Source organism: Heptranchias perlo, chromosome 10 (assembly GCF_035084215.1).
Source record: "Heptranchias perlo isolate sHepPer1 chromosome 10, sHepPer1.hap1, whole genome shotgun sequence".
NCBI lineage: Eukaryota > Metazoa > Chordata > Chondrichthyes > Hexanchiformes > Hexanchidae > Heptranchias > Heptranchias perlo.
In genome coordinates, this window is record NC_090334.1 from 70745328 (window position 1) to 70870519 (window position 125192).

At 41.9% G+C, this 125192-nt stretch overlaps 1 protein-coding gene across 2 annotated transcripts; it reads right to left on the minus strand.

The window, feature by feature from the left end:
* Nucleotides 1-17601: 17601 nt before the first annotated feature.
* On the minus strand, nt 17602-121575 carry ylpm1 (YLP motif containing 1). 2 transcript variants are annotated; one of them, XM_067991994.1, is made up of 23 exons: nt 120965-121575; nt 101597-101677; nt 94819-95082; nt 94312-94338; nt 83078-83263; nt 75494-76590; nt 70401-74348; nt 68220-68334; nt 67267-67492; nt 63107-63196; nt 57458-57632; nt 56823-56971; nt 55923-56068; nt 51543-51605; nt 47473-47592; nt 44861-45037; nt 44128-44211; nt 41261-41344; nt 40264-40374; nt 35460-35511; nt 24787-24920; nt 20259-20438; nt 17602-17974 (listed from the first exon to the last, which is right to left on the minus strand). In XM_067991994.1, the coding sequence occupies exons 1-22, from the start codon at nt 121400-121402 to the stop codon at nt 20292-20294; spliced, it is 7914 nt and encodes a 2637-aa protein (XP_067848095.1). In that variant the 5' UTR covers nt 121403-121575; the 3' UTR covers nt 17602-17974; nt 20259-20291. The 2 variants fall into 2 exon arrangements, with proteins under 2 accessions (XP_067848095.1, XP_067848096.1); XM_067991995.1 differs by lacking the exon at nt 94312-94338.
* Nucleotides 121576-125192: the final 3617 nt, after the last annotated feature.

A 125192-nucleotide genomic window follows, 5' to 3' on the forward strand; every position in this document is an offset into this window, starting at 1 on the left:
ATTATTCAGGGAGAATGAAGCTTTCAGTGGTATCAAATCCATACTGCAACTGTCCTAGGAGTGCTCGAGACTACCACTGGAGCGGAAAGTGGAAGAAATGTTCTCCATTCCCTAGCAGATATTAATCACAATAAGCACATATAGATTTTTATAATTTATACATTTATAATGCGGATACTCGTCTCTTTAATGCATCATATTTTAGATTATGCAGACAACATACATTAATTTTGTATCTTAACTTTTGAAAGATATGTAACTGGCATAAGTCACAGTATAGCTACACAATGTAGGGGTAACATTTCAATCAGATACTGCGCAATGGAATAAACGCATCCAAACTGACAACTGGCTCAAAGCAAGCAATGATAATACTTGCATTTACGTAATACCTTATATCAAAATGCTTCACACAAAGAATTATGTGTGCAAATGCAGGAGTTATTCCACACCTGCCATGCTCCACAAATAATGAAATGAATGACCAGTTATTGTGAGTAACATCTTTCTTTTGGTGGTGGTGGTGGATGAGGGAGAAATTTTGGCGAGAAATCAATTCTCTGCCTTTCTTTGAACATTGCCACGGGATTGTCAGAATCCATTTGAATCACCGTACCAGGCACATGCGACCTCAGGTTAACTTCCTACCTTAAAGGAAGGCACCTCCAACAATGCAGCATCCCCTCAGTACTGCACTACTGTGTCAGGCTTAATTTTGCATTCAATTTCTAGTATGGGACTCGACCCCACAACCTGCTGACCCAGAGGCTTAGAGCCTGTAATTAAAATCATATATATCAATAGCAGTTGATATCGCTACAAACCATACAGAACTTCTCCACTTTGATACCTTGAATCCAACAATGGATATGGGAGTCTAAATGGATTCCTAGAATTCAACAGTGTTATTTAAAGCAAAATGCTATCAATTGTTAATAATATTAGCATTGGTTATGTGATAAAGTTGTGTTAAATCTTCACATCATAGCATGATACAAATCATTTTAATCAACCAAATAGGGTGTTATTAATTTTATTCAAACATGTAGCCAAAATGTTTTACTAATACATTACTGAGAAGGGGAGAAATTATTGGACAATCTTTTTGTCATAACCTCAAGGAGTACTGAACAAGTGAGAGGTTGCGTGATAGTGCTGTAACACATCAACAACAACTTGCATTTATACAGCGCCTTTAACATAATAAAATGTCCCAAGGCCCTTCACAGAAGCGTTATCAAACAGAATTTGACACCGAGCCACCTAAGGAGATATCAGGGCAGCTGTCCAAGAGCTTGGTCAAAGAGGTAGGTTTTAAGGATCATCTTAACGGAGGAGAGAGGTAGAGATGCAGAGATTTATGGAGGGAATTCCAGAGCTTAGAGCCGAGGCAGCTGAAGGCATGGCCCCCAGTGGTGAAGCGATTAAGATCAGGCTTGCGCAAGAGGTTAGAATTGGAGGAGCGCAGAGATCTCGGAGGGTTATAGGGCTGGAGGAGGTTACAGAAATAGGGAGGGGTGAGGGATTTGAAAACAAGAATGAGAATTTTAAAATCGAGGCATTGCTGGACCGGGACAGCGTGCTATGAAATACTGATGTTGTGTTGTCAGAAGGCAGACTGGGGCATTTTCTACAGGCTCTATTGGGGTGGGGGGAAGATGACAGGAGGTGGAAGCCAAATCATTCCAGGTCATTCCCCACATACCCGGCCACTGGCTCAAAAACTGAATTGGTAAAGATCTGACCGCAAATCACCTGCGTGCCCTCTTTGCACCAAAAAATATTGATCTAAACGAGAGGGGAGAAATTTTATTTTAAAAGGAAAAGAGGCTAGGATGGGTTTGAAAAATCAAGTACGGTTGCTACTCCTGATCAGTATTCAGTGACTCTTGCTGGAAAATACATGCATAGATGTCAGGTGAGGAAAGGATCCCACAGTGAAATAGTTTGCTGATACTCTCTGTCTAGCCTCAAACATGAAAAATGGGTACCTGGGTGAGTTACTTCAGGACTGCCAACACCCGTGAAACCAAACTCCAGCACAAGTCGCTGTCTACAGCGGTGAAAATTGAGGAAAGAAGTCATAACTGCATTCAGAGACATCCACCACTGTTAATGATTTATTTACTGAATGGGAGTCATAGTACATATCATGTAGGATTTCCAAATGATCACACTGCACTGGAAGAAGTGGCAAAAGATTTTCATGTCATAATTTTTTCTTTAATCATAGAATCTTGCAGCACAGAAAGAGGCCATTCGGCCCTTCATGCCTGTGCTGGCACTAATTGAAAGAGCTGTTCAATTAGTCCCACTCCTCTGCTCGTTCCCCATTGCCCTGCAAATTTTTCCTTTTTAAGTATATATCCAATTCCCTTTTGAATGTTACTATTTAATCTGCTTCCACCACCCTTTCAGGCAGTACATTCCAAAATTGATATGTAAAAAAAATTCTCCTCATCTCCCCTTCTTTTGCCAATTATCTTAAATCTGTGTCCTCTGATTATCCACCCTCCTGCCAGTGGAAAAAGTTTCTCCCTACATTACATTAAAACCTAAAAAGCATTAGACTATGGCCAGCCATTAATGACTGGTCTCCACAAAAGTGCCCATAGCCTGGGGTTATCTATCTTCTCTATCAAAGCCCTTCATAATTTTGAACATTTCTATTAAATCTCCCCGTAACCTTCTCTAGTCCCTCCACATAACTGAAGACCCTCATCTCTGGTACCATTCTACTAAATCTCCTCTGCACCCTCTCTAAGGCCTTGACATCCTTCCTAAAGTGTGACGGCCAGAATTGAACACAATACTCCAGCTAAGGCTTAACCAGTGATTTATAATATTAGAACAACTTGAAGATTTCATAAAGGAGATTAAATATTTACTTTCAAAAGCAATAGGAGAACCAAGCTTTCCCCTTTAAAGAGATACACAGCATGGTTACGTACCAGGCAGCCAAACTGTACCTAGCAGTCATGCTGGACATTGTGGTATAGCCATCATGCTCAGAACTTGAATATTTTGTCAGTTCAATTGCATTACATAAATAATAATTTAAAGGACTGCCCACATGTTAGCCTAAAGAGAAAGAAGGCAGATATTTAATAACTTTTTTGTATGAATCCCATGAAGCATACAACTGAACACACAAAATAATAAAATAATTTTAAAATAAAAACACAGTAACTTAAAATACACCAAAGCTTGGTTGGTGTAACAATTGCGTTTATTTTTTTTCTAAAGCAATATCCACAACATTCTCTTAATATATAGTACCCCAGCAAACAAAATACATATTGCACCTGAACGAGTCTTCAAATTCATTGTAGAAATACAATAATAATCAAGATTTTAGAAAGGTTGCTATCTGAAGGTACAAGCCTCGTTGTAAACATGTAACCTGTGTCCATCACTAGGTTTAACTCTTTTGAGCTGTTTTCCTCTCAGATGCTTCCACTCCACAGGTAGGTATCCAACACCAGCTGCAAATTCTTCCTTTGCTAGAACAGTTAATCTAGGGGTTGGTTAGAACTGTTGACTCAAATCAATTGGTATATTGTCCATTACTCCACTCCGGCATTCAACGTTTGTTCTGTATATCCTAGCAGTAACAACTTGCATTCATATAACGTCTTTAACACAGAAAAACATATTATGGCTCTTCAGAAAAGCATGAGGAGAAAACAGATGTTCAGCCAAAAGGGTGGTTGGTCTAAGGAACAGCTTCGAGGAGAGGGAGGTGGAAAAGGTTAAGCAGGGAATGCCATAGAATGGAGCCTAGGCACCTGAGGGTACAGCTGGCCCTTAGGGTGAAGGAGAGGATATACAAGCAGCTGGAGTCAGAGGGAGAGTTTGGGGTGGAGGGGTTGGTGCAATGGAGGAGGATACAGATATAGGGAGTGGTGAGGCCGTGGAGGGAGTTAAACATAGGGATGAGAATTTTAGATTTGAGGCATTGAGGAACCAAGAGCCAATGTTAGTCAGGGTGCGATAGGATATGGGCAGCAAAGTTTTGGGTGAGCAGACGTTCATGGAGGGTGGAGGATAGAAGGATGGCCATGAGAGCACTGGAGTAATCGATTCTGTAGGTGACAACGGCACATATGAGGCTTTAGCACACTGTTGGAGGTGCCGCCTTTTGGATGAGACGTTAAACCGAGGCTCCATCTGCCCTCTCAGGTGGATGAAAAAGATCCCATAGCGCTATTTCAAAGAAGAGCAGGGGTATTCCTCTGGTGTCCTGGCCAATATTTATCCCTAAACAAACTCCTAAAAAACGATTATCTGCTGATTATCACATTGCTGTTTGTGGGACCTTGCTGTGTGCAAATTTGCTGTTGCATTTCCTACATTACAACAGTGACTACACTCCAAAAGAGTTCTTCATTAGCTGTAAAGCCCTTTGGGACATCCTGAGGTTGTGAAAGGCACTATATAAATGTCTGTATTTCTTTCCGTGGCAGATGAGGTGAGGTAGTGGCAAGCAATGTTACAAAGTTGAAGAAGGCAGACTTTGCAATAGAGACGATGTGGGTTTGAAAGCTCAGCTTGTGGTTTAACAAAACCCTAAGGCTGCAAACAGTCTGGTTTAGCCTGACCAGGGAAGTTTGCGGCAGGGGCCGAAGATGACAATTTTGGTCTTCACAATGTCTACCAGGAGGAAGTGACGACAATCCAAGACTGGATGTTAGACAAGCAGTCTGACAGTGGAGGCAGTGGAGTGGAGCTGGGTATCATTAGCATGCACGCAAAGCTGACCGCACATCTGTGGAATATGTTACCTAGCAACATATAGATGAGGAAGAGGAGGGGCCAAGGATGGATAGTAGTGACTATGTGGGGTGGAAAGAGAAGCCATTGCTGGATGCTCTGGCTATGATCTGATAAGTTAATAGAACCATAAAAGGGCAGTCCCAAGTAACTGAACTATAGAGGAGTGGGGTTGAAGGAGGATGGCTTGATCAACTGTGTTCAAGGCTGCAGAGGGGTTAAGGAAGGATAATGCGCTAACGCAGTCACAGAGAATATTGTTTGTGTCTTTGGTTAGGCCGTTGCAATGCGGGGGAAGGGTGACTGAAGGGATTCTAACAGGGATCTGTGGGAGAGGTGACATGGATCTCGGAAGTTACAATATCTTCAAGGACCACGGAGAAGAAAGGGAGATGGGCGATAGTTAGCAAGGTCAGAGGCGTCAAGGGTGGATTTTTTGAGGACTGGTACCAGTCCGTAACTAATACAGGAGTCGGCGAACTGCAGCATAGTTCATTTGCTTTCTCTTGTTCTGGCTCATCCATTCAAAGATATAACTTCTGGGATTTTAGACGGGATATCGATTTCCTCTTTTATCAGGCAGCGCTATTGTAGTACAGATATGCTTCAAAAGAGCATAATCATGTTATTTTCAAAACCTGAGCCATTTATCACAATTACATAACTGGAAAAAAAAAGTCACTCTACATATCATTAATTTGATTATGTATTTTCATCCCACTGAACTGGAATAAATTCCTGATAAGAGCAAGCTCATAGCAGGTTTTATTTTCCACTTCAGTTCCAATATAGACAGTGCTGAGAAGAAAGTTAGGATTACTCAGGACAAATGTCTTAATTGGTAATTATGTAACAGATTTTATCTGTAGCTTTCACAGCTACTATACTGGACCTTGTATGGTTTTTTCAGGTAAAAGTATATGGCAAAAAACAATTTACAGGCTACAAAGAATCTTACAGCACAGGAGGAGGCTATTCGACCCGTCGTGCCTGTGCCGGTTCTTTGAAAGAGTTGTCCAATTTAGTCCCACACCCCAGCCTTTTCCCCATAATCCTGCAAATTAGTCCTCTTCAAGTACACATCCAATTGCCTTTTGAAAGTTCCTGTGGAATCTACTTCCACCACCCTTCCAGATAGTGCGTTCCAGATCTTAACAACCCTCTGTGAAAAGTTTCTCATTTCCCCTCTAGTTCTTTTGCCAATTATTTTAAATTTGTGACCTCTGGTTACTGACCCACTTGCCAGAGGAAACAGTTTCTCCCTATTTGCTCAATCAAAACCCCTCATAATTTTGAATACCAGTATTAGGTTTCCCCTTAACCTCCTCTGCTCTGAGAACAATCCCAGCTTCTCCAATCCCTCATCCCTGGTATCATCCTGGTAAAGCTTCTCTGTACCCTCTCCAAGGCCTTGACATCCTTCCTAAAGTATGGTGCCCAGAATTGTACACAATACTCCAGCTGAGACCTAACCAGTGATTTGTAAAGGTTTAGCGTGACTTTTTTTCTTTTGTACACAATGCCCCTATTTACAAAGCCAAATATCCTATATGCTTTCTTATCCATCTTATCAACTTAACCTGCCACCTTCAAAGATTTGTGAATATGCACCCCCAGATCCCTCTGCTCTTGCACCCCCTCAAAATAGTACCATTTAGATTATACTGCCTCTCCATGTTGCTTCTCCCAAAGTGCATCACTTCACACTTATCCCCATTAAATTGCATTTGTCATGCATCTGCCTATTTCACCAATCTGTCTATGTCCTCCTGAAGTCTGCTACTATCTTCACTATTTACTCCATTGCCAAGTTTTGTATCATCCGCAAACTTTGAAATTGTACTCCCTATACCAGTCCAGGTCATTTATATATAACAAGAAAAGCAATGATCCTAATACCGACCCCTTGGGGACCCCACTGCATATTTCGCTCGAGTCAGAAAAACTTCCATTCACCACTACTCTCTGCCTCCTATCCCTTAGTCAATTATGTACCCAAGTTGCCACCGTCCTTTTAATACCATGTGCTTCTATTTTCTGAGTAAGTCTGTTATGTGGTACTTTATCAAATGCCTTTTGAAAGTCCATATATACATCTATTGCCCTACCTTCATCAAACCTCTCTGTTACTTTATCAAAGAACTCAATCAGGTTAGTCGGACGTGATTTGCCTTCAACAAATCTGTGCTAGCCATCCCTTATTAACCCATGCTTCTCCAAGTGAGAATTAATTTGGTCTTTGACAATGGTTTCCAGTTTTCCCACCAGTGACAGCAGACTGATTGGCCTGTAGTTACCAGGTTTATCCCTCTCCCCTTTTTTGAACCGGGTGCATCATTTGCAATTCTCCAGTCCTCTGGCACCACTCTCGTATCCAAGGCGGATTGAAAGATTGTAGTCAGAGCTTCTGCCATCTCCAACCTAGCTTCCCTCAGCAACCTAGGATGCAGCCCATCTGGACCAGGTGACTTGTTAACTTTGAGTGACGCCAGCCTATTTAGCACCTCCTTTCTACCTATTTTTATCCTATCCAATATCTATACTCCACCCTCCTCTACTGCGACATTAACTTCATCCTCTTCTTTTGTGAAGACAGATGCAAAGTGCTCATTCAGTACCTCAGTCATGCCCTCTCTGCCCACAAGATTTCCTTTTTTATCCTTAATCGGCCCCACCATTCCTTTAACTATCCATTTTCTTTTAATATGTTTATTAAAAAAAATTTTGGTTCCCTTTTATGTTACCTGTTAACCTTTTCTCATACTCTCTTTGCCCTTATATCGTTTTTAATTTTCCTGCTGCACTCTCTGCATGCTGCCTGATTTTCAACTGTATTCTGTCATAAACCTCCTTTTTCTATTTTATTTTAGCCTCTATTTCCTTTGTCATCCAGGGTGCTCTAGCTTTCAATGCCCCATCTTTCCTCCTTACGCAAATATGCTTGGTTTGTACCCTAATTATCTCTGCCTTGAAGGTCTGCCATTGCATATTTACTGTTTTCCTGGCCAATCTTTGTTTCCAGTCCAACTGTGCTAGATCCCTTATCAAATCACTGAAATTGGCTCTATTCCAGTTGGGTATTTTCACTGTTGATTTTTCTTTGTTCCTTTCCATAATTTCTTTAAACCTAATTATATTATGATCATTATTACCCAGATGTTCTCCCACTGAAACATACTCCACTTGCCCTACTTCATTCCCCACAACTAGATCCAGCACTGCTTCCTTCCTCGTTGGGCTAGAAACATATTTAAGAAAATTCTCCTGTACACATTTTTAGAAATTCTTCAGCCTCCTTTACTCTGTTTTCCCCCCAATTAGGGTAATTGAAGTCTTCTACTATTACTGCTCTATTATTTTTACATTTCTCTGAAATTTTCCTACAGATTTGCTCCTCTATCTCCTTCTCACTATTTAGGGGTCTATAGTAAGCACCCAGCAATGTAACAGCTCCTTTTCTGTTCATTAACTCTAGTCTTTGAACCCTCAAGTATATCGTCCCTCTGTATTGCTGTAATATTATCCTTGATCAATACTGCCACCCTCCCCCCTCCTTTCTTTCTTCCTTCCCTATCCCTCCTGAATACATTGTAGCCAGGAATGTTTAGTTCCCATTCCTGCCCATGTTTAAGCCAAGTCTGCCACATGGCTATAGTGATATAGCCACATGGCAACGTGCGCCTGTAGCTCGTTGACCTTAATTGTAACACTCCTCGCCTTAACACACATGCATTCCTACACCATGCTAGGTCGGCTTTGCTTTTCTCCTCCATCTAATTCCTGCTCTTTCTACACTATTCTTTGTTCTGTTGCTATTTGTCTCTCCTAGTTTTCTATGCACCTTGTCCCTCCTCTCTGCTGCTATGTCCTGGTGCCCCTCCTCATGCCAAATTAGTTTAAGCCCTCCCCAAAGCACTAATTAATCTCCCTGCAAGGACATTGGTCCCAGCCCTGTTCAGGTGCAACCCATCCGGCTTGTACCGGTCCCTCCTGCCCTAGAACTGGTCCCAATGTCACAGGAATCTGAAACCCTCCCTCCTGCACCACAGTATCTTCCTGTTTCTGTACTCACCAGCGTGTGATACTGGGAGTAATCCAGACATTCTCACCTTTGAGGTCCTGTTCTTTAATTTTTTTTCATAGCTTCTGGAACTCTATCTGTAGGACTTCAACCCTTTTCCTACCGATGTCATTGGTTCCAACTTGGACCACAACTTCTGGCTGTTACCCTTCCCCTCGTAGAATGTCCTGCATCCGTTCAATATCCTTAGCACCAGGGAGACAACACACCATTCGGAAATCGTGTCTGCGGTTGCAGAAATGCCAGTCTATCCCCAACTATCAAATCCCTTATAACTGCATTTCTACACTTTCTTGTGTCCCCCTGTGCAGCCAAGTCTCTCATGGTACCGTGGATTTGCTTCTGACTGCACTTCCCTGAGGTGTCATCACCCTCACTGGTATTCAACACTAAATATCAGTTTGTGTGTGCCACACTCCCAGGGGATTCCTACACTGCCTGCCTGTTCCTCCTGGTCTGCCCTGTGGTCACCCACTCCCTCTCCTCCTGAACTCTCTGTAGTTGCGAGGCGACTGCCTCCTGAAACGTGTTATCCACGAAACTCTCAGCTTCCCATATGCACTGTAGTGATGCCAGCCACTCCTTAAGTTCAGAAACTCTGAACTTGAGCAGTTGGCAGCCTCCCTGCGTATGTGGTCTTCCAGGACACATAGTGTTCTGGCACAGGATGTGTATGTGACGGGCCCCAGGTGTCCTGCCAAACAAATAAAAACAAAAAGGTTCTTTTACAGACCATATATACATATGGGAAATTGGAAAATAACATTAAAACGGTGAAAGCCTGATGCAGTAAGTTAGGCCATTTTTTTCGTGGAAAACATGACTTGCTCGTCTGACATCACTTATGGTTATATGTATAGAGGTTAAATTTCATCAACTAACCTCAAATGCAAACATTCCCACATTTACCTCAATTTTAAAGGCTGAATTTTTGAAACTATAGGCAGTAGGTAATAAAAGGCTGTTTCATGTTCTGGATATGTTTAGACTATTGTCATTGCCTTTCCTAACATGAGTACCAAACCTGCTCCTTATCAAATCAGGAGTCTGTCTCGTTCCTTTACAAATGCTTCAACTAAGTTTGGCTGTAGACTAGAATTTCAGTGCTTTGGCCAAATTTTTGGGATAGCCAGTTCACACATTTGATAAACAAAATTGTTCTTAGTAAAATCTATTGATCCTCTGTGTGACGCAGTGTCACTGCCACTGGTGCAACACTGCACTAAGCCATAAAATAATAGGATAAAAGTCAAATGTTCATTATTTCCCAAGTGGCTATGGAAGAGGAAAGCAACAGTGCCTGTGCTAGTACAACATAGATCCTGAATGGCCTCTTCAGTACAGTAGGATTTTAAGTGGAGGAGGGGCACAAATCCACATGGGGGAAAGGACTTAAAATAAGCAGGAGAATCTTGCTGGGCCACTGTTGTGGACCACAGTGGTTGAATACAGAGCAAGAGAACCCTGGGAATTGCACCAGGTGCACCCTCTCTGGAAGGAAAATTCTCAGTTAATGTCAATTCTTAAAGTCAACAACACAGCATGAGAATATTTGGTGTCAGCAAATACAAAATATAGCAGACAAATTGTTGACAAACCACACAGTATCAAGGCCTGAATCAAGAAGCCAAAAAAAAGTGATGCAAACACTGTTTGACTTCCCAACTCTGAAGGTTCAAGTTAGTCGTGATATAGGAAGCTTTGAACTAAAAACGGCATCCAGCAAGATTTTCCAATTACTTGCATCAGGCCAATGCATGAGAATTCATGTCACACAGACAAAACACACATCTATAAAGAGAACAAGTTTAGGCTTCTCTAACTGCCTCTGAAGCAGGTAGTTGTCATGAGATTTGAACAAGTCCATAACACTGTCCAAATCTGAACAAATTCCTCCCATTGTAGAAATGGCCTTGAATGTGCTTTTTTTAAAAAGAAAACTTATTTTCGGGATGTGGGCATCACTGGAAATGCTGGCATTTATTGCCCATCCCTACTTGCCCTGAGAAGGTGGTGGTGGGTTGCCTTCTTCAACAACTGCAGTCCGGGCAGCTGCAGCAGTTTTGATAAAACTGAGTGGCTTGCTAGGCCACTTCAGAGGGCAGTTAAGAGTCTACCACATTAATGTGCGCAGGAATCACATAGGGACCAGACCGGGGAAGGCCTGTTGGTTTCCTTCCCTGAAGAACATTAGTAAAAACCCAACTGGTTCACAACAATCCAACAGTTTCATGGTCACTTTTTACTGATGCCTGACTTTTATTGCCAGATTTTAAAAAAAAACAGAATTCAAATTCTCAAACTGCCATGATGGGATTATTAGTCCAGCCCTCTGGATTACTAGTCCAGCCATGTGTCACAAACCCATTGATTTAACCAGAAGTTCTGATGCCATGGGGCAAGCTCCAATCACTACAGTGCATGCTTCTAACTCAGAACACAAATGACTGAGTGCGATTTCTACCTTATTGTTTGTCGGCATCAACCTATTTGAAAGTGAGGCACGGGCAGCATCTGAAAGAGGAATATATCCCTACACCAATACAGAAAGTTAATTCTAGATTTCACAGGCAAGTATTAACCGCGACACTATCAGATGGAGCAGTTCTTTCAAAAAAGTTTACTAATTTTTCCCCAACTCGATAATAAAGAATACATAAGAATCAGTGAACAAAAAATGACTACAAGTATGTGTTAAGAGTCACAATTTGGCCAGGTGGGGATCAATATTCATTTGCCAAATAGAGTATTTATGAACTCAAAAATATACAATTCACCACTTTTAAAAAAAATAATTTTCACTATCATTCCATATGAATTTTTGTCTACAATGGGCAGACTTGCTCGGCCATTGGGTTAGGTCCAGCAGAGCCTTCCAGACATGAGTCGAGCAGTCATCAAAGGAATATTATGGCTGTAAGAGGCCTGTGAAGTTAGCAACAACCTGCTTTCCAAGCCAGAGTACCTATATATTTTTTTATATAAACATTACTTAGATCTTTAAACTCTATACTATTTTGATAACTGCCTTACAATTTATTTCAAAAGCAAACATACGCTCTTCCAATGGCTTGGGAAGTTTATCCAGTGACTAGCTGAGCCATACAAATCAAGGAGGGTCCTGGATTTGATCCCAAGTCTGTGTAGAATTAGCTGACCTCAGTCAGCGACTACAATTCCGATTGGTACTCCAAGAATTTTGAGAGGTCGAAATCAGTCATGGTTTCTGCTCCTGATTGCTGATGAGCATGAAATTCAAGCAGGGAAACTCTGGAGTAATTCAAGAGGTAGTTAGATGCCATGATGAAAGGTGAACTAGATGGGTTGAACTGCCACTCTCATCTGTACTTACCTATATGAGATAACTTAAGATAGTCCATCCCAAGGAAAAATACTTTTCTTTCAATGCTGCAAGATTTTTTTTCCTACTTGTTCTTGGAATGAGGGTGATACAGGCAATGCCACATTTATTGGCCAACCCTAGCTGCCCGAAGATGTGGTGGTGGACCTTCTTGAAGCAACTGTGTTACAAGTGTGAGCCTTTCTAGATGGCACTAAGAGTTAACCATACTGTGTAGGACTGGAGTCATGTAGGCCAGATCAGGTAGGGGTGGCAGATTCCCTTCCTTAAAGGACCATAATTGAATCAGTTGGGTTTTTATGATAATGCGGCAGCTTTCATGGTCATTTTTCTGGTGTTACCTCACAAATCATCGGATTCCCATCACACCAAGCATCCAGCTGAAACAAATGTAAATATGAAGTATTCAGAAGAGATGTGATGATGCACTTCAATTAGCCTCAGGTTTGATGGAGAACAATCGAACCTTTCCTCAGATTAAATTGAGTAGGCAGAGAGCTTGATAGGCAAGGCCTTTATAAGGAAAGAACATTGCTTTCTAACTTCCTCTCGTGTGCAACTATAGCTCAGTGCCAAATAATTTAATTACACAATACCCTAACCTACCTCACCATCCCATTTATAAATTATGCATTCACATTTGCAAGCACTCAGTCCATTTCTATTACACAATCAAGTCTCACCTAAGAATTAAGACTGGCTGGTCATCTGCAGAAGTTACTTGCATAAACCAGTTTATAATCATAAATGCAATTACTTTTTTAACGAATATTTGTACCCATCATGGTAAAGGACGTCAGTGCTTGAAAATGAAACACTCATCGAGCACTACAAGATCAGGTATAGCACAAATCTGATAGAGTGGAACTTTCTCTTCTATGCTAATATTGTACCTTCAGCCTAACCTCATCCGCGCAGCATCTATTGCATCAGTATTACATCTTCAATTCCCGCACCAGCACAGCTGTGTCTGTAATCTGAATCACTGTCAATCTACAATCAAATTTGTAAACTGTTCCTGCTTTGGACCCATTACTATTACAAAATGGTGGAAAATGTCTAAATTTATTTTATATGGGACTCTGCAGAAACAGAATGAACCTTCATCCCAACAGTCGGGACTGGATTCATGAGTCTCTCCTCCACCCTTCCCAAAGCTAAATGTGCTCACAGATTCTGTTCCATTAAAATATCAAGACAATGACTTGTTCTCTGTATATTCTCCAATTTTATTTTTTGTAAATATTTCTACAAAGCTAATGTTTTCCTTGAGGGTTTTGAGTTTAAAAACATGAAGAGGAAGAAAGTCTAAGGGTTTTCTTTTCAAATCAATCTCCTTTACTGAATATAGCTTGAGAAATTAAGTATTAAAAAATTCACAAGGTTGTGCAGTAGCACTAAGCCAGAAAACAGTGCACAACAGCAGCACAAACAAATGTGATTACAGTCTTCACCATTGCTTTCTTCTTTTTACTCTTGCATCAGTGAAGTACACTTGGAGTATAGCTTGAACAGCTGGTCTGTGTCACAGCAACTTACAATACAGACAGCAGTGTCTGCATTAATGTCATTGGGCTGAGTAAGATTCTTGGAGAGTTCTTCCCAGCAGTTTAAAAAGGACTAAGACCTTTAACCTTTTCACAAAGTGATCGATTGCTTTGATTTAACAGATGGAAATAACCGCTAAAGGGGATATTTTTCTCAAATTTAATAAACCATATTTCTTCCCTCATTTCTTGAAGGCATCAAGACCTCTACAAATGATACCATGTGGCCATTCTTCAAGTATGAATCTAGACAGCCAGATCTGGCAGGCTATATAACCATAAAGGGTGTCGCATCAGAGCTCGATTCGGCCCTCACTCGACGTTCAGACTTGCACACCTTCCTGAAAGAGGCGATGAAAAGGAGTGGGAACTCTGCCAGAATATTTCCCTCCAACTTCAAGAGATATTGAGGTCACCCCACATCTCAGGCCACAAACTAAACCTAATACCTTCCTGGTCCTATGGTTCAGTATCACAGGAAGCAATGCATTTAACTACAAAGTCGTCAGGGGGGCAGAAAATCTTCTTTGCTTGCGCAAGCAGCAGGCACACACATGATCATTAAGCAGTGAAATACCAAAAGAATACAGTAATATATTTTTACTCCATTGAGAAGCACTTGATCCCAGAGATTATTAAACATTCTGAAGATGCCAGATGTGTTTCTTTGTATTCTGCACACATTTAGCAATTAGACATATTCTGAAGATGGTAGTCGCAAAAATGACACATGCATTTGTTTAGATTGCTTCATCAGTTTTCTTTAGGAACTAATACAGCATCACGAAGTGTTCATCTTCTCCTCCGTATATTTTTTTTTGCTACTTATCTACCTTGTATCAAGCACATTTGTTGGAAAGGTGCTGACTCAATCATTTAAAGTTTGATATATAATCAGACAAAAATGTACAAAGTGGAACTGCTTGCATTCAAATTCTACAACTGCTGGTGCAAATCTAATTTTAAAGAATAACGACCAATTATTGTAGTGGCTAGGATTTTTTTTTAAAAAAAACAAACTTTCATACTCTTGTCAAGTGAACACTCTAACCCTTTTAGAACTCCACAAGAGTTAAAGTGAAAATGGAAAGAATAACACAAAAGTTAGAAATAGGCAAGACTGCAGCAGATTTGACACTTTCATCCAGTTCTTTCTTCTCCAGTAAATCCATTTCCTTTGAACTGTCCCCTTTCGGCTCCAGTGAAATACAAATGTATGAAAATCCAGCAAGTTTAAAATAAAATATATCATAGTTTTTAAAATCTTTTGTTTTCTCAGTTATTTAGCAATTGTATAAATGCAAATAGGATCCACAAATAACATGAAAAGCTTACAAGTAACATAATCCAGGTCCAAAGACAGTTTACGTGCAAGTAAAAATGGTATCCCTTGTAATCAGCTGTGATCACTACAAAGCACCAACATAATTCTGTTGTGTACTTCAGAAGGAGGGTCAGTTAGTTGCTACTTTTGTGGTTTCGTTCAAAAACATGTTAAAATATAATTTGTACTTAAACTAATTCATGTTTTACCTCTGCTTACATGTACAAAGCACTTATTTAAATTCATGACAAGCTGCAACAAAGTAGAAGTATTTTAAAATATAAAGAGATCATGTGCTGCACAAATCTTTTACATTTTACTCTTATCTTGGGCACAAACTAAAACAGCTGCTGTAGTTCGCAATTTATTTAATATGGTTAAATCCATTCCAATTATTTTTTTCTTTCGCATCTTTTCCAGTTATACCTCACAAAATTGGATTGATACAATAGATTTTGTACTTCTTTATAGGAAGGTGACATGCCTTCCAGTGAATACAGGGCAATGCCATGAAATAAGATACAAGCAAAACAAAACACTATTGCGCAGTTTAGTTTATAGTTTAATGATAAAAACGAATCGCAACTCAGAGATAGCGCTGTTATAGCTGTTTAATAAAGACTTGATAATGGTGCCTGTATATAGCAATGAAACAAGCTGGTACATCTCCAGCAAATTCTATTTTGTTGTACATTCCTACAGGCGATGTGGAATTAGTCCATGTTCTGTGTAACCCTAATGATCTACCTGCAGTTTTAAACCTTATTAATAAAATACCTATGAAGGTACCCAAAACATCACTAACTTTTAACTATCCTAGTTCGGTTTTCAATATTCTCAATCTGTGCACCTAGGAAATCACAGGAAGAGGCTATTGAAGTCCAACTGGCTGGTGTACAAAGCATGAAGACATTGGCTATGTATAACAAACCTAAGTTGCCAGTACAGAATGCTTACCAATGTGCGGTCCGATGCACGGATGGTTTCTCAGATGCTTATTTATGAAGGAAGCTCAGAGGTACTCTTTATTTTTCAGCAGTAAAGTCACCAAGTAGAGGCAAGGAGTGTCATTTTAGGCAACTTGAATGTATTTCCGAGTGGTTGAAATAGAACATTAACAGAATCTTTGACAGAGATCTACCCGCCTTCTAGGTCAGGCATGGTGTATGGCTGAAGAAACCACAGAAAAGAAAGGAAGGTCAAAAAAGAAAAAAAAGTCCATCAAGGCAATGAATCATTCCATTGGGAGGTGTAAATGGACACACAGTTGGGTTTCTGTGTGTTAATTTTCAAAAGAAACCCTCCTAAATTCCAAAAGGGAACACTAAAAAAATGACATTTCATTAGTTCTTGTCTGTTGCTGCTTCTTACTGACACGTGACTGTGACATTTAAACAGTGCCGTGCATGCTCATTTTCAAAAGAAACCCCGGTTTGTTGAAGGAAGGATACTAATTGAGTTAAAAGCTGACGTATTTTCCAGTTATTGTGGGACTACAGCCTAACATAAATGCTTGTCCTTTCTACCCAGCAGTGCAAGAGTATTTAAAATTTAAATGATTACTTTGATTGCTTACAGGTTTGTACAAGTTTAGTTTGTATATTGTATAGTATGAATAATGCCAACTATGTAGATGTCCAAAATCTAATAATTTTACATTGAAATTCATGAATTAATCACTTTGATGTACTTCGTGCCCAATTAACAAAAAATTTTGCTTCTGTAACTTTGAAATCTTCACAAATATTTCATCAGTAACAGAAATACTAAAGAAAATAAACAATCACTAAGTGCACAGAATGGCATTTCTTGGAGGATTACACTTTCTCTTTCCAAAAAGCACAATTTTGTCATATACACTCCAACAATAGATTTCAAAACCAGCTTCCTTTAGAAACAAATACCCATTTATTCCCCTTCAATTCAGGGGATTTTATGATTTAGCTTTAAATTAAAATGTTGCAGAATTTTTAATATGTATTTGAATTGCAACATTTCATTCTCACTCCTGCCCCATTTCACAGCTGCATTCAGGCAGTAAACGAGGTACATCTAACAGCAGGTACAAATGGCCAAAAGGGAACAAAAAAAATACTGCAGCAGTAACATTTTTTGAGGCAATTTTCTTATTTACTGAAGATACATTTTTCTCAAATTATTTAGCACCAAGAAAGCAGTTCGTTTAACTGGTGCAACCGCAAAAATTATGATCTGGTAGGTGTTAGAAGTGTACACGACTCCAGAAACATGGAATAGTTTGGAACAGTACACTCCTCTTTCAGCACATTTAGCAGAACTGTGAAGTGCACATCCCCTTCCCCCACAGAAATGACGGGTTCCTCAAATGCAACTTCTTCCAAGTGTTAAAATAAACTGGGATGGTCCATTGGCGAGTGAAGAATTCACTGGCCAAAATCAACAGGCGGGCATGATGTTTCAAAGATAAACCAGAAATACTGAACACTTAATAAACACACATTTTTGGAACGCCCATGGCGTGCAGACACATGAACTGTTCCACGGTTTCAAGTTAACTTTATTGCTCCTTAAAATTACAGTTGGCATGGACAGAGCAAGGAACAATACAGCAATACAGTATAAAAAAAAATACGAGCTGATGAAGCAAAGCCATGATAGCAGGCTCAGGACACACTGGATTACAATTAGTGTGGTTTCAACTTAGTTTTTAATAACACTATCGATTAACTTTTTATAAAATATTCTCACAGGCTGCTAATAAGAGAAGTCAACCACGAATAGTCTAGTGCTCGTACATTCAGTGTAACAATAAAATAAAACAAAAAACTCAAAAAGACTTGTGAAATTTCTTGTCTGCCCAACCTCTACGAAAGATCTCAACCCAGCATTCTCCACCGTTATCGCGGAGCCTACAGAGGAAATGGAAAAATTATTACATTTAATCCAATTAACACTTAAACAGCTAAGTAAGCTGAAGAAAAGTTTCATTTTATTGGTTATACGATTAAATATCTGACTTTACCAGTGTCTGCAGCCCATAGTTCCTGTAATTAACATAGCATCTGCAACTTAACAAAATCAAACAAAACAATAGTTCTTGGTCAGTTGTTCTAATGCAGAAAGTGCCCAGAGACCATTATATTGCTCTTTGGAAAATCTAGGAAAAACTGCTTTGAGGGGATCTTATGCAAAGGACACATCATTAGAGGAACCATGCAACTCCCTCTCCTCATTAAATTGAGGCTGTATTTAACTGAGAAAGTTGTACAAGTGAGTCAGTAACTCAACAAAGGACTTCCCAAGCATGGTCCTGCTGGTATTGTGGTGCTGGGACCACAGGAGCACATCCCAAATGTCATTTCCTCTAGACAGCATGTACAGGCTAGGGTGTGATACACCACTCCAGTGATCCTGGGCTTGGCTGTGAAAATTCAGGGGAGCAATACCAGCAGCTTTGATCACTTAGACCAGTGACTTTATGCCTTGTGTGCAAGTAAGAATTGTCCTTAATCCTCACTCACACGGACTAATTGAAAACAGGAGCTCTCTGTGAGAAGTCAACCTACCCAAGCAAAGTCTTCAGGGAGGGGAGAAAATTGGCCAAAAAAGGTACATCCCAGGAACCATTCCATGAAATTACTTGGCAGGAAAGGGTTGTTATACATTAAATGGTTTCAAGGCGCTTTGCCAACTTCACTTGCCCCATGTATAAAAGGTAATTGCATGTGCAAAGTAACTGGAAAATTGCTTGCCTTCCGGGAACTGGCTTTCAACCTAAGCACGGATCTGGACTAAGTTCTAAAATGATTTTATTTTGCAGAATTGATTTTTTTAAAAATGTCCCAATAGTTTTAGTCTGGGGCTTTGATTTTTTTTGCCCATTAGTAGGGAGGGAAATATTACATAAAAGTTGGGTATAGGCATAAAAGGAATATGCCTATACCCAACAATTAGGAGATGGGGAACAGAGACCTAGGGGTAATGAAACATATTTAAAAGCAGGATTTCAGGTGAAAAAAAAAACATAAAAAGGGCAAATGAGATTCCAAATATCACAAGGGAGTGATGATGATTCTGTAGAAGATATTGATTAGGCCACTGTTGGCCTGTACTGTATGCAGTGCTGGGCATTCCATTATAAAAAAGAATCAGAGCCATGAAAAGGATGATATATGAATTCAGTAGGGTGCTACCAGGGATGAGGGGATACAGTTGCAATGAAAGACATGAACAAGTAGAGCTGTATTCACAGTATAAGGATTAAAGTGAGGGATCTAAAGGAAATGTTAAAATTCATGAACTGTGTTTCAAAAAGTAAATTTCCATAGGTTGTTGAATTGGTAACAAGGGGGTGTAAACTCAATTAGTATGAGAAGCATAAAGGGGGAAATTCTCACCTCACAAAGGACCATTATGAAATGCTTACCAAAACTAGCTATTGACGTTGAGCAAATAACAACGTAAGTGGGAATTAAACACGAAGAAAAATATTAAAGGCTACGGGGAAAGAGCAGGGAAGTAGGATTAGATCCTTTGTGGAGCTAGCACCAGCATCGTCTTGATGGGTCAAAGCTTCCTTTCTCCCGTGTTGAAATTTCTATGCTTTTACACCTAATCGCTACTTCTGGCATCTTTGTTTCTGGAAAGTAATCCCTTCAGCAATATACTATTCTAGCTCTTTCTGCCATATTCTTCCCCCTTACCCAGGCTGGTTTACTCATTCAATAACTTAAGTCTGTTTTTTTGCTCCACTGACAATATATTTCATGTCAGAAAGTTGTGCTACCTCATACTCCACAGCATTCTTCCAGTGCAAAGTATATTTTTGTTTTAAATTGACTTTTCAAAATTTGGCAACTTCAATCCATTAAAAAAAAACACCTTCAGCACCTCTCCACATGAAGTTATCGAATCCAGAATATCAAAACTGATTTTTTATTGCCTATTCCAACAGCAAATACAATCTTAATCAATGATTAAGGCAAGTGTTTTTGGAGGTGGCTGGCTGGTCATTTCAACCAGATGCTCATTAGAAATAAAATTGCTAAGTTGCTCTGGATGCTTACAACTGGTTTCCTGTACATATGAAACACGCAGTAAGACCTACTTGATACTATACAGGCAAAAAAGAAATACATTTCACAAAACTTTCAGACATAATTTTAAAAACCATTTGATTTGACTATTGCTTACCTCATTGTAAAAAACAATTCAAACTTTTTTCTCTTAGAAATATTTAGTGCGGTTCAATGCTCTCTGGGCTAATTCGCCCTTTTCATCTGTTATTTTTTCCCAGTCTGTTTGTCCAACCACAAATCCTATGGCTCGTTTGCGCTCGGCGTCTTTCTCCTCCTCCAAGTCTGCCCATCTCACCTAAAGCATATTGGGGGCAGTTCAGATACATATATTATTTTCCTCCTGCCCACCTGAAGCATACTGTTTTCTCAAAGCAATTTCAAATTGTGCGCAGAAGCATTAATATATAGCAGAATCTTATTCTACAAGTTTATTTTTCATTGGTAGATTTATGATAAGAGCAGCATTTTGTCATGGCTTGAGGGAAAGGGCTACACAAAAGAAAGAGTGGAGAAATAACTCTCTGGTGAAAAATAAAATTAAAAATTATATATCCCATCGCTTAAGAGTTGACATATTACAAATGAATAGGACACAACAGTGGCATTTCAGCCACAGCTGCTAACTTTGACCCTAAACAGTAAGGAACGTTGATGTAGAGAACTCTGGAATTGCTGATAAGGCAATAAACTAATCAGACACCACACAGAGTATAGCAGTGATCTTACAAGAATGGTTCATGGTCTTAAATTCGGTTCACCATTCACTCCCTAAACACTGTAATTTCAATTGCATGTGAATTAGTACTTCAATTGTTGGCGAGCTGCGTGTAGCATTCTTGGGTGATTTCTCCTCCCTGTTTGCAAATTATTTCATTAAGTATATATGGGTAACTCTAGTTCTTGTGCAGATTGCAAATACAATGCCCATTTTGGCAGCAAATAATTGTTCCTTTCTTTGAAGGTGCAAATTTCACCTATTCATAAAAATGAGTCTCATTTTATTTTGTTATAAAGGCTGGTAGGAGCCTCCTTTTGACTCCATTCGCTTGTCTTTACATGTACATGAACTGTTCCCGACAGTTCCACGTGATTCCACTGCACTTTGAGACAATCTCCAGTCAATGTAAAAGTTATACTTTAAACTCTAAAAGCAGTATTAACCCGTACAAATATCATTTTTGTACTCGGTGTGGCAACACAATGCAGTTATAATAAGAATAAAACCGGACGGACCACCCGGCATTGTACCACTAGGCACCGGAAACGACAACGGCAAACCAAGCCCAGTCGACACTGCAAAGCCTCCTCACTAACATCTGGGGACTTGTGTCAAAATTGGGACAGCTGTCCCACAGACGAGTCAAGCAACAGCCTGACATAGCCACACTCACAGAATCATACCTTTCAGCCAACGTCCCAGACTCTTCCATCACCATCCTTGGCTATGTCCTGTCCCACCAGCAGGACAGACCCACCAGAGGTGGCGGGACAGTGATATACAGTCTGGAGGGAGGCCCTGGGAGTCCTCAACATTGACTCTGGACCCCATGAAATCTCATGGCATCAGGTCAAACACGGGGAAGGAAACCTCCCACTGATTACCACCTACCACCCTCCCTCAGCTGATGAATCAGTTCTCCTCCATGTTGACCACCATTTGGAGGAAGCACTGAGGGTAGCAAGGGCACAGAATGTACTCTGGGTGGGGGACTTCAATGTCCATCACCAAGAGTGGCTCGGTAGCACCACTATTGACCAAGCTGGCCGAGTCCTGAAGGACATAGCTGCCAGACTGGGCCTGCGGCAGGTGGTGAGCGAACCAACACGAGGGAAAAACTTACTTGATCTCGTCCTCTCCAATCTACCTGTTGCAAATGCATCTGTCCATGACAGTATTAGTAGGAGTGACCACCGCACAGTCCTCGTGGAGACGAAGTCCCGTCTTTGCACTGAGGATACCATCCAACGTATTGTGTGGCACTACCACCGTGCTAAATGGGATAGATTCAGAACAGATCTGGCAGCTCAAAACTGGGCATCCATCAGGTGCTGTGGGCCATCAGCAGGAGCAGAATTGTATTCCAGCACAATCTGTAACCTCATGGTCCAGCATATTCCTCACTCTACCATTACCAACAAGCCAGGGGATCAACCCTGGTTCAATGAGGATTGTAGAAGAGCATGCCAAGAGCAGCACCAGGCGTACCTAAAAATGAGGTGCCAACCTGGTGGCTCAGGACTACATGCATGTTAAACAGCAGAAGCAACATGCTATAGACAGAGCTAAGCAATTCCACAACCGCCGGATCAGATCAAAGCTCTGCAATCCTGTCGTGAATGGTGGTGGACAAGTAAACAACTAACGTGAGGAGGAGGCTCTGTCAACATCCCCATCCTCAATGATGGCGGGGTCCAGCACGTGAGTGCAAAAGACAAGGCTCAAGCGTTTGCAACCATCTTCAGCCAGAAGTGCCGAGTGCATGATCCATCTTGGCCTCCTCCCGATATCCCCACCATCACAGAAGCCAGTCTTCAGACAATTCGATTCACTCCACATGATATCAAGAAACGGCTAAGTGCGCTGGATACAGCAAAGGCTATGGGCCTCGACAACATCCCGGCTGTAGCGCTGAAGACTTGTGCTCCAGAACTAGCTGCGCCTCTAGCCAAACTGTTCCAGTACAGCTACAACACTGGCATCTACCCAACAATGTGGAAAATTGCCCAGTTATGTCCTGTCCACAAAAAGCAGGACAAATCCAATCCGGCCAATTACCGCCCCATCAGTCTACTCTCAATCATCAGCAAAGCGATGGAAGGTGTCGTCGACAGTGCTATCAAGCGGCACTTACTCGCCAATAACCTGCACATCGAGGCTCAGTTTGGGTTCCGCCAGGACCACTCGGCTCCAGACCTCATTACAGCCTTGGTCCAAACGTGGACAAAAGCTGAATTCCAGAGGTGAGGTGAGAGTGACTGCCCTTGACATCAAGGCTGCATTGAGCGAGTGTGGCACCAAGGAGCCCTAGTAAAATTGAAGTCAATGGGAATCAGGGGGAAAACTCTCCAGTGGCTGGAGTCATACCTAGTACAAAGGAAGATGGTAGTGGATGTTGGAGGCCAATCATCTCAGCCCCAGGGCATTGCTGCAGGAGTTCCTCAGGGCAGTGTCCTTGGCCCAACCGTCTTCAGCTGCTTCATCAATGACCTTCCCTCCACCATTAGGTCAGAAATGGGGATGTTCGCTGATGATTGCACAGTGTTCAGTTCCATTCCCAACCCCCCAAATAATGAAGCAGTCCCAGCCCGCATGCAGCAAGACCTGGACAACATCCAGGCTTGGGCTCATAAGTGGCAAGTAACATTCACGCCAGACAAGTGCCAGGCAATGACCATCTCCAACAAGAGAGGGTCTAACCACCTCCCCTTCACATTCAACAGCATTACCATTGCCGAATCCCCCACCATCAACATCATGGGGGTCACCATTGACCAGAAACCTAACTGGACCAGCCACATAAATACTGTGGCTACAAGAGCAGGTCAGAGGCTGGGTATTCTGTGGCGAGTGACTCACCTCCTGACTCCCCAAAGCCTTTCCACCATGCAAGTGGAGAGTATTGAATACTCTCCACTTGCCTGGATGAGTGCAGCTCCAACAACACTCCAGAAGCTTGACACCATCCAGGACAAAGCAGCTCGCTTGATTGGCACCCCATCCACCACCCTGAACATTCACTCCCTTCACCACCGGCGCACTGTGGCTGCAGTGTGTACCATCCACAGGATGCACTGCAGCAACTCGCAAACCCGTGACCTCTACCACCTAGAAGGACAAGAGCAGCAGGTACATGGGAACACCACCACCCGCAAGTTCCCCTCCAAGTCACACACCATCCCGACTTGGAAATATATCGCCATTCCTTCATCGTCGTTGGATCAAAATCCTGGAACTCCCTTCCTAACAGCACTGTAGGAGAACCTTCACCATATGGACTGCAGCGGTTCACGGCGGCGGTTCACCACCACCTTCTCGAGGGCAATAAATGCTGGCCTCGCCAGCGACGCCCACATCCCATGAATGAATAAAAAAAAAGTTAGACACCAATGCATAATGCAATCAGTGGAGAGATACTGGTTTGAACTCTCACTCTGGTGAGTTCCCATCTCAGTTTTGCTGCAAACAGGGCCAAATACCTTACCCTGTTGGCGAGGTGGAGGGAAGAGAAGAGCACAAGATGATTGTTGCTGGCTTGCTTTTGCAAACATTTCAGGTTGCTGCCAAGAAGCATCCTGCCTACTGTTCGGCAGTGTGTGACCAAATGAGATCTGGACAGAGAGAAGAGGGAAGGGGAGAGGGAAAACAGGTATTTCATACCCCAAAAAACATTCATCTGTTTTGAGATATGTTTTGTACTGGAACACGCTTGATACTCAAGATAAACAGTTTCAAAATTTTGTGAAATCTGTTCCATATGACAAATCACTCAATCTCTCTTGCTAAACCTAATTTTGATTTTTAATTTTTGAAGTGGAAAATGCTCAAAGGAAACATCAGTGCTATGTATTTCACATGTCAAGTCAACCAAGCATAGCAAGTACACACAAAGTGAGCATTTAAGAATTTAAATTATTTTCTTTACCCTTTTCTTTCCAGGTTCTGAAGAACGGGTGTTATAGTCGTCAGGAAGCTGAAGGTAATCCTCCAATCGGTGCTCAATGCTGTCATGCCAGCCTCGCTTCCGTTTGTTGCTGCTCCTCAACCCATCCAGCTTGTCTGAACAACAAAAACATAGGCTCTGCAGTCAGGTTCAGAGTGAATGCACGAGAGGGAAAAATATATATATATATGCATACATATATACATACATACATACATGTATATGGTGTTACAGTTGAGTTCACAGGTGAATACCCTTGATGTATCTAATGTACAACATAGGCTGATTGGCTGTGAAAGTGGTAAGGAATGGATCACTGATGTAGTCCATTAACTTAAAAGGCAGTCCCTTCCTGAAACCTATCAGTGGTTTTATTATGTGCACCAACACAATTCTCATTGGTTACAAATTCCACATGCAAAATTTTTCAACAAGTGAAGAAAACAGCTTTTTAACAGTACAATCTGTACTGAAAGAATCAACTTCAAAAAGTTAGTTTTAAAAATTGCAGCCCCCTCCCCTCTTCCTCCTCGTTTTACAAAGAGTTGCACTGAGAGGACAGGAAACCAATCCACTGTGCTTCAACTGTTAATGTTTTTATTCTTCCAGAGTTTCAAGTTGAAAGAATTAGTCTTATTTTGAGTTGACAGGCATGTGAAACACAAACATCACATGTCTCCGAAATGTGAACTAAATATGGTTTTGTGTATGCTATTAATTTTTAAAGCCATTTTTGTAGGGAGTCAGATAGACCACAATGAAAGTTACTGGAGGTTGAGAGAGTACCTTTTTAAAAAATTAAAAATCTATTGGCAGGAAATAATGTGCACTGAAATTTTGGCATTATCCTGTTTCTGTGGCAAACAGTGCATGTTCTGAAATGCTGCCACTTTTCAATGTGGCAAGCATTAGCATGTAGTTTGGGAGTACATCATAATCATCAACACTGCATAGACACTGCTTTAGATTCTTTCCAAAATAACATTAAATGACCAAGTCATGAATGAAAACCCTTGTGACAATCACCTTGTGAAAGTCTGTACCAACGGTATTACTTATGCCAAACCTAATCCTGTTGAATTAACACTAAATAATGCGCCGAAGTTAAATTCATACTGTGATTGGTATTCAAGATGGTTTATAAATCCCATGTTGTTTTACACAATGAACACCTGTATGTCAATGGCATGGTTTCTCAGGCTCAAAGTAGAAATTACTGCTTTTTGAAACAAGATGCCATGACTCATTCTTATGGGTGCACCGGATGAACGTTTTTATATTCACAGCTCAACTTGGTTACTTCCAATATTCTAAAAAAATTATCTTTACCTTACAAAGGATACACAGGCATCAGTTTTAAGGAAGTATATTTATGAACTCAGAGGACAAACCAATTATTTTAAAGCGCAAGAATACTAGAAACAAGGATGGCTGAAAGTGTGGTTGAAGGCCGTAAGTCTCAAGGGCCTGATGAATGTGTGAATTACTTGAATTTTAATCTCACGCAGTTTGCGATGTCATTATTTTTCAGTGCAATAACCAACATATACTTCTCGATATGTCATCCTATATACGTGCAACACAGATAATCATGGTCATTTCATTTTTTTTTTAAATTAAGTGTACTGAAACTACAGAGCAAATAGGAATAACAAAGAATATTCAAGGTTGCTTGTATCACATTTGGTTCACACATGATATAATCTTAAAACTGCTGAAGATATATCAGTGGAGTTCAAGGTGCGCGATTTATTGAATCTGAATATGTGCTGTGCTGAATAACTGAATATTAAATTTAAATGAAGGCTGCGTTTCTCAAAATTCTCATCCACAAGGTTGTTACAAGATAATTAGTAAGTCTTACCAATGATTAATCAAGTTTTGTGATTTTAAGATTTACTGAAACAATTCTATTTTAATTATACACAGGTGAACAGTAGAAATAATGAAACAAGTTATCTGTTGTGTAAGTTAATAATTTTTTATCTAAGCAATTCTTCCGTTTAGAACTATTATCTTGCAATTCATTTGTTTTATACACAAACTTCTTGATTAAGAAAATAACGTCATTAGTACCACATAGTGCGGTACTTCAGTTCAATTAGTTTTACTATTTTTGTTCATTTCTAAACACACTCCCAAAAAAGTGTTAAATTCATATGCTTAATCTAAAAGTGTTTTTTAAGTAGGTACAGGGAAATGGGTTTATCCCATTGTTTTTATATTTTATTTTCTCCCCCTCTAATTTCTAAATTGCTCCCAGGCTAAGGGCAGCCAGGTATTTCACTCCAGTGTTTCTGCGCACACTGTTCGAGCGTGTAATTAAGAGATGGAGGACCTTCTTTGTCTCAGTCACTGGGAAAATGCAATGGCCAGAACAGGTTTGGAACTCATCCATGAGAATTTCAGGCAAAGATCTGTATCGTTCATTGCACTTGATTAGTTGCTTTTTAAAAAAATACGAAACCTAGTTAAACAAGAGAATTTGGACATTTTTGAATCAGTCAATCTGTGGAAAAAAGATGAAAGGATTTTTAAAAATATATTTACACCTTTGAATTTATTTGCTCTAAATACGGCTGAAAATTAAATTAGATTTGATACAGATCTGGATATGATGCAAAATAATGGGGAAAAAAAATAATCTCTCACATTTTTCCTTGCACTTATTACTTCCAAAGTAAAAATTATGACAGACTTGCATGTGTTTTCCCCCTAACAAATACCTGGATTTCATTAGTGACTGAGTGTAGCACAAAATCTACAAATACCGGAATAGTAACAGAGTAGCTATTACATTTCTAACAAATCACACAAATATATAACCTCGCAGGACATTTAATTGGATGCAAGGTCATTCATTCTATTGGTTTCAATGGGAGAACAAGTACTCCTGTGAGTTGCGAGCTGCCTGAAACAGAAGGATTCCACACCTTTCCCAAAAACACAAAATTTGTGAATGCATTAAAATTCATACACCACTTACCTGCACAAAACACGCAACAGTGTTTTATAGAACAGTACTAGCAAAAATGTTGATGTCTTTTACAGACAGGAACAATCTCACTGTACTTTCGTCCTCCCACTAACTATCTACTCTCAGTCCCCAAGCTGTCAGTCAATAATCTCAAATGCAAAAAAAGAACCCAATGAGAAAAGGACAACTGGCCCATCAAATACAATTCTTCTGCAGAGCACGTCCTGCTAATCCCACCACATCGCCTGAAGATAGGTTTTACAAAGTTTCGCCATGCCTCCCAAAGGTAACGAAGCAAAACCTTCAGAATATCCATCTAACATCTCCCGTTCATTCCACATCTGATGTTTGCTGGGACTTAGCATCTAATTTTTCACACAGCATTCACTGACTATCTATAATATCCTTTTAAACCTGAATCTTATTCTTTACCAAAAGTTCATCAAATGCATATTTGAAATTCCTAGTTCAAGTTAAATAACCTGCTGGAACCAGTTATTCTAAGGATTAATAAGTAGCAAATACATTTGGATACAAATTACACTTAAAATGTTTATATCCAATGCAACAAAGCAATGAATTCTTTTTAGTGAATAATATTCCCAATGTTATGATGAGATCAAGATGAAACCATAAGATTAGGGTTTCTGTTTTTGGATTTAAATCGACAAAGTCCAATAAATCATACAAAATTTTGAATACATTTATTTTGACAATACCAATAAAAGACCCAAAAGAGAAGGGAGGAAAATAGCTAACAAAATATTCTCACCTATGCCTGAAGATTCACAATTCATTGGCAGCAAGAATTCTCCAGAAGCCCATCAGTCTGATTTAAATTTTAAACCAACTCCACCCACATAACTGAGTCAGTAAACTCCAGACCAACAGGTTCGTCCTCATATTTTCATTTTAAATCATTTAAATGTGCACTGCATCCACTCTGATGCCATAATGAGAGATTTGTTGTTGCTCTGTGAAATTCCTGTTCCTCCACAGAGAAGCCACAGAAATCCAAAATTCCAGAAAACTACACACAGGAACATCCAGATTTCATTGTTGAGTATGAAGAGATGAGAGTTTTAGTTCACAAGCGTAGTGCAACAAAACCACTTCATCAGTGGAAAGAATGCAACCTGTGTATCCGCATACTTGTAAATTGGACACACATCAGACTTAAGAAAATAGGAATCTCCAGCACCGGAAAAGATCATTGCAGTATAAGTCTTAGTACCTAGAAAATATACCTGTCATACCCCTCTATCAAATTCTTCACCACATATTTATTAAACTCCCTCATGAATTTACTGCTGCAATCAGCCTTCAGTTCCTCCCAGGCCAGTCCATTCTATACATTCATCATCCTCTGCATAGTTAAATCTAAACCATCTTTTCACTCTCCTTCATCTAAGTTTGAGGCTCTGTCCTGCTTGTAGAATCTGTGCATGTTAAACATATTGATGTTTATCTTATCTGTACATTTTAAAATATTGAATACTTCCTTATGATCGCCTTTAAGCCTTCTTTTCTCCAGTGTAAACATTCCCAGCTTCTATAGCCTCTTCATAACTCAGATGTTTAATCCCAGCTATCAATTTCATGCCTTCCAGTCTTGTGAATGAATCTTCTATGCAGCAGTTTCAAAAACTAAACATCCACCATTTCCCCGTCCACAAACTTTGTTATCTTTTGAAAGAATGCCAAGAGATCAGGCATAATCTCTCTCACATTAAGCCATGCCAGTTTCTTCTTAAAGTTATGTATTTCTCCAGGTGGTTCATCATTTGTTCCTTCCTTAAAGTGGATGTCAGATTGGCTGTACCGTGCTTTGCTGGGTTATTTCTATGCCCCTTTTTATATGTTGGTGTTATGTCCCTTTTTGTCCATTGCTCCAACAGTCACCATTTCCAAGGATTTCATAAAGATGCAAGCTAGAACATGTCCAATGTCATTAACTAAGTTGAGTATCTTGCATACCCTAAAGTACAACCTGTGACAACCCAGGGCAATGGCGTTCCTCAATGCCTTCAGTCTGTCCATTACCTCTTTATCAGTTGCATCTGTTTTTCTGAGAATCATCATCAGAACTAAAGATGGCAGTGGTCCAAGCCAAAGGCCCCTTGCTGAGAATGTCCATATTCAAATGGAAATGTGGAGGTGAAAAAGATTCTGCACATGCCATGATGCAGTCTCCAATCATTCTGAATCAGAATGATGGTGCTATTCCATTAACAGTGCTTCTCCTGTTAAGACTTTGCTGCATGATAAAAATCTGTCAGTAGCATTTTGGACTGATATCGAATCGAAATTAGATTTAATTCAAGATATCGAAGTTTCCTTGACAACTGATGAAATCCCAGAGATGTATGGAGATCCAATTACAGCATTCTTAACATTTAGACAAAAATAATGGAGGAATCAAATATACCATCATGAAAACATACATGGTGCTGAGTATGTAACACTCTGCAATTCTACTCTGATCCAATCCAGAAGGTCTGGGTAATTTTGAACAGCAGTGGAAAGATTCTTTGCGTCTTCACAGAGACCCTAAGTTATATTAGGAAACTGACTGATGATTTTTTAAAAAGGCAACCCAGAGTTAAAAGCCTTTCTGAACCACGATACCGGTCACTTACTTGATTATGTTTATAAATCATTTTAAAGTCCTCCAGCGTGATCAAAATTGTTCATTTCATTATTGAAGTGCCATGTGCAAGAATGCAAGTGAACTTAAGAAAAATACTGCAGTTTGCTGTTAAATGAATGAAAATGATCCAAACTGTGATATAGCACTGCTGGCACTCAGTTGACATCTTCATTACATAGAAATTTTACTCAGTGAATAAACAAAATAGGAAAATAATGGTAAAGAAAGAGATTTTCATTTATATAGTGCTTTATCACATTACTTAGAAACAACCCAAAGCACTTCGCGTACAATGAATTACTATGAAATGTAGTGATTATGTAGGCAACCCAAAAGCCTACACAACCAGCAATGAGAAGAATGACCAATCAATCTCGTTTTCCTTTGGTGGTGTGGTTCAAGTCAGAATATGACTCCTTTGGAAGTAATGAAAAGCCTGGAATCTGGGATGAGCTATATGCACAAGATAAGGAGTATCATTTTGGCTGATGCCATTTGAGGGTAAGCTAGGGAAAGAGATCACTGAGTTGGGACCCACTACTTAGCAGTGAAACTTTGAAGACAGCTTTAGCATTGTTTTGACTCCATGTCACAAAATCTGCCACCTTTAAAAAGCTTTTGGAAGTGGATGAAGTATCATTCTGGTATTCAACATATGTCACACACATGATCCATAAAGACAAGAATTCCCTTGAAACTTGAAATAAAGTTTTCATCCTTTTTCTGCCTCGAACATGATGTATACAGAGTTTTCTGAGTACTTTGCTAAGCCTTTCCCTGCAAACAAGGATCTTTTAAGTTCATCAGCTTTGGAAGGGGAACTATCAACTCACCTAACTGTATTTTAAGTATTCTGACCTTGCCAAAGTCAAATGTCAATGCTTAAATGTCGATCCGAATGAGAGAGCAATAGTACCGAGGGACACACTGGGATATTCAGTACAATAAATTTATGAAAAATGACTTTTAAAGATATTTTTAAAAAGATTATACAACAGTAAATAAGTTCATAAATACTACGTCTATCGATTTTTTTGAAGCCAGATGATAGATTTTGGAACATTCTACAATGAGTTGATGAGAACATAAACAGATATAGATGAACAAAAAGCAAACAATCGACTTTGAGTGATCAATGTTTGCTTTTGTCCAATTCTATTCTTGTTAAAACCTTTAAAAAATACAAAAGGAAAAAAAGCACCGGCAAAACACCGGATTTAATGCACATGAAAAATTACTACAATTAAGCACCAAACAAAAATAAGTTGAATACTGAGAGTCAGAAACCCAACAAAATATTCATATCCTGCATCTTAACTTTATATTTATAAAAGTTACTTTGATATTGCAGAACCTTCTCCTGGTCACAGATTCCTTGTAAACTGATAAACGCTTCAGCACAAAATCCTGAACAACAAGCATTCAAGTTATTGCTTTTATTTGGCCTCAGATACACCCATAAATGAGTTGGCTTTATTTTAATAAAAACCAAGTAGTAGAGGTGTATGAATGAATTAACAATATAAATGTAAAGAAACAGCACACAAGACAACCAAACAACTATGCATGCTTGTTCAAGAGTGAAAAATGCCTCAAGCCTGATACAGAAAAAAGGTAACAGGAAATGCAACAGCAGCCTTTTCAACACAATAAACAAATAACCTTCATGATCAAATGTGGATTATTTTTTTCAAAAATGAACTGGTGAGGAATGGGCAGGAGCAAATAATGTGCCATGCAGCACCTGCCACAGTAGTACTAGAACAAAGGCCACAGCAGTACCTATTCTGTTTTTTCCTGGGGAAATTTAGACAGGATATCATAAAAGGAAACTTTCTCAGAATATTTTTCTATATTGTCAGGCCTACAAGATTGTAGTTCTTTATAGATCTGGTTTTTAGTTTTCAAATCAGACTTCTAACAGATGACAATAGCCACTTACCACAACTACTTACTCACCATACCCAATTCTGGCCTCTTGCGCATCCAATTTTAATCATTCCACCATTGGCAGCCATGCCTTCAGCTGTCTAGGCCCTATGCGCTGGAATTCCTTCCCTTAACCTCTCCGCTTCTCTCTCCTCCTCTAAGACGCTCCTTAAAACCTATCTCTTTGACCAAGCTTTTGGTCACCTGTCCTAATATCTCCTTATGTGGCTTGGGATCAAATTTTAGAACCACAGAAAAGATACAGCACAGAAGGGGGCCATTCGGCCCATCATGTCCATGCCAGCTCGAAGAACAACCAGGTGCCCATTCTAATTCCACCTTCCAGCACCTGGTCCATAGCCCTGCAGCTTTTGTTTGATTACGCTCCTGTGAAGCGTCTTGGGATGTTTTACTATGTTAAAGGCGCTATATAAATGCAAGTAACCATCTGTTAGACACAATTATGACATATCTTTAGCCCCATTTACCATGAAGGTATTGATAGTAGATCAAGGGTATGTCTGTGCTAATCAAATGATTTTGGAAATTAATATTCCATTTCAGAAATGAATTAAATTATTTGCATACATCAGGTCATTCACACTATTGTTATGGCATCACTTAATATAACACTTTACTGTATGGATTTCTACAGGTTCGCACAGATTTCTGCCATTGGTGCACATTTAACAGTTTTTTTTGAATTGCATTAAGTCTATGTTAAACTGAAAAAAATATGGTTCTAAGTGAAAAGAGACCCAATAGGATGAATCACACAATTATGATTAAAACAAGTAAAATATATATTCAATGCATTTTTAACATAAGTATCAAACCATTAAACTACGAAAATATATTGGGCCAGTTAAAATCAAATATCTGCCATTGCATACAATCTTATACAGGATAAAATTTTCAAAAAAACCCAGAAAAATGGTTTTGCCCAAACAATTTGGTAATGGTTATTAATGAATATTCTACCTTTAGATAATGCACTAACATTGCAAAAACTTAGTTGCTTAGGGACGAACGGTAGATTATGCATACACATTTTACGTAGTTCTTATGGTTTTGGGATGTGGTAAGGTCGGGGATGCCCAAGCTTTTGTCTTCATGCATAGGTGTGCACTGTGGAGCCTTGAGGGCCATTAATAAAGTTTTAATCAATATTCCCATTAATATGCAAATATCACAAGTTGCTGATAACAATAGCTCCTGGTGTTTTGATTTAGGATTTATCCATCAATGAGACAAGTGCACTAGAAACTACAAACCTCTAGTTAGTAATAAATATAAATGCAAACAGGACGGAGATATGTGGCTTCAGGGACTGGATTACAGTGGCTTGGGGACCACGTGGTTCTACGACCACAGGTTGAACAGCTGGGTTTGATAGTGAGGATAAAGAGGGGCCATCAGGATGCTTTGATGAGCAAATGCTGGAGTGTACAGGTGGGGAGCATCGACACAGCAAGGGAAAAATGTGCCATGCAGAAAGTTGATGCAGCTTGTCATAATGGTTTATTCGCACTTAATTTATGCATGCAACCGAAGTGCTGAAGGTGATCAGCAGGCTATTTTCTAGATATCAAATGCTGGAACGTTAATTATATATGGAGGACATATTGTAAACTGGAGTGCCTTTGATTGCAGCGCAAAATTTGGTGCTACTGTCTTGTGATAATCGCTTTATTTTGACATGCAATTACATAAACTGAAAAGAACCATTTTACATCAGAATACAAAAATATGTTATAACCTGTCAACAACTCAACTTTTTACGTTATTGAACAAAACTCTAGCCACCTTCTACCACAATACATTGCCAATAGACGGCCTCTAATCGTTATACTAAGTAAATGTTCTCGAACAGAAAAATTTAATTAGCATAAACTATTAATCTATTTAGCAGTGACCCGATTTAGTCACACGTTATAACCCCAACAGATGTCATCTCATCAGCGTGACTGGCCAGCAAAATACTGTTCCATAGTAAGTTATTAGGATGAACTCTTATCACTATACCAAGATATAAAATGACAAGTCAATTTTATCAATCTATTTCCAAGATACTAAGGCAATACAAATATAGAAATCTGATCGCCAGTTAAACTGGACATTTCCCCATTTAAATCAAGTTAGATGAATTTGAATATCACTGGTAGTGTTTTAAGCTGTCAGGATGATGGCAGAATGAACTGAGTTTCTGCTAGAATTTCAAGCCCATTGTTCTGTTAAAAACTATCTGCACTGCGCACTCATCATCAATATGAACACTGGGCTCATTACAGGCAAGGTTCACACCGGTAAGAGGAGTCTACCGTATCGTAAAAACCATTAAAAGTAACAGAAACTGTAACATCATTATTACAGTGAAGTTTAACACTATACAAGTTAAGTAGTGCATGTGCACCCACATGGTTTTGATTATGTATTGTGCAAAAAGATCTTTTTCTAAATGCAAATTGTGCTTTGTGAAAATTCTACAAATAGAAAGTTGATATGATACTTTTTTTTATACTTAAACCAGAAAGAAGTAAAATTCTACAATGGATATTTTAGCATACAACAAATTGATCATGTACAGGTGTTTACATTCTACCTGAAGTGTGCAACACAAATGACATCTTTACATGCCTCAGTACAGACTGATGCATTTTCAGTTTGCAAATTTGACGACACAGTACATATTGTTCAGTGGTTTATAATGCTGCAGTAAAATTGTTGTAGAGTGCTCACAGCACAGAATACCGGCAAAAGGATTAAACACTATAGATCGAAGAATTAACAGACATCTAAGCCACATCCGTTGGCTTTCATCCAAGCACCAAACGTTTACTGCATGACATAAGTCAGTACCTATTGATTCAAGAGTTTTATAAAAGTACAACTAAACATGCCAGGTCTGTTGACAACTCAAAGGCAGCAACTGCTATATACTTAGTTAAATGTTCTCATCAAAATGATTATTAATTTGCTATGTCATTCGAAAGCACCGTAAGGAAGTTTAAATGGAAACCTGGCGCCTTCATCAACAGTTTTGAAGTTTGTTTTTAAAACCATGACCTTTCAGTCAATAAACAGAAAATTTGTACCTACCTAGACTCTCTTCCGATGTGTCCATTTCCCATTTGCTTTTTGTCACGAAACCCTAAATCATACACACACACAGAGAAGCTCATCTGGTTAGAGTGAAATAACGGTACGTAGTATCGAAGACAACGACTCTCGCTTCAGCAGGAAAACGAATGGAACACATGCTTAGAGAAAAACACAATCAAGACACCACGGCACAAAGGAGGTAATGGCATTTCACTTTAAAAGTCTGTTTTTTTCCCTCAAAAAAAAGCACGCATATCTACACACTGCATATACAAGAACTTATGCGGGAGCTTATTGATAAAAGCAGTTATGCCAACTTTTTTTAATAAATGACTTTTCTCATTTTAAATTTCTCAATCTATTCATACAATTCAATAGTTAGAAAATAAATGCGATATATGCTAGATCAGCAGTAAAATAAAATATAGCAAATGCCTTGGAAATTAATTTACTATGTGCTGTGTCATCCCAAACTTCTGAGATGCTTAAAAGTCATTAAACAGTGATAAAGTATCAGTAAAGACATTTTTTTTATTTGGCTAAATGATTTTGGAATTGTATCAGAGGAAAAAAAACATTTCCTCATATTCATGAATAGATGTAAATTGGAAAATGAAAGTGATTGCTTTATGTGACTAGACACTGCAGTTTACTGTGTTGTCATGTATTATAATCAATACATGTAAAAACTAAGTATTTTGAAACTGCATTGTTACACTTCTCATGCTGAATGGAAAGACTGCTCTTCGGTTAGCAGAATTTCAAGGCTTCAGATTTACTCTGGATCACCATTAATGCAAAACCTCAAGTTTATTACCTGTAATTATCTAGAATTAAAAGTAAATAGCACCCTAAAGTAAACATACAGCATCAAATGGCTACAACTGCCCTTACTACATTATTAAAGAAAAAAAAATTATGCAAACACTTCAGTATCTCAAATGTTAGAATTATGGATGCCGCATGTCTACTGTAAATCTTCCATGGTAGCATGTAACGATGGGGACTAAACTTGATTTTACTGAACCAACAGTAAAGACACATTCATATTATTTGATATCTTTCAAAGTAAGCTTCTAGTAAGGTATTCTTGTCAGTAAGAAATATAGGGAATAGGGATATGTTGCATTGGCCATTAAGCATCAACCACCATTAGAACTGTACAAGCATAATCAATTCAACAAGATTTAATAGTGACTACATTGTGCATCTACATAGAAATACACAGAAGTTACAACACGGAAACAGGCCATTTGGCCCAATGACACTGTGTTGTTATTTACCCTCCAGGCAATCAAATAGTTCTAATCATATTTATCCACCGTGTTACCATATCCTTTTTTCTTTATCCACCTATCCAATCTAATCTTGAATGTTGGCATAGTTTCTGCTTCAACCACTAACCCTGGAAGTGAATGCCACAGCCTACAATTCTCATTAAAAATGATGAAGAATTAAAGCAGTTGTCTCTGAAAAATAAAACCTTTGTTTAATGGTAGCACTCATGCCTCTGAGTCAGAAGGTTGTGAGTTTAAGTCCCACTCCATAGACTTGAGCACATAATCTAGGATGGTACTGTGGGAGTGCTGCACTGTCAGAGATGCCATCGTTACGATGAGATGTTAAACTGAGACCCCATCTTCCCTCTCATGTGGGCGTAAAAGATCCCTTGGCACTATTTGAAAAAGAGCAGGGGAGTTAGAATCATTGAAGTTTACAACATGGAAACAGGCCCTTCGGCCCAACATGTCCATGTCACCCAGTTTATACCACTAAGCTAGTCCCAATTGCCTGCATTTGGCCCATATCCCTCTATACCCATCTTACCCATGTAACTGTCCAAATGCTTTTTAAAAGACAAAATTGTACCCGCCTCTACTACTGCCTCTGGCAGCTCGTTCCAGACACTCACCACCCTTTGAGTGAAATAATTACCCCTCTGGACCCTTTTGTATCTCTCCCCTCTCACCTTAAATCTATGCCCCCTCGTTATAGACTCCCCTACCTTTGGGAAAAGATTTTGACTATCTACCTTATCTATGCCCCTCATTATTTTATAGACTTCTATAAGATCACCCCTAAACCTCCTACTCTCCAGGGAAAAAAGTCCCAGTCTATCTAACCTCTCCCTATAAGTCAAACCATCAAGTCCCGGTAGCATCCTAGTAAATCTTTTCTGCACTCTTTCTAGTTTAATAATATCCTTTCTATAATAGGGTGACCAGAACTGTACACAGTATTCCAAGTGTGGCCTTACTAATGTCTTGTACAACTACAACAAGACATCCCAACTCCTGTATTCAATGTTCTGACCATTGAAATCAAGCATGCTGAATGCCTTCTTCACCACCCTATCCACCTGTGACTCCACTTTCAAGGAGCTATGAGCCTGTACTCCTAGATCTCTTTGTTCTACAACTCTCCCCAATGCCGTACCATTAACGGAGTAGGTCCTGGCCCGATTCGATCTACCAAAATGCATCACCTCACATTTATCTAAATTAAACTCCATCTGCCATTCATCGGCCCACTGGCCCAATTTATCAAGATCCTGTTGCAATCCAAGATAACCTTCTTCACTGTCCACAATGCCACCAATCTTGGTGTCATCTGCAAACTTACTAACCATGCCTCCTAAATTCTCATCCAAATCATTAATATAAATAACAAATAACAGCGGACCCAGCACCGACCCCTGAGGCACACCGCTGGTCACAGGCCTCCAGTTTGAAAAACAACCCTCTACAACCACCCTCTGTCTACTCTCGTCAATCCAATTTTGTATCCAATTGGCTACCTCACCTTGGATCCCGTGAGATTTATCCTTATGTAACAACCTACCATGCGGTACCTTGTCAAAGGCTTTGCTAAAGTCCATGTAGACCACGTCTACTGCACAGCCCTCATCTATCTTCTTGGTTACCCCTTCAAAAAGCTCAATCAAATTTGTGAGACATGATTTTCCTCTCACAAAACCATGCTGACTGTTCCTAATCAGTCCCTGCCTCTCCAAATGCCTGTAGATCCTGTCTCTCAGAATACCCTCTAACAACTTACCCACTACAGATGTCAGGCTCACCGGTCTGTAGTTCCCAGGCTTTTCCCTGCCGCCCTTCTTAAACAAAGGCACAACATTTGCTACCCTCCAATCTTCAGGCACCTCACCCGTAGCTGTCGATGATTCAAATAGGGGACCCGCAATTTCTTCCCTAACCTCCCATAACATCCTGGGATACATTTCATCAGGTCCCGGAGATTTATCTACCTTGATGCGCGTTAAGACTTCCAGCACCTCCCTCTCTGTAATATGTACACTCCTCAAGACATCACTATTTATTTCCCCAAGTTCCCTAACATCCATGCCTTTCTCAACCGTAAATACCGATGTGAAATATTCATTCAGGATCTCACCCATCTCTTGTGGTTCCGCACATAGATGACCTTGTTGATCCTTAAGAGGCCCTACTCTCTCCCTAGTTACTCTTTTGCCCTTTATGTATTTGTAGAAGCTCTTTGGATTCTCCTTTGCCTTATCTGCCAAAGCAATCTCATGTCCCCTTTTTGCCCTCCTGATTTCTCTCTTAACTCTACTTCGGCAATCTCTATACTCTTCAAGGGATCCACTTGATCCCAGCTGCCTATGCATGTCATATGCCTCCTTCTTCTTTTTGACTAGGGCCACAATCTCCCAAGTCATCCAAGGTTCCCTACTTCTACCAGCCTTGCCCTTCACTTTATAAGGAATGTGCTTACCCTGAACCCTGGTTAACACACTTTTGAAAGCCTCCCACTTACCAGACGTCCCTTTGCCTGCCAACAGACTCTCCCAATCAACTTCTGAAAGTTCCTGTCTAATACCATCAAAATTGGCCTTTCCCCAATTTAGAATTTTATCTTTTGGGCCAGACCTATCATTCTCCATAGCTACCTTAAAACTAATGGAATTATGATCACTGGTCCCAAAGTGATCCCTCACTAACACTTCTGTCACCTGCCCTTCCTTATTTCCCAAGAGGAGGTCAAGTTTTGCCCCCTCTCTAGTCGGGCCATCCACATACTGAATGAGAAATTCCTCCTGAATACACTCAACAAATTTCTCTCCATCCAAGCCCCTAATGCTATGGCTGTCCTAGTCAATCTCCTGTGTACTGGCCAACATTTATCCCTCAACCAAAACCTAAGACAGATGATCTGATCATTTATTTCATTGCTGTTTGTGGAACCTTGCTGTGCGGAAATTAGCTGCCGCATTTCCTACATTACAACAGTAAATAAAGCAGAACTCACTTGAAGATGCACCATTTCCAAACAACATTGCGTCTGGCCCATAAACAACTATCAAATGTCACAATGCTATTATGATCCTGAGCCAATTATTTTTAATGAGAACCATTTTGCATGGATCTACTGCCTCTGCGTATATTGATAATGTATGTTTAACTATGATAGTTAACTGTGGCAAGAGGTTTATAATTTTACATAGCAGCAACAAACAACAGTTTTACTCAAGACTGATTACATAACTTAAAAATCAGTATCACGTTCATGCCTAACAATTGTGTTCTATTAATCAAACCTACTGCAGGCGCTGGTCAACAGGTCAAGGGTCTCACGGCTAAGATCCCATACCTGATTAGTAGGGAAGACCCCAACAGATTGCAATGCACCAATGGTCTCCTGTTCTGGACAGGGGAACTTATGTTGCATTTCTTACTGACAGGTACACCAGTATAAAAGTGTACTAGGAAGAAGTTTCACTTGAAGAGGGTAAAGAATTTAGTTCTGCGACGTCATCTCCTACCGTTTCATATTCCTCTTCATCAGCAGCATCCTTCTTAGATTCGTCTTGCTGTTGTTCTTCTTGTTGCTGTGGCTGTTGCTCAGTATTCGGATCAAAATCCTCCATTTCAACCTACAAAATAAAAGTTTACACCAATAAAGCTTAAAAAAATCTTTTGAGTTTATTTTACTCCCCTCCCTTTAATGATTCATTGCACAGCAGGAGTGAGGGGTGCAAACAATAGCTCCTAAGCCATTGATAATCTTAGAAAACCAATAAGAAGTGCAAAAATACATTAAGGGTGGCTTGTCAACTAATTTCTCCCCATTTCCACAAAGCACCCTGCTTTCCATACCGTAGTGCCCAGCACACCATCATGAACCTATGTTGGAAACAGATACAGACTTTTTGTCTTAAATGTATTGGCACACCAACATAATACTTAATATTTTTCAAAGGAGATTGTACAGTATTCAGTTTTATACGAAAGAGGAAAATCCATTTGTTTTGAATTCAAAGGTGTTGTAGATGACTGAAGCGCAGACTAGGTCTAAAAGCCATTCACCCTGTACTTGCTGAATCCACATTAGATTTGCAACAATTGAAGAAAAGGAAACAATTTACACTCTCCTTACAGTCCTAAAAGAGATTACTTTATAAAGGAAACATTCATGTAGCTGCAAAGAAAAGGTGCAGCTACAAGGAAAACAGTGGTGGAGAACTCTGTGGGTAGGCTGAAAGAGTATCCATGCAGTAATAACTTCAGTAGCCAGCACAAATTTAGAAAGCGAGGATCCTGCTTGACAAACCTCTGGACTTTTTTTGAAAATGTTAAGATAAAATTTCTCTCTTTTTCCCTCCTTTCTTTCTCGAGCTCTAATGATAACTGACAGACAGCTTACATACAAACCACAGCAATTCAGCTGGCAATCCAATGGTATAACTGGAAAGCTACATAATGCTACTAGTCCTGAAACAATAGATAATGGCAAGTCTGAATGTATTCTGGCCCACTTACTTCTTCAATTGCAGCATCTTGGAGCAGTGATCTGATGTCTAAACGTAACATGTGGCGTGGAGTTGAATCCCAATGTTCAGCCATCTATAAAATGTCACAAAATACATGTTAATCAACAATGTCAGCCGGTGCTTAGTTACTTAATGGCCAATAACTTCAATTAATATCCAAGTTGATAAGGACATCTGCTGATACAATCACTGGTTGCCAGTTGAGCAAAGGGCCAGGCTGCCATTAGCCTGAAATATTGGGTCTTGTTAGCAGTTCACCTCCAAGAGACTCTATGTAAGTTATGTCTGACATGAATATTTCACTTCCTTTTCTTTTTAATTCAGCAAGTTGGTGGTTCTGGTCACCCTATTATAGAAAGGATATTATTAAACTAGAAAGAGTGCAGAAAAGATTTACTAGGATGCTACCGGGACTTGATGGTTTGACTTACAGGGAGAGGTTGGATAGACTGCGACTTTTTTCCCTGGAGAGTAGGAGGTTTAGGGGTGATCTTATAGAAGTCTATAAAATAATGAGGGGCATAGATAAGGTAGATAGTCAAAATCTTTTCCCAAAGGTAGGGGAGTCTATAACGAGGGGGCATAGATTTAAGGTGAGAGGGGAGAGATACAAAAGGGTCCAGAGGGGCAATTTTTTCACTCAAAGGGTGGTGAGTGTCTGGAACGAGCTGCCAGAGGCAGTAGTAGAGGCGGGTACAATTTTGTCTTTTAAAAAGCATTTGGACAGTTACATGGGTAAGATGGGTATAGAGGGATATGGGCCAAATGTAGGCAACTGGGACTAGCTTAGTCGTATAAACTGGGCGACATGGACATGTTGGGCCGAAGGGCCTGTTTCCATGTTGTAAACTTCTATGATTCTAAAAGAGCCCTCGACTGTTCAATCTTTCCTCTCAGTTCTGTTACCAGCCTTGTAAATCTTTTCTGCACTTTTTCCAGCGCTTCCATATCCATTTTGTAGTATAGAGACCAGAACTGCATCATTACTCCGAGTGTGGTCTAACCAAGTTCCTATATAAATTTAGTATTACCTCCCTGCTTTGTATTCTATTCCTCTAGAAATTAACCCCAGTATTTTGTTTGCACTCATTATGTCCATATTAACTTTTGTTTTTTGTGACCTTTCTATGTGTATTCCCAGATCGATCTCTCTCTACTCATTTTAACTTCTTACCTTCCAAGGAATAAGTGCCCTCATTACCCCTCCTACCAAAATGAACCAACTCACATTTCGCCATATTAAACTTCATTTACCATTTGCCCACCCACTCTGCAAGCCTGTTTATGTCTTCCTGTATTTTGGTGCAGTCTTCCACATTATTAACTATATCCTCCGCCTCCGCCACCACCCCCCCCACCCACACACATTGGTATAATCTGCAAGTTTCAACAACATACTGCTAATTACTGAGTCCAAATCATTTATGTATACGGTAAACAAAAGTCATCCCAGCACAGATCCCTGCAGGACCCCAGTTCCCACTTTCTGCCACTCAGAGAAACTTCCCTAAACTCCTAGCTTCTGTTTTCTGCTTTGTAGCCCATCTTTCAATCCATTCTGCTACCTGGGCCCTGATTCCATAGACCATGACCTTGCCCGTGAGTCTCTTACATGGCACCTTATTGAAGGCCTTCTGAAAGTCAATGCATACCACATCCACTGCACTGCTCTTCTCTATTCTTTCGGTTACTTCTTCAAAGAATTCAATAAGGTTGGTTAAACATGACCTCCCTTTTAGAAATCTACGCTCAATATTTTTTATTATACTCTGTCTCTAGATATATAGATTATTTTGAGAGGACAAAAGTGTAGCTAAAAAGTAGAGTCAAAAAAATAAACAGGACAAGGGAGACATTCAAGCGCTGGAAGCAGTACAGCGAAGAAACATGAGGCTGATTACTGGAGTCAGGGGTCTAGGATATGAGGAAAGATTGGAGACACTCAGGCTTTTCAACCTGGAAAGAAGGCACCTGGGAGGTGATTTTATAGAGGTATACAAGATAGTAAATGCTATGGAATAGGTAAATCTGGAATATATAAATTAGATTGCGGGAGTCGGATAAAGGGACATAAGTTAGCTTTTGCTAGTTTGAACCTAAGGACTGATATCAAGAACTTCTTCCACAGGCAGTGAGTGATCAACTCTTGGAATAGACTTTGGAGCAGAGCGATGGAGGCATAATGTCTGGAATGGTTTAAGAAACTAGATGCAGTAATGAGGAGGGGAGACTGTAGGGTCCATCTGGTTGGGTGAACTGATACAGGTGAATGGTCTTCCTCATATGTAATTATCATATGATCTTCTGAAAACATGCAAACCTGATCAAAAATGGTATTAATTTCAGCCATTGCAGTCTATTTTAACAAAAGTGAATTCCGTGTTCCTGTCACAGCCTACAACAAAATGTAAGGTCACAAATGACTGCTTTTGATGCCACAGCATACTCACCAGAAAAATATAGAATGGTAACTGATACATCACACTCTGATTTGTACACAGAAGTTGGCCAGGATCGGATGCAAGCTTTCCCCCTCCTATGTTTCTGTCTCAAACTGTATCACAGTTAGGATAAACCAAACAGTAGATAAGAGCTTCCCCACATGGAAGAAAGAAAAAACTCAAGTGTGATCCTCAGGTTGCTCTCGTGCACCTCCTAGCAGATGGTTGCAGAGGTATGGGAGCAAACTGGATGCAAGTCCTCACATGAAGAGGGAAATTCTCAGTATGCAACTTTAATGACTGAGGGAAACCTTAGCTGAAATCAGTTAATCAGCCCCATTCTCCAGCTAAGTGTGAAACGGTGAACAAAGATCACTTTCAAGCCCTTAAAGAAATGGAAACCCAGATTATTCACCTTGTTGATTTCCTTCAATTTGCGTCCATGAATGTTCCTCTTGGCACAGGTCTGATTATCTGCACTCATTTCTGCGATATAAACCTGAAGAGGGAGAAAGAAGGTAGGAAACCTGTTAGCGCTCCCTATCACAGCAACTTAAAAACAGGAATAGTAACGAGAATAGTGAAATACTGAACTATAAAGAGAGATTCAAATGATATTCTTCCTGCCAAAGTGCTCAAGTCACTCAATTATTTGTCAATTTAATTCTTTTCCCTATCTTTTAGAAAACATTTGAACACCATAATCTAAACCATTAACTTAGCAGGTCTTCATGACTTTCCCCCCCCCCCAATCATCTTCCCCCTTCCACCAATACAGCTGAGACTATTTGGAATCTAAGCGAAATACCTTAAAATCAGGTGACTGTCAAACTTTAACAGAGATTTTTATGATCCACGAACCAAGAAAAGCAGCTTACGCATCTTGCATGAACAATTTTACTGCTTGGCAGCTGTGCATTCGGCCATCTAGGCCCCATGTCTGGAATTCCCACCCCTAAACCCGTCCACCACCCTCCCCTCCTTTAAGGCTCTCCTTAAAACCCACTTCTTTGACCAAGAGTTTTGTCACCCCTCCTAATATCTTCTTTGGCTCGGCATCTATTGTTTTCCCAATGGTGGCTCTGTGAAGCCCCTTGGGATGTTTCTCTATGTTAAAGGTGCTATGTAAATGTAAGTTGTTATCTCACCTCAAAGCCTTTAGTTTTGGCTGCACTCCACAACTGTTCAAAGTGTTTGACTCTGTTGTTGATGGCATCTACAATGATGAAGGGGAAAAAGCCATCGTCTAGCGTTTTCCGGAATGTTTTGAACATGCTGCTTCTGTACGTGTCCTCCATTTCCGGCTCATGTTCATATTCTAAGACCTGAGGGGCAAAGAAGAAGAGATTGAAAGAAAAGGAAACAGACATTTGATTATGGATAGGAGAGGCCTGATTAGCATTTCTCTTCCAAAAAAATTGGGAATTGGGTAATTCACTGCACACGATGAGCACATTCTACAAGTCTGAAACTCCAGGGGTTCTGATCCACTGGCACAAGTGCAGTGGAACAGAATCTCTGTCCACCCACGCAACGAATATTGTCTCAAATCATGAAGATTGGAGTAATTCCCGTGGATGGGATGGGACAGGACATTGGCACCTGCAAGGGCATCGCGGCAGTGTACACCCCAAGGTGCCTTTGTAAGGCAAACGGTTGACAGCCAGGCAGCCCTAAGTGCTCCCGAGACTCTTCCTGGGCCTGAAACAATACCTTTAACAATCTTCAGCTCCAAAAGGAGTCATTTGCAGGCACACCAAAGGTAATCAATTGGTCCCCTCCAGGATCAATTACTTTAGCCTGTTAAAAGGTTAGAGGTCTTTGCCGGGACCTCAGCAGAACTCATGCCAGATCTTAGCTGGTGAGAATTCAGTTGCGGCCTTCTAAAGACGTACTTAACAACATTTCCAGGGTAGCCCAAGAACTTCCCCAGACATGGGAGGGGGTAGGTAAAGAAATTGGACTCTCTCACTGGAAAATGGCCGCTTGCAAGAAACGAGGCTGAATCCCAGCAGAACCAACTTCCACCCCAAATTCTGGCCACCAGCTGACGACCTGCCCACTCCCCCGCCACCCCCCCCCACCCTTGGTCTGGTGCTGAATTTCAGGCCCTATATACTTATTACCCTGTGGGTAAAAGATTTCTTCTAACCTCTACACACTGCAGATCTTTTCTACGATGAGAAGCAATACTCCAGGGATTGTTGCTAAGAAAATTGTTGTCAATGTTTATTAGAACCTAGGATAGCAATTTAAGATTTTCTCGATCCAAGAATTCAAGAAAGCCATAATCTATGCATTGCAATATTAGCAGACCATGATTACAATACAAAACATCCCTCAACCAATTATACGTACCAAAAGTGTTCTAGTATTCTAAGTGTGGAAATAGCCATTTTAATAAACAACATTTACGTCAAATATAGAATGGCCCAGATTTTCCTGCAGTGTCGAGATCAGCGACATACACCGCAAATTTGGCCGTCTAGCACGCCGATCTCGGCATCAATAAGTTCCTCCATATTTTCCTGCATTTCTAATTAGAATACGCCGCCACGAGGATGGTGGTGAATCGGAAGCAGAGCGGCCATTCCCCCCCAGCAATTTGACGCATAAATAGGGTGACAATGTAAAGTCTTAAAACCTGCCTTTATGCAAAGCAAATGTATGCCATTCATCAAAAGCACTATTCCTCTCGGTGGAATCGATCGGCCCGCTTCTGACATTAGACCATGCTGTTAAAATGTCATGAATTTGAGTATGGAGATTCCATGGGTGTGCTGAGCCTGTTCTCTACCCTCAGACGAGCTTATGTTTAATCGTGGGAGCAATTTTTAAAAAAACGATCTATTAGCTATAAATCACACTATTGCCAGGCCACTGTGCCATTATTTTTAGGTCCAAGTGGCAGCTGCGTGAATCCAGCAAAATTGCAAATGCCACAGTTTTCAGTGACAGGTGGAGCTATGAAAATTAGTTTCCAACTATTTTCTTGCTGAGCGGTGCAAAAGACCGAGGAAAACATGGAACGGTGTAAGTTACTTATTCCATCATCTTTTTCTGTTGCGCTGTTCTAGGGTCCTAACAACCAATGACGCAACTTTATAATGGTGTAACGCCAAGAAAAATTTGCACCTACATCTTAAATGATACCAACAGGAATTGGAAAGCATCATAAAAGGTTCGGGGCAAAATGATGCAAATTGATGTTAACTAAAGCCGTGGGTTCTGGAATTCCACGAGTGATGTGTGCAATGTGAAGTTATTTGCTTTGAGTAATTATTCATGTGGTGCAGAGGTTTTCTTGTGATTCACTAATTAGGGTATGTACATATCACTGAGTAAGTACAGGAAAGTTACTAAATTGAGTATATAAATCTTAGTGTACTCAGCTTGGCAGAGTAATAGTAAGTATTACTGAATCGTACTGAGGCTGTAGTTCCTATGACTCTGAAATGGAAAATTTACAAGTCACTGTTTTTAAAGACCTTGAGTAAAAAGCCTACTTCATCTTCCTCAATCTAACCCATCCATAAATTGTCAGTTTTGTGTGATGGATCCACATCCGCTGGAAAACAGATCAAGACTGTGAAATTTGTTTCACTTGATTTTTATCCCTTTTTTTTAATATAAAGACATATGAATCTCAAGCCCCACGAAAAGAATGAGACATCTTGATGTCATTGACATCAATCCCTGTATGATCATTTCTTTCTCATCTAAATTAATGACAGATACAACCAGTTTTCTCAGCACTTACTTTCTTTTTCACTCGTTTGCCACTGTCTGGGTCCTTCACTACTTTTTCTACCTCAGTCATGAAGTAATCATCCAAGCTGAGGACCCTTGGTGCAGCTCCTCCGTACTCTACCTCTTTATCCTAAAATATAAGCACAGAGAAGTAAATACTTCAGTTCACTAAAGAAGGAAGAGTATCTGCAGAGAGGTTCCAATTTAATACCTTCGTATCATTAAGCACAAACACAATTTAATCCTTTATCTTTGGAAGACACACTTGCCAAGGCAGTGACAGCAAACTTTAATTCCTACTTAACAAAATGTCAACAAATAAATAAAATAGAAACTCTCATTTGACAGTTTGAAATTATTTTAGATAGTAATTAGCAATACTGCATTCTCTGATAACACATCAATTGGTCGATACCCAGAGCCAAGATTTAGTGCAAACTGGCGCATTAATTGCTACATTAAACCATTACTGGATAAATCCTACATAGTACAAGATATTTTTTAAAATTCAATTGTGTACACAATCAGAGGAATATAAACATGAAGTCATTCAGCAACTGTGTGGTTAAATAATAGGCATATCCAAGCATCCACTGTGACCCTCATAATTCAACAGACATGACTAGTGAATATCACTGAAAAATCAAAGCACCTCAAGACAAACATCCTGCCAATTTTTCCTCATCTCTATCCCTCAGGCACTGACTCTTTGCTGGTGTATATTTCAAAGGGTGCTGGTTGCCCTCTACTAAACCTCAACGAGGAGCCCATACTTTATGCATGCCGAGTCAACAACAAATTGCATTTATATAGCATCTTTAATATAGGAAAATGTGCCACAGTGCTTCACAGAGGCATAATGAGACAAAAATGGACAATAAACCAAAGCAGCAGCTGTTGAGAGGCGACTAAAGGCTTGGTTAAAGAAGAGGGTTTAAGGAGAATCTTAAAAGAAGAAGGAAGTGGAGATGCATGGAGGTTTAGGAAGAGAATTTCAGCGCATGGGGTATAGCCGGCTGAAGGCATGCCTGCCAGTGGTTGGGCAAAGGGAAGGAGTGATGCACAAGAGGCCAGAATCATAAAAACAGTTCTGGAAGGGTGATGGATGAACAGAACAGGATATGGGTAGCAGAACATGATAGAATTCTTCATTAAGATGGAAAGTGAAGTAGTCCAATCCGAAACTAGGGTCCTAAATCTAAACAAAGGAAACTACAAAGGTATAAGGAGTGAGTTGGCTATGATAGATTGGGAAGCTTCATTAAAAGGCATGACGGTGGATAGGCAATGGCTAACATTTAAGGAACGAATGCATGAATTGCAACAATCATACATTCCTTTCTGGCACAAAAACACAAAAGGAAAAGCGGCCCAACCATGGCTAACAAAAGAAATTAAGGATAGCATCAGATCCAAAGAGGAGTCATATAAAGTTGCCAGAAAAAGTAGCAAGCCTGAGGATTGGGAGCAATTTAGAATTCAGCAGAAAAGGACCAAGAAATTGATTAAGTGGGGAAAAATAGAGTATGAGAGTAAACTTGCAAGTAACATAAAAGTGGACTGTAAAAGCTTCTACAAGTATGTAAAAAGAAAAAGATTAGTGAAGACAAATGTAGGTCCCTTACAGTCAGTCCCTGACAGGGAGAATTTATAATGGGGAACAAGGAAATGGCAGAGCAATTAAACAAATACTTTGGTTCTGTCTTCACGGAAGAGGACACAAGTAACTTTCCAGAAATGCTAGGGAACCAAGGGACTAGTGAGAAGGAGGAATTAAAGGAAATTAGTATTAGTAAAAATAAGTGCTGGAGAAATTAGTGGGACTGAAAGCCAATAAATCCCCAGGGCCTGATAATCTGCATCCCAGAGTATTAAAAGAGGTAGCCATGGAATAGTGGATGCATTGGTTGTCATCTTCCAAAATTCTATAGATTATGGAACAGTTCCTGCAGATTGGAGGGTGGCAAATGTAACCCCATTATTTAAAAAAGGAGGGAGAGAAAACAGGGAATTACAGACTGGTTAGCCTAACATCAGTAATAGGGAAAATGTTAGTCAGTTATAAAGGATGTGATAACAGGGCACTTCGAAAATATCAACGGGATTAGACAAAGTCAACATGGATTTATGAAAGCGAAATCATGTTTGACAAACCTAGTGAAGTTTTTGAGGATGTATCTGGTAGAATAGATAAGGGAGAACCAGTGGATGTGGTTTATTTGGATTTTCAGAAGGCCTTTGATATAGTCCCACATAAGAGGTTAGTGTGTAAAATTAAAGCACATGGGATTGGGGGTAATATACTGGCATGGATTGAAAATTGGTTAACAGAGTAGGAATAAATGGGTCTTTTTTGGGGTGGCAGGCAGTGACTAGTGGGGTACAGCAGGGATCGGTGCTTGGCCCCCAGCTATTCACAATATATATCAATGATTTGGGTGAGGGAACCAAATGTAATATTTCCAAGATTGCTGACGACACAAAACTAGGTGGGATCGTGAGTTGTGAGGAGGATGCAAAGAGGCTTCAAGGCGATTTAGACAAGTTGAATGAGTGGGCAAATACATGGCAAATGCAGTATAACGTGGATAAATGTGAAGTTATCCACTTCGGAAGCAAAAACAGAAAGGCAGCATATTATTTAAATGGTGATGGATTGGGAAATGTTGATGTACAAAGGGACCTGGGTGTCCTTGTACATCAGCCGCTGAAAGCAAACATGTAGGTGCAGCAAGCAGTTAGGAAGGCAAATGGTATGTTGGCCTTCATTGCAAGAGGATTGAGTACAGCAACAAGGATGTCTTACTGCAGTTATACAGAGCCTTGGTGAGACCACACCTGGAGTATTGTGTGCAGTTTGGTCTACTTACCTAAGAAAGGATATACTTGCCATGGAGGGATTGCAGCGAAGGTTCACCAGACTGATTCCTGGGATGGCAGGACTGTCGTACGAGGAGAGATTGCGTCGACTCGGCCTGTATTCACTCGAGTTTAGAAGAATGAGGGGGAATCTCATTGAAACATATCAAATTCTGACAGGGCGAGACAGATTGGATGCTGGGAGGATGTTTCCCCTGGCTGGGGGGGTGGGGGGTCCAGAACGAGTGTCAGGATATGGGGTAGGACATTTAGGACTGAGATGAAGAGAAATTTCTTCACTCAGAGGGTGGTGAACCTGTGGAATTCCCTACCACAGGAGGCTGTGGAGGCCATGTCACTGAATATATTTAAGAAGGAGATAGATGGATTTCTAGACACAAAAGGCATCAAGGGGTATGGGGAGAGAGCAAGAATATGGTATTCAGATAGAGGATCAGCCATGATCATACTGAATGGTGGAGCAGGCTTGAAGGGCCGAATGGCCTACTCCTGCTCCTATTTTCTATGTTTCTAATTGTGGATGAGCTGAAGTTTACAGTCTGTGGAGGGTGTCAGGCCAGCCAGGAGATCACTAAAATAGTTGAGTTTGGAGGTGACAAAGGCATGGATGAGAGTTTCAGCAGCAGATGGACTGAGGTGGGGCGAAGGAATGCAATGTTACATAGGTGGAAGTAGGCGGTCTTTCTGATGAAGATATAGAATCGGCGGTTCAGCTTGGGGTTGAATGTGACACCGGGTTACCAACAGTCTGGTTCAACCTGGGGAGGGGGATGGAATCGGAGACTAGTGGTGATGGTCAAAGACAGATGGCTTCGGTCTTCCCAATGTTTAGACAATGTTCATCAGCAGGCCATTCAACCACGGTGAGCATCCCAGGTGAGCCAATGTGCAATGTGTGCACTCATACACAAACGCACACCCTCCAGCAGGAGCTGCTGGTTAGTAAACAGGAGCAGGAACCTTGCCTAACATTTCCATCCCTAAGCAGAAGGGCTAAGATAAATTGCACATTTCCACCCAACATCAGCTAACTAGGATCTTTCTGGTCTGTATGGCACAAGTTATTCACTCTCCTAAGTAGCTGAGCCATTAAGGTAGCTTTAGCCCAATGCTTTCATACTGGACAAAATTCCAACCTTTGTGCAGTTTTCCCAAGTAATTTGTAATACTTAAAATGGCCCATGATAAAATTATACTCACACGAATGAGTTTAGCAACATGTGTCTTCCCACTGCCGGGGAGTCCTCGCATAATAACTACAATCTGTAAGAAATCAAAGACAACAAAGAAAGCAATGCAGTAAGTTACTGCAAAAAAAACCCCATCAGATCCACATACTACATCTATATGTTAATCTGAAATAAGCAAATTTGTACCAAAGCTCAACTGGTTCTTCGTAAGGATAAAGTCATTACCATTGTACCCAAGTCTGACAAATTTTCTACCTAGCCTACTGCATACAAATGGATTCAACCACGAGATGCACTGTAAATAATCATGTTTTAAAACCAAAAGAATCAAAAACTAATACTATATACAGAACTAGAGATACAGTGAATATGAAGCACTAGTTAACAGTTAACGGTCTGTACAAGCAGTTATTGCTTAATGTAGGGAGCCTGCATTTAAGGCAAGCAAACGTGTGTAATGAACCAAATTCATCTCAATAGAAGTCTAATTAAAATTTATTGAACTGCAACTAAAATTAATATGTTTTGTGAAGATTCTACTAGCCTGGAACCTGAACACTTAGTCATTCAGTAGATCCCTGGATCCCAGGGTACTTTTTAGTGCTTAGAATCAGCAGTTATTAGGGCTCATGGAACATTGGAACGTAAAGCATAGGAAAAAAAGAGAATTGGCTCTTAAAGCTTGTCTTTTCAACACAGCGTATAATCTGCTACTTATTGGTTGGAGCATTTGACATGTACAGAAACTCTTCATGGTGCTTAAATTGACAAACCAAGTTACTGAAAAATCCTCAAAAAGGTAGAGTTTCTCTTTGCCCAATACAGAGTGCATGCTCTTTCCCCTTAGAGGCACACCCCACTTACCCAAGTTCAGAGAGCATTTAGGCACAGGTTGGCAAGTGTCATTGATGGGAAACCCAAGTCCCAGAGTTAAACCAGCTAATCCATGCAATTTACCAGAACTAAATACTGGTAAGCTTCCCACTGCCTCTCCACCCAGGATCATATGACCAAAGGTAATCTGGAGGAAAGTGGGAAGAATCCCAACTCTCAGTGACAGGTCTATCCCAGGTACTATTAATGAGCCAAGCTGGGTAATCAGCTCAATTGGTAGCAGAAGAACGGAGTACTCGGGGGAAGGGTTATAGGGCTGAAAGAGATCGAGAGGGGTGAGATCATGGAGAAAATTTTAAATCTGAGGCATTGGAAGAACTTGAGCCAATGTAGGTAAGTGAGGACAAGTGCAATAGACTAAGAAACCTTGTGCAGCATAGGATACAGACACCAGTGTTGGGAGGCCAGCCAGGGGAGTAATGAAGTAATTAACAACGGAGGTGATAAAAGCATGAATGAGGGTTTATGGCAGATGGGCTGAGATAGGGTGGAAGCAGACTGTTCCCGTGGTGAAAACAGGCGACCTTTGTGAGGGCTGAACAGAACACCAAGGCTGCAAATGGTTTGATTCAGCCTGAGAAAGTGGCCGGAGAGGGGGATGAAGTAGGTGGCGTTTGTGGCATGGGCTTATGATTGCTTCAATCTTCCCAATGTTTAGCCAGAGGAAATCACGGCTTATGCAAGACGATATCAGACAAGCATTCTGACAGCACAGAGGTCGAGAGAGGCAGTGGTGGAGAGGTAGAATTGGGTGTCATCAACATGTACGTGGAAGCTGACCCCATGTCTGTAGATGATATTGCTAAGGGGCAACATGTGGATGAGGAAGGGTGGGGAATGATGAATCCTTAGGGAACCCCTGAGGTGATATAGTTGGGTGGGAAGAGAAGCCATTGCATGATAGGCTCTGATGTGGAGATGCCGGTGATGGACTGGGGTTGACAATTGTAAACAATTTTACACCACCAAGTTATAGTCCAGCAATTTTATTTTAAATTCACAAGCTTTCGGAGGCTTCCTCCTTCGTCAGGTAAATTTACCTGACGAAGGAGGAAGCCTCCGAAAGCTTGTGAATTTAAAATAAAATTGCTGGACTATAACTTGGTGTTGTAAAATTGTTTACAATGATAGGCTCTGGCTGTGATTAGATATTCAAGAGTGGAACCAAGCATGGGCAATACCATAGAGCTAGACAACAGAGAGAAGTTGAGGGAGGATGGTGTCATCAGCTGTATCGAAAGCTGTCGATCGGATGAGAAGGAAGTGACATGGTTCAGTAATTGTTTGGGAAGCAGGAGAGAGAGAATGGGGATAATGGGTTTTATTTCTGATTGGTGGGATGTGACAAGTGGTATTCCTCAGGGGTCAGTACTGAGGCCTCAGCATTTCAGCATATATATCAATGACTTGGATGAAGGGAGAGTTGTATATGATAGTAAGTTAGAAGCACAATAAGTTGTGTGGATGGGAGCAGGAAGTTTCAAAGGGACATAGACAGACTAGTTGAGTGGGCAAAACTGTGGCAAATGGAGTTAAATGCGGAGAAATGTGAGGTCATCCACTTTAGATCTGAGAGAGACAAAGGAATATTTTCTTAACGGTGAGAGACTAGGAGGCTGTGGAGGAGAAATGGGATTTAGGTGTCCATGTACACAAATTAAAAGCTAGTGCACAGGTTCAAAAAGTAATCGAAAAGGCTAATGGTATGTTTGGCCTTTATCAAGAGGGTTGGGATTCAAAAGTGAGGAAGTGATGCTTCAGTTGTACAGATCCTTGGGCAGATCCCCTTTGGAGTACTGCGTTCAGTTTTGGGCACCAAACCTCAGGAAAGATATACTGGCCTTGGTAGGGGTACAGATTCACCAGAATGATATCAGGGCTTAAATAGTTAAATTATAAGGACAGGTTGCATCATTGTGGTTTGTACTCCCTTAAGTTTAGAAGATTGAGGGGTGATCTAATCGAGGTATTTAAAAAGATTAAGGGATTCGATAAAGTAGATGCGGAGAAACCATTTCCTCTGGTGGGGTATTCCAGAACAAGAGGGCATATTCTTAAAATTAGAGCTAGGCCATTTAGGAGTGAAATCAGGAAGCACTTTTTCACACAATGGGTAGTGGAAATCTGGAACTCACTCCTCCAAAAGGCTGTGGATGTTGGATCAGTTGAAATTTTCAAGATAGATCAACAGATTTTTGTTAGGTATGTGTATCAATTGATATGGAACAAAGGCCGATAACTGGAGCTGAGGTACAGGTCAGCCTAACTAAACAGTGGAACAGGCTCGAGAGGCTCAATCACCTACTCTTGTTCCTATGATGAGGAGGGATAAGTCACAGAAAATGTTGTTTGTGACTTTGGTAAGGGCCATTTCAGTGCTGTGGGAGTGGCAGAAACCTGAATGGAGGGATTCAAGTAAGGAATTGAACTTTACTCCAGAATACCTATCTAATCTTGCAGCCTACATACATCTGTTGACCTACTTTGTTGTTGTCAATTCCATGGAATAATCAAAATTCTGGATGTGTGCTATGTTTAGGCCCAAACTGAACCATGTAATTATACCAAGTATAAAGTGAGAAACTGTTATTTAGTCCATTGAGCCTGCTCCCTCCAAATAACTCTGCAGAACTGTCAGTCATCTTTTTCAACTTGATCTTATGATGGAGGTGAATACATGGAATGGCCTTCCAGGTAGAATACCGGAGGCAAAAAAAACTCTAGTCATTCAAGAGGCGATTAGATCCTGTGATTGGGGAAATGTGGGCTTCTGTGGAAGGATGAATTAGAAAGGCTAAATAGCCACCCTCATCTGTATGCATCTTTGTGAGTAATCATGGGTAAAATTTCCAAGGAAACTCAAATTGCTCCTGGACTCCTAAATTGAGTAAAACAAAAAAGAAAGTGCATTTATATAGAGCCTTTTGTGATCTTAAGACATCCAAAGTGCTTCACAGCTAATGAACTACTTTTTGAAGTATAGTCACTGCTGTAATGTAGGGAAAGACGACAGCCAATTTGCACACATCAAGGTCTTACAATCATCAATTAGATCAATGACTATATAATCTGTTTTTGTGATGTTGGTCGAGCAATAAATACTAGCCAGGACACCAGGAAACCTCCCCTGCTCTAATACTGCCACCTTACAGGGTGGGGGTGGGGGGGGGGGGGGAGCAGATTAGGCTTCAGCTTAATGTCTCTTCTGAAGGACTACAACTCCGACAGTCCATCCAGCACTGCTTCAGTATTAAATGTCAGCCTAGATTACGCGCTTAAGTCTCTGGAGCGAGGCTTGAATCCTGACCTTTTTCTCAGTGGCAAGAGTGAGCCAAGGCTAACACCTAGCTCCAGAATATCTCAAACATTACAACTCCAACTAAATGAACCCTACACAAGATACACACGATCACTTGAACTTTAAAATCTAACTCTAACAAATGGGAAAAGCCCAACATCGAGTGTAGAAGACAAGAGACAAGCAAACATAACTCACCCGGTCAGGTCGGCTTTGCCTGCCAGGCATTTTCAGAATATCATCAACATTTTTACTTTCTGGTTTCTTTTCAACACGTGGAGGAGGATGTGATGGGTGAGGGGCCGGGGCAGGTATCCTCTCATCAGAGTATCCACGTCTTTCACCTGAAATATTTGAAACGTGGAGAGATTTGACTCATACTGGTATCAGATTATTAATATTAAAAAATTACCAAGATGTGCGTGCAGTTAAGATAAACAATGCAATTTTTCAAAAAGCAAAATGATTCTTACTGCAACAGTAAGGACATGATATGAAGAAAACAACAAAGTTGAGCTACGGACAGTTAGGTACTCAAAATGAACAAAAATTACATGTACCAGTTTACAGAATGATAAGACCATATCTGGTTACTGTCTTTGCAAAAGGATATTGATATATTGGTGAGATTGGAGAGAAAACCAATAATGAGGATCCCAGAACTTGAAAGTTAAGTTGCAATGGCAGCTTAATGAAATGCTCTCGTGGAAGAAAAGTTAACAGTAAAGAATAATCCAGGTCTCTAAAATATAGAAAGCCATGGATAATGTGGATATATGCAGTTTTCTAATGTCAACTGAACATTGGACTATCAGAAAACTACAAAACTGGTAATCCTCAATCAAGACCAAAAATCAGAAATAATCCCCCAACAGATTCATACAAAAGCCGTATCTGATACGCACAGGGGCTGCCAGTAATGGACATATTATGCAACAATTAGATGTAGTTTGGATATAGCCATCTTCCCTACCACCTGTTGCTATTTAGAACAGACTAGCAGTCATTTCAATGTTGCACTGACCAAATTGGCAATGTCGTGAATATTCAATATAACTAGCGCATAAATAATTGTACGCACTATATAAAAGTAAGTACCTCCAAAACCACTAGGTGGGTGATCAAATGGTGGTCGATCAGATAAGCGGTCAAACTGTGATCTGTCAAAACCCCCTCGGCTGAAAGGGTCTTTAGTGTCCTGATAATTGTGATATCCACTTGATCGGCCAGGTGGGGCGTGAGGCATTCTGTAAGTGAAGCATCCAAAAAAAGGTTTGCCGTTTATATTTACTGGGGAAAGAATTTTGCTTACTTACAAAGGACAGAAGAGAACCCGGCTCCTCCATAGAATGGCAACCAAAAAGCATCTCCCCTCTGAATAGTTCTATCTCCGTACAGAAACGTGTAGCTGCTTCACCGTCAGGCTTCAAATCCCGAGATTGTTTTATCAGATGACAATGAGCATAACGCTTAAAATGCATCTATAATGTAGGTTTCATTATTTGCATTCGGTCACAGTGAACATATACTAACGATACATCTCACCACAGGAGCGTAGTGGCGAGATGTGTCATTACTATATGTATTACAGTTGTTAGAACAATATATGGGAAACTTGATGCTGTAATTTGGCTGCCTTTGTATACTCACTTGGTACAGAGTAGAAACGTTTTCTCGGTAAGTTAATTCTTCGTCTTGAGTAATGAAGATATTAAACCAGGCCTCGTGCTTACCGTTCCTCACGCCCAAATCGTTCACGTTCAAATCCTTCCCTCTCGTAATCTCCCATCGGCCTGTCCCTGTATAGATCACGCTCTCTATCATAGTCTCTGCGGTCCAAATATGGATCGCCCCTTCGTTCCAAAAATGGTTCTCTGTCTCCATAACGATCTCGAGGGCCTAGAGAATCTAAATGGGGGAGAAACACTTATATGTGAGGTCTGAAGGCTATATGATCAACTCATTTAGTCTCAGTGGATTTGGAGATGGTTATAATGTGCAGAAATTACAAATTAGGACGAATTTCTTTACATAGAGTGGTGAGAATGTGGAACTGGCTGCCACATGGAGTGGTTGAAGCAGATAGCATTGATACATCTAAGGGGCGGCTTGAATCATACACGAGCAAGAAGGAAATAGGGGGATACAGAGACAGGGCAGAAAGAGGTAATTAGAATGGGAGGAAGCTCGTGTGCTGTATAAACACCAGCATAGACCAGCTGGGCCAAATTAACTGTTTCTGTGCTGTGGATTCTATGCATTCTATGTAAATTCTTATTGGAACAATTCTCAAGAATGCTAGTAAGTTCAAATGATTAATATTCAATAATTTTCCTTAAATTCAATATATGATGCAGTCATGACAAATCGTATGGGTCGGCCACAGAACCACAAAACAAAACTGATAACTGGTGAAAGTCATCAGTGATAACGTGTATCTTAGGAGGTATAAGTGCTTGCTAGAATTAGTCTATAAAATCCTGCCAGGATGCTTACCTGCAACAGAGTTCAGTGAGCATATGCTGGCATTGGAATGCATTCAACAATCCATCAGACTAGTTACACACTCATCATTTCATTGTTAAATGGAGTAGGCTCAAGCTTGGCAGACTAGTATTAATTTCAAGCTTTATAATCTGAAATTTCGTCATCTTCACATTCCTTTCAAAAAACAGATGCTTATCTGCTTTAAGGAGGCAGTTTGCCTGAATCACTTAATTTTTTGCAATTTTTAATTTTCAATAATTTTTAATTTACAACATACACTATGCCATTTCCAAAATCAAATCAAACAGTTGCTGCAAAATGCACTGATCATACTTTTGAGAGAATCTCAAATGACCCTGAGCAAACGCATTATAATGCTTGTATGCTACTGAGCCAATTGACCCTTCGAGACTGAGAAGGGGACAATAAGCCAGCGTTCCCACTTTTGATCAGTATCCAAATCACCCTGGTTGGGAAGTGTATATATAAACATTGTGTGATGACGGAATCAAGCTGGGCTATGATGCCACCCACAGTCAAATAAACTTCCAATACTGACTGCCTAGCTTTGCACATGAAGAGCTACTTTGGCAATGGACCAGAGTTTTTTTAAATTTATTCGTTCATGGGATGTGGGCGTGGCTGGTGAGGCCAGCATTTATTGCCCATCCCTAATTGCCCTTGACAAGGTGGTGGTGAGCCGCCTTCTTGAACCGCTGCAGTCCGTGTGGTGACGGTTCTCCCACAGTGCTGTTAGGAAGGGAGTTCCAGGATTTTGACCCAGCGACAATGAAGGAACGGCGATATATTTCCAAGTCGGGATGGTGTGTGACTTGGAGGGGAACGTGCAGGTGGTGTTGTTCCCATGTGCCTGCTGCTCTTGTCCTTCTAGGAGGTAGAGGTCATGGGTTTGGGAGGTGCTGTCGAAGAAGCCTTGGCGAGTTGCTGCAGTGCATCCTGTGGATGGTACACACTGCAGCCACAATGCGCCGGTGATGAAGGGAGTGAATGTTTAGGGTGGTGGATGGGGTGCCAATCAAGCGGGCTGCTTTATCTTGGATTGGGTCGAGCTTCTTGAGTGTTGTTGGAGCTGCACGCATCCAAGCAAGTGGAGAGTATTCCATCACACTCCTGACTTGTGCCTTGTAGATGGTGGAAAGGCTTTGGGGAGTCAGGAAGTGAGTCACTCGCCACAGAATACCCAGCCTCTGACCTGCTCTTGTAGCCACAGTATTTATATGGCTGGTCCAGTTAAGTTTCTGGTCAATGGTGACCCCCAGGATGTTGATGTTGGGGGATTCGGCGATGGTAATGCCATTGAATGTCAAGGGGAGGTGGTTAGACTCTCTCTTGTTGGAGATGGTCATTGCCTGGCACTTGTCTGGCGCGAATGTTACTTGCCACTTATGAGCCCAAGCCTGGATGTTGTCCAGGTCTTGCTACATGTGGGCTCGGACTGCTTCATTATTTGAGGGGTTGCGAATGGAATTGAACACTGTGCAGTCATCAGCGAACATCCCCATTTCTGACCTTATGATGGAGGGAAGGTCATTGATGAAGCAGCTGAAGATGGTTGGGCCTAGGATGCTGCCCTGAGGAACTCCTGCAGCAATGTCCTGGGGCTGAGATGATTGGCCTCCAACAACCACTACCATCTTCCTTTGTGCTAGGTATGACTCCAGCCACTGGAGAGTTTTCTCCCTGATTCCCATTGACTTCAATTTTACTAGGGCTCCTTGGTGCCACACTCTGTCAAATGCTGCCTTGATGTCAAGGGCAGTCACTCTCACCTCACCTCTGGAATTCAGCTCTTTTGTCCATGTTTGGACCAAGGCTGTAATGAGGTCTGGAGCCGAGTGGTCCTGGCGGAACCCAAACTGAGCATCGGTGAGCAGGTTATTGGTGAGTAAGTGTCGCTTGATAGCACTGTCGACGACACCTTCCCTCACTTTGCTGATGATTGAGAGTAGACTGATGGGGCGGTAATTGGCCGGATTGGATTTGTCCTGCTTTTTGTGGACAGGACATACCTGGGCAATTTTCCACATTGTCGGGTAGATGCCAGTGTTGTAGCTGTACTGGAACAGCTTGGCTAGAGGCGCACAAGTCTTCAGCATTACAGCTGGGATGTTGTCAGGGCCCAGAGCCTTTGCTGTATCCAGTGCACTCAGCCGTTTCTTGATATCACGTGGAGTGAATCGAATTGGCCGAAGACTGGCTTCCGTGATGGTGGGGATATCGGGAGGAGGCCGAGATGGATCATCCACTCGGCACTTCTGGCTGAAGATGGTTGCAAACGCTTCAGCCTTGTCTTTTGCACTCACGTGCTGGACTCCGCCGTCATTGAGGATGGGGATGTTTGCAGAGCCTCCTCCTCCCGTTAGTTGTTTAATTGTCCACCACCATTCACGACAGGATGTGGCAGGACTGCAGAGCTTTGATCTGATCCGTTGGTTGTGGAATCGCTTAGCTCTGTCTATAGCATGTTGCTTCCGCTGTTTAGCATGCATGTAGTCCTGAGTTGTAGCTTCACCAGGTTGGCACCTCATTTTTAGGTACGCCTGGTGCTGCGCCTGGCATGCTCTTCTACACTCCTCACTGAACCAGGGTTGATCCCCTGGCTTGTTGGTAATGGTAGAGTGAGGAATATGCCGGGCCATGAGGTTACAGATTGTGCTGGAATACAATTCTGCTCCTGCTGATGGCCCACAGCGCCTCATGGATGCCCAGTTTTGAGCTGCCAGATCTGTTCTGAATCTATCCCATTTAGCACGGTGGTAGTGCCACACAACACGTTGGATGGTGTCCTCAGTGCGAAGATGGGACTTCATCTCCACGAGGACTGTGCGGTGGTCACTCCTACCAATACTGTCATGGACAGATGCATTTGCGACAGGTAGATTGGTGAGGACAAGGTCAAGTAAGTTTCTCCCTCGTGTTGGTTCGCTCACCACCTGCCGCAGGCCCAGTCTGGCAGCTATGTCCTTCAGGACTCGGCCAGCTCGGTCAGTAGTGGTGCTACCGAGCCACTCTTGGTGATGGACATTGATGTCCCCCACCCAGAGTACATTTTGTTCCCTTGCTCCCCCCTCAGTGCCTCCTCCAAGTGGTGCTCAACATGGAGGAGGACTGATTCATCAGCTGAGGGAGGACGGTAGATGGTAATCAGCAGGAGGTTTCCTTGCCCATGTTTGACCTGATGCCATGAGATTTCATGGGGTCCTGAGTCAATGTTGAGGACTCCCAGGGCCACTCCCTCCTGACTGTATATCACTGTACCGCCACCTCTGGTGGGTCTGTCCTGCCGGTGGGACAGGACATACCCAGGGATGGTGATGGAAGAGTCTGGGACGTTGGCTGAAAGGTATGATTCTGTGAGTATGGCTATGTCAGGCTGTTGCTTGACTAGTCTGTGGGACAGCTCTCCCAATTTTGGCACAAGTCCCCAGATGTTAGTAAGGAGGACCTTGCAGGGTCGACTGGGCTTGGTTTGCCGTTGTCGTGTCCGGTGCCGGGTGGTCTGTCCGGTTTTATTCTTATTATGACTTTTCGTAGCGAGATTTTACAACTGAGTGGCTTGCTCGGCCATTTCAGAGGGCAATTAAGAATCAACCACATTGCTGTGGGTCTGGAGTCACATATAGGTCAGATCGGGTAAGGACGGCAGGTTTCCTTCCCTAAAGGACATTAGTGAACCAGATGGATTTTTATGACAATCCGGTAGTTTCATGGTCATCATTACTGATACTAGTATTTTAATTCTGGTGCCTATGGAAACGTACCGCTTTGTGAGTCCTCATCTTCTGGACAGGAGGAAAGAAAGGGAATGCTAATTTCTTTGGGGCAGGGGGTGGGGGGGGTGGGGGGTGCAAGGGAAAATTATTTTGTGAAATTTTTCAATTGCTTTTTATTTCAGCTGGTGACTGCTGATGACATCACTGGGACAAATGGCAAGAATTAATAACTGCATGAAAGCGTTGGCCATTAGTTGCTTGCTGTTTATAGTGATTGGAAGTTATGTTCATGTTAACAAGTATCAACAAATGTTTTCACGATTCTGGCCATTTAAAGCAGAAGACACTTGTTTGGGCAACTTCTGCAGTGGCAAGTACTTTACCTGTGCGTCACCTTCATATGGTTATTAAAGTTTTTTTTTAAAAAATCTGTTTACAGGGCCCCCGAGAGGATTTTTTCTTTTAGTGGCAAACAGGTTGGAGGTGAACATGCTGCAGTGACATCAAGTGTGAAGTAAGTACTCGAAAGTTGTAAAACACACGCGTTCTGGCCTGTCATCATCAGTGAAGAAACAGGCCGCCACACTGCAAGGGGTTCTTTTAAGTTAGCACCACTTCCAGCTTGTTTGCTCTTGTCTACTACTAATCACTAAATAGTTGAGTATCAGGTAGCACAAAGCTGCTGCTTAATCTTAGTGTAATGTTTGAATAACGCTAAGACAATTAAATTCTAAAGAACCAAAGAGGGTATTAGGATATTGATGGATAAGATATATTATACAGAAAACTCCTAAGTGTAGAAAATCATTCCCATTAGAGAAAAATAAATTTGTTTTGAATTCCTTTCAACAAAAAGCAACCGTTTTCTAAAAGTTAATTTTGCTTTTGTAATAGACCTTTTGGAATGAAATTAAGTAGAAAAATGTATGTGCACCTCTAAATATACCCAAATGATGTTTGCTCAAAGGATACATATACAACCTACATAAACTGATTCACCCCGAATATTTTTTTTTAAAACGAGCTTTGAAAAATGTAGCTGCTAAAATAGAAAGGCAGCAATAATTAATCTTGTACTTCATTGGCTGCAAAAATGCTTAGGATGTCCCGAGGTTGTGAAAGGCGCTATATAAATGCAAATTTTTTTTGTACTACAAATACCTTTATCATACATCCGTTCTCGTATTGGCTCAGGACCGAGTGAAACTCGTTCTCCGTAAGGGATCTGTTCAATCCTTCCTGCTCCTACATCTGAAAATGAAAAAAAAACACCCTTTTTTTTTAAATTTAAAAGTAAATGCCTTGAAAATGAAATCTACACCACCACATTTTGTCAGAATATTTTGCAGCTTTTCATTTCATCAGATCTCCACACATCTCCGCAATCTCAACAGAGTAGCCAGTAAATGTGAACTCTTCTTAATAAAAGGCTTTGTTGGGAAACATACCAACTGCAAAAATTTAACGTTCAAAGGGAAATATTCAGCCTGAACTAATGGCTCACTCTAAATGGACTAAATTGTCTTGGGTCTTTGCAGTATATGTCTATATTAAAGCAGTCCTGGCAACAAGAGATGCATGTGCTTCTCTCCTGTCAATTGCATTCAGTGCAAATGCCCCAAAAAAAGTGGGTCTGCGAATATGCCATCAAGTTAAGTGGAGCTGGTCAACACATTTACACTCTAGGAATTTCTCTTTCTTTTTGCCTCGGTTGGATTGCTAAATCACTTAAATTAAAATCCCAGGAATCACATTGAAATTGTACAGTGCTGCGGTATGGAAACAGTACCTACAGGATCGCATTTAGTTCCGATTGTATTAGCTGTATGACTTGTATTTACGGAAAAGGACAACAATAAGACTGATCCCTTCTGATGGGGGAAAAGCTACAAGAAACAATTTGATAAGCTAAGGCCCTACAGCATTGGAGATTTCTCAGACAGGACTTCCCAGAATATATATGGTATGTAACACGAAAGAGAAAGTTGACCAGAAACAATAACTTCATATATACCAGGGCTGTAGGACAAGAGGGCAGGGGTTCCAGGGGTGAAGTGGAAATTTAAGGCAGACATCAGCAAGTATTTCTTTATGCAGAAGATGAACAATAACTTCAATAGGTCATTAGAACATTGCACACAGTGAAGAAAGAAGGAAATGCTGTGATGGGTTAGTATTGTAGAAGGATGAAATCAAAAAATGCTAAAGAGCCATCTTCATCCAAATTTGTCTTGTGAAACAACTCCCTGGCTCTTTTTATGCTACAGTGTCTGGCGCCTGTTCTGCTGTATATGGTGCATGATACCTTCATGTTTCTGACCTTCCCACCTGAGATATTGCTGAGATTTTTAAAAAATATGCCTCACTCACAAAAAGATAACAATATCACACATAAAGAAGCTACCTGATTTACACAGTATTCCAAATGTGTCGATATGGTTCGCTGCATTTTAATTCTGCATCATACATATCTTACATTCTTGTCTTCAACTTCACATGTCAAACATATTTAAAATGCTATTTATTTGCACTGCATAAATTACTGTTAACTAAATATTTTTATAGCTGAAAGCAGAAATTGAATTAATGGAATCCTCATTTCATAAATGAACTCAACAATCACGAATATTGCACCTCAACCACTGTAGGTAAACACAGAATAAGGAACATCAGGTCACAAGTTTGCTTTCCGCCTGCCAATTTTCCACCTTATTAACTTTCAGAGGGGATACAAATTGTAGTTTTAATGGATGCAGCAAGAAAACAGAACGTGAAAAGTAAATATAATGATAGGCCAGACCAAATAAATCATCTGGATCAACTCAAGACAACAGTAAAGAAGAGTTTTTACAATGCTTCTTCCTTAAGAACAAATCTATTCCTAACTGTTAGAACCTGTATTAATGTTTCAGAATGGTGTTTTCTATAATCTGTATTTTGTCTGCAATAGTTCTTTACATTGCTATTGTGAACATAGGAACAGGAGTAAGTCATTTAGCCCCTTGAGCCTGAATCGCCATTCAGTGAGATCATGGCTGATCTGTGACCTAACTCCATATACCCGCCTTAACCAAAGGTATTAAGGGATATGGGGCTAACAAAAATCTATCAATCTTGGATTTAAAATGAACAATTAAGCTAGCATCACCTGCCACTGGCAGAAAGAGTTCCAAGCTTTTACCACCCTTTGCGTGTAGACGTGTTTCTTAACTTCACTCCTCAAAGTCCTGGTTCTAATTTTTAGGCGATGTCCCGATACCCTGTAGTCCCCAACCAGTGGAAATAGTTTATCTTTATCTACCCTATCAGTTCACTTAATGTCTTGAAAACTTCAATCAAATCACCCCATAATCTTCTAAATTCCAGGGAATACAAGCCTAGTTCGTGTAACCTCTCCTTGTAATTTAACCCTTGGAGTCCAGGTATCATTCTAGTAAATCTACGCTGCACTTCCTCCAAAGCCAATATATCCTTCCTAAGGTGCAGTGCCCAGAACTGAACACAGTACTCCAGGTGTGGTCTAATCAAGGCCTTGTATAGCTGTAGATTCACTTCTACCCCTTTGTATTCTAGTCCTCTAGATATAAAGGCCTGCATTCTATTAGCCTTCTTGCTTATTTTCTGTACCTACCCATGACATTTTAATGATCTATGTACATGGACCCATAAGTCTCTTTGGACCTCCACTGTTTTGAGCTTTTCACCATTTAGAAAGTATTCTGATCTATCAGTTTTAGGTTCAAACTGGATGACCTCACACTTGCCTACAGTGAAATCTAGTTGCCACAGTTTTGCCCAATCACTTAATCTATCAATATCTCTCTGTAATTTTATGTTTCCATCTACACTGCTTACAATGCTGCCTATTTTTGTGTCATCAGCAAACTTGGATATGTGGCTCTCTATCCCGTCATCTAAGTCGTTAATAAATATAGTGAATAGTTGAAGCCCCAACACAAATCCCTGTGGGACACCACTAGTCACATCCTGCCAACTTGAGTACCTGCCCTTTATCCCTACTCTCTGTCTCATGCCGCTCAGCCAATTTCCTAAACCTGACAATAATTTGCCCTCAATTCCATGAGTTTCAACTTTAGCTAACAGTCTCTTATGAGGGACTTGATCAAAAGCTTTCTGGAAGTCCATATGAACAACATCCATAGACATTCCCCTGTCCACTACACTTGGCGGCATCTATATTGAGTTTCAGTTACAAAGTGCAGCATCAAGATTCCTTAACCAGGAGTCTGCGTTTAAATACTCTCCGAAACTAATCCCCAGGACATCCCCTTTTGTATTTCAGTCCTGTCCAAAATTAATTGCATGGATTTGTTGCTAGGATGCATAAAAGATGTGTTGGCTGCTCAGTAATTAGGCCAGATTTATAGAATTTAACAGAATAAGCTTATTCAGCAGAATTACAGTTAGTCGCCTCACTACTGAATGTGGGTAGGGCAAGTATGGTTAGCATCACTTGGTTGGTGATTGCACCACTGGGAGGAGCACACTGTGCAAAACTGCCCTGAATTAAATTGGCAAACACTGTCTGGGAACCTTTAATGCCCAAGAGTGTGTGCTGAATGAAAGTGGCTCATTTTTTCCTGAGATGACAAGTCACCAAGCTGGGGATTGAACCAGAATGAGAGGATTAGACAATAATGCCATTGGCAAGTGCTTAGTATCATATAGTCACATGTACTATAGAAAACTGCTCATTGTCCAATTTTTTGTCTATTTCCTTTCCTGGTGCCAGCACATGTCTGAAGGCTCTAATTCTCAGCACATGGACTGCTTGCTTTTGAATTTTCCAGATCTCCCCCAACATTTTAAAAATAAAAACCCTCCTTAATACAAACTGATAACAAAGGTTTTCAAAATTATTCAAAATAAGCCATCCATGCGAGACAAGAAGATACCCAAAAACAACAAAGGTAAACTCAAGATCTATTAATTTGACATTTACAGTTCCAATGTAGTGTACTCAAAGTGGTAGCATATGAGCTAACTCATGCAACTGTGACATGGCAAGGTTCCAATCTCAGTTACACTGTTGGAAGATGCAAAATAGAGACCAGATGGTTCGAAAATCAGAAGCTCAGTCCAAACAGCAGTCAATCTTCCAGCAAACATCTGTAAAAGCACCTATGTGCCACCTTGCCCAGAATGGGAGCATGCCATAATCTCGAGAAGGGGAGAAAAACTGAGCATAGCTCTCATTCCTGAGCAAACCAAGAGTAAAAACCTGATGTAGCATACAGACCAATCCGGTACCTTGTGCATCCAAGCTCTCAACAAGAAGTATTTGGTGATTTCATACTTACCGCGCCCATGTCCATAGTCAACAGTTTTCTGAATAGGTGGTGGTTTGTTCAGTGCAGGGGTAGAGACCGGTGAAGGCTCACTGTAACCATAATTGGATTCAGGATTTTTGGGTTCAGTCCCGGAATCCCATAAACCATGGAATGTATCTGTGTCCCAACGCTCTGACTGAACGGGAGCTTCCGTTGGGACAGGGCCGAGTATAGAGTTTTCATTGTTTGCCATATCCTACGGTGACGATTAGGAAAAAGTGATGAAGGTAATTAAATGTTTGGGTAGAGTACAATCATCACAATTTTCAAAACATCAAAAGCCACATAAAATAGGAAACACTTTGTTTATAGTACCTTGACTAAGAGAAACTATATAAACTTTCTCACAATAATACAAAGGTGGAAAAAATTGGAGGGCTCATCATTCAAGACTGATACTGAATTAGCAACCCAGGGGTCATGAGCTCAAATCCCATTGAAATAATGAATTGTAAATTTTGGTCATTTGTGGTCTGGCACCAGAAAAAGTTACCACAAAAGCTGCCAGATAATCATAAAAACCCAACATTCAGGGAAGGGAACCTGCCATCCCTACCAAGTCTGCTCATGCATGACTCCAATCCCACACTATGTGGTGGACTCTTCATCCTTCAGTAGCTGAATGAATTTTGGAGCAGCATGGAAGGAGGTCACCAAGTCTTTCTTCGCCACCAAAGGAGGTAAAAAGGAGAGAAGTAGAGAATACACAACGACAAGTTGTGGGATATTATTTACATTTCACAGGTGGTCTAATCTGACTGCCCGTGAGCAGTATTTTGTGTCGGTATTGATGACAACAAAATGATATGCAATCCAATTTCATGATGTGTTGCAGGAGAACTTCTTTGTGCAATTATTGCAGCCAACTCAAATCTGGTGTTATTCAGTTGTTGACCTGGAATGCTGGCTGACTATTTTCTTACCTTGTAAAAGTCTTGACCAGCTTTAGTGTTCTGATAATCTTGAATTACAGGAGGAATTCCCACTGAATCAGTTTCACTAGGCAGAAGAGGTACTCTCTCAATCACCTGCAGCTCACTAAAATACCACAAAAAGAAAAGTTGAATCACTGAGCATAATTCTGGTGAAGCAGACAATGTTATTAGCAACAGAATCAGAAAGCCACATATGTTCACAATCCAGTATGGCAGCCTCAATACTTGACCCTAGTGACCTGGGATGCTAATGCAACATTTCCAGGATGAAAATACCTGTCCTGCTTCATGCACATTAAGAACAATAGCACAGGTTTGACACATTTTTCTTGGACTTTTGAACGCATTCAGGATGAACAGTGGAAAATTATCCCAAAGCACGCGCTGGTGGCGGGGGGGAGGGGAAGAGGAGAAGAGAGAAAGATAATGTGAGAATTCCAATTCTCTTCCCAGAATCTCACAATATGTATAAAAGAAAGTTCTTATGAAACACCTTTTGCTAAATGTTATTGCTTTGTGATTTTTTGAAGCTGCAGCCCTGATTAAAAATGAGTAACTCTCTCGCTAACTTGCATAACTGATCCTAAAGTACCTTGCTTTTAATGTCCATGATACAAATCTATTTACTGTTGAAGAAACACTCTTGGAAAAGTTTCCTTCAGTTAATTGTTCAACAAGATCAGAGGCAATTAAAGTGGCATGCAGGAGAGCAAATATTTTCTCTAGTTATTTTTTCCGTTAGTATTTAAAGATACATCAAATCACTAGTATACCACACCAATGCCACAGATCGGAAAATGGAGGTTAACTTCAGTTCACCTTCCATTCAGGTTCCCAATCTTTACCAGGTAGCTACGAAGACACACCAAAAACGATAACTTGTCCAAAAATACAGATGTTTGTACTCTGCCACACACTAAGTGTTGCCTGCTCTTCACCCTCATCCTTGTGGACCTACACTGGCTGGTTGTCCAACATATTAAATCTGAAGTCTCCATCCATGGCCCCCTTGTTCTACGCTACCATTGCAGCTTCCTCCAGCCATACTTCTCTTCTTTAGACTTTGGATTCTGGCCTCCTGTGTGCTGCCTAACCCTACACCCCACCATTGGTGGCTGAGCCTTCAGCTGCCTAGGCCCCATTCTCTTCAGCTCCCTTTCTAAATCCCTCTCCCTTTCCACTTCTCCCTCTTCCTTTAAAAACTTTCTCAAAACATCTTTTCACCCAAACCTTTGGTCACCCCCCCTTCTAAATGCTAAGCATTCTGTTTCTCTTACTATTTCTCTGCAAAGTTCCTTAAGACAGTCTGTATAAAAGGTTCAATGTAAATACAAGCTGTTATATCACATGTATGTCCACCTACATGTCTGCAGGACACAATCATGACACAGGGAACAATTTTTCTAAGAACCTATACTGGTGAATGGAAGTATCACGGTTTTAGGAAATGTTTGCACAGTACCATAATTTTCCTTGTACCAGCTAGTTTTAGAACCAACCCAAACCTTCAAAGGCAAGCAAATTTTGAGGGGAGAACTAAATTAATGGATAAGGTATATGTTGATAGAATTTCCTTGAATTTCCAGACATCATTTGATATTGTTCCACGTGTAAGGCTTTTGAAGATTCATGAAATTACGGTGAAACAGCTCAAAATTGGTTTGGCAGTAGAAAGGATCAGAGTGTGATCACTGAGTTTCACACCAATGTGAAGTCCTTATCAATAACAAATACTAGCATGTATCTTGAGGACATGTGTTTATAAATCAAGTCATTCTCTCCCCCAACCATTTATATTACTTCATATCACACATCAAAACATGTTACTCTAACCTTGTAGAGATTATTGGTGGCAAAAGGATGTCAATGCATTGGGAGAGATATTGGTACAGTGATGAGGATGACTGGGAATGAAAATTTTTTTTTAAGCTTTTGGTGTCAGGGACATATTATACTGAACATTACTGCAGAATATTAAACTCGACACTAAGGTATGGAGCACAACCATGGTTTGTTAGATTATACATGGTCTGTGATGGGAAACAAGCTCAATAAGCTGAATGGCCTTTTCTCAATAGTTTCTATTATCTGACCATGTTTTCCCACATTACATAACTATATTTTCTCATCCCTTGTAACATATCCACAATACAAACAAAAGTCACTTACCGTAATAATTTCAGTTCCTGTGCTGCCTTTAAGATGATTTCATGTTCTCGTTCAGACAATGCTACGATATTTTGTCCACCAGGTGGTTGGTCTGCCATCGGTTTTTCAGAGAAAGGCAGTGGTGGCTCTTCGGGTAGAATGGGCGCATGAACAGGACCAGTCTGTGGTGGCATCTCACGCAAATTGTCAAAGGGTAACCGTCTGTCATCTGTATCGGGATACCTTCTTTCATCTATCCGTTCTCTCTGCCAGCCAGGTCTGTCCGGAGGATAATCTCGCTCATCTCTCCTCCAGTCTGGCCTTTCCGGATAGTCCCGCCCCCACAGCTCCCTTTCTCTTTCATGATGGTAGCCCCGTTCTGGTTCATCCCTCCATGGCTCTTCTCTCCATCTATCTGGTCGTGGACGTAATGGAGAAAAGTCTCTTCCACGACCATGAAGCTCCCATTCTTCTCGTTGTCTGTGGAAGTATTCTCTATCACGTTCCTGGTCTCTGCTAAAACCATGTTCATGTGACCTTCCACTCCTGTCAAATTCTCGGTCAAAAACCTCAATCGGAAGTGGAGCTCGGATCTCCCTTCTGTCTAAAATTTCATGAGGCAGAGGTGGCCGACGAATAAGCGACCGATCCTCTCTCCTAAATGGATCTCTCTCATCCCAAAAGTCTGGGCCAGTGTCCGTCCAATTTCCCCTTTCCCAGGACAGAGCTCTCTCTCTTTCATAAGCTGGACCTCCTCTAGGTCCAGAGAAATGATCATCTACAGGTCTCCCTTCCTCCTGATGCCAATGTCCTTGCATTTCCATTCTGTGATGTAGCAATGGTCTTATCTCTGGACCATCTATATTACTGTCAACGTCACTCTTGCGCATAGAGGGGTAGTCCTTGCCAACAAGTTGCCTGTGGTCTGGGCCTTTCTCTCGGTCATTATTTGGACGCAATGGTTTAGGTTCCAACCTTTTGCCTGCTTCTACAGTTTTTGGCTCAGGTTTCTCAGATATAGCCTTTGTGGTAGCTGATGAATTGGAAGGCTGCATTTTAGATAAACTTTGAACAACTGTCTGGTCCTTTTGGTTTTGAACGACAGTTACCGAAGGAGTTGCTGTCTCAGAACTGTCCATTTTCCTCTGAATTTCATGTGATTTAGATAAATCAACACTTTTTTCCAACAAATCTTTATTGGCAGATGAATCCAAACTTTTATGACATGTAGCAGCCATGGTTATGTGGGCTGTTTTCTCTTCATCTTTTTGTTCCGCTGAAGCCTGTGGTACTGAATCTGTGTTTTGTTTTACATCTTTATCTACAGATGCAGTCTCTGGCTTCTTTTCTCCAGCAGGTTTTATCTGCTCCTCAACTTGTTCTAAAGATGGCTGAGAAGATTGGGGACCTTTCAAACCTTGTCCAGTTGTAACTTGAGGACCTTTGGGTCTTGGACTAGGTACACTGGGAATAGGCCCACTGAATCTTGGTCCCTTTGGTCCATCACACCGTGAACCAGGCCCCTGAAATCTTCCACCAGGACCTTCGAATCGCTGCCCAGGGCCCTGCCTCTCGAATCGCTGCCCCAGAGCCTGACCTTCAAATCGCTGCCCTGGGCCCTGGCCCTCAAAGCGCTGGCCATAAACTTGACCCTCAAAACGGTGGGTGGGACCCGGACCCTCAAAGGACTGGCCTGGACCCTGGCCCTCAAAACACTGCCCTGACCCACGGCCGTCAAAACGATGCCCTGGGCCGCGGCCATCGAAGCGTTGCCCATGACCATCAAAATGTTGGCCCAGGCCTTGGCTCTCAAAGCGATTGCCCGTATCCTGGCCCTCAGAGCGATTACCCAGATCCTGGCCCTCAAAGCGATTTCCCCCTGGGCCGTCAAAGCGACCACCCCCTGGGCCGTCAAAGTGGCCACCCCCTGGGCCGTCAAAGCGATTTCCCCCAGGGCCGTCAAAGCGATTTCCCCCCGGGCCGTCAAAGCGATTTCCCCCCGGGCCGTCAAAGCGATTTCCCCCCGGGCCGTCAAAGTGGCCACCCCCCGGGCCGTCAAAGCGATTTCCCCCCGGGCCATCAAAGCGACCACCCCCCGGGCCATCACAGCGACCACCCCCCGGGCCATCAAAGCGACCACCCCCCGGGCCATCAAAGCGACCACCCCCCGGGCCATCAAAGCGACCACCCCCCGGGCCATCAAAGCGACCACCCCCGTGGCCATCAAAGCGACCACCTCCGGGGCCATCAAAGCGACCACCGCCCGGGCCATCAAAGCGACCACCGCCCGGGCCATCAAAGCGACCACCCCCGGGGCCATCAAAGCGACCACCCCCGGGGCCATCAAAGCGACCACCCCCGGGGCCATCAAAGCGACCACCCCCGGGGCCATCAAAGCGACCACCCCCGGGGCCATCAAAGCGACCACCCCCCGGACCCTGATTCTCAAAGCGATTACCTGGACCTTGGCCCTCAAAGCGATTACCGGGACCCGGGCCCTCAAAGCGATTACCGGGACCCGGGCCCTCAAAGCGATTACCTGGACCTTGGCCCTCAAAGCGATTACCGGGACCCGGGCCCTCAAAGCGATTACCGGGACCCGGGCCCTCAAAGCGATTACCGGGACCCGGGCCCTCAAAGCGATTACCGGGACCCGGACCCTCAAAGCGATTACCGGGACCCGGGCCCTCAAAGCGATTACCGGAAACCTGATTCTCAAAGCGATCACTGGGACCCTGCTTCTCAAAGCGATTACTGGGACCCTGCTTCTCAGAGCGATTACCGGGACCCTGGTCCTCAATGCGATTACCAGGACTTTGGTCCTCAATGCGATTCCCTGGACCCTGCGTCTCAAAGCGATTACCAGGACCCTGGACCTCAAAGCGATTACCCGGACCCTGCTTCTCAAAGCGATTACCCGGACCCTGCTTCTCAAAGCGATTACCCGGACCCTGCTCCTCAAAGCGATTACCCGGACCCTGTTCCTCAAGGTGAATATCTGGACCCTGCAACTCAAAATGCTTACCGAGGCTCTGCTTCTCAAAGCGATTACCGGCACCCTGTTCCTCAAGGCGAATACTCGTACCCTGTCCCTCAAAGCGATTACCTGGTCCCTGCTTCTCAAAGCAATTACCAGGACCCTGCCCCTCATAGCGATTACCTGGTCCCTGCTTCTCAAAGCGATTACCAGGACCCTGCCCCTCATAGCGATTACCTGGACCCTGCTTCTCAAAGCGATTACCGGGGCCCTGCTCCTCAAAGCGATTACTGGGACCCTGCCCCTCAAAGCGATTACCGGGACCCTGCTCCTCAAAGCGATTACCGGGACCCTGCTCCTCAAAGCGACTACCGGGACCCTGCCCCTCAAAGCGATTACCGGGACCCTGCCCCTCAAAGCGATTACCCGGTCCCTGCTTCTCAAAGCGATTACCGGGACCCTGCTTCGCAAACCGATTACCGGGACCCTGCTCCTCAAAGCGATTACTCGGACCCTGCTTGTCAAAGCGATTAACCTGACCCTGCTTCTCAAAGCGATTAACCTGACCCTGCTTCTCAAAGCGATTTCCCGGACCTTGCTTCTCAAAGCGATTACCCGGAGCCTGACTCAAAGCTTCACCCTCACGGTGATGACCTGGAGCTTTATCCTCAACTTGTTGACCCATAGCCAAATCCTCAATATGCTGACCTACAACTACATCCTCAACACGCTGACCTGCAGCCTCATTCTCAGCATGTTGGCTTGCAGCCTCACCCTCAACACGCTGACCAGCAGCTTCACCCTCAACACGCTGGCTTGCAGCTTCACCCTCAACACGCTGGCCCGCAGCCTGTCCTTCAAATCTTGTTTGGGGTCCTTCAAATCGATGACCTTGAAATCTAGGACCCCTTGAATCAAAACGTGAACGAGACCCGTCCCTTGCTCCTGGTGCATCAAATCTGTGCATTCCTCTTCCACGGGGTCCATCAAACCTGTGAAACAAAAATAAATACTTTTTTTTAAAAAAAGAACTAAAATTCACTTTTGCATTACATAATTGCCTGGCAAATTCCATGAAATTTGTTTCTCTCTTGGTAAAAAAATGATCAGTTCATGCAGCATTCTTCAGTTCATTTCTTTGAGGAACAAAAGCTTCATTTTGTTTCATACTAGTTTATTCAGTACGTAAATCTTACTGCTTTGCTTGTAGGGTGAGAATTCATACACAGCAACAGCATTAATGTGCACGCACACAAACACAACTCTAGACATGACAATCTAAGAATTAACTGTTTTTACAAGGACCACTGATATCTTCTCATCTTCCCCAAGACAAAACCCAAAATATAAAGCAGCAGTTCTAAAATAATCACTTCAATGCTGCAATTTACTGAACCAAAAAAACCTTAATGCTGTAAATGGAATCAAAAACTAATAGTTTTATAACACCTTTTATGCAGGTATTCTCCCAACATATATTAGAAAATAAATTGCAAGTGTACCATTTAATGGCAGCGTTGGCAATTTATTACAAATGGAACACGAACTAGGTTTTTAAAATTTTGCTTGGGGTAGCCAACCAGGCCCTCCCAAAGCTAGATGTAGCTGCTCTGAGGTCTAAGTGTATGTCTTTGAATGCTTTGTTTAGCACTCAATCCTAATATGAAAGACAGAAAACAATGAAAGATTCAGTCACAATAATACAGGCAAGCCTATCTTTCATTCTAATTCATTCTGAATGTGACAAATTAATTGTGGCAGAAACTGATTGCACCATCATAATGAAGTGGCGGGAACACATAGCTCCTAAACCCAACGGAACACAGCAATGGAGAAAACGGAGCTGCTACAGAGGCCAGTGACATGCTGGCACATACCTTCAGCATGTCACTGGCCTCTGTAGCAGAAACAAAGCCAATCAAAGTTGCCTGGTGTTGAGGCAATGTTTTGATTAATGAGGCAAACAGCCAGTAACTATGTGTCTGGGGACTGGGGAGAGAGGGAGGTGAGGAGAGAGAGATATATATATATATATATATACATACACACACACATATATATATCACAACTGCTTTAAAATTTTGAAAAAAATTCATCAACTCTTATATAGCGAATAATTTTACTTAAAAAATATTACCTTGGAGTTCTATGGCCTTCAGACCGCAGTCCACCTTGTGATGATTCTGATGGCTTTATCCCACATGGCCCAAATCGACTATCGTGTGGTGTTAAACCTGAAGGAGACACCTTTACTTCGGAATGGGGTGTTGGAATCAGAGGCTTCTTCTGTTCTGTGACAGGTGGAGGATTCTGGGAAATTGGTGTAGGAACCTGGTATACTGGCGGAGGGGCCTGAGACACTGGCGGAGGGGCCTGAGACACCGGCGGAGGGGCCTGAGACACCGGCGGAGGGGCCCGAGACACCGGCGGAGGGGCCCTTGTCATTGGTGGAGGTGCCATAGTCATCGGCGGAGGGGCCATAGCCATCGGCGGAGGGGCCACAGTCATCGGCGGAGGGGCCACAGTCATCGGCGGAGGGGCCACAGTCATCGGCGGAGGGGCCACAGTCATCGGCGGAGGGGCCACAGTCATCGGAGGAGGGGCCACAGTCATGGGAGGAGGGGCCACAGTCATGGGAGGAGGGGCCACAGTCATGGGAGGAGGGGCCACAGTCATGGGAGGAGGGGCCACAGTCATGGGAGGAGGGGCCACAGTCATGGGAGGAGGGGCCACAGTCATCGGTGGAGGAGCCACAGTCACCGGTGGAGGAGCCTGCGTCACCGGCGGAGGCGTCTGGGAAACTGGTGGACTTTTCTGTTCTGAAGAAGCTGGGAGTGCAGGTGAGCTTGTTGCTCCTTGTGTTGAGGCTACAGAAGAACCAGTCATTGGTGGTGTAGGGGGTAACCCCATGGGCGGCACTGGAGGCATCGGCGGAGCTTGAGACATCAGTCCTCTTGATGTATTTCCTAAGTAACTTTGGGATTGATTGTTCATGTACTGCTGTTGAACATTTCTGAGAGCATCCATCCTTTCTTGGAAGTGATGATTTGTTGATACCATTTGTTCTTGCCACTGGTTCCATTGAGTTTCATACTGTTGGAGCTGATCCTTATTGGGATAGGCTTGGAGCTGTGCCTTCCAAATCTGGAATTGTCGCTGCCATTCTTGATACAGAGGGATGAACTGCTGCTGTTGCATCTCTAAGTGTCTCAGCTGCATCTCCAGAGGCATGGACTAAAGAAAAAGAAACCCATTACAGTATGTCCTATTTTACAAACAGTCTACTGATTCTCTGTATTACCACCTTATTCACACAAGACTCTTGGTTATTTTGCTCCTCCACTTAAAAAATGTTTGCTACTTGAGAGGTAGTCCAGATTCTGAACATTAGAGTTGTCCTTATGGTCATCACTGATCAAGAAATCAGAAAAGCTGAGTTGACTGGCAAAAGCAAGGATTTTTGCAGGACAAAAATTGCACGAGATGTTCATGGAATACATAAATAGTTTTCTACAATTACTTAGTTTTACTCCATTTATAGCAAGGTCTCTTACAACATGTGAATGGCTGAATGCATGTTGCATAGGAAGATAAATCATTCTCTCCGATGGTTTATTTGCCTACCATTTTCCATCAAGGAAATTTAATGCATACATTACAAATGAACACATTCTTATCTAAACAGCAGAAATAAATGAACTGAGGGGAAAAAGTCACTCAAGTTCCCCTTTCAATAACAGCTTTAAGAGGTAATCTACTCGCTGTGCTGCAACACAGTGAATCTCCACTTTTATACCACATTAATAGTAAACTTGCCCCCACTGCCAAAATGAACAGGCATGTAAAAGAATTTTAAACTTAAAATAGAATATATTAGACGGTGAGGTTAAATTTCTAGTTTTAAAAAAAATGAAAAAAAAGGAGAAGAGAAAAGCAGTTGTGAAATGTTTGATGCTTTTCAATAATAGTTATCCATGTTCATAGGGGCGGACTGGCACGGGATTCTCACAGAAAAAGGGGGCGCTGATAATACAACACAATGGAACTATTCACAAGGCACCAACTTCCCATTTGGCCAGTCTGCCCCTGCTTGTTGGCTGATTCACTTCATGACTACCTACCAGTCCAAGTTCTTCAGAATCAAAATGATCATGGTAAAAATTTACAAAACTGGTCAGCCAGGGAGACAGGAATTTCCCTAAAATGGCCAGCAATGTAAGGGTTAAGAAAGTCAATACAGATGAAGAGACAAAATAACTCAAACAATGCATCATTTATTTCAGTAAAATGAGTCATTTTCCAGACCAATGACAGTCACTTGAAAAAAAACTAAAACTTGATAATTAGCAATATCTTCAGCAACTTTGTACTCAATTGAATGAATCTACAATCCATGTTCCTGCTAGCTTATGAAAGTAGTTTCTCTACCTGCCTCAACTGCTGTCGGGGAACTAATTTGAGAATCAGAAATCAGTGGCAACCCAGCATCAGTAAATACTTCCTTCTTAGGTGTATAGGGTTCAGATGGCAGTTTTCTGCTTGTAAAACAATTTTGTATCAAGTCTCAAACTAAGGGCCATGATCAAGCCAATTTGTCAGTTTTACTGCACTGTTGCTAATGTGCTGCAACAGCAGTGCTGTACTTCCACTCCAGTTGATCACATTGTATGCCGTTTCTGTAGACCTGTTTATAAATTAAAGCCCATGGGATTAAAGGGACAGTGGCAGCGTGGATACAAAATTGGCTAAGGGACAGAAAACAGAGTAATGGTGAATAGTTTGTTTCAGACTGGAGTCAGTATTAGGACCACTGCTTTTTTAATATATATATTCATGACCTGGACTTGGGTATAATTTCAAAGTTTGCAGATGACATGAAACTCGGGAATGTAGTAAACAATAAGGAGGATAGTAACAGATGTCAGGAGGACATAGACAGACTGGTGAAATGGGTAGACACACGAGAGATGAAATTTAACCCAGAGAAGTGTGAAGTGATACAATTTGGCAGGAAGAATTAGGAGAGGCAATATAAACTAAATGGTACAATTTAATAGGGGGCACAGGAACAGAGAGACTAGGGAGTGGACATACACAAATCTTTGACGGTGGCAGGGCTGTTAAAAAATTGTGGGATCCTTGGCTTTATTAATAGAGGAATAGAGTACAAAAGCAAGAAAGTTATGCTAAACCTTTATAAAACATTGGTTAGGCCTCAGGTGGAGAAGTGTTCAATTCTGGAAGGATGTCAAGGCCTTAGAGAGGGTACAGAAGAAATTTACTAGAATGGTACCAGGGTTGAAGGACTTCAGTTATGTGGAGAGACTGGAGAAGTTGGGGTTGTTCTCCTTAGAACAGAGAAGGTTGAGGGGAGATTTGACAGGGGTGTTCAAAAATCATGAAGGGTTTTGATAGAGTAAATAAGGAGAAACAGTTTCCAGTGGCAGAAGGGTCGGTAGCCAGGGGACACAGATTTAAGGTGATTGGCAAAAGAACCAGACGCGAAATGAGGAAACATTTTTTTTTAAACGCAGCGAGTTGTGATGTGGAATGCACTGCCTGAAAGGGTAGTGGAAGCAGATTCAATAGTAACTTTCAAAAGGGAATTAGATAATCATTTGAAGGGGAAAAATTTACAGGGCAATGGGGAAAGCAGGGAAGAGGGACTAATTAGATAGCTCTACCAAGGAGGCGGCACAGTAACAATGGGTCTAATGGCCTCTTTCTTTGCTGTATCATTGTATGATTCTAAATGGCACATTTGTTATGGGCAATCTCAGTTGCACTAAGTTTTGGTGCCAAAATACAAAACAGACAAGTTTAAATTCCTGATTCCATAAAAATAATTTCAATAATTAGAATTTCTCTTCTGAATACACCCAAAACTAGCAATAATTAAAAGTTTGATCACTTATGGAATAGGGTTGTCAACCCTTCCAAATTGGCCAGGAGTCTCCGAGACTGAGGATCGATATCTTTGACACTGCTGCTAGAAGCCCGGGAGAAAAATACTTTGGTTTCGCACTTGTGCGCCTCCACAATCCAGAGCCGCACTCTGCACTAAATCCACCAATAGCTGCTCAACATTTACTCAGCTGCTGTATGACCACACTGCTCCAACGCTGTAACTATTTTTAGTTTCAAATGGAACAATTTATGTCACGTAGCTGCCACCTGGGACATACCCTCCCTGCAATCAGATGTAATAAATTGTGAACAAATATATGTATGTCCTGTGATCAATCCTCCAAGATTATGTCCAACCAGAGTTGGCAACCCTAGTATGGAGACAGTGACACCTGCATTCGACCTTCTGGGCAATATGTGGAATGGAAACTGGATTGCACACATGCTGCAACTGTTTTCAAGATAAGCTAGACAAAATACAAAATATGGTGTTTTGCCAGAGCTTGGAAAGTGTTTATAGTGGGTATACGGCACAGAGATCTGAATTTCAAAGCAGCTCATGCACCTGAGACACAATATACCTGTGATACAAAAAAAACTATGTGCAAAAGCAGGCAGGTATCAGGAAATCAGCACCAAAGAAGTCAGCTGGAAAAAAAATCAATTTCCAATTTTAAAAAAATCAGAAAAGATTTTTAAAAATTAAATATTTCAAATATATACAAGTTGGGACACCAGAGCATGCATTTAAAATCAAAGACTGTTCCAATTACATGAGATAAACAAATTGATCAGCCAACTATCCTTGCTGTTCCCTGTCAAATGCGATGCTTTTATTGCAGTAGACACAATTGTTATTGCATTCACAATTAGCAATTTTAAAAACTAACTTTTACAACCCATTTCTGTTTTTTGGTGAAAAAGTCAGTCCCATCTAAAAAGTTTAATTTCCCAACGGCTCACCAGGTTTACTGTGAACAGCTGAGTCTTGCACAAGTCTTACATATTCTGTTGGTGTTGAGTTAGCAGATCTCCGCCAGTCACAGAACCCTGGATTAGGCAAAGGAAAATCATTCAGGGTCCTTGCAGCTGACTACTACCCAGCGGGTAGGTGTACATGTTGGATGAGGACAAGATCAAGCACACCTCTGCAATTAAATAGCCAGGCAAAATTCTTCACCAAAGCTCACACATGAATGACACTGGGTGGCGCACCAGAAGACACATGGAGGCTGTATAACTGTATGTCGGCAAGGAGTCAATGTCTTCAGGAAGGGGTGGGTAAGAGAGAAAAGAACATGTTTTTCTACTTGTCTTATTCCCATATTCCCCCCCTCCCCCGAACCACAAAAAACCCTTACAAGCTATTCCCAGACAAAGGGAGCTAGGTGTCTGCCAGTTTTGATCTATAACTACATGCTAAAAAGTGCTTCCGAAGGTAACTTACCATTAATTTTTTTTCCTTCCTTCCAACTGGCGGTACAGGTATAAAAGAAGGGCTCCTGCCCCATTAGATCACTTAACCGGCTCTGTTAAAACACTTACCCTACAGTAGGACAAGGCTGAGAACTCATTATGTCCACAACTGTGGGTGTGAACATGGTTGCACCATTCAATGGTGCAAGCATTAGAACACTGATCTTTAATTTCCTTTATTTGTCATGACTTTTGTGGGTCTTTTTGTCCCTTTTCCTTATTTTTTGTAACTCTGTTCAATCTTTGCCTGACTGGAAGTTCGTCCTTTCATAAACAGGATTCCCATTATCTTTGTGTGGAGCACAGTCCAAAGCCATCCCATCATGCAAGATCTCTTTTCTTCTCAACATAGAACCGGCTGTACACCTCTGGAAATCACACTCAATTAGGAACTAATGCAACGGCTGGAAAGGATCAATAGCAAAAATGTATGGTACGTTTCCCTCAATGGCCTGGTAGGTAAATTGAATGGCATCAAGTCCTACAAAATCAGTAGAGTTTTGATCTCCACTCTGTTGAATTAGCTTGTCACAGGCAAGAAGGCAGTTGGGCCATTACATTTGGTCTGAGGATATCTAAGCTTGGCAAACAACAATGTTCCCCTACTCTGATCACTGTCCAGTGGCTGCTCTTGGACATGCATGTGCAGCTATCACAGCCAAATTACGTTCACATTAAAAATACAGAAACAGAGTGAAGATAAAGGGGTTGGGTTAGAAATTAGTTAATTTCAGTGGGATGAAAGAGAATCAACCCCAGATTCTTTGGTTGGAAAAAAAATGCCAAATTGAACAGCAGACCAGCAATGGAAAAATTTAAATACAAAATGGATGTGGTATAGATTAAATACATGCTGTCTCGAAGTAAAGGGATTGCGTTAAAAGTTGAGGGTTCCATGGGTATAAACAAATTAGGGCATATGGTAATGGTTAGAAATTTTTTCACACTGTAGGCCATTAGGCATTGAAATTCCTTACTACAAATGGCCATCGAGATGGAAGCTATCTACATCTCATTAAAACTCATAGCTGTGTGCACTTCCTCTCCACACAAACTTACTTCCCATTGTCTCACTTTTTTGTGAACATGTCCATCATAAATCCTTAAGTCCACTTTAATATAACCCTGTAATTGGACAATCTGGCCACCAAGTGACACTTGTCTTTTCCCCACATATTGCTTTCTGGAAATTTTTCATCCACCATTTTGTCACAGAAACTAAAATTTCTAATGTCCAAAATAAACAACATATAAAAACACATTCTACAATAACACTATTGAAGTTATCAACTGGATTTTTTTTCTAAATTTTAATGCCTTCATTAAAGTTTTTACTTGAAGACCTCAGCCTGGCTTTGGACTTGATATTTTTGCTCAAAGCTGTGACTCAGAGATAAATGTATATGGTGCAGTCTCATCATGTGCAGTGTACCCAATTTGACAGTATCGATCAGTACCATTCAGTAGCTGAATTGCTGCAATATTTTTCTTTAGCTTCTCGCCTCCGTTGTGTTGACTGAGTAACCTTTAATTCTCACCTGATCATCTCTTGGGTTTTGCTGACAAGTAGATAATGTAAACATTCTATTACTAAGAGAGAGAAAGAAAGAGAGAGAGAGAGAAAGAAAGAAAGAGAGAGAGAGAGAAAGAGAGAGAGAGAATGAGTGATTGTGTGAGAGAGTAAGTGAGGAGAGAGAGAAGAAAAAGAGAGCGAGAACCTTGCATCATTTTAATTTGAGTTCTTTTTTCAAAATTAAAAAAACAATCAAGTTGAATTTTAAAAGCTCTGATCAACACTTGTGTCTTGTTGATACTTAACTGGAATGTTTACTTTTTTTAAAATGAGACACAGGCAGATAATCATGTCCAGGAACCCACCATAAAATGCCAAATTCCAAGTTTACAGAGATCTCTTAGAAAGTTATAAACAAGTGCAGTTTACACATAGGATCCCTCCACCCAATACTGTCAGCCAATCCCCTGCTCCAACTCTCAATGCAGACTGACACTAGGTTTCGACCAATGGACAAAATGTTGCATTCAACTCCCAGCTATGCCAAACCTCAAGCCTGCCTTATAGTCTGCCAAACTGAATGATTAAACGCCAACTGTTTCCCTTTCATCGGCGTGCATCAAAAGTTCTGTTCTAAACAAACATTCCCTTAGCAACTATATTGCTGCCAATGAACAGTAGGCCTAAAGTAACCAATTCAAATTCAAATGCAATGACATAAGAACTGTTTAGAAAAGACTTGCTTAGACAATAATTAGGTCCACAAGAAGAAAAACGGCACCACAATATTCCCAGACACAACTGTATAACTATGACGGCACTAACCTGTACGTGTTGTATTTGCTGCATCAGCTGCTGGTACTGTTGCAGCAGTTGTTGAAGTTGATTATGTTGTTGCATCATATTCTGCTGCTGATACTCTATGCGTTGTTGTTGCCACTGAGCCGCTGCTGCCTGTAACAGTTTCAGCCTCTCTGCTTCCTCTGGGTTCTCTGGAGGTTGGATAGTAGGCTAAAAGAATATTCACAATATGACTACAAAGGTTATGAGATTAGTGTTTTGGCAAAGCACATTTCATTGAAACTGCAAATTCTGACACTACAGCAGTACACATAGAAGTTTACTGGTATGCCTTTTAAATTCTTACATACTTGTAGGACAAAGATCTTGACACGTCCCCCTGACAGTATGACTCAAATACCAAGTCAATTGGTTCTTGGTACCTTAATGTGGGAGGACTCACATAATATCACTATATGGCACAAAAGGGAGCTCCAATGTGCCTCAAATGTTCTCACTTTAAAAACATGAAAGCTGTCTTCCTCTTGATTTCACGCCAGCAAAACCCTGAGATAAAACATATCTAACACTTTCTGTGGAAGAGATGGGTCTTTTAAATTCTTTTTTAGCTCCTAAAGTTCAGAACTTTTGGCAATTCTTGGTGATTTTAGATGGAGAATGTCAGTATTGGCGAATGGAACGTTTAAAAAAACTTTTGGACAATTTCTAATACCTGCCTTACAATGGATCTGCCAAAGGGCTGGCTCTTTAGAAGCAAAGGTTTGCAGCCTCCTTCACATGGAGCCATACAGCTACTTTGAATATTAATATTTACAGTTATTTGTTAGTCCCAGAAACAGCAATGGAATGGGTAGAATGTTTGTTCCCTTATGGCTCAGTAAGTATATAGTGTGCAACTAAGCTATACAGATCAGGAATTTTACAGATTTGATCTCAGCACTATAACTGATCTCAGCACTATTACCTTCCTATCCTGTGGTCTCAGGACCACAGGATAGGAAGGTAAAATAAAGGCAGTGCTCCCACGCTCCTGATCAATATCCAGTGACTCCTGCTGGATAACCTGTAATGTTGAAGATTTGAATTATGAGAACAGACTGGAGAAACTTTTCAGACTTTTCATCCTTGAAAAGTGAGCCTGAAAGGTGATCTTATAAATATGTAGGAGACAGCATTATGGAAAAGGTAAAACTAGACAATGATTAAACTAAATTGCAAGAGTGGGTACATAGGCTCAAACTAGTAAAATGAAAATTTAGGAGCATATCATGAAGTACTTCTTCACACAAGGAATGATCCAGTAGAGGCGAAAACCTGGACTCACTTAAGAACCAATTAAATGCTGAAAGGGTGGGGTGGGGGGGGGGGGGGGGGGGGAAGAAATTTTAGAATGTTTCTGGATGTATGATCTAAGATGGGCCAAATGACCTTCCTCATTAGAAATTATCTTGTGTTCATTGAGCACAGGACTGTGCATGGCTGTGATATCTAACAACCTGTCACGCATAAATAGCCAGCTGGATGAGGTATGGGAGAGCAAGTTGATGCCTTTGGGACCTCAGCCCAGCAAGGAGTCAATTTTGCAGGACTGGAGAAAATTAGTGAGAGATAAAAAGTAATAACCATTTAATAATATTTCTTCCTGTCAATTGATAACATTGGAGCACTGGCTCCACCAGTCATTTTGCAAAGCTCCATTTAGAAATAAGAAAATTTAGTTTTTACATCCACAATTTCAATACCAAATGCTACAACCACTTGGAATCAACAAAGAAAAGGCTGCTCCGCCTCCAAATGAGCACATGGAGACAAAACAAAATAACTTTCCAGATGGCTGGAACTCATAGAATGATACAATACAGAAGGCACCCATTCAGCTCATCGTGCCTGTGCCGGATCTTTGAAAGAGCTATCCAACTAGTCCCACTCCCCTGCTCTTTCCCCATCGATCTGCAAATTTTAAGTAGATATCCAATTTCCTTTTGAACTCCGAACACCATTTTGAGGAACAATTTAAGCTATAATGCCTAAGAGGGTAGTTCACAGCAAAGATGCTGAAAACATCTTAACTGGAGATGGCTTCTACAACCCTTATCAACCCAAGCTGATCTCCCAACGCCATGTCCACGCGATCAAAGACCGCCTACTTCAACCTCCATAACCACCTGCTTCCGCTCTTAACCCAGCCCATCTAACACTGAAACCCTAATATTTGCCTTTGTCACCTCCAGACTCAATTACACCATTGTTCTCCTGGCCAGCCCCCCATCCTCCCATCTCCATAAGCTTCAGCTCATCCAAACGTTGCAGCCAGTATCCTTTTCCTTGTGCCACTCGCCCATCACACCTGTCCTCAATAAACGTGTTCCCCAATGCCTCAAATTTAAAATTCTCATTAAATGTAATCCAGGGCCTGGTCCCTCCCTATCTTGCAGGTCGACAACCTCAAGCTCTCCATTCCCTGACGCATCCCTGCTCCTTCTGACCCACCATTCGGAGGAGTACCTTTAGCCTCGCACTCGTGAATTCCCTGCGATCTCCATATCTCTCTCCTCCTTTAAGACTCTCCTTAAAATCCAGCTCTGACCAAGCTTTTCATAATCCCTCCTAATCTCCCCTTCTTTGGCTTAGAAAACATAATGTGGAGATGCCGGTAATGGACTGGGGTGTACAAATGTAAGGAATCTTACAACACCAGGTTATAGTCCAACAGTTTTATTTGAAAATCACAAGCTTTCGGAGGCTTTCTCCTTCGTCAGGTGAGTGTCGAGATTCATTGAAAATTACCGCATATATAGTCATAGAACAATGCCTGGTGATTACAGATAATCTTTCCAACTGCCCGTTATCAAGGCCATCAAATGAATTGAATAGTGTTCAGACAGAGAAACCTTAGATACCAGACAACTGAATATACAAACGGCCAGAACCAAAGACAGAGAGGGAGAGAGAGAGGGAAACATCCGAAAGGAAGAGAGAGAGAATGACCAGTTGTATTAAAAACAGATAACTTTTTTTCCCCCCTGGTGGGGTTACGTGTAGCACGACATGAACCCAAGATCCCGGTTGAGGCCGTCCTCATGGGTGTGGAACTTGGCTATCAATTTCTGCTCGACGATTTTGCGTTGTCTTGTGGCTCGAAGTCCGCCTTGGAGAACGCTTACCCGAAGATCAGTGGCTGAATGTCCTTGACTGCTGAAGTGTTCCCTGACTGGGAGGGAACCCTCCTGTCTGGCGATTGTTGCGCGGTGTCCGTTCATCCGTTGTCGCAGTGTCTGCATGGTCTCGCCAATGTACCATGCTCCGGGGCATCCTTTCCTGCAACGTATGAGGTAGACAACGTTGGCCGAGTCACAGGAGTATGAACCATGTACCTGGTGGGTGGTGTCCTCTCGTGTGATGGTGGTATCTGTGTCGATGATCTGGCATGTCTTGCAGAGGTTGCCGTGGCAGGGTTGTGTAGTGTCGTGTCGTGGACGCTGTTCTCCTGAAAGCTGGGTAATTTGCTGCGAACGATGGTCTGTGAGGTTGGGTGGCTGTTTGAAGGAGAGTAGTGGAGGCGTGGGGATGGCCTTAGCGAGGTGTTAGTCGTCATCGATGACATGTTGAAGGCTGCAGAGAACATGGCGCAGTTTCTCCGCTCCGGGGAAGTACTGGACGACGAAGGGTACTCTTGGTTACGTCCCGTGTTTGTCTTCTGAGGATGTCTATGTGATTTTTCGCTGTGGCCCATCGGAACTGTCGATCGACGAGTCGAGTGTCATATTCCGTTCTTACGAGGGTGTCTTTCAGCGTCTGTAGGTGTCCATCGCGTTCCTCCACATCTGAGCAGATCCTGTGTATTCGCAGGGCCTGTCCATAGGGGATGGCCTCTTTGACGTGGCTAGGGTGGAAGCTGGAAAAGCGGAGCATCGTGAGGTTGTCCGTGGGCTTGCGGTAGAGTGAGGTGCTGAGGTGCCCGTCTTTGATGGAGATTCGTGTGTCCAAGAAAGAAACCGATTCTGAGTAGTAGTCCATGGGATTCTTCGCCGTGGGTCCATAGGAAGCATAGGACCCACGGCGAAGAATCACTGAAGAGACTACACAATAACATCAACAAGTTCCATCCCACCATCAAACTCACCATGGACTACTCCTCAGAATCGGTTTCTTTCTTGGACACACGAATCTCCATCAAAGACGGGCACCTCAGCATCTCACTCTACCGCAAGCCCACGGACAACCTTACGATGCTCCACTTTTCCAGCTTCCACCCTAACCACGTCAAAGAGGCCATCCCCTATGGACAGGCCCTGTGAATACACAGGATCTGCTCAGACAAGGAGGAACGCGATGGACACCGACAGACGCTGAAAGACGCCCTCGTAAGAACGGAATATGACGCTCGACTCATCGATCGACAGTTCCGACAGGCCACAGTGAAAAATCGCATAGACCTCCTCAGAAGACAAACGCAGGATGCAACCAACAGAGTACCCTTCGTCGTCCAGTACTTCCCCGGAGCGGAGAAACTGCGCCATGTTCTCCGCAGCCTTCAACATGTCATCGATGACGACGAACACCTCGCTAAGGCCTTCCCCACGCCTCCACTACTCTCCTTCAAACAGCCACCCAACCTCACAGACCATCGTTCGCAGCAAATTACCCAGCTTTCAGGAGAACAGCGTCCACGACACGACACTACACAACCCTGCCACGGCAACCTCTGCAAGACATGCCAGATCATCGACACAGATACCACCATCACACGAGAGGACACCACCCACCAGGTACATGGTTCGTACTCCTGTGACTCGGCCAACGTTGTCTACCTCATACGTTGCAGGAAAGGATGCCTCGGAGCATGGTACATTGGCGAGACCATGCAGACACTGCGACAACGGATGAACGGACACCGCGCAACAATCGCCAGACAGGAGGGTTCCCTCGCAGTCGGGGAACACTTCAGCAGTCAAGGACATTCAGCCACTGATCTTCGGGTAAGCGTTGTCCAAGGCGGCCTTCGAGACACAAGACAACGCAAAATCGTCGAGCAGAAATTGATAGCCAAGTTCCGCACCCATGAGGACGGCCTCAACCGGGATCTTGGGTTCATGTCGCGCTACACGTAACCCCACCAGGGGGGAAAAAAGTTATCTGTTTTTAATACAACTGGTCATTCTCTCTCTCTCTCTCTTCCTTTCAAATGTTTCCCTCTCTCTCTCCCTCTCTGTCTTTGGTTCTGGCCATTTGTATATTCAGTTGTATGGTATCTAAGGTTTCTCTGTCTGAACACTATTCAATTCATTTGATGGCCTTGATAACAGGCAGTTGGAAAGATTATCTGTAATCACCAGGCATTGTTCTATGACTATACATGCGGTAATTTTCAATGAATCTCGACACTCACCTGACGAAGGAGAAAGCCTCCGAAAGCTTGTGATTTTCAAATAAAACTGCTGGACTATAACCTGGTGTTGTAAGATTCCTTACATTAGAAAACATAGAGCAGGAGTAGGCCATTCAGCCCTTCAATGTGATCATGGCTGATCCTCTAACTCAATACCATATTCCTGCTCTCTCCCCATACTCCTTGATGCCTTCTGTGCCTGGAAATCTATCGAGCTCCTTCTTAAATATATTGAGTGACTTGGCCTCCACAGCCTTCTGTGGTACAGAATTCCACAGGTTCACCACCCTCTGAGTGAAGAAATTTCTCCTCATCTCTGTCCTAAATGTCCTACCCCGTATCCTGAGACTGTGACCCCTCGTTCTAGACCCCCCCCAGCCAGGGGACACATCCTCCCTGCATCCAGTCTGTCCAGCCCTGTCAGAATTTTATACCTTTCAATGAGATCCCTTCTCATTCTTCTAAACGCTAATGAATACAGGTCCAGTTGACCTAATCTCTCCTCATAAGACAGACCTGCCATCCCAAGAATCAGTCTGGTGATCCTTCGCTGCACTCCCTCTATGGCAAGTAGATCCTTTCTTAGGTAAGGAGAACAAAACTGCACACAATACTCGAGGTGTGGTCTCACCAAGGCCCTGTATAATTGCAGCAAGACATCCTTGCTCCTGTACTCAAATCCTCTTGCAGTGAAAGCCAACTTCCCATCTGCCTTCCTAGCTGCTTGCTGCACCTGCTTGACATCCATTTTTTCATTACATCTCTGTGAACTGCCTTTCGGCATTTTTCTGTGCTAAAGGTACTATATGTAAATGCAAGTTGTTGTTGTCTGCGCCTACATAACAGTGACTGCACTTCATTGATTGTGAAGTACTTTGGGATGTCCGCAGCATTTGATACATGGTGCTACATAAATGCAAATTCTTTTTTTTTACAAAATTCTGATACAAAATCAATACTATTAGTGAAGCACCTTGGGACTTTTTGTCATTAAAGGTGCTATACAAATGCAAGTTGTTGCCATAAAATATATAGACAGAAGGCAGGATATTTCTAACAAAAGTACCCCCCCACCCCAAATAAAAAACTTTCCTCCCCTTCCGAGAACTAAAAAATAAGCTTGAAAAAGTACTTTTCTACTTATCAATGGCTTTTTATTTTAGTGTTGGTAGTTCAGGAATTTTTCCAGAGTTCTTATCTTATCCCTTTTAGTAAGAAATTGATGAGCTAAAAGTAGTTCAATTCTCAAAGCAGCTATTGACTACAAAATGGCTCTCCTAAGTTTTACTTCAATTCCCAAAGTTATTTTTTTACTGCATGGGGTGGGGGAGGGCAGAAGGAAGAAGATTGTCACCAAAAATGACTGCTGGATAAATCTCACGCCACCCACAACTACTTTTTTTCAATACTTCATTAATGTTTTGAGCATTCAACATTCTAGCATAAGTATTCACCATCTGTGATTAAGGCAGTAAACAGTAATATCACATTAGTGATTCAGTCAAATTGCACCAAACATCAACCCCAGATCACATTTGGTTCCCAAACATTCATTAAATTAAATCACAATGGCAGAAGCAGATTTTCCCAAATTAGAACAAGTTATGTGTTGGCAAAGATGATATGTCTAAATGATTACCCTAATATTAAATAGATCATCGAATCATAGAAGTTTACAACATGGAAACAGGCCCTTCGGCCCAACATGTCCATGTCGCCCAGTTTATACCACTAAGCTAGTCCCAATTGCCTGCACTTGGCCCATATCCCTCTATACCCATCTGACCCATGTAACTGTCCAAATGCTTTATAGATCAATTTGGGACAGTCACATTCAGTAGCAAATATATTAAAATTTCCCACAAACAAACCCAAGATTCAAAGCTTCACATCATCACAAAAGGCTGAAATGGACGACAGTCTCTTAACCCAAAGTTACCTATTTATGTAAAAAACACTCGAGCTATTTTATTTAAATTGCTTAATTTGAATTACCGAATCATTTATATTATTTTCCAAGAATTGTAGCTGCTTATCACAGGAGCCAACTCAAACGATAAACTAGGACAATTCTATTGTGTAATTTTCATTTTACACATTGTTGGTGGAGGACAATGCTCATCACAGAGGATAATATGAAAACTGTTGGACAAAGAGTTGGATGCAAGATTAAATATCATTTAGAATCTCAATGAGACCCATCGGCTTCACAATTTTATATAGGTTATTTTCGTTGCTTTTTAGAACCATCCCAATGTTACATGCCAATACTCAACCTACTAGCAGGCATATAACCTATTTATATGCATAACATGCATTGTCCTAGCCCCCAGAGGTACATATCCTCACCAAGATCGCCCGATATTCTCCCCTTTCCTGTGGGAAAATCACATGCCTCCGCTCATTGCCGCCATGCTGGTAAGTTAAGAATTCAGTCTAAAATCACTGATGAAATCTAAGTCCTACCATTTGATTGCACACAACATGGATCCATTGCCATCCATTAAAAACCACATTAATATCAGTCTGCTCAACCAACAAGACCATTTAAAAAAGTGTTCGCCCTTGGATTTTAGTAAAGCAGGACATTGGGGTTGTGAAATTTTCATATTAAATGCACTTGGACTGTAAAGAAAACCAGCAATACAATTACAGATTTTATCCTTCCAAACTTGGGTCGACTCTATAGAGAGCAATTTGAGCTTCAAAACACTAGGCTGAAGTACTGGTAGTTACAGCTGTCACCAGCAGTGGGAGCAATTTGAATTGATGAAGTAAGAGTCTCAAACATGTATGCTGCAGAGCATAAAAAACATATTCGTGTGATTTTTTAAACAGCATATTGATATTGTTACACTAAGTCTGGGAACATTCTAAGATGATCATGTGGGTGATTTACATAAGTTTATGAAGTTCTGAGATGGCATTGGACTTCTACCTGCACATTCAAACCTAACTTTGGGATGGGGTGAGAAGGGGTCCCTGTACAGTGTTACAACATATATGAGTACTAATAAACTGACAGAAAATAATTTTGTTACACCCTAGCACCTGCTACAAGGTGCACTTCCAGCATCTGCCCACATCACAAGACAATGATTCTGAACATCACAAATTACCACTTGTGATTTTCTCATCACTAAACCTGGACTAATTAACAAAGTAATACAGGGCAACTTTTGAAACTTTCTAAAACAGTGCAAATGTGAAAATATATACCCAATATATAGTGCACCCCTGAATTCTATTAACAGCACAGGAGGTGGCAATTCGGTCCATCCTGCCTGTGCCAGCCCAGATAAAGAACTATCCACTTAGTCCCATTATCCTGCCCTTCCCCCATACCCTTTTGATTTTTCCCCCCCAATATTTAATCACTTCCCTTTCAAAAACTATTATGGATCTGCTTCCACCAATGTTTCTGGTAGAACAATCCATATCCTGACAATCTTCCAAAAAAAAATTCACCTAACCTCTCTTTGAAGATCTTAAATTTATATTCTCTAGTTACCAACATATGGACCACTAAAAATAGTTTTTACCTATTTATCTCATCTAAATCGTTCATAATTGTGAACATTCCGATCATATTTCCTCTTAACCTCTCTTGCTCCAATTTAAATATGATGTGGAGATGTCGGTGATAGACTGGGGTTGACAAATGTAAGGAATCTTACAACACCAGGTCATTGTCCAACAGTTTTATTTGAAAATCACAAGCTTTCGGAGGCTTTCTCCTTCGTCAGGTGAAGTGTGGGATTCCCTGAAGGTTACCGCATTTATAGTCAGAGAACAATACCTGGTGATTACAGATAATCTTTCCAACTGCCCCTTGTCAAGGCAATCAAAGTGTTCAGACAGAGAGATGTTACATACAGGACCACCGAATATACAAACAGCCAGAACAAAAGACAGAGAGAGAGAGAAACATCCGAAAGGAAGAGAAAGAGAGAGAATGACCCGTTGTGTTAAAAACAGATAACTTTTCTTCGCTGGTGCGGTTACGTGTTGCGTGACGTGAACCCAAGATCCCGGTTGAGGGCCGTCCTCATGGGTGCGGAACTTGGCTATCAATTTCTGCTCGACGATTTTGCGTTGTTGTGTGTCTCGAAGGCCGCCTTGGAGAACGCTTACCCGAAGATCGGTGGCTGAATGTCCTCGACTGCTGAAGTGTTCCCCGACTGGGAGGGAACCCTCCTGTCTGGACACCGCGCAACAATCGCCAGACAGGAGGGTTCCCTCCCAGTCGGGGAACACTTCAGCAGTCGAGGACATTCAGCCACCGATCTTCGGGTAAGCGTTCTCCAAGGTGGCCTTCGAGACACACGACAACGCAAAATCGTCGAGCAGAAATTGATAGCCAAGTTCCGCACCCATGAGGACGGCCCTCAACCGGGATCTTGGGTTCACGTCATGCTACACGTAACCCCACCAGCGAAAAAAAGTTATTTGTTTTTAATACAACGGGTCATTCTCTCTCTTTCTCTTCCTTTCGGATGTTTCTCTCTCTCTCTCTGTCTTTTGTTCTGGCCGTTTGTATATTCGGTGGTCCTGTATGTAACATCTCTCTGTCTGAACACTTTGATTGCCTTGACAAGGGGCAGTTGGAAAGATTATCTGTAATCACCAGGTATTGTTCTCTGACTATAAATGCGGTAACCTTCAGGGAATCCCATACTTCACCTGACGAAGGAGAAAGCCTCCGAAACCTTGTGATTTTCAAATAAAACTGTTGAACTATAACTGGTGTTGTAAGATTCCTTCCAATTTAAATAGCCAGTTACTCTAGTATCTCACCTTACATACAAGTGAACATGTTCTCTACAAACAAAAAACATGCATTATATAGCACCTTTTACATCTTCAGGAGGACCTAAAGCATTTTATAATCAATTACTTTTGAAGTGTAGTCACCAGTGTTTGGTAGGCGCGTACATAGTAAAGCCACAGAGCAATGAAATGAATGACCAGTTAATCTGTTGTGGTGGTGGTGTTGGCCAGGGCACCGGGTGAACCCTACTCCTCTTCGAAGAACTGCCACGGCAGCTCTTGCATCCATCTGAACAGACAGGCAGGGCTTTTTTTAATACCTCGTTCAAAAGATGACACCTTTGACATTGCAACACTCCCTCTTTATTGCGCTGAAGTGTCAGCCTAGGTTATATGCTCAAATCCTGAAGTGGGGCATGAAACCACAACCTTCTGACTCAGAGGAGAGAGTTCTACCATTGAGTCAAGCTGACACAAATGAAAATAAAAGTCAATTTGCAAGGTTGGGATATAAAACAGTAACAACATTTTTTTGTGTTTCACTACTGTAGTCAGGAAGTGCTATAATCATCAAGTGCTTGCAATCCAATAGCATCACAAGACAGATATTCCTCTCATTACATTTGGGTGTGAAGGATTGCCGAGGTACAGCTCATAGAGGAAAATCGGCAAGGAGGATTCCATACACGTAACGGAGTCTCCCCAATTCTCCATCCACTAAAATGAACTGTTGGAAAAATGAGCAGGCTTCATTACAAGCATGAAATCCTCCCCACTCAATTTTTTGCTATATGCTGCACTCAGGCAATCCTTCTCACCTAAGCACAGTAAGTAGAAAATCTGACCTTGTGTCACTTCAGTTCAAACTGGCTAACACAAGATAGTTTCATTAAAAAAGTTATCAAAATACACTGAAATGTCATGTTAGTCTCTGGCAGCCATAGGGAAGGCCTGCAAATAAAACTTTTATAAATTTTTTATAGTATTCAGAACACCTTGATCAATCTGACTTGTGTAATAAATTAACAACAATCACTTGTTGCTCCAGGTAACTCAAAGCAAGGAGGTATTTACATGTCCATAAGTTTAAAAGATTTACCTCTTTATTCAGTTGTTTTATTCCCTTCTTAAAGCAGTGGTGATGGAAGACATAAATTTGGATAAGAAAAGAAAGAAGGCCTCAGATATAAGAACTGTACAATTATAATTAAAAGAACTATTCCATGTTCAGACTTGCTACAGTCAGATATTTCGAAATCATTCATACTGTAAGAGATCATCTGAACCCAGAGTGAATTATACCTCTGCAAATGCACCAAGACTTCAAAACAATCCTCAGCCAATTAAGTACTGAACATCCTTTTTATAGCTCCCGCAAATGTACACTTTGTGTCAAACATACCCGATAAACCTTTTTGATAATTTCCTTGAGCTTATTAACTGGAATTGGGGAAATCTACTGAATGTCATTCACAGGTTCCAACCTTTATCCAAGCTGTCCTACAAATAACCTTGTATGTGAAGCGCGATAAAAAAATTACCCTTCCATTTGAAAAAGAGAAAAAGCCATAAATTTACACCAAAAACACAAAAAGGTCTTGCCTACCTTTGCTTCTTCAGGTGGTGGGGGTGGGGGTATATCTTCTTTCGGTGGCGGAGGTGGAGGTTGTGTTTTGGGGGCCTCATAAGGTAGAGCTGGTGGCAAAGGTGGCTGAGTAGCATAAGAAGACTTGACCTCTCCTGGTTTCTGCTGCACAGAGTCACTGATCTGATTCATTTCTACACTCTGCTCCTGTTGACCTCCATACTGTTTGTTACCATGCTTCTGTAGGTTCTGCAGGTGCTGCTGGTACCAATACTGTTGTTGCTGCTGCCAAGGGAATGCAGAGAATTCACAATAACTTTATGTTTACAACTCGGGGGTCACAATTTGTATGTTTGCGACTGGGCTGATCACCTGTGCAATCTCTGCTGCCCCATAGTACTGACAAAATGTTACAAAATTAAATGTTATATCAAGAGCAATTTTTTGCATCAAGCTGACAGATATATTCTTAGATGTGCGAAATTCTAGCATGTAATAGCGCCTAATTTAAACTTTTAAAAAGATGAACTGATCTCCTATGGCATTGCTCACAATTGAAAAATTAAACATTAATACTGCACCCCTCTTCCTGTGCTTCTCACCTGCTCTATAAATTCTGTTTCACTATCTTTGTTTGCCTTCCAGGCTGTACCGTGCTCTCACACTCTCATTATTGTCTCTGTACCGGTTTGAGCTGAACTCTTTCCCACAGTCTGTCTTTTGCTTTGTCTCCTCTCTTCTGTCCTAATGTCTGTATGCCTTTCACAGCCATCATGTACCATATCAGAGGCGGGCACTTAAGCCAAGCAGGGACAGGCTGTCCAGGAGCTACTACAAACGCATGAGTGGGAGGGAAACTGGAGCATGAGCTAGGACAGAGTGAGTTGGAAGATCAAATTAGATTCTGATGAGAAGTCCTTCGATACATCTGATTGCATCTTTCCAGAATACCAATGGAAGAATACAAGGCCTGGTGTGGGATGCATTTGTACTCTAGGCCAGGTTGTGCACCCATTTTCATTACAGTGGATCAGGAACTGTGGCCCCAACACATCTACTCCAACATACAGAGGAGAAAGAGAAACCCGGACATAGGTCTGGGTGGGAGCAGGGTGTAAGGGAAAGGTTTAAATGACAGTGGCCTGAGAACCAAGCTAGAGTGGGGAGGGAGTACAGCAAGGTCCAAGACCCAAAGGTGGAATGGAGGTGAGAGACATTTTGACATTGGCCTTTATTTTTGTGACTGGAGAAACAGAAAAAGGCAAACTTGATGTGAAATTAGAGATGATCTGCAAACAACATTGACAGACCTCAATTTATTAATTTTTCCATTACAAAGTGAATCAGAATGGGAGCAGTAGTTTTAAACAGGTGCACAGACTCAATCAGCATTGGGATTAGCACACAAGCTATTTCCCAATCACTGATCATGTTGCTTGTAAAATAAAATGAAAAGGAAAAGCAACAGCATTAGCGTTTGGTAGATCAATTCATCTGCCAGTCCTAACTTGAAGTCTACATAGCTACTTAAAGCTCATGGTCCGAGTCTGCAGTAGTACTCACATATCCCCAACTTCGTGACAAGCCTGAAACTGAGGGTGGAAAACACAAAAGCTCAAGCTAATGATGGAATGGCAGTGGGAGTGAGGCTCACAATGTTATTGTGGGTAGCTTCAACAGGCTCTCCAAATATTTTAAGAGTATAATTGCACTCTGTATTTGCATTGTGGTGGAGGTTGGGCCATACAGTGGATAATGGAAGTTGTACGTCCCACCTCTAGGCTGGGCCAATGAAAGGCTCTCCCTGCCAATGTCCCAAGCTTCACCTTACACAACCTCCAAATCATCGAGAACTCTGGCGCCTGCATCCTATTTTCCACTAAACCCAATTTACTTAACGCCCCTGCTTTCGCTGAGCTCCAGTGACATCCCAGATCCAGCATATTGATTTCTAAAATTTTGTTCTTTTACTCGCCCCACTCTATTCCTGCTCTACGTACTCTATGTTTTAGCTCATATCCTTTGGTCGTCCAACTCCTTTTTCCTTCTGCTCCAGTTTCGGCATATTATTTTTTTTTCAATTCAGCACCACTGGCCACTCTGACAACTAGTCCTAACACCTTGCACAAATCAGGGTGCACGTTTACCCTCCCAAAATCTAGGCAAATGGGAGACCCGGAATCACCATGTGACTTCAGCATCTTCTGGACAGAAGAATATACAGTATCAAACTTTGCTCAGGCTACAACCTACGAGACAAATATACTGAACATTAAACAGATAAATTAATACAAACCGTATAGTTACAGTAATCACAAACTTTACGAATCTCCTTGAAATGTTAAATTCAACAGACGCTTCTTCTGTGCTAACTTTGAACATTAAACCGGCCCTTGAACGCAACTCTTATGTCGCTGTATGTCTCCACAAAGTTACTGACCCCTATCTCTGTTGGCTTCAAGCTAACTACAGTCTCCGTGCAACAGATATAGTTCCAATCTTCTTTAAAGATATTCCAAACAAAAAAGAATTGACCTGTGTTTCTCTTAACTACATTAGATCATCACCCATTCACACAGTTCTCATCAAAAGCAAAATACTACATATGCTGGAAATCTGAAATAAAAACATAAAATGCTGGAAACACTCAGCAAGTCAGATAGCATCTGTGGGGATTAGGCACATTACAACCTTCTGGACTCAACATTGATTTCAATAACTTCAGGTCATAACCACTGCTCCCATTTTGTCAGACAGCAGGTGCTGATAATGGTTCTGCTATTGCCATTTACAGCTCCTCGAGACCCATCCTTTGTTTCTTCACTTGTCCCATTACCACCCTCCTTGCTTGCACCATCATCCCTTGTGTCACTTAATCACTTCTGCCGTCGACCCTATCAGAGACCTTCCCTTTTGTTCCCCCCCACCCCCCTTTCCCCCCCCCCCCGCTTTTCCTGGCTCTGTACTTGCTTAAAAACTGTTAAATCTTCAACTTCTTCCAGTTCTGACGAAAGATCATTGACCAGAAACATTAACTCTTTTTTTCTCCACAGATGCTGCCTGACTCACATGGTTCTCATGATTGAATGGAGTGGCTTGACAACTTCCTGGGAAACCCATTGATCTGTTCCATGCATTATGAGAAGGCAGTAAATAACCCTTGCACATCAGTCCCTGCAGCACCCCAGATCATAATACATATTTCATGCAATTTTCAGAAACAGCTAGTAGTGCACAAAAAACCGTGTGTTCTGTGAGCAGCAAGAAAGAACCCAATAAACAATCAAACAAATATGCTTCATTTTGTCATACTTCTTTTCCACAGTGTGAAAGCCTTGTTATCAAACCCCTGCATCCAAATAAAAACAGAAAATGTTGGAAACATTCAGGCCAAGCAGCATCTGTGGAGAGAGGAATGTAGGGTTAACGTTTCAGGTCTATGACCTTTTGTCAGAACCAGCATCTGTGGAGAGAAGATAGGGTTAACGTTTTAGGTTTCAGATAGGCTCAATGAGTTGGGCCTCTATATTTCAGAAAGGTATAGCAGTTAGTGTGGTGAAGGTACTCCCACAGTGCTGTTAGGAAGGGAGTTCCAGGATTTTGACCCAGCAACAATGAAGGATCGGCAATATATGTCCAAGTCAGGATGGTGTGTGACTTGGAGGGGAACATGGAGGTGATGGCGTTTCCATGCACCTGCTGCCCTTGTCTTTCTAAGTGGTAGAGGCTGCTGTCGAAGAAGCCTTGGCGAGCTGCTGCAATGCATCCTGCAGATATAGTACATGCTGCAGCCACGGTGCACCGCTGGTGGAGGGAGTGGGTGTTTAAGGTGGTGGACGAGTTGCCGATCAAGCGGACTGCTTTGTCCTGGATGGTGTTGAGCTTCTTGAGTGTTGTTGTAGATGCACCCATCTTGGCAAGTAGCGATTATTCCATCACACTCCTGACCTGTGCCTTGTAGGTGGTGGAGAGGCTTTGGGGAGTCAGATCTTGAGCCACTAGCCGCAGACCTGCCCTAGTAGCCACAGCATTTATGTTGCTGGTCCAGTTGAGTTTCTGGTCAATGGTGATCACCAGGGTGTTGATTTGGCAATGGTAATGATATTGAATGTGATGAGGCAGTGGTTAGACTCGCTCTTGTTGGAGATGGTCATTGCCTGGTACTTGTGTGGCACGAATGTTACTTGTCACTTATCAGCCCATGCCTGGATGTTATCCAGGTCTTGCTGCATGCGGGTATGGACTACTTAATTATTTGAGGAATTGTGAATGGAGCTGAACACTGCAATCATCAGTGAACATCCCCACTTCTGACCTTATGATGGAGGGAAGGTCATTGATGAAGAAGCTGAAGATACTTGGGCCTAGGATGCTGCCCTGAGAAACTCCTGCAGCAATGTCCTGGGGTTGTGATAGAATCACAGAACTGAACAGCACAGAAGGAGGCCATTTGGCCAGTCGTACCTGTGCTGTGGTCACTCCTACCAATACTGCCATGGACTGATGCATCTGCGACAGGTAGATTCCCTCGTGTTGGTTCACTCACTTCCTGCCGCAAGCCCAGTCTGACAGATATGTCCTTCAGGTCTCGGCCAGTAGTGGTGCTACCGAGCCACTCTTGGCAATGGACACTGAAGTCCCCCACCCAGGGTAAATTCTGTGCCCTTACTATCCTCAGTGCTTCTTCCAAGCGGTATTCAACACGGAGGAGTACTGATTCATCAGCTGAGGGAGGGCGGTAGGTGATAATCAGCGGGAGCTTTCCTGGCCCATGTTTGATCTTAAGCCATGAGACTTCATGGGATCCTGAGACAAGGCTGAGGACTCCCAGCGCCACTCCCACCCGACTGTATGCCACTGTGCCCCCGTCTCTGGTGGGTCTGTCCTACCAGTGGGAGAGGGCATACCCAGGAATGGTGATGGAGGAGTCTCTGATGTTGGCTGATAGATATGATTCTGTGAGTATGACTATGTAAGGCTGTTGCTTGACTAGTCTGTGGGACAGCTCTCCCAACTTTGGAACCAGTCCCCAGATGCTAGCGAGGAGGACTTTGCAGGGTGGACTGGGCTAGGTATGCCTCTGTCTTGTCCAAATCCAATACTAAGGTCGAAGCCGAGTAATCCATCCGGTTTAATTTTCTTATCCTTTTTTGTAGCAGTTAGATACAAGTGAGTGGCTTGCTAGGTCATTTCAGGGGTCAGTTAAGAGTCAACCACATTGGAGCGGGATGTGAGTCACATATAGACCGGCTAAGGATGGCAGATTTCCTTCCCTAAAGAACATTAGTGAAACAGTTGGGTTTTTACCACAAACGACAATCCACTTTTTATTGATACCAGCTTTTCCTATTCATGTGACAACCTATTTAGTAGTTTGTATTGTTTGAAGAAAAACAAATTACCAATGAACTTATTTATAAGTATTTATGAAACAAAAAGTGAGTCTTTTAAAAAAAAGTTACCATGCAGTGACAGGACTTTAAATCATCTTCAACTTCTTGTTATTTTTGAGGTTGTGGCAATGAAAATAATATGTTCATGCTCAACTTTAGCTGCACATTGGTTTCAATGGGAAGGCGCTGAGAGTTAAAGCCAATTAAAACCGATCACATGACAAGATTTTGTTTCCAAATAAAACTAAACAAAAAAAATCAGAAGGTATCCTATGGAAAAAAAAGAACTTATTTTATATAGTGCCTTTAAAACATCCCAAAGCGTTTTACAGCCAATGAAGTACTTTTTGAAGTGTAGTCACTGTTGTAATGTAGGGAAATGCGACAGCTAATTTGCACACAGCAAGGTTCCATAAAAAGCAATGAGATAAATGACCAGATAATCTGTTTTAGTAATGTTGGTTACGGGGGAAATGTTGGCCAGGATACTGAGAACCTCTCTGCTCTTGGGATGTGTTCCTTTAAGTCCACCTAGAGGGCTGACGGGGCCATGATTTAACGTCTCGTTCGAAAGATGGCACTTCCGAATGTGCAGCACTCCCTCAGTACTGAAGCGTCAGCTTAGATTACGTGCTTAAGTCCACGACTTACAAAAAATGCATATGGTGCCATCGGGGCTGTGCTGCCTGCTGTACCAATGGGGGGGAAAAAATGAAAAATCCAGCCTCATCGGCATTTGCCCCCCTGGTCTTCCTGGTTTTAGCTAGAAAATAATATTCTTAAATGTAGTCTGCTGACCACTAGCTCGCTCCTTCATTTTTTTAAAAAAAAACTTCGGGCCTACAGCCCCAATCCCCACTGCATAAAAAATTTTAAACTTCAAGTCTACCTAATCTCTGCCAAGCTATCCTCTTAAAAACTTTGCATATGCAGTCCTGCTCCCTGCTCTTCCACCTCATGTCCTAATTTTAACTCCACTGATTTTGTTTCAATTCAGCACCGTCCAGTCCCGTTCCTCACTCTTCCTAGTTCTGCAATGTGATGCCTGAAAATAAAACTATAACCACAATCTTGGATGTACTGCTGACTGTAAATAAAATTCTTGAAACACCAGCCCCATTTCCTCCTCTTCCCAACTTTACAATGTGATCCTATTAATTTTTTAATAACTGCTGCTTCAAACTTTTCAAAATAAAACTGTGGCCCAACTCCTACCCAAGCTCCTTGCTGAAAAATAATTCACATAACAACCCCACTGTTATAAAACAATGTATCTTCTGACTAAGCGGGATAAGAATATTGTAGGGTCGAAAACTGGGGGAGCTTCTCCAATATCTAGTTCCAAGTACAAACATGCTCACAGTTCATCGACACAGTGAATGCACATTTCTAACAGGATGTCTTACCTGATAGGAGCCATTTATTGCTTTAGAGAAATCGTTAGCTTTTTTGTCACCAGATGCCGTCACAGTGCTCACTGCTGCTGGCTGAAATACATGGAAAACTAGAAATGTTAATACAGTAGGCCTTTTTATTAAGGAAGCTTCAATATGTATTCTGTCAGTGATTATGCATTACGAGCAAAGATTTTCTCAGAGTACATTCAAATAGGGATGGAAAATTTAAAACCAAGAATTACTAAATGTCCAAGTACAGTTAAACCATAACCTCTATTCTTTTAGGAAGACAAAGAACATCTTAAACTAAGAGTATAAGGGGAATTGTATACATGTCCTCCATTTGCGGGAACTGTAAATAATGCAAGATGTATCAGAGGAATATCACAGAATGACTGGGGCTTATCAATACTTGTCTTGGTGCCCAGAAAAATAAATACATTTTAATGCAGATACCCTTTTAATCCCGTGGGTTGCTCGTTACTATGTGGGTACTCGTTACTATGTGGGTACGGTAGCCTAGCGGTTATGGTACTGGACGCGAGTTAAAATCCCACTATGGCAAGTTGTGAAACTTAATTCAATAAATCTGGCAATTTGCGGGCTAGAAAAAGCTAACTGATTGTCGTAAAAACCCAACTGGTTCACTAATGTCCTTCAGGGAAGGGAATCTGCCACCACCTCTACCTGGCCTAACCTATATGAGATTCAAGTTCCATACTATGTGGTTGACTGTTAATGCCTTCAAGAATGGGTAATAAATGCTGGCTTGCCAGTATCACTCACATCCCATGAAAAAATATTTTTTTTCCCACAAATTGCCTGCAACGTACTGAAACTTTTTAAGCTATAAAAGCAAATGTAACCCCACTATTTAAAAAAGGGAGAGAAAAAACAGGGAATTACAGACCAGTTAGCCTAACATCAGTAGTGGGGAAAATGCTAGAGTCTATTATAAAGGATGTGATAACAGAACACTTGGAGGGCATTAACAGGATTGGACAAAGTCAGCATGGGTTTATGAAAGGGAAATCATGCTTTACAAATCTACTGGAGTTTTTTTGAGGAGGTAACTAGTAGAATAGATAGGGGAGAACCAGTGGATGTGGTGTGCTTGGATTTTCAGAAGGCTTTTGATAAGGTCTCACACAAGAGGTTAGTGTGCAAAATTAAACCACATGGGATTGGTGGGAATATACTGGCATCGATTGAGAATTGGTTGACAGACAGGAAGCAAAAAGTAGGAATAAACGGGTCTTTTTCCAGGTGGCAGGCAGTGACTAGTGGGGTACCGCAGGGATCAGTGCTTGGGTCCCAGCTATTCACAATATACATCAATGATAAGGCAAAGGAGAATCCAAAGAGCTTCTACAAATACATAAAGGGCAAAAGAGTAACTAGGGAGAGAGTAGGGCCTCTGAAGGATCAACAAGGTCATCTATGTGCGGAACCACAAGAGATGGGTGAGATCCTGAATGACTATTTCGCATCCGTATTTACGGTTGAGAAAGACATGGATGTTAGGGAACTTGGGGAAATAAATAGCGATGTCTTGAGGAGTGTACATATTACAGAGAGGGAGGTGCTGGAAGTCTTAACGCGCATCAAGGTAGATAAATCTCTGGGACCTGATGAAATGTATCCCAGGATGTTATGGGAGGTTAGGGAAGAAATTGCGGGTCCCCTAGCAGAGATATTTGAATCATCGACAGCTACAGGTGAGGTGCCTGAAGATTGGAGGGTAGCAAATGTTGTGCCTTTGTTTAAGAAGGGCGGCAGGGAAAAGCCTGGGAACTACAGACCGGTGAGCCTGACATCTGTAGTGGGTAAGTTGTTAGAGGGTATTCTGAGAGACAGGATCTACGGGCATTTGGAGAGGCAGGGTCTGATTAGGAACAATCAGCATGGTTTTGTGAGAGGAAAATCATGTCTCACAAATTTGATTGAGTTTTTTGAAGGGGTAACCAAGAAGATAGATGAGGGCTGTGCAGTAGACGTGGTCTACATGGACTTCAGCAAAGCCTTTGACAAGGTACCGCATGGTAGGTTGTTACATAAGGTTAAATCTCACGGGATCCAATGTGAGGTAGCCAATTGGATACAAAATTGGATTGACGGCAGAAGACAGAGGGTGGTTGTAGAGGGTTGTTTTTCAAACTGGAGGCCTGTGACCAGCAGTGTGCCTCAGGGATCGGTGCTGGGTCCGCTGTTATTTGTTATTTATATTAATGATTTGGATGAGAATTTAGGAGGCATGGTTAGTAAGTTTGCAGGTGACACCAAGATTGGTGGCGTTGTCGGCAGTGAAGAAGGTTATCTAGGATTGCAACGGGATCTTGATAAATTGGGCCAGTGGGCCGATGAATGGCAGATGGAGTTTAATTTAGATAAATGTGAGGTGATGCATTTTGGTAGATCGAATCGGGCCAGGACCTACTCCGTTAATGGTAGGGCGTTGGGGAGAGTTATAGAACAAAGAGATCTAGGAGTACAGGTTCATAGCTCCTTGAAAGTGGAGTCACAGGTGGATAGGGTGGTGAAGAAGGCATTCAGCATGCTTGGTTTCATTGGTCAGAACATTGAATACAGGAGTTGGGATGTCTTGTTGAAGTTGTACAAGACATTAGTTAGGCCACACTTGGAATACTGTGTACAGTTCTGGTCACCCTATTATAGAAAGGATATTATTAAACTAGAAAGAGTGCAGAAAAGATTTACTAGGATGCTACCGGGACTTGATGGTTTGACTTATAGGGAGAGGTTGGATAGGCTGAGACTTTTTTCCCTGGAAAGTAGGAGGTTTCGGGGGGATCTTATAGAAGTCTATAAAATAATGAGGGGCATAGATAAGGTAGATAGTCAAAATCTTTTCCCAAAGGTAGGGGAGTCTATAACGAGGGGGCATAGATTTAAGGTGAGAGGGGAGAGATACAAAAGGGTCCAGAGGGGCAATTATTTCACTCAATGGGTGGTGAGTGTCTGGAACGAGCTGCCAGAGGCAGTAGTAGAGGCGGGTACAATTTTGTCTTTTAAAAAGCATTTGGACAGTTACATGGGTAAGATGGGTATAGAGGGATATGGGCCAAGTGCAGGCAATTGGGACTAGCTTAGTGGTATAAATTGGGCGACATGGACATGTTGGGCCGAAGGGCCCGTTTCCATGTTGTAAACTTCTATGATTTGGATGAGGGAACGGAATGTAACATTTCCAAGTTTGCAGACGACACAAAGCTGGGGTGCAATGTGAGCTGTGAAGACGATGCAAAGACGCTCCAATCTGATTTAGACAAGTTGGGTGAGTGGGCAAGAACATGACAGATGCAATATAACGTGGATAAATGTGAGGTTATCCACTTTGGTTGTAAAAACATAAAGACAGATTATTATCTGAATGGTGATAGATTGGGAAAAGGGGAGGTGCAGCGAGACCTGGGTGTCCTTGTACACCAGTTGCTGAAAGCGAGCATTCAGGTGCAGCAAGCAGTTAGGAAGGCGAATGGTATGTTGGCGTTCATTGCAAGAGGATTTGAGCACACAAACAGGGATGTCTTACTGCAGTTGTACAGGGCCTTGGTGAGACCACATCTGGAGTATTGTGTGCAGTTTTGGTCTCCTTATCTGAGGAAGGATGTCCTTGCCATGAAGGGAGTGCAACGAAGATTTACCAGACTGATTCCTGACATGGCAGGACTGACGTATGAGGAGAGATTGGGTCGACTAGGCCTATATTCACTAGAGTTTAGAAGAATGAGAGGTGATCTCATCGAAACATATAAAATTCTAACAGGACTAGACAGACCAGATGCAGGGAGGATGTTCCCGATGGCTGGGGAGTCCAGAACCAGGGGTCACAATTTCAGGATACGGGGTATGCTATTTAGAACCGAGCTGAGGAGAAATTTCTTCACTCAGAGGGTAGTGAACCTGTGGAATTCTCTACCACAGAAGGCAGTGGAGGCCAAGTCATTAGATGTATTCAAGAAGGAGATAGATATATTTCTTAATGCTGAAGGGATCAAGGGATATGGGGAAAAAGCTGGAACAGGGTACTGAGTTGGACGATCAGCCATGATCATTTTGAATGGCGGAGCAGGCCCGAAGGGCCAAATGGCCTACTCTTGCTCCTTGTTTCTATGCAATTCTCAAAAGAGCTAATAATACACTTTGTAATTTTGTTGTAAACTATACCAAAAACATTTAAGGTGAGACTCCTTTTCAGGCCTTCCCCCTTTTTTCTTCTCTCGGTGTCCCCAAAACACACACTACTCTTTCACAAGAGAACGGATGACTTGCCCTTAAATCTCAGTCAAAGTCATTCTAACCAAACAGCAACAAGGTGAGGAATTCAATGTGTGGGGAAGCACAGGTAAAAATCTACAATTCACTAAAACACCGATAAATGTTCAAACATCTGGGCCACAAGGAGTCCTAGTAACAAAGCATGTGTGGGGATATTGAAGTTCTTCTGTGGAAGCAAGCACCCAGAGGAAATCATAATTTTATCCAAAAATCTCCTTGTAAAATCTTATGTGAAATACTTCTATTAACTAAATAATTTGTCTCAACACTTGTGCCAAGTTATTTAACTCCGACTCCTCTGGACACAATATATTCAACTTCATCACCTGTGCATCCTGCAGTTGATTCTGCTGCTATAAGTAACAATTCATACCATCTGATTTGGGATTCACTGCTGCTCACAAGATCTCAATGATCATAGGGTGCCCTTCCTTTTAAAATATTTTCAACTACATTGGGAATAAACTTTCGTAGGGAGTTTTATTTTGAAATACAAGATATATAGAATACCATATTTGCAAATTCAAAGAGCTTTTCACAAAATCAGGAATGTATTTAACACCCTCAAGAATGCTACTTGATTCAGCGGCCAGCATTCCATAAAGAAAGAACGAACTTGCATTTATATAGCACGCATTTCCTAACCTCAGGATGTCCCAAAGCGCTTTACAGCCAATAAAGTACTTTTTGAGGTGTAGTCGCTGTTGTAACGTAGGAAACGAGTCAGCCAATTTGCACACAGCAAGGTCTCACAAACAGCAATGAGATATATGACCAGTGATGTTGGCTGAGGGATAAATAATTATCAGGAAACAGGGGATCCCACTTTTCTACAAACATCAGCGAGAACAAGTTACTGCGCTGGAACAGCATTTTGTTAAAAAGGTATGGAGAAATAAAAATTAAGAGTGCTGAAACAACAAAAAAAAGTTCATGTTGATCCTTGTATTCCAAGCAAAGACAAGCACTGTGTCACCTGGTGACAAAGGCTACAAATGGTTTTCCCAAAATAGTTTATCACTGCTAATGAAAAACGTTAGTTTTTAAATCTAGCTTTGAATGTGTAGAAATGTTTATTGATGTAGTGAAACTGCCAATAATAGGCTGTGATTACGCTTGCACACATAAAGCTATAGCCCAAGTGAGGCTCTTGCATGACATTAAGTCAAGGACAGTTCAAGTGATTCGTAAATGGCATCTGAATCAGATAGCGACAATTATGTTATTTTGCCATTAGGTAATGGGGCAGCTGAGTAACAATAGTCGTACCAACATAACACGCGATCAGTTAACAAAGGTATTACTATCAACTGGAACATAGGATCCGAAGACATACATAGTCACAACATTCTGTATTACAGGTTTTTTTTCAATGCTTTGTCAATTTATAAACTCAGCTGCGTATTTTATTTAGAAAATGGATAACCGATGGTGATTACACGACAGCATTATAAATCAAGGAGCTCCAGATGGCACCATAAATCACACGGAAAAACAAGCAGTTGAGAACCATCATAACCCCAAGATGTGATTGTCTTGTAATCAATTCCAGGTATCTGTATACTGTAGAATTTGAGAAGACAAATTCCTGTGTTTTTTAAACTAATGTAAGTACCATGGAGGACATCAGCCAGGTCAGCCTATTTAGTTAATGCATTTTATGCTCTCACTGAAATATTAACTGTAATCACTGCAAGTGTAACAAATAATCTGCATTTGATTATCAGAAATAGAAGAGGGCAGACTCCAACTGACCCAGACTGAAGCTTCCTCCACATTGCCACACTTACATCTCCCACAGAACAGAGAGATACAAGTGCACAAGTCTATCGCATAGATTAGTAATCATTTTACCTTACAAATTGTTTTCCAAGTGATATTTTAAATTTAGTGGCGATGTGAAGAATCATCATCAGCAATTCCTAAGGAGTTACTGGAGACTTTTCTGCAGTTCAAAAAATGGTGCAGACTTTACAGGACAGGTCAAACCCTCACCTCAATGTTATCCCCGAGATCCAATTGGCACCTAGTGCTTCCCGGCCATAACCACTCAACCTCCATGTCACCTTCAAATATCCAACCCATATTTCCCAAATTCTGCTCTCCACTGGGAACAAATCTCTGATATCATGGCATTGCACCCACTTCACAAGACACTCAGCCAAGCTCTATAGGTGCGGTTTTCCCAATCTCAAGAAATCCCATTACATACAAACTAAGGGAACAAGCAGGACTTGGTTGACCATCTCACTATAGACTGTGCGTTGGCAATATAAGATGGGGCCAGACACATACTATGGAAATCTATGAAGCACAGAATCAGGGGAGATTTTTTGACGTGGAGAATTTACATCTCACACACTGGACATAGATACAGAAAGGTGAGCAATGGAGTCTGACCAGCTTATAAAACACCAAACAATTGTCAACTTACTCTTTACGAATAGTTGACTATTATTGGCATATACAGTCTAAAAGGTGAGATTTCAGTGAGTAAGTTACCATACTTAGTGTGCATTTGGATCATGGTTGTGTCTACCGTAGCTGTCCAAACTCAAACTTTCAAGCTTATGAATGCATCTAAAGACAATAATTTTGTATATGGGATAAAAACAGAAAATGCTGGAAATACAGATCAGGTCAGGCAGCATCTGTGTAGAGAGAAACATAGTTCACATTTCAGGTCGATGACCTTTCAACAGTACTGAAAGTGAAGATTTAACAGTTTTTAAGCAAGTACAGAACCAGGTTTAAAGGGGGGAAGGGGAGGGTAGGAAAGAACAATAGGGAAGTTCTGTGATTGGGTGTAGGGCAGCAGTGATTAAATAACAAAAGGGATGATGGAGCAAGGCAAAGGGGGTAGCAATGAGACAAAAAACAATAGAGGAGCTGTAAATAGCAACAGGAGGACCATTACCAGTACTTGGTATCCGAAAAAAATGGGAGCAGTGGTTATGATCTGAAGTTATTGAAATCAATGTTGAGTCCGGTTTCATCCAGGAGTGTTTGGGACCATGGATGGTGGGAAGGGAGGAGGTGAAAGGGCAGGTGTTACATCTCCTGCACTTGCACAGGAAGGGGAGCGGATGTTGGAAGTGTGGACCAGGGTGTTGGAGGGAACAGTCCCTTCGGAATGCTGAAAGGGGTGGGGAAGATGTGTTTGATGGTGGCATCGTGCTGGAGGTGGCGGAACTAGCGGAGGATGATCCATTGAATGTGGAGGCTGGTGGGTTGGAAGGCGAGGACAAGGGGGACCCTATTGTGGTTCTGGAAGGAAGGGAATGGGTGAGGGCCAAAGTGCTGGAAATGGGATGGACATGGTCGAGGGTCCTGTCAACCACAGTGGAGGGGTCGAGGAAAAAAGACATCGGAAGCACTGGTGTGGAAGGTGGCATCGTCAGAACAGATGAGATGGAGAAATTGGGAGAATGGAATAGAGTCCTTACTGGAAGTACGGTGAGAGGAAGTGTAATCAAGGTAGCTGTGGGAGTCGGTGGGCTTATAGTAGATATTGATGAACAGCCTATCCTCGGAAATGATGATAGAGAAGTCAAGGAAGGGAAGAGTCGGAGATGGACCATGTGAAGGCGAGGGAGGGGTGGAAATTGGATACAAAGTTGATGAAATTTTCCAGTTCGGGGCAAGGGCAGGAGGCAGCACCGATACAGTCATCAATTACCAGAAAAGAGGTCAGGGAGGGAACCGGAGTAGGAATGGAATAAAGAATGTTCCAAATATCCCACAAAAAGGCAGGCCTAGCTTGGGCCCCTATTGGTTCTTCCCCACATCTTTCCCTCCCCTCCCAGCACTCCGAAGGGACCGATCCCTCTGCGACATGGCAGATGCAGTGGAACTTGGATAAATTTGAGGTTATCCACTTTAGTTGTAAAAACAGAAAAACAGATTATTACCTGGATGGTGATAGATTGGGAAAAGGGGAGGTGCAGCGAGACCTGGGTGTCCTTGTACACCAGTCGCTGAAAGCGAGCATTCAGGTGCAGCAAGCAGTTAGGAAAGCGAATGGTACGTTGGCCTTCATTGCAAGAGGATTTGAGTACAGGAGCATGGAGGTCTTACTGCAGTTATACCAGGCCTTGGTGAGACCACATCTGGAGTATTGTGTGCAGTTTTGGTCTCCTTATCTGAGGAAGGATGTCCTTGCCATGGAGGGAGTGCAACGGAGGTTTACCAGACTGATTCCTGGCATGGCAGGACTGACATATGAGGAGAGATTGGGTCAACTAGGCCTATGTTCACTAGAGTTTAGAAGAAAGAGAGGTGATCTCATCGAAACATATAAAATTCTAACAGGACTAGATAGACTAGATGCAGGGAGGATGTTCCCAATGGCTGGGGAGTCCAGAACCAGGGGTCACAGTTTCAGGATACGGGGTATGCCATTTAGAACAGAGATGAGGAGAAATTTCTTCACTCAGAGGGTGGTGAACCTGTGGAATTCTCTACCACAGAAGGCTGTGGAAGCCAAGTCATTGGATGTATTCAAGAAGTAGATAGATATATTTCTTAATGCTGAAGGGATCAAGGGATTATGGGGAAAAAGCAGGACAGGGTACTGAGTTAGACGATCAGCCATGATCATTTTGAATGGCGGAGCAGGCCCGAAGGGCCAAATGGCCGACTCTTGCTCCTATTTTCTATGACACCCTGGTCCACTCTTCTATCACCCCCAACACCCGCTCCCCTTCCCAAGGCACCTTCCCGTGCAAGAGTAGGAGATACAACACCTGCCCTTCCACCTCCTCCCTTCCCATCATTCAGGGCCTCAAACACTCCTTCCAGGTGAAACAGCGATTTACTGATATTTCTTTCAATTCAGTATACTGTTTTCACTGCTCAAGATGCGATCTCCTCTACATTGGGGAGACCAAACACAGATTGGGTGATTGCTTTCCTGAACACCTCTGTTCAGTCCGCTTCCGGTGCTTGTCATTTTAATTTTCCGTCCCATTCCCACTCTGAGCGCTCTGTCCTCAGCCTCCTACACTGTTCCAATGAAGCTTGAGTTACAGCATCTCATCTTTTGATTAGGCACTTTACAACCATCTGGACTCAACATTGATTTCAATAACTTCAGATCATAACCACTGCTCCCATTTGTTTGGATAGGAGGTGCTGACAATGGTTCTGCTGTTGCCATTTACAGCTCCTCTCGACTCATCTTTTATTCCTTTACTTGTCTCATTACCACCCCCTTTGCCTTGCGCCATCATCCCTTTTGTCATTTAATTGCTCCTGCCCTACACCCTTTCACAGACCTTCCCTTTTGTTCATTCCTCCCCTCCCCCTGGCTCTGTATTTGCTTAAAAACTTAAATCTTTACTTCTTCCAGTTTCTCTCTCCACAGATGCAGCCTGATCTATTGAGTATCTCCAGCATTTTCAGCACCTGCAGTATTTTGCTTTTGTTTTAATGGCTTTTTGGGAGTTCAGAGTTGACAAGGGGGACAACTTTATCCCCCTTGTCCTTAGTTTCCATGCCACCGGCCTTCTCTTTCCATCACCTACATGATCCCACACCTCACCAAAAACATCTATCCCCACCGCAACACCCCAGTTCACTCTTTCACTACCACCTCCAGCAAATCCCCAGCACCTTCCCATGCAAGCGCAGGGAATGCAACATCTGTCCATTCATCTCCTCGCACTCCACAATCAGAGGCCCCAAACACTCCCTCCTTGTGTAACTGCAGTTTACTTCCTCTAATTTAGTATATACTGTATTCCCTGCTCATGCTGCAGTCTCCTCTACATTGGGAAAACAAGTGCAGATGTGATGGCCGCTTTCCTGAACGCACTTTTTCTATGCGTACGTGCAATCCTAAGCTTGCTATGACTTGCCACTTCAATCCCCCTATACAAAAGAAAAAAAAGACTTCCATTTACATAGCACCTTTGATGACCTCAGGACATCCCAAAGCGCATTACAGCGAATGAAGTACTTTTGAAGTCGTGATGTAGGAAACGCAGCAGCCAATTTGCACACAAAAGTCCCCCAAACAGCAATGTGATAATGACCAGGTAATCTATTTTTAGGTGTTGGTTGAGGGATAAATAATGGCCAGGACACCGGGAAGAATTCTCCTACTCTTCAAATAATGCCATTGGATCGAGAGGGCAGACAGGGCCTCAGTTTAACATCTCATCCGAAAGACGGCACCTCAGACAGTACTACACTCCCTCAGTATTGCACTGGAGTGTCAGCCTCGATTTTGTGCTCAAGTTCCTGGAGCAGGACTTGTACCCACAACCTTCTGACTCAGAGGCGAGAGTGCTACCCACTGAGTCATGGCTGACACCTCAGTCTGATTTCTCAGTCCTTGGCCTTCCACACTATTCCAATAAAGTTCAACACAAACTCCAGAAACAGCATCTTATCTTTCTCCTGGGTACTCTGCAAGCTTAAGAACATAAGAAATAGGAGCAGGAGTAAGCCAATCGGCCCCTCGAGCCTGCTCCGCCATTCAATAATTGTAAACAATTTTACAACACCAAGTTATAGTCCAGCAATTTTATTTGAAATTCACAAGCTTTCGGAGGCTTCCTCCTTCCTCAGCTGAATGTGGAATTCCACATTTACCTGAGGAAGGAGGAAGCCTCCGAAAGCTTGTGAATTTCAAATAAAATTGCTGGACGATAACTTGGTGTTGTAAAATTGTTTACAATTGTCAACCCCAGTCCATCACCGGCATCTCCACATCATGGACGCCATTCAATAAGATCATGGCTGATCTGATCCTAACCTCAAATCTAAATTCATGTCCAATTTCCTGCCCGCTCCCCGTAACCCCTAATTCCCTTTACTTCTAGGAAACTGTCGATTTCTGTTTTAAATTTATTTAATGATGTAGCTTCCACAGCTTCCTGGGGCAGCAAATTCCACAGACCTACTACCCTCTGAGTGAAGAAGTTTCTCCTCATCTCAGTTTTGAAAGAGCAGCCCCTTATTCTAAGATTATGCCCCCTAGTTCTAGTTTCACCCATCCTTGGGAACATCCTTACCGCATCCACCCGATCAAGCCCCTTCACAATCTTATATGTTTCAATAAGATCGCCTCTCATTCTTCTGAACTCCAATGAGTAGAGTCCCAATCTACTCAACCTCTCCTCATATGTCCACCCCCTCATCCCCGGGATTAACCGAGTGAACCTTCTTTGTACTGCCTCGAGAGCAAGTATGTCTTTCCTTAAGTGTGGACACCAAAACTGTATGCAGTATTCCAGGTGCGGTCTCACCAATACCTTATATAACTGCAGCAATACCTCCCTGTTTTTATATTCTATCCCCCTAGCAATAAAAGCCAACATTTCGTTGGCCTTCTTGATCACCTGCTGCACCTGCAAACTAACTTTTTGATTTTATTGCACTTGGACCCCCAGATCCCTTTGTACTGCAGTACTTTCCAGTTTCTCGCCATTAATATAATAACTTGCTCTCTGATTTTTCCTGCCAAAGTGCATAACCTCACATTTTCCAATATTGTATTGCATCTGCCAAATCTCCGCCCACTCACCCAGCCTGTCTATATCCCCTTGCAGGTTTTTTATGTCCTCCTCACTCTCTACTTTCCCTCCCATCTTTGTATCATCTGCAAACTTTGATATGTTACGCTCGGTCCCCTCCTCCAAATCGTTAATACAGATTGTAAAGAGTTGGGGACCCAGCACCGACCCCTGTGGAACACCATTGGCTACTGGTTGCCAGTCCGAGAATGAACCATTTATCCCAACTCTCTGCTTCCTGTTAGTTAACCAATCCTCCACCCATGCCAGAATATTACCCCCAATCCAGTGATTCTTTATCTTGAGCAATAATCTTTTATGTGGCACCTTGTCGAATGCCTTCTGGAAGTCTAAATACACTACGTCCACTGGTTCCCCTTTATCCACCCTGTACGTTATGTCCTCAAAGAACTCAAGCAAATTTGTCAGACATGACTTCCCCTTCATAAAGCCATGCTGACTTTGTTCTATTAAATTATGTTTATCCAAATGTTCCGCTACTTAATAATAGACTCCAAAATTTTACCCACCACAGATGTTAGGCTAACTGGTCTATAATTTCCAGCCTTCTGCCTACTACCCTTTTTAAATAAGGGTTTTACATTAGCAGTTTTCCAATTTGCCGGGACCTTTGCCGAGTCCAGAGAATTTTGGAAAATTATTACCAAAGCATCCACAATCCCTACTGCCACTTCCCTCAAGACCCTGGGATGTAAGCCATCAGGTCCAGGGGATTTATCCGCCTTGAGTCCCATTAATTTACTGAGTGCCAATTCCTTAGTGATTTTAATCGTATTTAGCTCCTCCCCCCCCCCCCACCCAGAGCCCCCTGTTTGTCCAGTGTTGGGATATTCTTAGTGTCCTCTACCGTAAAGACTGAAACAAAATATTTGTTCAGCATTTTTGCCATCTCCATGTTTCCCACCATTAATTTCCCGGTCTCATCCTCTAAGTGACCTACGTTTGCCTTAGCCACCCTTTTTCTTTTTATATAACTATAGAAACTCTTGCTATCTGTTTTTATATTTTTTGCTAATTTATTTTCATAATCTATCTTCCCTTCTGGTTGAACAATGATTTTAATAACTTTACACCTTAACTATAGTTTCCTCTCATTCTACAGCAGGAAGTGCTTGCAATGCAGGATGCATCTATTGGCGTCCAGGGGAGAGAAGATGAGTTGACATTAAATAACGACTTGCACTTATATAGCGCCTTTCATCACCTCAGGACGTCCTAAAGCGCTTTACAATTAATTAAATTTTTCTTCTTAAGTGTAGTCAACTGTTGTAATGTAGAAAAATGCGGCAGCCAATTTGCGCACAGCAAGCTCCCACAAACAGCAATGCGATAATGACCAGATAATCTGTTTTAGTGATGTTGGTTGAGGGATGAATGTTGGCCAGGGTATCAGGGATAACTCCCCTGCTCTTGTCCCTATCCACCCGAGGGGACAGACAAGGCATCGGTTTAACGTTTCATTCAAAAGACGGCACCTCCGACAGTGCAGCACTTCTTCAGTACTGCACTGGAGTATCAGCCTGGATTTTGTGCTCGAGTCTCTGGAGTGGGACTTGAACCCACAACCTTCTGAGTCAGAGGCGCAAACGCTACCAACTGAGCCACGGCTGATACTAAGGTCAGAATGAAGTACTGGTGATAAAATCTACGCTCTTGGGATCGGCCTGCTTTCTTTCTCTTTTTCGGTCAGTAGATACCGTCCCTATTTTGATTTACAGGCTTTCAACCCATCTTCTCGTCTCTTCTTTGGGTTGCTTCCCACTGTCTTCTTTGTTACTCTAAAGCCTTTGATTTCTTTCTTTCTGGTGTCCGATGTAAAGAGCATCTCAGTTATTGAACAACCTCCTGTTTTTCTTTTCAAAAGGTTCACGGTCATCCAGCAGTCATTTCCTTGTATCTTCCCCCATCCCATTCTGATTCTATTAAAATACTTCCGCATCTTTCAATTTTTGAGTAATTAAGGACTGTATTGTCAAAACATGAATTTCTATACTCACCACAGATGCTGACAATTATGTGTCTGCTGGGTTGTTCCAGCAATTATTAGGTGGGTGGTGGACCATTCTGGCTTTTTGGTTGTGTGCATTTGCACATTTCTGGTAAGCTTTTAACATGCAGTCTTAAATTGGGCTGACTCCAGAGTTATCACCTTGGAGACAGTTTTTGGGAAGCCCAGCCATCATCTATGTCATCCTGTTGATGTCTGGCAATGAGGAGAGATACATATTTGGTTTTTTTTGTTCATTCGTTGAACTTCAAGAGTTAGAAAATATATCTTGAACAGGCTTGCCTCAAAATTCAGCAGTCCTTCTGAAGCCATCAGAGGGGCAGGCAGGCAACTCTGTGGAAGGTTGGCAGGAAAACCCCATTGTGAAGCTACTCTTAGGGATCCAGTTTCAGGTTTAGTTTACATTGGGTTTTGTCACAGAAGATGCTGCTACTTGTTACTTTACATGTTCCGGAGGGGGGGGGGGGGGGGGGGGTGGGCAGGGGACAGCTAGGTTCTGTATATTACTGCAAATCTGCTCTTTGCACTATTTTCCTACCTAATTAATATTAATAAATTGTTTTCATCCATTTATGGTCTAAGACACAGCCTGCAAAAATGTTCATTCTCCTGCTTTCCAAAATCAATAAAATTGTGCGCGGAAATATGATTTATCTAGTTAGCCGAAAACAGTAACAAGGGCTTCTGCTCAACTCACCACAACTTTTCCCAATACACTCCAGATCAGAGGGAGCTCACTTGCATGAGTGATCTTTGGCATTAACATGAAAAATATCTCGATGTTACAGCCTATGGACACAAAACATGCTTCTGTGTGCATGTGTGCAACATTCTTAAAGAGGGAATAAATTTAAAGGAAAGTACCCGTCCAGTTTAATAGTGTTTGTATAAAATGTTGCCTTTTTAAAAAAAATCAATTTTCCAACCTATGTGGAGGTTCATCAGGTCACCAGTGGGCATCACAACTTCTTCATCTCATATTCATTATTTACATGTTATAACTCAGTAACATTATTGACAATCACAGGGTCAGCTTCCAAATGTAAGCCGACAACACCACCATCGACTCCAAGACCGTTGCCATACGGTCCGACATTAAGTTGTCAATGAATCAAAGCTCTCCAGCAGCAAAGCCAAAGCCACCTTTTCTGGCTCCAAACAGTATCTGGCATTGATTCTATCAACCAGCTTGGCTGTCCTCTTGAGGCAAACCTAACAATATGCAACCTCAGTGGCCTATTTAGCCACAAGCAAAGTTTTTTAAACCACACATCCAGTCCATCACCAAGACCTCCAAACATTGCCCACATGAACCCCTATCTCCCCTCCACTGCCTTAACCCTACTCCACCCCTTCATCAGATCAAGGATTAACTTGTCCAGCACTCTCCGTGCTGGCCTTCCTATTTCCAGCCTTCACAAGCTTCAACTAATCCAGAACTCTCTAAGACACCCCATCAACCCCATCCTTTCCAAGCACCAATGGCGCCCCATGCTCAGCAAATCAACTTCAAGATCCTAGTTTTCAAATCCCTGCATTTTTTTATGCACCCTCTGAGCAATCTTCCACAGCCAAAGAGCACTCTCCGCTCCTCTCGTGCTGGATTACTGCTCGTTCCTCGATCTCTTCACTCCATCTCATAGGTCAGCCTTTGAGTCACTGTGTCGCCGCCTTTCGGAATACTCTCCCAAAACTGTTTCACCTTGCTATCTTCCTTGTTGCTTTCAAAAGCCTCCTAAAATCTCTTATCTATCTGCACCTAAATTGTTCCCCTTCCTTGCTCAGTGACCATCATTCAGCCTTTTTCAGTGTTCTGAAACAGATATTCTCTTATGTTTAGAGTTCTATATGGTAGTTTTAAGAGTACATGGTTTTTGTTGTCTTCCATTCCTCCTAGGCCACTTTGTGGTGTCAAAACACTGAGAAAACATATTATTAGTGGGACATGGAGCACATTCTGTCTATGGTATGGTTTCTTGGATTTGGATAGTTCCACAGTCTCTCAAGCTAGTCCAAAGCCATGGTCACCATTGTTTTCAATAAACCCAGGTCGGCATGCGTGGCTGCTCCCAGTGACATCATGGAACAACCCAGCAGGATGAGACACCTAACCTGATGGGCTTCTTGGCAGGCAACAAAATTCACATCTTTGAAAAAAAATGTCAAAACAAAACTTTTGAGAGCTCTTTTTCTCACACCAATTGTCTCTCATCTCCTGAAGGCATTGACTCCTTGTTAGGTTATGATTCCACAGGTAGCAGTAACCTTCTGGTATCTCATCCAAGTAAAGATCATTCACCCGTGAGCTTCACCGGTTATTGAAACATGAAGCCTGAACATGTCCTTATTTGCTGTCCACAGATGTGCATTCCCAGCTGGAGTCGCCAGATAGGTATCAGGAGTGGAAAGCATGGATGATTTCCCCTGCCGTACCCAGGCGCTGAAGTCAATTGCACTGTCCTGTCACCAGCGTTCTGACTGAGAACAGATATCTCAGCATTTACTAAAATTGAACCAGAGACGTTCTTCATCTGTATAGCTCAACTGTTCAATAGATAAGGCTGCATCGGTGGAGAAAGGAAGGTAGGGTTAACATTTCAGTTCTATGACCATTTGTCAGAACCGACTGTCATAAACCTGAAACATTAACCCTACTTTCCTTTGATGTGGAGATGCCGGTGATGGACTGGGGTTGACAATTGTAAACAATTTTACAACACCAAGTTATAGTCCAGCAATTTTATTTTAAAGTCACAAGCTTTCGGAGGCTTCCTTCTTCCTCAGGTGAACGGTGTTGGGACGTTCACCTGAGGAAGGAGGAAGCCTCCGAAAGCTTGTGAATTTAAAATAAAATTGCTGGACTATAACTTGGTGTTGTAAAATTGTTTACTACTTTCCTTTCTCCACAGATGCTGCCTAACCTGCTCAGTTTCCAGCACTTTCTGTTTTTTTATTTCAGATTTCCAGCATCTACGGTATTTAACCTTTTGTTCACTGGATAAACTTTCTCAGCCATCAGTACACTATTTCTGTGAGTGTATATATATATATATATATATATTTCTATATAGCATACCAAAGTTCTTTAAATGTGCTGGAATAAGTGCTTCATGCAGAACTTTTGTTGAAACTAATGATATTACTTTACAAAGCAGGAAAGACTGCTGAAACAATGCTAGGAAAGACAAGAAAACTTCAAGACAAAGGAGGATAGCAGATAGAGGATGTTCAATGAGTGATATGCCACTCTGAACCTTCATTATACCTGTGTCCTTGTCAGGGTATATAGAAGTTTCGAGCTTTGCAAGTGATATGTTAAGAGGTGTTTATCAGCCCTATTTGTTCTCCATAGAATGCTAATTTAACAACTGCGACAGAAGGATTTCCCCAAACCTGTAAGTCTGCTTTTATATTACAGACAAGCATCCTGGCACGATAATTAGCCTTCTGAACAAACTCTAAAATGGCACATCATATTCACATATTCTTTCCCTTCCCACGGTATCACTAGTTTTTAACCCACCCAGATATGTGTCTGGCTCACTTAGTACACTGCGATGTTAAATGCAGAAGCAATCAGCTTCAACAGCTCTTCTACTTTCAGCGATCCCAACTTGCCCAACAGACTTGACACAAAGCATGCAACTAATCAATTTTACCTGCTTTGTTTAAAAATTATTTAAATTAGACAATCTCCTCATAAAATTCAGCCCTGCCTCCCTCAAAGTCAGCTGCTGTGACAGACATGACAAGAGATCTTATTATGCCAGTTACTGTACTTTACACCTCAAAGGTTATATAGGTCAGAAATGTACTGCAGCACTCTAACTCAGTCCCAACAAACAAGGCAGGGTAATATCGGCCTGCCTTGTTTATAACAGATTGTTCATGGCCTACCATCAGAAATAGCAAAATAAATAATGAAGCTCTTTAGGGCAGCACTGCAGCTCAATATGGATTCCTGCCCAAAAGTACGCACACACTTTCCAATTTCAATCAGTCCAATATTGGGTGACACTAACTGAAGACCGGGTAACTTTCCTCAGCGAGAGAAGAGCAAAAGATGGACTCATTGCACAATTTCACCCAAACATGTACAACTTTGCCAGTACAATCAATATATCTTTGTAGAATATCGACGTAGGAATTACTGTCTCGACACAATGCAAGCTAACTAAAAGGTTTTTCACTGATATACATATCAGGCTTAGTGATTTTTCCTATAGATGGAAAAATAGGAATATATATCCTACCCACCCAACACATTCTGTCTCCCACTTTTTAAAATATGAGAAATCACAATTAACATCACAAGACTCAGAACGAAAAAAGATGATTTATGTTCAACCATCAACCACAGGCTTAATCAGCAATCATCTGCACTGACAATGGGTAACTGGCATCCTTTCTGTTCCTGTACACCAATCAGAACTTTTGTTACTTAATCCTGCAATTTGTTAGGGATTGCAAAAATGTCCCTGATCGGCATCCAGAAATAAAAAGGATGCTGATTCCTTGCTGTCAATGCTCGCACTCAATACCTTACTGACATTACTTGACGCACATTGGGATTGGCACAAGTATTTTTTTAAAAGCAAATTCTAGATGGCAGGCATGCAGACACAAAACTTAGTTTTCCACTACAACACTTTTTCTTTAAGATAGCACAGTACCACACTCATCTTCCTAAAATCAAAGTTTTCTGACACCAAACTCAATGAATCTGGAATGATCAAATGAAAGATTAGGCCAGGTTATGGTTGCTCTCTCTCTCTCTCTCTCTCACACACACACACACTTCCCAATCTCAACGATGCCATCATGGAGCGACACCAAGCAGAGATCAGACTTGCTCCCAAAACAGGGAAAGGCTGGTTATCTGAAGCCACTCTTGTGTACCTCCAAATAAATGGTCTTAAAAGCAGGACTGGCAGAAACCTGACAAGTCTCCAACATATTCTCCATCAGGAAAACTGCTGGAAAGGAAACAGGAGGGAAAAAGTAAAATCAATCTGCACACTGGTTTCATTTATAATTTTCTGTCATCACGACTTCTCAGGGCAAAGAACCTTGCACTCCAACTAATCAGTAGATAACTATATGATTTCCAGCAATACCACTTAGTGCTCAGCTAGTTAGAATGTGGTGAAGTGCAGTTCCCTTTCAAGTGATTGTCCATCTCACTGATCAGGTCTTTTCCCCTCTGCTTAGTGGTACCTCAGGCCTGAACAATACTGTGGCAACTTATCTTAAGTTCTTTTTTTTTTTAAAAGGGTTCAAAAAGATCTCACAGCCCAAGGTTGAGATTCGGACCAGGGTCTGTCCATTCCACAACACAACTCCACTACCCACTTTTTAAAAACAGATCAAATTAAAGATAGATGTTTACTTCTTGTAAACTATATTCTAAATTTCAGTTCCTATGTAATCTATCGAGATACTTTCCTTCTTCTGTTAGTGCATGTATTTTAACGTGTTTACAGTAGCAACATATCTGGAATAGTTGATTTTTCTTTCCCTTCGCCTCACCTGTAAAGCCACGGAGGAGAAATCTGGATGTTGCTGAGTGAGTTGGTTATTCTGAGTGAGTTGGCTCTGGGTATTGCTGGTGTCCCAGATCTGAGGCGGTGGAGGTTGCTGAAGATGAGGCGGTAATGGTGGTGGTGGTATTGACGGTGGTGGTTGGTGTTGATGGGCAGGATGCTGCAGGACTGACTGCATCTGCTGCTGGTGCATTTGTTGCAGCTGCTGCATCTGCTGCAGGTGCTGCTGCCTCAGGGTCTGGAAGTTAGATGCTAAGCCGGCACTGGGGACTGGCGGGGGTACGGTGGTGGGGCTAAGGGTGGCGCCGACCACCACACTTGGGGCCGGCACACGGGGCCCGGGAGGCAGCGGCGGCTGAGCGGCACCGCCATAATATGGAAGATGCGCCCCTCCCCCACCATACCGACCCCATGACGGATACATCGGATCTTAATCTTTATCGAAACAATTTCAACCTACGAAAATAACTCGATGGGCGTGAAATATGACGGATATTATTACAATTCTGACAGGCTGCCCTGTCGAATTGGAGCCTAAATATCCACAATTAGCAGTCAATATTTCAGACTCTCCCTCACTCTTCGCTGACCGGCGCCATTACACGAAGAATCAAAAAAACTGACGCCCGTGCGTCATCGCGTCACGTAACGTTCGTATTACACACGCAGCGCGCTTGATTTGGTGTCGCAAAAACAAGGCACGCTGGAGTTCATTCCCTTTTCGTTTTACGATATAGGGGGTCAAATGGGCTTTCGTAACGACTTTTGAAAGAACTGTGTGGAGGATTGTGTCTCAACGTGAATGATTTCTGCACCTTCCCCCCCACCACCCCCGCCTATGGAGTACAGTTACATCGGCTGGCGCAGCCCTGGGGTTGCCAACCCTCCAGGATTGCCCTGCAGTCTCCAGGAATTAAAGACTTAATTTCCAAGACACTGCTGCGAGCAACCCAGCAGAAAAATCACAGGGGTATTAAAAAAATTGAGTTGAAAAAAAAATTCTTTGAACACTTTTGTTTGTTAGTTATAAAAATATCAGACATGCGGGAAAAAAGGCTGTTGACTGACATTGAGCAATCATCTAATCGGGTAATGAAGAGTCTATTCGCTTCCCAATTGACGTAGGAAGGTAGTGCACCACGAGGATGGACGCGTTGGGTGTCCAATGGCGGGAGTCCGGGGACGTGGCGCTTAGAGCCAGCAGGTCATGAAACTCCGCCCCCCCCCCCCCCCCAGGAATGTGTCCAACCAAAGTTGGCAACCCCACGCAAATATTGAGTGTTGGCAGTAGGGTTGTCAACTCTGATTGGAGGCATTCCTGGGGGTTTGATCACATGACATCCCACGCGATGTCTGATCATGTGAGCTCTGATCACATGACTTCCACAAACGTTATTGTGTCTGGTACGCGGCCGAAGCCATCCAGGCGCTAAAAGTCGCACTTGGCCCTGAGTAGTTGGGAACCCCAGTTGGCAGCCATCACAGCTCAGCTTGCCTTGGGAACCCTGACATTATTGAGTTCAGACATGATTTTTTTCAAATACACCATCTGCAGTGTCGGACCATCTCAGGTTGATATTGATGATTTTAGGAAGCTCATGTCGTTCAGCAACATTCTGCTTTGCACTCTCGATTCCTGATGTTTTTGACAATTGTACGAGCCCTATGACAATTCAGATTTTTCCTTTTTTTATTTTAGTTCTTTGGTTACAACATGTTGACAAACATTCATAGCGTACAAATGTGCATATGTATGGCATAGTATGCGTGGAAGTGAATGTAGAGGGAAGTGTGTATCACTGTGCTTGCTCATTGTTTCAAAGTCTCATGGGTTGTGATTGTATCACCAGGGATTTGGCAATTTTCTTATCCAAATGGGGTGAAATGTGCTTCAAGTGCAACGTATATGGAGGCTGCAGCTGACATAGTGATCAATCACTGGCAGTAGGCCAGGAAGGAGGACCAGATCTTGAAGAATTTCTCTTGGTTCAGCCTCAGAAAGTCCATGATTTTCTCTGGCTGCGCAAGACCTAAATCCACATTGTCTGGGTGGAGGATTGCTGCCTGAGTGGTATGTATCAGGACAAAATTCATAGCTTGTCCATGTTGGGATCGAGGGGATCATAATGGAAAGACCCAAGTGGCAATATGTTGGGTCTAGTTTATTCTGGTACTTTTCAACCATTTTTTTTCATGTGAATCGTTTGACACTGCATCTTCTTCAAACTGAAACCCATACATTTTATTCTCTGTGGTATTGAGTTAGTGTAGTTCATGTCTAACAATTAAGTCCAACTGTAGTAAATTACTCACCAGAGAATACATAAGACAACCACGATATCCCATGTCAACTCAGAAGGAGGGAAATATTGACATCTCTAGACATAGGTTAAACTACCATATTTATTCCATATTTATTCACAAATAAAATGATTCACAGAAAAAAAAACACATACAAAATATCAATCAGCGCAATGTATGTATGAGAGAACATGGACCTGTGCACAATAGGTTAACATAACATGTCATGCTAAATCTTTATAAAACACTGGTTAGGCCTTAGCTGGAGTATTGTGTTCAATTCTGGGCACTACACTTTATCAAAAATGTCAAGGCCTTAGAGAGGGTGCAGAAGAGATGAATGGTACCAAGGATGAGGGACTTCAGTTATATGGAGAGATTGAAGAAGCTGGGGTTGTTCTCCTTAGAACAGAGAAGGTTGAGGGGAGATTTGATAGAGGTGTTCAAAATCATGAACGGTTTTGATAGGGTAAATAAGGAGAAACTGTTGCCCATGGCAGAAGGGTTGGTAACCAGAGGACATAGATTTAAGGTGACCGGCAAAAGAGCCAGAGGCGACATGAGGAAACAATTTTTTATACAGCGAGTTGTTATGATCTGGAATGCCGTGCCTGAAAGGGTGGTGGAAGCAGATTCAATAGTAACTTTCAAAAGGGAATTGAATAAATACTTGAAGGTAAAAAATTTACTGGGCTATGGGGAAAGAGCAGAGGAATGGGTCTAATTGGATAACTCTTTCAAAGAGCCAGCACAGGCACGATGGGCTGAATGGCCTCCTCCTGTGCTGTACCTACTATAATACTTTCATATTCCCAGGGGTACATCACCCATATGTTGTGGACCAAACATTCCACCATCAGCACAAGATGAGACTTTCAAATCCTGACCCAACAGTCTCGAAAGGTTCTTGCGGCTCATTGATAACAGCCATTAAATCCCTCAGTGACTTCTGAGCTGAACTCCTGCTTTAGCAAAATGACATATTCCATCTACCAAGCACTCCCCATCTGATTAAACCAACTGAGAAAAAGTCACTTTGTCACTTACAGCCCTGGAAATGTCCCTCATATCCTTTAAAAACACAGCCAAGTTAGTTATTGCAGGATATACCACCTTTATTTCCATGTTTCCACTTTCCTTTATTAGCCGAGGCTCAGAATATAAGAGCAGGGAGGTTACGCTAGAACTGTATAAAACACTAGTTAGGCCAAAGCTTGAGTACTGCGTACAGTTCTAGTCACCAGGTTACAGGAAAAATGTGATTGCACTAGAGATGGTACAGAGGAGATATGCGAGGATGTTGCCAGGACTAGAGAATTTTAGCTATGAGGAAAGATTGGATAGGATGGGGTTATTTTCATTGGAACAGAGGAGGCTGAGGGGTGATTTAATTGAGGTGTATAAAATTATGAGGGGCCTGGATAGAGTGGACAGGAAGGACCTATTTCCCTTAGCAGAGGGGTCAGTGACCAGGGGTCATAGATTTAAAGTAATTGGTAGAAGGATTAGAGGGGAGCTGAGGAGAATGTTTTTCACCCAGAGGGTGGTGGGGGTCTGGAACTTACTGCCTGAAAAGGTGGTAGAGGCAGAAACCCTCAACTCATTTAAAATGCACTTGGATGTGCACTTGAAGTGCCATAACCTACAGGGCTACGGACCAAGTGCTGGAAAATGGGATTAAGCTAGATAGCTGTTTTTCGGCCGGCATGGACACGATGGGCTGAATGGCCTCCTGCTGTGCCGTAACTTTTTATGATTCTATGTATTTGGACAATAAAAACACAACAAAGAAAGCCCGGGAGATATATCCTAACTTTTTTTTTTATTCGTTCACGGGATGTGGGCGTCGCTGGCAAGGCCGGCATTTATTGCCCATCCCTAATTGCCCTCGAGAAGGTGGTGGTGAGCCGCCT

Excerpts from the sequence above, each read along its gene's own strand:
- ylpm1 (XM_067991994.1), bottom strand. The coding sequence starts at position 121,402 with ATGTATCCGTCATGGGGTCGGTATGGTGGGGGAGGGGCGCATCTTCCA. Across the intron at positions 51,606-55,922 it reads GGCAAAGCCGACCTGACCGG|ATTGTAGTTATTATGCGAGG; the intron begins GTGAGTTATGTT and ends GATTTCTTACAG. Across the intron at positions 24,921-35,459 it reads CACATCGGAAGAGAGTCTAG|ACAAGCTGGATGGGTTGAGG; the intron begins GTAGGTACAAAT and ends TTTGTTGTTCAG.